At 39.5% G+C, this 144,179-nt stretch overlaps 2 protein-coding genes across 2 annotated transcripts; one reads left to right on the top strand and one right to left on the bottom strand.

The window, feature by feature from the left end:
* The first annotated feature begins 873 nt into the window (after positions 1 to 873).
* Positions 874 to 10,499, top strand: Snp (Snipper). The gene is made up of 7 exons (XM_089237590.1): positions 874 to 1,226; positions 3,461 to 3,577; positions 5,229 to 5,288; positions 6,904 to 6,995; positions 7,309 to 7,381; positions 8,180 to 8,276; positions 10,355 to 10,499. Exons 1-7 carry the CDS (start codon positions 981 to 983, stop codon positions 10,435 to 10,437), a joined length of 768 nt encoding a protein of 255 aa, XP_089093716.1. The 5' UTR covers positions 874 to 980; the 3' UTR covers positions 10,438 to 10,499.
* A 13,727-nt stretch (positions 10,500 to 24,226) lies between these two features.
* Positions 24,227 to 95,923, bottom strand: LOC149080909 (fasciclin-1-like). The gene is made up of 13 exons (XM_089237591.1): positions 95,360 to 95,923; positions 47,738 to 47,885; positions 45,691 to 45,797; positions 43,827 to 44,011; positions 42,262 to 42,394; positions 35,528 to 35,681; positions 35,231 to 35,414; positions 34,175 to 34,331; positions 30,661 to 30,793; positions 30,377 to 30,524; positions 29,427 to 29,598; positions 28,528 to 28,651; positions 24,227 to 24,586 (listed from the first exon to the last, which is right to left on the bottom strand). Exons 1-13 carry the CDS (start codon positions 95,531 to 95,533, stop codon positions 24,360 to 24,362), a joined length of 2,046 nt encoding a protein of 681 aa, XP_089093717.1. The 5' UTR covers positions 95,534 to 95,923; the 3' UTR covers positions 24,227 to 24,359.
* Between the last annotated feature and the right edge of the window lie 48,256 nt (positions 95,924 to 144,179).

Raw genomic sequence — 144,179 nt, forward strand, 5'->3', positions numbered from 1 at the left:
TACTTTATATAGCCGCCCTGATCTGATGCGCCTCGCTAGGAAAACACAAACGGGTAGCGTGATTATGTAACACGTTTGTTTCTCTCGGCGCGAAATAGTCTAATTCGGTTCACGCTGCGCAGCAAACCTATTCCTAGGAAAATCCGGCTTTACTCTGTAGCAACCAGGGATAATTTTTATCCTTTCCCCGCGCCGAAATGGACCCTCTCCAGAGGGGGGGGGGGCTCTAATGCATGGATGGTATGCAGATGAAGCGAATTGTACGCGGTAAAATTTATCTTCATCCACATTTTCAGTAAATTTAAAAATCCACGATTTAAAGTATGGAGCTAACTTAGGGTGACCATACGTCCCGTATTTCCCGGGACAGTCCCAGTATTTCCTGTTTTTTTGGCCGTCCCGACTTTTTGGCAAAAGTGTCCCGGTTTTTCCCGTATTTTACACGAAGCCTACTTGAATCTTTATTCTTTATTGAAGTCAAAGATTGAAATTATTTTTCAACTCATAAATTACATTATGATAATTACAACTATATATGAGAATATTAATCTCCCACATTTGCCTCGGTGAAAGTTTTTTTTTTCGTGGAATACATTTTGATCCACTGCAATTTGCAGTAATGCATCATTTCCCGCCAATGTAATTTCCCGTAATTTTCGCAATATTTGGCAACTTTGTTTGATTTTGGCGTCGTGTTTGGCGATGTCACGTATTTGGAATCCCAATGTCCCGTATTTCTCTCGAGGAAATATGGTCAGCCTTAGCTAACTTGATTTGCAATAATTTCAGTCACAGGAAAATACCGGTCATATGGTCATCATTTCGCGATGATTTTATAAAAGAAGAAAATTTAATAAAACTATACACCCCAGTTCTTCATTGTTTACATCTGAAGTCGCTGCTCTAATCCGGCCCATGTGCGAAATGCGAAGCTGATCAAGTCAAGTTAGAGTGCCATCGTCTGTTTTTATTCCGCAACCATGAACAAAATCTTTAGGGAAGCGATTAGGGTATCGAGATTGATGGAGATGGCCCTACCTCGCAACCATGGACGGCTATCGTGTTTTGGCAGAAGGACAGTGACGACCGACGTGACGCCTAAAACGCAATCCCCGTTTTTCAAACTGCCTCCTCGCGGCGCCGAGAGGAAGAAGCAAAAATTCGACTTCTTTCTAGTCACGGATTTCGAGGCGACCTGCGATGCCCCCGTGAACGTGTTACCGCAGGTAATGTGCTGATAAATACATGCATATTAAATACGCCAGAGGTCGCTTAAGCCGGGTTTTCCTAGGAGCAGGTTACCTGCAGCGTGAAAACGCTGATTGGTTAAAAGACGTGAATTTCAGGTTTTTAACCAATCAGCGATTTCACGCTGAGCGCACCGTATAAAACCTTTTTCTAGGAAAACCCAGCTTTAAGTCGTGTTTTTCTAGGAGCAGGTTTCTACAGCTTGCGCAGTGTGAAAACGATGATTGGTCAAAAGACACCTGAATTTTAGGTTTTAACCAATCAGCATTTTCATGCTACACACGGTGCAGAGATTCTACTCCTAGGAAAAAGCTGGGTTTTTTTAGGAGCAGGTTTTCTGTGCAGTGCGCAATGTGAATCACCCAGCGCGACACATCGTCCATCCACAAATAAGAAAAGCAGTATTGCTGTTTTCCTACAGAGCGTAATATGTCTTGTGATACTGCTTTACGCTGGGCGTGACTGGCCGACTGTTTCTGGAGGAGTCAATTGCGGCATTCGTGTCACTGATCTTTTCATTTTTGTTGTGTTTTCTTTCCCTTCTCTTCAAACCAGAGCATGCAGACGATAGGATAGCTGATGCCATGGTTGTATAGCCGCCCTCAGCTAATGCGCCAAGCTAGGAAAACACAAACGCATAGCGTGATTATGTAACACGTTTCTGCTGGCGCGAAATGACAGTTCGGTTCACGCGGCGCAAAACACTTATTCCTAGGAAAACCTGGCTTTAATGTTATTTACAACCATGTTGACATTATGATTACATAAACTGCCTACTCCCAAAGATGTGCATTGAATAACATCTTGGTACGCCCCCCCTCCCTTTTGTTTAACCAGGTGCAGATCCAGGGCAATGTGTTGGGAGGGGAGACTTTTATAAATTTATTGGATCATTTGGAGGCAGGCAGATTGAGGGTAATATGTCTGAGAAGCGACATTAAATGGGATACAGATACCTCTCTAAGGCATTGACCCCCCCACAGAAAGGGGGGAAGACAGATCTCCAGCTCAAAGACCTAGTATAATTTTTATTGTTTTTCCACACCGTATTCACTATTGAGAGACTCGTGAAAGAGGTTTGATCAAGGACAGACAAAGATCCCAGCCTAGGTGCTTTGCTGGATGTTTGGGGCCATGTTCTATTGGTGTCACCAGATAGCCTATTGGAGATGTGCGGAAGAGTTAATTCCTATTGCATATAGCATATTTTTGTTGCCAAATTTTTTTGACTCCACCAAAACAACTATATGTCGCCAATATCAACGATATGCTCTTTCAACGGGATAAGTCCAGTGGCAAAGTTCTGGCGTTCATTCATTCATGTAGTAGAGCAGTTGTCGGGAGATCGTGCCTTGCTAGTGTTCAGTTGGAGACATGTCTGGCAAATGAGCAGTCCATAAAAGAAGCTGGATCGATCCGCTGCTTTGAGAATGTAGGACGTTGACATCATTCTCAATGCAACTCCTCATATTACAAGCAACTTTTGGTCTTGTGCTGTGTTGTTGGAATATTGTGCTGCGTCCCACAGTGGTTCGATTGGGTATATATCTAGAGCACAAGCGGGCAGGACAAAGAAAAGTCTAGCGAAGATGACCTAAACATTATGGGTGGATCTTGAGTTGTCATGTTGAAATATGGTGCCAGGAGTCTACTGAAGAAATGGCCAGAATTTGTTGTCAACTACTTCATTGATGTTGCTGTCGATGTCGAGAGGACTTGTGAATTGAAGCAGTCAGGATCCTCCATGATAACTGAAAACATTCACCATTTTACGCTCACTGTCTATCTGCTATGACTTTTAAGATAGACACTGGGAAGGATGGCACTCATCATGATATTGTCTGATGCTTATACATCCCTCATTATTGTGCAGCTTTAAGTGATATTCATATAACATTACCTATTGCACCCCCCCATTGTTTATACATACCAGCAGTGCAAAATGTTTTTGGTCCGTGGGGTCGAATATGTGAAACAGCTTCTGCTCACAGCCACAAACTTCCTTATCTGTTCTGCTGCATGGATTGATACTTTTGATATATCAATTGCCCCTGTCCGGGCGTGTGAAATTTTCTTCTCAGCCACCTTGTTGGGCATTTTGCCTGTTGTGGCTTTGTATTTGTATAAGATACATATTTCATATATAGAAATGATGTTTTTTAGTATGAATGAGATTGTGTGTTTACTATAATTAATTTCCCTCGATTTTCAGGAAATTATAGAGTTTCCTGTACTTAAAATCAACTCAACGACATATGAGCTGGAATCGCTATTTCATTCATACGTGAAGCCCAGAGTGAATCCACAGCTGACACCCTTCTGCACAGAGGTAAGTTTGCATGTGCTTGTGTGGCATGTGATCGATACACAATGGAGGAATTATAATCATATTTTTGTCGGAATTCGGTGTGAGAATGCACAAATATGGTTTTGTAGCAAGTATAGATTTCTCATAACTAATAAGAGGTTTGTTCAAAAAGTATCTGACCAAAATTTTTTCTGCATAAACCAGTGAAGCTAGGAAGAAGGATGTGGTTTGGGACATGTATGTAGGCAATCCTAGTCAGTGTTATCTTAAAGCATGAGCCCACCCGGACCTGAAGAGAAGAGGGGCTTCAGAAAAATGAGTAGTTGAATTTTTCAATAATTTAACAGGTAGAGCCTCGGTGTAATTGCTTGGCACGGGGGGGGGGGTGATGTTAGTAAGGACTTTGATAATGCAGGATCGTCGAATCATGATCAGAGAACTTGTAGACGAGATGAACATCAGCACTGGATCCATTCATTCTATTTTGACTGACAATTCAGGCTTCAGGAGAATTTCAACGACGTTCAATTCTTTTTGCCAAAGCTGCTAACAATCGATCAGAAGCAACTTCATTTGTAGATCTCACAGGACATGCTAAAGTATGTACCACATAACACAGCCATCACTGGTTCTGCATCACAATTATTGCAGTAGCGTTCAAGTTTTCCCCTGTCGTTTTGTCTAAAACCGAAAATGTGAAGACACTCACCCACTTACACTTCGTCACTCATAGGCATTCTGCTGACAACTAACAGCCTCTGCAGGCAGGAAAAAATTCAAGCATGGGTCTCTGTGGGATCCATATATTACATATGTGCACCAAACCACGCTTCTCTAGCTTCATTGGTTTATGCACAAAAAAATTATAATTGAGTATTTTTGTTGAACAAACCTCGTATACCAGACACCATTCAGGTATGAAACATACTGTATGAAGGCTTTTTACAGCTGGTTGATGCAAAGATGAATTTAGGAAAGAGAGAAAATTCGAATTTTCCTTGCGGGAAATCAAACCCACATCCTCTCACTTGTCCGGTAAGCACAATGGCAAGGCCACAAAGGCAATGATTCTCAATATTTCCTTAGAGCTCGTGTGTGCTGGACGGGACTATTTATGGACAGTGACCCAACTCTCATGTCCAGAGCTCATGGATTGATGTTGCCTTTGTAGTTTAGTGGGCTAGGGCGCTCACCTGGCAAGTGAGAGGATGTGGGTTCTATTCCCCGCAAGGGCAGTTGGATTTTCTCTTTCCTAAATTCATCTTCACATCAGCCAGCTGTTGGAAACTTTTATATGGATAGCAAAGAGTGACATCATCCTTGGATGAAACACTTACATAATATCAGTGCCGCTCACACGATAATAACATTTAATTTCCCAAAATATCGGTCGAAACAACCTCTCAACTGATACAAAGGTGAACTATCATCCTTGGGAATAGTAACTCTGCTTTTAACTACCTCCTTTTTCTTTGTTGTTTCAATCCATAATGTTCTGTAGATGGCTCTCTGTTGTCAGGGCAGAAGCTTGTAGACCAGTGAAAAAATTGTATTTATGCATCAAAATAGTTTTTTTTTTCCATTTCTTTGAATTTTCATGTTTTAATTCACTCATTTCTATGTATCAGTTTCATTTCTGCTAACATAATATAGACTATAACGTATATTACAGTTGACGGGTATCATACAAGACATGGTGGATGACCAGTTACCATTCGAGGAAGTCTTCAAAGTGAGTTCAGTTTTTTTTTCTTTACTGTGTCAACATTATGACATAATACACATGTCTATGATTAGCGTCCTCTCAGCCAACCAGTATACATCAGAAAGAAATTATAAAACGTCTTTTGAAATGTTCTTAGGGAAGGGATGGGAAAGATATTGAGAGTATGGTAGTCTTAACAGCGTTTAGGGGACCCCCATTCTCAACCTGGATAGTTACCTGTCTGCTATTTCATATACAGTGGAACTCCTAAGATGGCCACTCTACGTACCGTAAAAAAGTGGCCATCTGCAGAGGTGACTGCCAAATAGGGGGTTGTATGACAGGAAAAGCACATTTCAGGAAGCGTGTCAAAATAACGGTTTTCAATGTCACAAAAAATCTTTCAAAACAAAATGTCTTTGTAAAATGTTCAATTTACTCACAATGCCCACAAAACAGATACATATACAGTGAACCTTCGCTGCAATGATACACGATATAATGATAAACCCTCTACAATGGTATTTTTTCAAATATTGTTTGGAACAACCTATAGTCTGTGATGTTAATGTGGAAGTTCTCATTTTATGTTTTCCATGGTTACAGCATCAATGTGGATGTTGTCTATTACAAATACAAATACAACACCACAACAGGCGAAATGCCCAACAAAGTGGCTGAGACAAACATGCCCATAACAAATATGGATGTCACGGCACCAATGCATGTTGGGACTCTCTTCAATGAAACACGGCACCAAAATATCATTAAAATTATGAATTGTCCCAGTACTAAAATATGTTGTGGTGCAAATTATCAACAAAAACAATTATTTTACCTTTTACGCAGAAATTATAAGAACCATGAGCACTTTACTGCTTAACATGAGTATATTCAAACTCCTAGGCCTGTGATCAAAATTAGGCATATAGAGCGTGGTTCCCATTTCCGCAAAAACCCTTTTCTATGGGGAGTGCGTGTGTTTATTTCTTTATGAAAATTTTCCACATGAACAACAAAAAATAATTCACCTAGAACAAAATTTACATATGTCACACACAGTTATTATAAGTAAAGAACATTCAATTTTAATTACTTTTCTTTTATAGAGATACCTAATCATTACAAAAACACCATTTAGAGACACTTAACTATTTCGCAAGCCTTACATTGAACAAATTCAAACGCAGTCTCTCCACGAAGGAAGTTACTTTTCCAACTTAATTATCAAACAATTTTTACTTTAAACAGAGAAAAGTGGACATACCAACTCAAACCATACATGTGCAGGTCACCAGAATTAAGACATCTTAAAGAACTTTTATGCAGAACAAATCGAAATAATCAGTTCTAGATACCTCCCAAGAGCCAAATTAATATTGGACAAAATTGGTCTGTCCCATAAAATACAGGGTGATCCAAAGAATTTTACAATAAATCACCCTCTCTCACCACATCAACCTGGATCAGTACCCGATGAAAGCAGCTATAAGATCAAAGTAGCTCTGATATTTCTCTCAGACCCATCATCAAGACATACCTAAAGTTTTATAATTTGCTGATGGGGGTGCTATTAAGGCTGTAGACAACTCTGTGTGTATGCATACATTCAATTGTCAGATGGATTTCCATTTCTTTCCAGAATTTTCAGATTTGGATGAACGAGGAAGGACTCTTCGACCCAAATGTAAAGTTTGCTTTCGTAACCTGTGGAGATTGGGATCTCAGATATGTGTGAGTTTCAGATTTAAAATTAAGTTAAATTAGAATTGTCAGTTTGTTCGTCCATATGCTAATGTACTCGTGTTTAAGTAATGTAAGTACTCATATTTCAAAGTATCACTAGTTCATGAAGTCAGAATCTATTAAAAATTCAAAAATTTTTGCTCCTCAGTTAAGTAAGAATTTACTACAAAAATTTTGCTTGTGTGGAACACTTGTAAAGCGAGTTACTTGAAATGCAAAGTTTTACTGTCATTTTTTTTGATTGGCAGTTTATTCTCAAATCACTCATTGTCATAAATATTTATTTCTACTTTTCTTTCAGGTTTCAGATACAATGCAAATGTTCTCGGATGCTCGTGCCTCTGTACATGAAATCTTGGATTAACATAAAACTTGTAAGATCATTTTTTACCTTCTATTTCAATTATACATTAGTTATGTTGTGAATAGATAGCTTTTGAGCTTTCTACTCGTATCTCCCAGACAGATGTTTACCGTAACTGTAGAAAATTAATTCTCAGGGAACTTCCCCAGAAATAACCCCATCACCCTTTTGCCTAAAATGATGTCTTATGTTTCTCCATCTGTGCAGCCCATAGAGCATTAGGTCTCAAAGTGTGCAGCAGCTTCTAGTGGCATTACTGAGTTGTCAACATCGATGAATTCTGTGTTTTGAGGTGGTCCTTTTTTTTGTTGTAGACAATTGTGAGGAGCTGCAGATGGCCAGAATTTCAGAGTTACTGCCGTAGGCACAATATTTATTGAATAGAATATGAACAAAAACAACAGACAAAAAAAGTTGCAACATACAATTTGCGCTATAATTTTGATGCGTACTGTCAAACTCCATCGCACGTAACAAACTTCTAGGGACTGAAATTTTGACTTGCTATATAGGAGTTGATTGTCTGAATACCCCTTTTCTCATCTGTCCCCCCTCCCCAGGAAATTGTTTAATATGTATTGGGAGATAGAAACATAGATGGGTGGGGGGGGGGGCACCCACACTTTGCAATTGCTTCTTAAGATCAAGGCTATCTAAGACTGTGTTCTTTGGTGATTTTTCTCATTATTCATACACAGTTTTCTTGACATTACTTTTTTTTAAAAATCAATATATACCTTTAAGTTTTATGAATTTGACAATGCTTATTACATTAGGTATTTATATTTGAGTTTTCTTTTTTCAACAGTGCTTCAGTGAACTTGCACAGACGTATCCCAGAAACCTTGCCACGATGCTGAAGTACTGTGAATTACAGCATGAAGGAAGGCTACATAGTGGAATAGGCACGTCTATCTGAAAATATTTTATATAAAAACTTTTATATATTTCTTTCTGATTGAATATAAACTAAGATCTTAAAACAAGATCTAGCACTTGCAGTGAAAATGTCTCGTCCAAACCCTTTACTGTCAGCAGTACAGAATTCCCATTGAGGAGGAAATCAGTCACTTAAGTTGAGGTACCACTGTATTTCTACACTGTCATAGCCATTTGACAATATGTACTGTAAGAGGTATGGGTGTCCTGCCAAGTTGTGAACACCCAGTGATCCCAACACGTGCATAGTGGCTGCCAGCTGAAAAGTAGGTTCTATATAGTTTCTCTACTTTCAGTCACTGATGCAAGCTAACTTTCCCCATAAAGTCTCTATAGTTAGAGTCATAACAATTTGCACGACGGCCACTTTTATTTCAAACCTATAAGATAGATAATTTTTCAAATAATCCTTTCTGCAGTTTTCCAACTTTGAGGCGTAAATGCAAGCTGGTCTATCATTTCAAAAAGTGTCTCGGCAGAGAGCAGACAAATCTTCAACATGCTACTTAAATCAGTGATTCTCAGCCATTGGACTTCCAATGGCTGAGAATCACTGATCTGCCCCAGTTGATTTCCTTTTCGTGTAAGTTGAAGACTCGGTCATACACATGATTAATGCAAATTAAAAAGGTAAAAATGAAACAGTGAACCACTCGTGGCAGGGTTTGTGGCAAAATTCACAACATGGGCAGATAAGTTATTCAAAACCATGCCAAGCATGTGAAATCAGAAGTGTTCGGTGAACAACCCCTGATTGCTAAACTTCTTTGTTCTAGCGCTTAGGCGAGTGCAAGCCAACTGTAAAGAATTTTGATGCAGTGAAACCAACCACATCTTTCACTAATTATGTCACAAAGGGAACAACAGTAAAGACTTAAATCTTGTGGGCATTGAAATTGCAGAAAAGGGAAATCTTTCATTTCTTCATTGTTTCATTTTACTTTTCCATAAGACGTATTTGGAAAGCATAAATGCATGTAAAAAAATCTATGATTATGATGTCATTATGATATTGTAATTAATTAACATTATTAATTTTATAATTACAACTAATTTTATAATAATTTTTTGTAAATTTTTATTAATATATATCAATTTTTTATTTTTAAAAAAACCTGGGATTTTTTGAAAATTTGACTGGAAAACCTGGAAAAGTCAGGGAAATATTTTTACGAAAATGAGTAGGAACCCTGCAGGTGTTTTTCCAATTGCACTTCGAAATGGGGATGACAACACCAGTATCACATGACATCCCAGGGCCATCATATCAACTTTTTCCAGGGGGGGGGGGACAAAGAGCATGTACTAAAGGTACACATATATATATACCATTTTTAGTGTATTTTCAAAAGCCGGGCCCCCCCCCCCCCCGCCCTGCATGACACATGCATTAGTCTAGCAACATAAATATATTCGGGCTATGTCTATGTAGACGCTCAACACGTTCCTGCTTGTACCAATTCGTTAAAAATTCTCCAGAGGAATGTTCACAAGGTGCATGCACAGTCAAGTAGTAGTCTTCACCATATTGCCGCAGTGGTGGTTGGCTGAAGTTGGTTTCCCATGGTTCCCAACTTCAAGGTGCAAATGCGGGCCGATCTCCTCGTTAAAAAGTCTCGCCACAGAGCAACAGGCCTACAACAATACAGTTATTCAATCATTGCACTTCACTCATAGTTAGAAAAACTGTCTCCCCCGCTAGCTAGCTAAAAGTTTAAAAATTTGCACATGCACCTCATTTTATATTCCTCTGCGGAGCCTCTAATGAAATGATATATGCGGAAAGTGTGTGTACGTGTCAAACCTGACGTGAAGTTTGTTTCTGTGTAGTGTTTGTTTGCCCACTTCCTTGTAGGCAAGGAAGTGGGCAAACAAACACTATACAGAAACAAACTTGTAGGCAAGGAAGTGGAAATGAGATTTCTCAATCAGGGGTTTAAAATTATTTGGCCGTAAAAGCGAGGTGACCTTTAGGAAAGGTTTCACTGTAATAAGTTATTCATTTACAGTTACATTAACCTGTTATTTGTATCTTACATTCTAGATGATTGCAAGAACATTGCGAACATTCTAAAAGATTTGGCAGACAGAGGATATGTCTATGAACTGAACGGAGCATCACATTGATATTCCTGTGAAATGCGTGGTGTATATAGTGTATTTAGCAAATATATGAAATGTGTCATTTAGTATGTCCCTTTTTTTTGTTTTTCACTGTTCATGCTTTCCTCGTGTAATTTTTAACAATCTAATTGTCATTTCCATGCTCTTACATCTCTCTAATGAGCACAAAAATTATGTATATCTAGCCTTTCTTGAAGCTTTAAAAAAGTTGACATCAAGAATGATGCATGCATCACTGATGCTGTCGCTTCATGAGTTAAAATTGTTTACAACAATGCTCACACACACAGAGCTTTAAAAAAAGTGATAACTAATCTAGTCAAGGGAGTTTCTTGACTGTATATTGTTGCATCGGGACCTTTGCTGCTAATGGTCATATGATATAGGACCATTCAAGTATTACGTAAGCAGATTTTCAGCCATTTTTGACCCCCCCCCCCTCCACTTGTCAGCAAAACACTGATGCCCCCTCCCCCTGTCAGCAAAATTTCATCAGCAGCTTAGAACATTTCATATCTTCAAAAAGGGGTAGTTGATGACGTAAGCAACCTTCAAACCCCCTCCCCCTTGTCAACAAAAGTCAGCAAATCCAAAACTCCCTCCCCCCTTGATGCTGACGTAATACTTGGATGACCCCTATGCAGTATTTGACATATTGTGGCATTACGAAGGTCACCATATTTTCATGGCCATTTTAATGAGGTTTAAGACCCTTAACATTTTCCAGGTCCTCCTTGAGCTTCCAATTTAAAAAAACTGCATAGTATACAATATTAAAAAATATGAGCACACCTAACAAAAATTAATGTGAATTCAGAATTAATTTTTTGGAATTGATATTGTCCCAAAAAAAGGGGACTATGTCAAAGCATAAATAGGTACACAGATGAATATCTCCAGCTAGCCATGATGTGTACTTCAAGGAAACACTGCCACAAGAGGTCCCTTGGCTTTCTCATAAAGTTGCAACTAAGACATCCCCTTCTGGTAAAGTGTGACAAAACTCATTTATTTAGATGGCACTGGGTTTGGGACATCAAGTACAGTCACAAAATTAAAGTATTCATGGAGAAAGAAAGGATGTATGGTTCGACTGTCACCTTGATTAGAGTATATTTGTGATTGCCAAATATTACACCCTAGGACAGTGCCTCAACTACCGGGCAGTGGCCCAGGTTGTGAATGATTCACTGTCTCATTTCCCCCATTTATTTCACATTAGTCTTATAGCCTCTTGACCAGGCCTTCCACTCACAATATAAACTCAATCTGCTTACAGAATTCACAGAAATTCAATACCTTCGTGAAAAAATAATTGCAGAATTTTTGAAAAGGAAAATAATTTCAAAATTAATGAAAGAAATTTTGGAATGATAACAATCAGGAATATAATGCAGAAAAACAATTTTGGAATTATTCAAATTATTATTTCGTAACTGTGTGTAAAACTTTGTAATTAACGAGTGAATAATTCCAGAATTACTGAAAGAAATAATTTTTGCAACAAATATTTTCAGAACTAGTGAATGAAATAATTAGGATATTGATAAAAAATTATGCAAAAAAAATGCATTTTTGGAACTGCAGAATTTTTTACCGGAACAATTAATTACAGTAAAAATAACTGGAAATTAATGTAATTTCAGAATTGAAGAAAAGTACTATTTTATCAGAATTTTTTTCCAGTACGAAGAAATGATTTCAGAATTAATAAAAGGTATAATTTCAGAATAATGAAGTCTTCAATTATTTTGGGCCCTTCTGTTAAGACAAAGCACTGAAAATATGGATTCCATCTTACAATTCTAAATGCCTGAGGTTAGTAGCCTGCGGGCATTTTCAATTTGTCCTGGATGTCTGGAAATTTGAAGACCACTGCCCTAGAGTTAGGGCAGCCCTTACCAGACACGAGGCTCGATGCGAAAATTATAGCGGGGCCAAAAATGTGTTTGGGGCCTCTTTTAGTTCCGATTATATTTTGAAGAGAATTGTCATCCAAAGATTCGTATATTTTCTTATTATGCTGTATGTAAGTAATATATATAACATGCAGGCACGGTAAAATGTAAAATTTCCAATGAAAAAAGAATTCTAAAACCAATTGAAAATTTTGAATTTATGAATTAGAAAGAAAGTAAATTGAAAAGAATGATTCTCTCTCCAGCACCGATGAAAATTTTGAATTAATGAAAGGAAAAATTCCAGAATTTTAATGAAATCTCTGATTTAATGAAAGAAATTTGAGAAAAAAAGTATAATTCCAGAATTGATAAAAATTCAGATCACAGTTGAATCCCGTTATAATGAACTCCACGAGAACAGAGAAATCACTTCGCTATAACGAAATTTCATTATGAAGGAATTCCAGGTTTTTGCATTGGGGGTAGTTCAAGTATTACGTCAGCATCGAGGGGGGGAAAGGGGGGTTTCGGCTTTGCTGACTTTTGATGACAAGGGGGGGGGGTGGTGTTTGAAGGTTGTTCACGTGGTCAACCACCACTTTTTGAAGATATGAAATATTCTAAGCTGCTGACAGGGGGGGGGGGGGTCAAAAATAGCTGAAAATCTGCTTACGTATTACTTGAATGGCCCCTTGTTACTATGAAAACTTATCTGAAAAATTAGAAAGTGTTCGAAAAAAAAAAGATTTTCGCTATAACAGAATTCGACTGTAAATGGAAGGAAAAGCAATTCCGGAATTGATAAAAAAAACTCAGAATTGCTGAAAATTTAGAATTCTGGGATAGATGGAAATTTATAATTACAAAATATCTGAAAAAAAAAATTCAGAATTCTATTGTGTGAAGCTCACATACATAAAAAATGTATTTGACATATATTACAGTATTTTCATTCATTTTTCACCGTAAATGTAGGGCTGCTAAAAACGCGGAGGCCGTTGGTCCCTAAGAGCGGCTCTGCCTAGAACCCCTTTTATATACAAGGCGTATGGGGCCATTCAAGTATTACATAAGCAGATTTTCAGCCATTTTAGACCCCCTCCCCCCCGTCAGCAAAACACTGACCCCCCCACTCCCCCGTGAGCAAAATTTCGTCAGCAGCTTAGAATATTTCATATCTTCAAAAAAGGGGTGGTTGATGAATTCCTTCAAACCCCCCCCCCCCTTGTCATCAAAAGTTAGCAAATCCGAAACCCTCCTCCCCGATGCTGACGTAATACTTGAATGACCCCTATATGAAACACTGTCTAGGATGATTTTTTGAGGCCCACTGACCGGAATCATGATAGCATAGGGGGGGGGGGCGTATCTCCGCCCATGCATGGTAGCCTTCCCATGTTCTGGTCATGACCAAGATGTACTCGTCACAAGTGCCATCTGTTGTCAACAGATATGATGAATCCATCTCTGATTATGCACTATTTGATTGTTGAAGCAAACCAGATTTTCCGATACATTACATTAATACTGTTCTTTTTTTGTTAAAAAAACTGAAGAAAAACGTAAACACGATCATTATTTTACAAGTTAAAACAATCTTAAAGTAGAATAATAACAGTATATATACCAACGCAATTCATAATAGCTTCGGTGCTGTCCTGTATAACGGTCACCCGCTTAGTGATCTGTGTGGTGTGCAGCAACGTTGGCTACGGTGCTGCCAAACGTGATGCAAACGTCAAGTGTTGTCCGTAATATGCGGCAAATGTATGAGTCTTTATGATCAATTAAAAAAACTAACCCATGTTCAAGCCGAACATTTCAATGAGATGGTTTATCATTGTATCAGCCTGGCTAACATTAATGATGAATAATAAAAAATAATTAACAGATCTGGGTGACTAACTTACGTGGGCAGTGCCATTTTTTCCCCCCTCATAAAACGGAATGAATATATAAAAAAAGATGCAATTTTTTTCCCCCCCATAAAACGGAAAGGATATGTAAGAATAAAATTGAGCACCATCTAACGACAGAAAAAAGAAGCTACCCTCTCTGCTCGAAATATATAATTTTAACGCCATCTACCGACAAAAAGGTTTGATTCCTTTATCTTTTCCCCCCCAGATAGAATTTTTTTTAATAATAACGTTTTGATCGGTATTTGGATCAATAAAACGGTTAATCGCAACAAAAACCTTAATAATATTTGTTAAAATAATGAGTTCATAACATTGAAAAGTAACGGTCACTTGAAAGTTGAACCAAAAAATACCTTCTATATAAAAGACAGGTCGCACTTGGCGCCTTTGGTGATGCTCTGTCCATCGGTCTCGCTCGCAGTCACAACCTGTGTGCAGCGCTGTCTCGTTGGCCACGGGATTGCCAAACGTGTCTCATTACGAATGAGAAATCTTGTGTTGTCCGCTGATTATACCAAAAAAAATAACCGTAGAAGAAAAAAGAGTGGCAAAAGTGTATTTATTTGGATAAATATGGATGAAACAAAAAAACGCGAAAAAAAACTTAATGTTCAAGCCGAACATACGTCTGTCGTTCAGATGAGCATCACATAAACTCACCCCAGTGAGCCAAGTAAAAAAAAATCAATTAACAGGTTGAGTGGGACACTTTGGTCAGGGTGTTGCCATTTTTGTCCTTGTGAATAATGCTTGCTAGTGTTTGTTTACAGGGTTGTCCTGTATTGTCCTCTAATTAACCTTTTAACGGCCATGGGAACATTGGCTTTTATTAATCAGGAAAAAAAAAAATTTCTATAAGGCCGGTATTACACTATAAAAGTTTTCTAGAAGTTCTTTTATAAAACTTGGAAAATCCAACCAGTACGATTATCGGTTTCATTTGCTCGAATGTAACCTATGAGCTGTATTGGCTGGATTTTTCAAGTTTGATAAAATCTCTTTTATAAAACTTGAAAAATCCATCCGATAAAGAGATAGATGGCTTTTTCGCAGCCCTAGAGATATCAAAGAAACATTTTATTTTCTGGATATTATGTTGAGGTGAACTGGGAAAGAAAAGTCATCTTGTCTCCACCGGGACTCGAACCCAGACCCTCCTGCATAACTTGTTCACCTCAGCCATAATATGCAGAAAATAAAATGTTTCCTTGATATCTAGGGATGAGAAAATGCGTCTGTCTCTCTAAATCGTCCCACCTCGGGGCCAATTTCTGAAGTAGAGAGGCTACTAGTCTCTACTGCAGTGGCTCACGCCACAGTGCGTGAAATAAGGAAGGTAGGGTCGTGTCTCTAGTGGTGTAGATGGTAGCATGCTTGCCCGGTATGCAAGAGGGGCTGGGTTCGAGTCCCGGTGGAGATAGGTGACTTTTCTTCCCGAGTTCACCTCAGCATAATAGCAAGAAAATAAAATGTTTCCATCCAATAAAGCTCATAGGTTAGATTTGTGCAAATGCAACCGATAATCTTATTGGCAGAATTTTTCAAATTTTATAAAGGAACTTTTATAGGCCTAAAAAAAAAGGTGGGATTACACAAATAAAAGTTTGATGAAAGTTATTTTATGAAACTTGAAAAATTCAACTAATAATCGTACCGGTTATATTCGCGCTAATGCAATTGGCTTATTGGCTGCATTTTTAATGTTTTATAAAAGAACTCTTATCAAACTTTTATAGTGTAATCCCGGCCTTACGTGAAAGCACTTGCTTTCTTTTTTGCCTAACGTGTAAAGATTCCAAAAATTAATTCACCAGACGAAAATTTAATTGATTTCAGCACTTGATGGTATAAATTCAATTAAGGAAGAATAAAATTTAATTTTTCTCCCTGTTTTTAATTGCAGTGTTGTTTCTATAGGCATGGGCAAATCTGGAAAAAACTTACAAGGAAAAATTTCTTTTTCTCGAATTTTATGGTTGATATCTCTAATTCAGTGTTTCTCAAAGTGTATGTCGCGGTAAGGGGCGGATCTAGAGCGTGCTAAGACGCCTTCATATACAGGGATATATGAAGGGGTTCTAGAGCGCTTGCTGTTGGGAGGGGGTGATTTTAAAAATTGTGAATAGGGTGACTATACGTCCCGTATTTTCCAAGACAGCCCCCCCCCCTTTTTTTCCTCTGTCCCGACTTTCCCCGTTTTTTAGTCGAATTTTTCTTGACTTTGTTATTTAATCAAAAACGTTGATGCAGGTAAATTTTGAGCGGATTAATGAAGTGCAGTATTATCATATAGAAATTACGAAAATTTCATGAAATTTCGTGCATTGGGGGCGATATTGGGCGGGGGTGATCGGGTTCGCGCCTGGTTGCGGTTTCTAAGGGTTCCGCCAACCTTTGTCGGGGTGGTGCTGTGAGCTGGAGATATCGATTTGTGCACTCATTTATGTTTTGAAATGGGTCTTTTATATAGAGAAACATTCACCACAACCTACGTAGAGGCAGGCCTCAGCCCATAGGTTCCGGCGCTTAAGTGTCTTCCATATTCTGAAATAAAGATGGAAATGCTTGAATTTTCATGTTATGTTAGCATCATATTTTCGTTCTGCGGAGAGACTTTTTTCAAATGGGAGACCCGGTTGTATTCGCTCCTCGGAGCTGGAAGACCACCACCAAAAAAAAAAAACAACTAAAAACTAATAGTAAACTAAGAGTGAAAAAAACTAACTATGAAAATCGAAATTAGTTTCGTTATCGTATTAGTGAATGGCCTGCAATAAATGATTAAAAACAAACGGCAAGATAAAAGTAAAGAAATTCCAGGATATGACGTCATACTGATCAAATAGCTTCTAGCGGCTGGCCAAAATTTCTTAATTTGTTTCTGTAGTAGGCCTATCCATGAACAAGATAGGTGCGTGGAATGAATAGAATATACTATTATAGCATTAATTAATTTTGCAAAGTTACGGCCATTACGAAGCACCTCCTAGAGGTAGAAGGCCTCCACACTCTGCTTGTGACGTCAGTAAGTAGTAAATTTTCCCTGAAAATATTGAGGGAAAAAAAATTCCCTGCTCGTGCCAGTATCATCGTTGTGAGGAAAAGAAATGATCGGGCTCAGAATTGGCGATTTCTATGCCCCACATCCAATCACTATGCGGTTTTTGTGAGCCAATCAGGAAGATTCTACGCCAAAATCAGAAGAAACGAAATAGGATGCTGTGTTTCAAAATGTGGCAAACTTGATAGGTAGTCTGAATGACGTTTATGGTAAACAATGCAGAGGCCTTCTATCTCTAGAAGGTGCTGCATTACGTTATTACGTTTGCTATGAATGATTAGCATTTGGAAATATTCAATGAAAATTCGATTAATCAGTCGATTAGTGCCTTTTTTTTTTTTAACAATGTATTAATTGTTGGATGCCGATTTTCCCTCTTTCGTAACTATTTTCCTCACCTTTGGCAAGAATTACCAAAAGTTTCCAAAAACGAAACAAGGCACAATGATTGGATTACAAACGACTTGATCAAAATGATAAATATTAAAGAAAAATTTTATATTAAACACCGCAAAAAACCATTTAGCCTTCACCATAAAATTGAGTATAAACACTATGAGGCTAATTTAAAAAATAATAATAATAAAGAAACGTAAAGATGCCTATTTTAAAGAGAAATTCACTATCTTAGGATCGAATAAAAGAGAACAATGGAAATTCATAAATAACTTTATAAATAATAAGAAAAATATCACTTTACCAAATTATGATAATCCACACCGACTAGCTAACTCTTTCAATACCAATTTTATCGATCGGGTGAAAAATGATGATGTAAACAATCAAGAAAGCAATTTTCTACACATAATTGAAAATTCTATTATTAATTCATTTGTGCTTCGATAAATTTATTTCATATCAAATCACTAAATATAATAGAAAACCTGTGGGAAGTGATGGCTTAACACCCAGAATGCTCAAGATTATCTATCGTCACCACCCATCGGTTATAATCATCTGATCAAGAAGTCTCTAGCCGAAATTAATAGAAAAATGCGTTAAACAACAACGTAATTCTTATTTAAAAGCTATTAATTATTACTCGCATTGTCAATTTGGTTTTAGAGAAAAAAATTAACACTGAAATGGCTACGACTAAATTTATGGATTACATAACAAATCGTATAAATAATCATAAAAAGGTAGCAGCAGCTGTGTTTATTGATATTACCAAGGCATTTGATTCAGTCAATTGGGATATTTTATTAGAAAAACTTTAATATATTGGAAAAAGGTGCCTTCCCCTTGACTGGTTTAGATCTTTTATTACAAATAGGAAACAGTCGGTAAGAATTAATAACAGTGTAAGTGATTTTAAAATAATAAATACAGGTGTACCCCAGGGATCGGTTTTGGGACCAATACTTTTCTTAATTTATATAAATAAAATACATAATGTTAACAATAATTAATGTAACAACAATAACATAACAATAATTTCTCGCAATGCGGTGCATCACCAATTCATTTTAACGTACGTCAACTTTATTTATCTAAATCTATATCATATACCATTACCAAGAAAAACAATTTATAAAAAATCTTCATGCTTTCTTGCTCCAAGGTTATGCAATGGATTTAATGGTATCAATAGACAATGGCTTTCACTTAATATGTTTAAAAGAGCTATAATGAACTGCGTATTTGAAATAACGAATATACTTGAACAGTTCATTTTAATTGATAATTAACTAATCACTGTAATTTGAGAGAGAGGAATAACATTTAAGTAATATTCTAAAAAAAAAGTTAATTTTGATACTGAATATTATTGAGTCTTGTTGTTTTTGTACACTTTTTCTCTCAAGTTTGCCGAGGAGATTGTCCCATTCGTGTTACTGTTTATGACCCATGGAAGGATTATTTCCTTTTGGGTCAAATAGTGTTTGTTTTGTAGTTTCCTTTTTGTCTTTCTGTCTTGTATGTTTTTGATTTTGGTCTTGTCTAAATAAATGAACAAAAATTGCTAATGTTTCATGCATTTTTCTATCTCTCGTATATTTTCTCAATGAAATATGGTCAACCAATTTTCTTTCAAAAAAACGTTTTACGTATGAAATGAACACACACGAGACGAGAAATTATTTAAAAAATATTTATTATAGATCTGTGAGAGTTTGTGAAATTTGGCTCACACAAAAGCAGTATTAATTGACATTAATACACATACATTTCCAACTGATTTTTTTTTTCTCCTTCAATGGAACAAATAGACGCTATTAAAAGCCATTATACATACAGCATTTTATAATGGAATTTTTTTTTTTTTTAAATTCCTTCCATCGAAGCTTTCACAAAAAACATTCGAGAAACAATAAAGTGAGTCGAAAAAGAGATTCCACGTAGAAACATCGCGACATGTTTTAAAGCTTGTGGGCAACATAGAAAATATTTCAGTGACAAAATTTTTTTTTTTAATACTAAACAGGAATTTTCCACGTAATTTCTCTACCTAATGTATATTCATTACGTATTTTTTTTTAAATTATAAGTAAAGCAATAAATACTCGATGCGAATTCGTACAATTGACCCCCCCCCCAGTAAATATTCGTAAAAACAATAGGAAATGGCGATTTATGATTCCGTAATTACATTTCCAATACGTCAACTCGATCTAACAATTTTTATCCAGGTTTAATATTGTTAATAATCCATTAATATTGTTATACATGGTGCATAGCAAACGGGCGCCGTCCCTGGTGAACCCAGGGAACTCGATCTAACAATTTTTACCCAGGTTTAATATTGTTAATAATCCATTAATATTGTTATACATAGTGCATGGTAAAAAGGCGCCGTCCCAGGTGAACCCAGGGAACTTGATCTAACAATTTTTATCCAGGTTTAAATATTGTTAATAATCCATTAATATTGTTATACATGGTGCATAGCAAACGGGCGCCGTCCCTGGTGAACCCAGGGAACTCGATCTAACAATTTTTACCCAGGTTTAATATTGTTAATAATCCATTAATATTGTTATACATAGTGCATGGTAAAAAGGCGCCGTCCCAGGTGAACCCAGGGAACTCGATCTAACAATTTTTACCCAGGTTTTATATTGTTAATAATCCATTAATATTATTATACATAGTGCATGGTAAAATGGCGCCGTCCCTGGTGAACCCAGGAAACTCGATCTAGCAATTTTTATCAAGGTATAACATTGTTAATAATCCATTAATATTGTTATACATGGTGCATAGCAAACGGGCGCCGTCCCTGGTGAACCCAGGGACGGCGCCCAGTTATTTATGTGATTTTTCTATTGTACCCATCGTAATTTGGCTCGATGCGGGGAAATACGCGGCACATGCACAAAAACACCAACGGTTTTGTCAACATGTAAAAAGTTCATTTAGTAAAGTTTTTGTTTCGCACTTTTATTATGTCCGTTTAGAATTTGCGGAATTCGATATTTTTCCCAGTTATTTTCCAATTAAAATTGTACTTGAACCCGATAAGTATTATTATTTCTCAATTTTCTACTAAAATAAGTCCATTGATTTGTTAAAATTTAGTTAAAATCTTTATATGGCAAAAATTTAAAATATATTTTCTTTTTGAAATTCTAATTATTCAATATTTTCAATTAAAACCATTCAAAGATATTTTTCGAATTTCTTTTTTCCACCAATTTCACTTACCAAGTGGTGCTTCCCATAATCCGATGAAATTGAAAAATTTTATAATTATTAAAAGTTTTATGTTATAATTTGAATTTATCATTTATAATTTATATATTTAATGAACAGCTTCAGAAAAGTTTTCCGTCTCAAATGTTATAAAAGAAATTTATTGCCCACTTAAAACCCACGTATAAAAAAATTTTCCTAATAATTTTTATACGGATCTGCCATCAATTGTAATTGGGAAAGAGGAAAATCTGAAATAAATTTTATAAAAATTTATTGAAAATTGTAAAAAAAAAATCCAAATTTTTTTCTTTATCAAACTTTTTCACGATTTAAATTCAATTTTGAAAGTGATTTTATGAGTTTTTTAGCGAAATATTTCATATTAAAGTTTATGTTTTTCGCTAAAAAAATTTAAAAACTCCATGTGACAATGATTGAAATTAAATCAAATTCCGTGATTTTGACATTTAATGCCTTATTTATGTTAACGTGTTCGTTATATCGATACCCGCATGTACAATTCGTAATTTATCATTTATAACTCGGTTAAATTTCAAATACGATTGATAACCATATCATTTTGCAATTGTTGTTATAATAATGGTGATCGATCATCTCTCAACACATGATCTCGTAGTTTCTCGAATTCCATCTACGCTACGACTCACAACGAGATTGAAGATACGAATACAGGAAAGCCGTTCCTTACAACCACAATAATTATTTCTAAGATATTTTTTTGGTTCCTGTCTTTTTAAAAATTATGATATATATCGATTGCGGAAATCGATACTTTAATTATTAATTGTAGTATAATATTTTCCCGCGCTGCCGAATATCGAAAATGGCCCGGTGATGATCTCCAATCATCGTAACTTTCGTACATGCAGCTAACATTTACATGCGGGTGAGTTACAATCTCAAATAATACTATGTGTATATATGGAAGTGATGCAATAAATAAGGTAACCAGACTTCTAATTTTCTCGTCGAGCCTAATTGGCCCATTGCTATTTGGATGTTATTCCTTGTAACAGGATCATGCAAGCTCTAAGACGGTGTGATTCAGTGTTTCTTTTCTCGCCCGTGGCCCCCTTTTAGATTGTGGCCCTATTCTCTTTCCCAGTGCCAACCTCATCCGGGAGCGAGACTCTTTTCCTTTATTTAACTGTTTTTTTTGAGTATATAAACGGTTGACTGCATATGCTTTTTTAAGCAAAGCCCATCTCCGTTCCACTGGGACAGAATCAATTGAGCCTGCCTCTTTTGTAGGTCTTATCCAGGGCCGTCTTAACACAGAACATTCTTAACAGCATCATGTCTCCCCCCCCCCCACCAGGCTCCTTTTTCGCCAAACGCCCCAACTCTAGCCGTATAGCGATTTACTGGCATTAATGAGTTGGAAAAGAATTGGCCATCTATAAGGTCGGCTCGAGCTCGTTAAGGAAGATACCTTAGCTTTATTCTTCCCCGGGTTCGGACCTGGGACCGTGACGGTAACCTTTACGGTGGTAGACGAACGTCTTACCACCACGCCACTAGAGAGTAAGGCCCCCCCCCTCCCTACCAGGCTGGAATTGCTTACTTGCCCAATTAATTTCTAATTTCGAGCCTATGCACTCGAGACCCATTGCTCGGTATTCTTTTTTCGTAGGCAAATGTTAAAAAAAACGGTGCCTTTGACACCATTGGCCCCAGCAAAGCAATGTTCTTGGGTCTAGTTATCCGGAAATAGCAGATTACATATCTACAAACATATTCTTGAAAAATCATACTACTAGATCTCATCATGAAGGTTCCCTATGGGCATAAGCCCCCCCCCCCCCACAGGCTTTACTTGGATAACCCCACACCTCAAGACGGCCCTGGTTCCATGAGTAGTTTGGCTGAATTCTGAGAGTAATCACACTTTTTCCCACATTATATTTCATCTGAAAAAGCTTTATTTCTTCTTGTCTATATGTTTTTTCCCCAGCTCTCCGCAGCCCCTTTAAACCACCGCCACGGCTTCCCCTCATAGACGTAAAGTTGTCGGCAATGGCTTCAATCTAACATTTCTGTCTCTGTAGGTGTTATTGAAATGAGTGGCAAATATTGCTGGGCCGGTTACAGGTTTTTATCTAGGCGCTTCCCTATTGCTTGATTTTCACCCGTGGAGTCCTTTCAATATCCCGGGGGGCCACAGGGGGAAGGGCATATGACTACAGGTCGAGAATATAGGTTGTTAACTGACGGAAACGACAATTGCGTATAAATGCATACCGTAGGTGTGTCAATGATCGAATTCCCACGTCAATACAGAGAAATTTGGAAAAATTCACCGCCCTTCTTCTTCAACTTGTATTTTTCCATTATGGTATGATCGGCAAAAAAAGAATGACATTTGGATATCCCGATTCAGCAGTAGGACGGCCTACAGGGGGCCGCTAACGCCCGATTCGGGACACCGATGTTTGTACGGATGTACCAAATTTATCTAAACTCCATAATATACAAATGATATGGAGATCTCGTATAACGTCGTTTATTGAATCCTCCTCGAAGTCGGTCGCCATTTGAACGAAAAGCTGCTCATCATACGCATTGAAACGGGGAATCTTAATGCTGATCTACTCGAATTCACCAGACACAAAACTGACGAGGAAGAAAACGGATGCACAAAAAAGGAACTTCCAGAAAAACGATTCCTACATACGTGTGATAAGAACAGACAAAGAACATCGATAAATATAAATTTGTTGCTGAATAAGTTTCTTCTCTTATGCAATATCGAACACAAAAACAGAATGTACACGTGCCACTGGAGCAGTTCTCGATGATCCAGCGGCCTCTTCCAATCACTCTTAACGAGTCCAGTATTTGCTGTTTTCGAAAGAAAAAAAAAAAAAAAGAAGCCAAGCATACCTATCAATGAACCTACTTATACAACGTTCAGGGGTGTGGCGTGTGGCACAGTGCAACATCGGAACAAATAGTACGTCGGCTTGCCACCAGGCGCATTTCTCTTCAGAAAAAAAGTTCATTACACACAATAGTCTTATAACATCATCATTAACCAGACCAGAAATATAACCGGATCGATAGAGTTTTCTTGTTCACTTGACATTGTTAGAAATGCACGAAACAAAATGGCTGTAATAATCATCTTTTAAATGCACAGTTGCACTTATTTTTGCATAGTAACCATCAGCATCAGAAGCTCCTTTATTGCTATTGCTTTTTTTTTTCGTTAATAAAACCTTGTTGATCCCGGTGTGTGTGGTGTGTGTGTGTATTACAGAATTTGTACTTGGGATAATATATTTGAAATTTAAACAGCTTTTTTTTTTTTTTCGTATGTATAACGTGTGGAATGATACTGGCTGGGTTTATTTATTTTTGCTTTGAAAGAGCCGGAGCGAACTAGAGAGATTTGCCAACGCAACCGGCCATCATCGCGGTGGTGACGACGGATGCCAATATGCTCAGCAAAGTACTGGATGCCGAGTATGGAATGACTGCCGAAGACTTCGTGAGATCTCGTTTCTTGAGCATTACTCCGTCGATGACGTGGATAATGCCGTTTATTGTCTTCAGGTTCGGTTGGACGACGGTCACCTTCAGACCTTCCCAATCGATCACGAATTCAGCTGCAAACGACATAAACAAAGACACTGTTAACTGCGTATAAGCAACTACACCATAAATTGAAAAAGGAATGTTACAAAGACTAATATACAGACAGACAGAATTTAATTTTTCTCGTCGCTGCCCAGCGCAAAGGGGCTGCCTGGCGACTTACAGACTGCTCTTGCTAGCTATGAAGGGGTTATAGACAAGTTTGTGCGTGTTTGTGTAGATGTGAAGTGCTTGTAAGTTGATAGAAAAAAATAATAATAATTCACCAAAATGCTACATAATGCACTAATGAGAAAATAATAATAAAAAATAAATCTAACATACAAAAGAAGTCATAACAAAACAAGTGTGTTAGCCGAAATGATACAAATTGGTGCAGTGCAAGATCAGTCATGTACATCAAACCACAATGCCACTCTATGCAATAGAGTTGATCGATAATTTCGATAGCAAATTAAAAGTACAAAAATATTATGATAGATAGACAAAGATTATACAGCTCAGTAGTTCAGACCCTAACGCACCGACCATGGCACGTGCAGTACGTTTTGAGGCCTGAGAAATTTTAGTCTTTGACGTGGGTTGTAATCGACCAGCTCTCTCAGATGCTCGTATTCTGAGTTCCTCATCCTTTCAAAGTGATCCTCTGAGATTTGTTGGATGTAGCTGAGGATAGTTGGAATCTTCAGGTCTTTTCTAATGTCAGCCCCTCTGATGTACTTTGGGGCACGCACAAGAGTGCTCAGTATTTTATTCTGTTGACTTTGCAGACGCTGCATGTTGGTTTTTGAAACATGAGCCCATACTGGGGCGGCGTAGGTCATGATAGGTCTAATGATTGATTTAAACAATATGACTTTGTTTTTAAGAGTTGGTCTTGCACTTGGAAATGTAATGCGTGACATCATTCCCATGGTTTGGGTAGCCTTAGTTCTTACGTGATTTATTTGAGGAAGAAAGGATAATGATTGGTTTAGAATACATCCCAAATATTTCACTTCCTTCACAGGTCTTATGGCTTCTCTGCCCAGGTAGATTGGTGCTTTAGTTCAAGATTACCAGACCAGACCAGAATTGAACGTTTCCGTCGCTGCCCAGCCTTTGCAGGCTGTCTGGCGACTTACAGATCACCAGGGGTGGTATGAGAAGGAAAAAGACAAGTTTGTGCATGTGTGTAAGGTATGTAGTGTATGTGTGTGTGTAGAGAATGAATGAGCCAGGAGAGTATTGTTTACAAATCTTCGCGAAATGAATGCTCATCGAGATAAAACACAACACAATCGAAGAACAAGGGGGAAATGTCTTAAGGGAAGTAGCTGATGATATGCTACCCAAAAACCCCAACATTATAAATATTTACATTATCGAGAGACACTAACCAGAGACATTTGAGGTACTGTTGAACCGTCATCAGTCATATAACCATAATCAAGAACGTCAAAGAAAAAGTTATAATGAAGACATGACACATACCATCTCTGTATTGTAATAACATCAGTTTCAACACGACACGAACCCAATGCACCATTTTATGCAAGCGCAAATTATGAATAAATGAGAAAAATTATTAATTGCGAAAAAAAAAACCAAAGAAAAACCATATAAATGTCTCTGAATTGCGATCACAGCATCCGCAATATCAAACAAAACTGATATTAGATTGATAAATTGTTTTGAAAAAAAAAAAAAATCAAAATCATGAAAATGTTCTGCAAATTACATCAATTCGTCACCCAATCCACGCTCAGCAAGTCCATTGGCCTAGAGTGTACTGTGGGTATTCTAGGGTCATAACAGACAATTTCTCTAAGATGCGGGTGTTCAGAAGATCGTAGCCTGTCAAAATGAGCATTGGCAAGCTCCTTGATATAGTCCAAGATTAGTGGTAAGTCAAGATCTTTACGGATGTTTTTTCCTCTCACATACCAGGGGGCTCTGGTAAACTGACGAAGAATGATGTTCTGCTGTGTCTGTAAACGTTTCATATTTGCAAGACTGGCATGAGCCCACACTGGGGCAGCATATGTCAGAATAGGACGAATAATAGTTTTAAAAAGAATTACTTTATTCCTCAACGTTAGCCTGGCCTGTGGGAATGTGATTCTGGATAGCATCCCAACTGCTTGTGAGGCCTTATTTCTTACGTACATCACCTGAGGAGAAAATGAGAGCGACTTATCTAGTATACAACCTAGATACTTGACTTGGAGTTTTCTTGTCAACACCGTGTTGCCGATGTATATGGGAGTTCTTGGAAACTTGTACCGTCTTGTGAAGAGAATATATTGACATTTTTGATGATTCAACTTTACATCGTTGTCCTGGCACCAGTCCTCAACGTCTTCAGTTGATTCTTGTAAATTTTCAATACATTTTTTCCCTTTTTTGTGATTGGTCAACAGGATGGCATCGTCAGCAAATAGACCAAGCATTCCGCGCTGAGGAGCTGGGAAGTCATTGATGTATAGCGCAAAGAGCAGTGGTCCCAAACAAGAACCCTGCGGGACAGACGCTCTTATTGGTCTAACAGTTGAGAGACAGTTGCCATTTTTGACTTGGAATCTTCGATTGGAAAGGTAACTGTTTAAAAAGATGATGAAATAGTCAGGCAAACCCAGGTCAATTAGTTTGGATAATAAGGTCGTGTGATTCGTTTTGTCGAAGGCCTTACATATATCCAGACAGAGAGCACAGACATGCTCCTTGTAGTTGAACGCAGTCATCACGAACTCGGTAACTCTGTGCAGCTGAGTAACGCAAGAATGCCCCCGCCTGAATCCGTGATGCTCACTTCGAAGAATGCTGTTGAAGGACAGGAAAGCGTCAAGACGTGAAATATAGATACGTTCAAAGACTTTAGAAATGTTACTGAGTAAGCTGATAGGTCTGAAGTTTTGAGAGAAAAGTGGGTCAGTTCCAGATTTATGATGAGGTTTGACAATAGAAAGTTTCCAGACATTAGGAAAATAGCTTGTCTGAAGCATGCTATTAAATATATTAGTGAATGATTTGAGGATAGCAAGAGGAAGATTTTTAAGAGCGAGATTTGAAATTTCATCATGACCAGAAGCTTTTTTAGTTTTGAGTTTGTTAATCATGCCCCTGATTTCGTCAACATTGGTCAAACCGGCAGCACCCATTCCGCGCAAGGCATCCGAGCGAACTCTATCCAGGAATTCTTGAACTTTTCCATGATGAGCTGAAGCAATACTTCGAGATTGCAGACTGTTTGGTATGAATTGCTTTTCATAGTTATCAGCAAACGTTTCAACAATCTCATTTGTATACAACAATATATTTTACATTTTTTTTGACAAAATCAATTTTTTAAGCTTGTGATGAATAGTAAAAATAATTTTTTTTTAAATATCCTGCAGAGATTTCGAGACAACCGTTGCCTTATTGAACAATAGATGACGCTGCAGAAAAAACTTACACTTTGTGTTCCATAATTTTTCATTGAAATCAATTACCGTAATTTTAACCGTTTTCTGTATGAAGATTCCCCGTGTTTAAGGAAACCCCGATTTTTTTTTTTTGGGGGGGGGGGGGATTGAAATTTGGAAGAAAAACAATTTTTTTTCACCAAAGATAATTTTTTTATTTTATTTCAAAGGTCAAAATCTTTTTGTTAACAATATATTGTGGAATTTGACTTTTTTTAAAAATTTTTCAAAACAAGATCTCTACGCCACACCATGATTAGTATTTTAGCGCAAACCACACCTTTTCATATATCAGTTGGTTGATTTGGTATTAGCTTTTCAGCATTTGTCCAGAACTTTGCCATACACTCCCCCCCCCCCCACGAATATGTCATAATTTTTGATTTCCTCATTTCATACTGTATTATGATGAAACCCGTAAATTTAAGTGAAACCCTGGATATTTTAAGTGAAATGTGCCTTGAAAATAGTCAAAAGTGTTTCATAAGTAATGATGTCGCCCTTACTTTTCCCAGATCTGTACTCCTTATGAATTTTGAACTTGCCGTGGACCATCTGCACGTCGATGGAATCTTCCGAATCATCGTCCAGTACGAGTTCTCTGTTGATAACCAAGTGTCTGTCCAGAATCTACAAAACAACCAAATCGTTTCATTACACGCGCACGCACATACTTTTAATCGTTTATCCAATGTCTGTAATTTTACACTGAATTGTACGTGTTACGGTAAATGCGATAAATCCGGTTACTATACATACTTACTGAGCATTTTGGTAAGCTTGATAAATTTCCCTGAATTTATCTCTTGTATCTGCGATTACGCATTGCGCCCTAGATTCATTGGTAAATTTGATTATTTTACTGGCGATTATGCATAATACCCAAGCGTCATTGGTCAATCTGATAAATTTTCCTAAATTTAATTCTTTTACTGGCGATTATGCATAATATACAAGCGTCATTGGTAAATTTCTCTAAATTTAATTCCTTTACTGGCGATTATGCATAATACCCAAGCGTCATTGGTAAATTTGATAAATTTCCTTAAATTTATCACTTTTATCGTCAGTTATGCATAACTACCCAAGCGTCACGTCGGTGGTAAACATGATAAATCGTACCACACATGATACGTACCATACATGTACGTACCATACAATCGTACCATACATGTATTGTATCATTATGTTTTCAGTATTTTTGAAATTTACCGACGATGCATGCATATATTATGCATAATCTTCGGTAAAAAAAAAGTGATAAATTTATCAAACTTACCTAGACCGTTGGTAAGTATGCATAATAACCTGTTATTATGTACAATTACCGATTTATCACATTTACGGTAACATAATGCGTACTGCGTATTCGAAGAATTTTACAAATCAAGGTGCCAAATACTACCTTGTGTACGTGGTATGGGATCGAACCCATGGTCAACTGTTTGTATTCGGTAGGCATGTGATGTCTGACGTTAGCCCAGGCTTCGTTATTCGGGGCGAAGAACGTGTAATGCTTGCCGTGCTTGTCCAGCAACTCGCCCCACGCATCTTGCTCTCCGAGATCGTAGGTTATTCTGAAGAATGAATAAGAATCGAATAACGAGGCTATCATTTTAGGGGAAAAACCCATCATGATGTTGAAATAAAAGTATCAGTTGAGTAAAAGTGTCCGTTATAACGAGAATCTCGCTATATAAGGGTTCCCTATAACCTAAGTATAACAAAATCATAGCTGCCAACTTTTGAAAATGAAAATTCGGGAGATTTTCGCGCGAACCCGTATTTTATGCTGAAACCACTCCCTAATAAATACGAAAGGGATTTTTCCAAATAAAATAGGGATTTCCCAAGTTAAAGCGTAGAGAATAAAATCCCTACGCAACAAACAAGTGAAATTGGAGGCTGCTAAGCTATTGGCTACTAAGCTATTTCCCTGCACGATAAGGCAAACAACTTTCTTGTTACCATCAGAGGGTTTGTAAAACTTCCTTAAAAAGGGAATTTCCCCAATTTACGACGTTTGACGTCATTTCGAAAGGACAAAAAAAGAGGCTTCGTGTGTCCCACAAGAAATTCCTTAGGGATTGTTTTCATAAGCGGGGATTTTTTTTAAATGAAGTAGAGAATTTTTAGGGACAATTAGGGATTTTTTTTGGTGATTTTCGTAAAAATTCGGGAGATTTAAGAACTTTTCGGGAGGTCGAGGGATGAAGCTAAAATTCGGGAGACTTGGCAGCTATGCAAAATCAGTATCTAAAATATTGAAAACATTCAGAGACTAATATAGAAATATTGCATAGTTTACAGCATCGCCATGGCTCAAATCGAAAATTACCGACTGCACTGACTGACCTGAGGTCCGGATCGGTTTGCAGCTTGTTGTAAACGGTCTGGAACGGGACGCCGAGGACCCTGTCCACGATGTGGACGATTCCGTCGACGGCTCCGATGTCGGATTGGATCGCCGCCGCTTGGACAACCTTCCCTTCAACTATCAGAGCTGTCGAAGCAAAAAAAAAAAATAATAATAATTATATTGTCATATCATAGAGGAACAACAGAATTATTATGTGATCATTATATCCATTACGTATTATCATTGCGATGGTCATGCGTGTGGTGGTCGAACGACTTACTCTTGTTGTGCTCGCTGCCGACGACGCGGAATTTGAGGCTGTTGCAGTTGCCCCTGGACATGCAACCCAGAGCACGGTCGAAGTACACGTCGTCGGAAGAGATCGAGCTCTTGACCAGGTGGAGCTTCAATAACTGAAATGTACAAGAACGTTCGTTAGATGGGCAGATTATATAGGGGGTCATTTAAGTATTAAGTCAGCATCGAGGCCTACTCCTGTAGGTGTTTTGATGACGGGGGGGGGGGGGTTGGAATGATGCTGACGGACGTCATCATCATATTGTTGATGACATCTTACTCGGTGCGCCAAAAACGAGGAAAAATCTTTAGCTATAGTTTGTGGGCACCTGAACTAACATTATCCGTATTGACAAGTCCTCCCCTCCCCCTACGGAGCCACTTTAGTGATCTCTAAATGTTTCGCGGATCCAAGTGATCTGGGAATGTGCCATGCGTCACTCAAGGGATCTCTATATGTGCCACGGATCGCTTAAGTGTTCTGGAACTGTGTCCGGTTCGCTGAAGTGAATGTGATATGAAGTGAATGTGATATGAAGTGAATGTGATATGAAGTGAATGTGATATGAAGTGAATGTGATATGAAGTGAATGTGATATGAAGTGAATGTGATATGAAGTGAATGTGATATGAAACTGTGATATGAAGTGAATGTATATATGTGCCTACTTGAGTGATATGAAGTGAATGTATATATGTGCCTACTTGAGTGATATGAAGTGAATGTATATATGTGCCTACTTGAGTGATATGAAAATGTGCCACGGGCCACCTAAATGCTCTGGAATTGTGCCATGGGTCACCTAATCGATCTTTAAATGTGCCGCTTAGTTCATTTTTACAAAATTAGGTTGGGGGGGGGGACAGGGCACATCACATAACCCCCCCCCCGGACCACATTTGCTTCGCGGGGCCAAGGGTTTACCACATATGGCTTAGAGGGTGGGTCGCAATTAATTTCTTAAAAAGAAATTTTGAGCTCTAAGAATTCAAATAGCATTGAAACTAACAGAAATCGATAAGAATAACATGTAAAGGTATATTTTTTCAAAATATTTTTGCATTAAAGAAATAATCGCCTCCCCCCCCCCCCCCCCCCCCCCCGCGTACGTCTCTGATCCCACCAATATATGTTATAGGAGTTGGGCGGCAGAGATGACGAAATTTTGCTGAGGTGGGGGGGAAGGGACGTCAGATTGGTGATGACTTTTTCTGACAATAGGGTCAAAAATGGCGAAAAATTTGCTGACGTAATACTTGAACGGGCCCCGCAGACACAATGTTCGACAAAAAAACTGCTATAATAGCAGTCCGCACCCACTTCATCTAATGCAGTGTTTTCGAAAGTGGGCAATATCGCTCCCTGGTGGGCAGGGGCGTAGCCAAAAATTTCGTTCGGGAGGGGTAACCACTTTCATTTCGGGAGGTGGGGGGGGGGGACCGAAGTGATGGAACAATAAATTTGGCCATCTTTTTCATTTTTTTCGGCCATTTTCACACATTCCAGTGGGGGGGGGGGACCACCCTCGCTATGCCCTTGCTGGTGGGCGATGGAATGGTCCGGGGCGATGGAAGCTACAGATTTAACATAGGCTCCTATGGGGGTCACTTGAGTATGAGTCGGGAGCAATGAGAGAAAAAAAATTTCTGAAGAAGGGGCCTGTGTGTGTGTGTGGAATGAAAACTACATGATCTAGTGTCACCTCCTGCAGGCGAATGTCGCATGAAACCATAGCGTTTGTGCATATTTAGTTAAATTTTTACTTTTCATTAAAAGTTAGCGCCCTCTGGGGGGCAAGGATTACGATGCCCGTGCTATACACGGGCAAATCAATTTGGGCAAGAAGCGAATGCCCGTGTCTGACCAGCACCCCCTATAGAACATGGCCTCCGCACGAAGCTCGTGACGTCACTGAAGAAGGCCATTTCACCTATGGCCATTGGATATAGCAGCCCGACGCGTGCGATATCTTTCAACTTTTTTTTTTTGCGGTATATCCAATGGCAATAGGAGAAATGGCCTTCTTCATTGACGTCACAAGCTTCGTGCGGAGGCCTTGTTCTATAGGTGGTGCTGGTCTGACACGGGGAAAATCAGGCAAGCGGTGCGGTCGGAACTCGGTATTCGCGGATAGATGACTGTTGTTCAAATGCTTGTAAAAGTGAAAAACTTCCAAGAAAAATTCGAAATATTGACTATGGTTGCTTCGGTTCCCCGTTATTACGGCATCAATGGATCTGCAATCAGATATGTATATACTGTCGGATCCCGTTATAACGAACTCCAAGAGACCGGAGAAATCACTTCGTTATAACGAAATTTCGTTATAAAGGAATTCCAAGTTTTTAAGCATTGTTTCCGTGTAAATTTATCTAGGGTGATTAGAAAAGTGTTCGTTAAAACGAAATTTTCGCTATAACGGTATTCTTTAAAACGGGATTCGACTGTATACAGTCGGACCTCTATAACTCGGCACCCCCAAAAGTATCGATGAACATGTCGATTTAAGCGGATGGCAAGTTCGCGAGGTTTCATTTGATCTCTCAATCGGAATTTTTAATTATACAGGGTGTTAATTTGTTAATGGACCGACAAACTCAAAGGGTTGTTAGTAGGCATCAAGAGGAACAAACAAAAAATTGCAACGGAACAGGGTGTCGCAAACCACGTTGAGAGGGTGAAAATCGCAAAAACAAAAACGCACGCAGGTTTCGACGTCACGCTGGAACGACAAAAAGCACAATAACAAGTAACATGTGATTACGCAACACCGCAAAAATGTGCAGGGGCGCCATCATGCATGAACCACATGCCTCGCTGCACTGCGGCCGGCCACTTTGAACTCACTAACGCATCACAGCGATTAACTGACTTAAAGTCACACTTTTTTAATCATTCACATACTTGCACACGCTTTAGTTTGCAGAAGCCCCAGGCCACTCACATACTTGCAGAAGTTCCAGATCACTCACTGACTTGGTCCCTCGCTCTTTAGCTCACTCGTCTGGTCATTCACATACTTGCTCACGCTCTAAGCTACTCTTTTGCTCACTCACTCTCTAGGTCACTGTTTTGGTCACTGACTGACCTGGCCCCCTGGGATTTATAAAGGGTTATACAAATTTCGCCGCCCTTCTCCCAGCTCTACTAGTTTTCTTGACAACTCATTCCTCAAATTTGCCGCCCTGGGCTATAGTCCGCTTAGCCACCCTGTAAATACGCCACTAAGTTTACCGCATAACTTGCATCCTATAACAGTCTTCATTAAAACTACAAATCCCGTAACATTCGAAGAGAATGAATGGGGTCCACGTGGCTCTCAATAGTTTGTATGAATCATAAAAAAGCTTGGACAAAGAAGACACTTATTCCCGGATCGGTTTATACTTATGGTAATCTATGTAAATGCATTCTGTTGTTAAGAAAATAATAATCACAATAATTAAAATGCAACAAACACAATTGGGGGAAAAACATGGGGTGGGGTGATAATTACTTCGGTTATAGCCGTGACATTGCTCTTGACAGGATTCATGATTTCGCGAGGTATTTGTCGTATGGCATCGTTGGATGGAGCGAACAGCGTTTTCTCTTCGTCACTCATCAACATGTCTTGGAATTCCGGAGCTCTGTTCAGTAGGTCCTTGAATTCCCTGAAAAAAAAAAAATCATGTACAGTCATCAAAAAAAAAAATCATGTACAGTCATCTTCTATAGTAGACCTGCCTTGTATACTATATGTACTCAAGCTTTACTCGACCCACACTAGTAGGGCATACGAGAATAGTATAAAAGGGCAGGGCCGCAAATAAGGCTGGCTTTTTCCATCTTTTAGCCTCGGAGTTGGGGGTAAATCTTCAACATTATAATGGGGCACCAATATGCGTGCTTGTCCCTGATAATAAAGCATATAGTTGCGGCCGTAACACAGGGTGTCCCAGAATTTTAAGATGATATTTCAGGTCAAGATGAACAATTTTTCCAACGGAATCCAGGGTCACAAAGTACTTATTCGGAAAACGCGCACATTACCCACATGTCAGAAGTCGCTAAAATATGGCAACCTTGCTCACATCATGAGGAGCGTGAGGGAAAATTTTTCCCTTCCAGTCGCGGGCAATTACGGAGGGGGAAAAATACTGTTTCCTTTTTTCTCTCGCCAATCTTTTTTTTTTCTGCGCCAGTGAGATGAAGGCCACGGACCCCTTTACCAAATGACATTCAGCACATGCGATAACGTGAAAGTAAGCCAACTGTTTTCTCATCCAGCTCACAGAATCGCTGAAGGATCCCCTGCCTGATGCGCGCGCATGTGTGTGTGTGGAGAAATTTTTTATTCCCTTTCTTCACTCACAGGGTTACTTATGGACCTTTCCTTTCTTCCTTCTTTGGCGTCAGCGCCTCAAATTGCACGCGCTGAACGAAAAAGTCATTTGCGGCCCTAGATTTCCTTGGAAGATTTTTTTCGTCTTGACATTTTACTACCAGCGGCAGAGTACTGGGAGACCCTGACCCGGGACGATTTCCCACATCGACGATATCAGTGACTTACTCCAAACGAGGGTCCTCTTCGCTGTTGATGTAATCCCAGATGCTGTTGCTGATGACTATCAGAGGCTGCTCTATGAAATGGACGACCCCGTTCTTCACTGGGATGTTGCCCTGGACGATCCTCGCCCGCACGATACCTTTCTTGTGGCCGTAACTGCTGAACATCGTGTTGCTTTGCGCGTACACTGTAAAATACGCCAAGATAGCTCATTAGTACGGACACTAACACACGTAGTTTCAGAACACATTGCACAGGATGGTAACGATATGCCGGAGATAATTAATTAATAATGCTTACTGGAATGATCCTCGTGATGGTCTTGCGCGGTCCTATCGAAAATCGACAGCTCGATGTGGATTTCGTTGTCGTAGGAATCGGACCTGTAGGTGTCTTGTGGAGAAGACAGGCGGGTGAATATCAGATTCCTCGGGATGACGTGACCTCGTACCACCTTTGAATCGAAACGATATGAACTCATGAATCGATAAGAATACTCTAAATCCAGATTAAACGAGATTTTTGGATACATCCAAGCACTACTTATGGTTTTCTTGGAATTTTTCAATTCTGTATCGCGGCCTATCATTGGTGACATTCGTCCACTATTTCAGCTGCATGTGGACGAATATTGCTCAAAGAAAGAAACTGATAGCCAACTGCACTCCTGGAAGTTCTCTCCCAAGCCTTTAGGATCTCTATCATTCTGAACAGCCAGGGGTTTCCCAATCCCCCAGTGTCCAGGAACACCCTGGTGCAAGCAAGGTTTACATTCGCATCAGAGAATGACTACTATTCATGGTTGATAAAAAAAAATATTCGACAATAAATTTGAACGCTAGCGCCCCCTGCTCAGCGACAAAAATTGCAAATTGCTCCCAGGACTTGAATGTTGGGGGGCTGCTTGGGGTAAAGAGAACCGATTTATCTACCCAGAGCCGCAACTAAATACTCTTTCACCCAGCAAGCGTGAATTATGGCTCTTCGTGTAATTTTGAATAATTTCAAAAGAAGGAGCCTGCTCCCCCACCCCAGTTGCGGTCCGGGCCTAGGCGCTGAACCAGATCCCCCCCCCCTTTGTGTCTAGCGCCTACTACTTTACCGCGCACCAACTCCGGTCATATATATCGCCATACGGCAATTTCCAACCAGCGGAGTTGGGTGGGAAATGAAGGCTCCATCCATCGGTGGGTCCACCCCAGGCTGGATAGGGAAAGAACTTGCGTCTGATGTTCCATGCCCGGATTCGAACCCATGGACCTTGGTGGTAACCTTCATAGTGGAAGACGAGTATCGTACTACTGCGCCATTCTGGCACTAAGGTATTGTGTCCAGCGCTTGGCGCCAGGGCCGCAACTAAGAGGGGGAGCAAGATTGTCTGGTGCCCCCGGGTGCTAGACCAAAGGGGATGCAAATTTCACCCGTTAAGTTCTCCTTCAACATTGCAAGGGGGGTGCCAGAATGAGTGCTTGCCCCTTCCGGCCCTGTTCGGGGCACCAGATCCACCTGCACATTTCTCTTGGCCTTGGGGCGGGGTCAAACTTGCTCTTTTGGTCACACTTTCGATCACTACATGTTTATATACTTTAGGTACTCATTTGGTCACTACCATGCTTACACACTTTCTAGGTCACTCTTTCGAACGCTCACTGACGCGATTCCTCGCTCAATAGGTGACTCCCATGCTCACATACTCTCTAGGAAACACCCATGCTCACACACTTTCTCTGCGTAACTCTTTCGGTCATTCACAGACATGAGCTCTCAGTCTTTAAGCACCTTTGCTCTTTAGGTCACTCACTCTCTATGCAGAGGCGGGTATATGGCCCCCCCTTTCCCTTATTTCACTATAGTTTTCTTGACCACTTATTCCTCAAATTTGGAATGATATCCCGGCCCTGGATCCAATGGATCCAATCTCCTGAAACTGTTTTCCTAAATTATTGACCAAGTATGGGCTTTCCATTGGGCTACCCCAGCTTAGATGTGGGGGACGATGATTCCGCTACGTTTTTTTAGGCACATTACTATCAACGATCCATTGTTGGTCAAACTCGTTCTCCGTAAATTGTATTTATTTTCCCAATTTTGAACAACCGTGCAGTTGAGGAGTCGTTAAAGGCATTATACTACAAAGAAATTGATCATTCTAACTTCTTAATTTATGAATATATCCGAATTTATATCCATTCAGCAGAAATTGCTGTCGACGCCATCTGTTGATAAAAATTTATACGAATATGATTTGAATAGTCTCTTTATTATCATCAAATTCATCTCAATCTACTATTTGATCGTTTAAAATTTATAAGTTTTTGTAAAAATTTATAATGGTTAGTTATAAAATTAGTTTTTATAATAAATTTATAAAAGTTATTTTCTTTTATGAATATAAAACAACAAAATATTTTTATCCTAATGAAACGGTAAATTCTATTATTAGCGTCTGAAAATCTAGCACATAAGCTATTGCCGGATGCGCGATAGCATTCTCATGCTTCTCGTAGATGTTGCATTTCGGATTGGTACCGTTAACATGTACAACGCGATTCAAATTGTTCGTCCACAGGACTGTCTTTGAAACCATTGACGTAAGAGAAGTGTGGCATTCTCAATTGCAATAAGTCTTTTTTTTAAATGACACTCAGTTTGTGTTAAAATGGCGTTTCCAGCATTTATCTTCAATGATTATTGGTCCCGAATGTGTAAAAAATTGTATAGAAAAAACTGTAAATGTCATTTAACTAAACGAATAAGGTAGATTGATAACGCTTTGATAATTTCAATGAATAAACACCTTTACAGTGATATTGTTTCACATTGTAACCATCATTTGCGTTTCTCATGTGATTGGTGGTTTGGAGTTGGAACCAACCGAAGTTTCCAGCATTTTCTGAAGAGACATTTCACAGCAAGTTATAGTTTCCAACAGATGCCCTTTACGTTAGAGGTTCCGTAAGGAATATTAACGTGGGTATCTGTCTGGTAGTTCGATCGTCACCAAATTTTGCATATATACCAAATGCGACCCGGCTTGAACGATAGGCTACTTTAAAATTTCGTCCGAGCGGGGCAAATGCCCCAAATGAGCAAAAAAAACTGACGGGCAACAATGGTTTCTGGGCCTCAACAATCACTTTCCGAACGTTTACTTTGGTTACCGTGGTTCCCTAGCAATGCGTTTCAGACGTGTATATGCCTTTACAACGGTTTGTCATTTCTTCAACGCTGTCAGTATATGTATAATAGTTTATGCCTTTATAATGGATTGCCACTTTATTCAATAATCCCAGGAATGAGAGTTTTTTGAATCATCAGCATCACTTTGAGGGACAGGCAAAGGATGATCACCATAGAAATCAATGTTAAAATTGCCGATTTTAATGTAGAAATGCGGAAATTTGGTGATGTTTTCTGTCACATCAATAATTTTAAAAATTGTATTAAATACTCGATTTTTGAAATATTGAGTTCGCTTAGAGATATACAAAGCCCAGAAAATTAAATATGAAGTAATTAGGCCCAGACCTACTTTTGAGTTGGATATTCATGCAATAACATTGATTTCAACTTTTCATTTATATCTTCTCAAGCATGAAAATTAATGTTTTAATATTCAACTGCATAAATTCATATAGTTTACAGGTTGTTTTAAAATTAATTATGGGCCCATAAAGTGCATTGAAGAAATTCCACAGCTTAACAGGCAGATGGATAACTAATAGAAGGTCAAAAAGGGAGGGGGGGGGGATCGAACTAACTACCTAGCGCCCTTTTTTCCTTTAAAAAAGGAAAAAAATGTTCATTTCTACGTTTCTTTAAATCTAGATTTGTTTCTTTCATGAGTCGCGCGGGCAATCGCCATATTGGTTAACTTGGACACAGTTTGTATGTCTCTCAAAGAAAGAGGGAGATATCACGTGATCCAAAAAGCCTCATTGAAGAAAACCCGGGCAACGCCGGGTATTATAGCTAGTAACTATATAATTTTCAGAATTCCAAATAATTTTTCCCAAGACGGGACGAGGAGCGTCCTACAGCGTGAGAGATGAAAAGCCACGATACCTTTAAAAATGCATAATAAAATGGTCAGTAGTTGAGCCCCTAAGAATGGAGATTTTCATGCCTAAAACAGACTTGCACGAGCGCAGCGATGGGTCGCCAAAACATAATTTTCCATCTTCAATATCTCGTTAAATATTGCATTTTTTTAAAAAAATGTAATTTTACGCAAATTAATTTTTTTTTAGCAGGATACGTATTTCGCTAATCGGAAGTTTTAGCACACGGGGACTATATAAAAATTTAATGTCTTCATTGTTTTATGCATTCGACCCCTTCAAAATATTACGATACTTCGAGAAACCACTTGTCACTTGTTAATATTTGTAATTGGAAGTATGCTTATGATGCTTCCAATGCCTAGATTCCAATGCAAAGATAGTCCTACGGACAAACAATTTAAATCGCACTGTATATTGATGCTCGCATGTAAAAAAAGGAATATCTTAGAACGCCATGGATGGGTATAGTACAAATCCAACGGGAGCTCAAAATTTGCTGGGCTATCCCGGGTGAGCCCGTGCGTTAATGGATCCGTGAGTGGATCCTAAATGATAGGGTAGTAGACAGAGAGGAAATAATCTCTTGGAGATAAGTCAAATACTGCATCAGAAAAATCCGGTCCTGCAGCAAGGCCCCTAGGCTAGGATCTTTGGAAGGTGCCCATGGCCAGATGTTAGGTAGCCCTGTTAGGGAAAGCTGTAAACATTTCAATTGATTGAGGTTGTCAAGGATTGTTATCCTGAGAGAAAGTAATTTTATTGGTAGGCGTGGAAGGCTATTATAAAGGTGGAATGGTTAAATTATTATAACGAATAGGTTTCGGCTCGCATTTAAAAAGGTCTAAGGTGGAATCAGAAGCGTATTTATATGGGGGTGGTTTATTGTGGGTTGTAGCAAAGAGGTTGTAAATTTGAGGAACGAATGTAGTGGTCAAGAAAAGAATGGGAGAAGTGTGGCAAAACCATCAAAGATCGAGGGACTAAGATCAGTGTTGACTTGAGCTAAAGAGCACGTGGATGACCAAAACAGCATACAAGTATGCGAGTGACTAAAACATGTGCAACCATGTGAGGGACTAAAACATATGCAACCATGTGAGGGACTAAAACATATGCAACCATGTGAGGGACTAAAACATATGCAACCATGTGAGTGGCTAAGACATATGCAACCATGTGAGTGACTAAAACATATGCAACCATGTCAGTGACTAAAACAGTATGCAAGCATGTAAGTGACCAAAAGAGGAACCAGGTAAGTGAGGCACCACACGAGGGACCTAAAGAGTGTGTGCGAGCATAGGGACTGAAACAAGCATAATGTGGGTGAGCAAGAGAGCTTGAACGTACTCGTGTACCAAAAAAAGTGATGCAAAGAGCGAGGAACTAGGTAAGTAAGCGACCAAAAGTATTACCTAGTAGGCAACTTGCAACTAGGCAACAACCAGTAGGCAAGTATGTGAGTGACCAAAACATTGTGTAAACATGTGAGTAACTAGGACATTGTGCATATGAGTGACCAAAAGAAGGACCGGATATGGAGTGACCCATTTGAGGAGTGACCAAAACAAGTGATCTATAGAGTGGCGGACCAGGTGAACGAATAACCAAAAGAGTGACCTAGAGAGTATGTCAGTAGGGCCGGTTCCGCACATTTTTTTTCAAGTGTAAGCGAACACAAGTAAAATTTTTCTCTAATAAATATCCACCTTAAAACAAAACCTAAAAATCGCCCCCCCCCCATCTGACCCCTTCAGTTGACGCCTTTCTGCGGCCGTGTAGTTCGTAGGATTCGAGGTCCAGCCCTGCATGTCAGTATTAGAGTAACCAAAGGAGTATCCATCCTAGCGAGCGAGCTGCTGATTTTATGTGATTGATTTTATTTAACACATTTTATTTTCCATATATTTGATTATATTAGCTGCTGGTACTGACTGGCGATGTGTGTGCACGACTGCACCTGCCCCATGTGATCATCTAAGCCTCGTCCTGGCCCATTGAGCTATACGACAAGTTCTGTTAATCGGACGCTGAATGAGCGATAATCCCGCTCAAGATGTTTTCTTTAAAAATTAAATGTCCCTATGTCAGTGGTGCGAAATGGTTGCATATAGAGCTGTGCCATACATCGTCATCATTGTGTCTCCTCTCCCGGGGGGCCCTAGCTTATCCCCAACCTAAGCCAAAAAAAAAAAAAAAAACATACCAGGGGTTCCTACTGGGTGCCCATAAAACCATATTATCTTCTAATCCAATGGCATTAATTCGTCTAGTGTGAAAACATATGCACTCAATATGGTATTCAATATCTTACGCATGAAACATACATTGACCGAACACACTGAACATACATTGACCGAACACACTGAACATACATTGACCGAACACACTGAACATACATTGACCGAACACACTGAACATACATTGACCGAACACACTGAACATACATTGACCGAACACACTGAACATACATTGACCGAACACACTGAACATACATTGAAACACTTATAACCATATTACCATGGCGCCATATCACAATGGCGCAATTATGCCAAGTTTGGCACACAATATACGCGATATACATTATCGCGTATTCATCTCTATCACATAACCCAGTCAAACTTTATTTAGATTATTCATTTAGTGCATGAGTGATGGCCGGCGACGTGATTTTAATATTCAATAAATATTCGGAGGCACCCCATTCCAATGCGCTTAAATCGCCCTGTGCGATAGAGCCCGCGTGTCTCTAGGTTCGCTCGGTCAAGAAAATTAAGGCCGAACACATACTGGAGATGTGTGTATTAGACTATACATAGAATGGGAGAAGGGCGGCAAAAAACCATAAATCCGCCTCTGGATGGAACTGAGATAATTATTGTGAGCCATCAACGTTGGACTTGTAGTCACTCACGTGATGAGCGTGTTTATCTAACATGCGTATAGTATAGTATATATGAGCTCACTCACCCACGAGTCAATGGATTGCTTCATACGAGCGCTCTGTGCAGGAGCTGGATCGATTGGAATGAAGAAGGTATGGTTGCCCTCACGTTCGAACAACGACTGCAGCCCTTCCTCTTTTAGCCTCGAGAAGAATGTACTGCGGGGCCAAAAAAAAGAGAACATTTCACAACGTCTTCAGATCAATACAATAATTCACAATCATTTTCAATTAAGATATAATTTCGTTTTACGGAAAATTCACCGACGAAAATTCACCTCTGGAAAAATTCAGCGCTGGGAGAATTCACCGACGGCCGTTCGATACGAGTCAGTGAGCGGTTAAGTTAGCGAGCGAAGAACGACCGAGTGAGCCTGTAAAATGATACAGTAGTTAGTGAGTGAGTGACCTAGTGAATGAGTGGGCGAGTGTCATAAAATGAGCTACAAAGTGGTAGACTGAGTAATCTAGTGAGTGAGCGAGTGACAGAATGAGTGACTTCGTGAGTGAGTGATAAAAGGCGACTTGGGGAGTAACAGAGTGAGCGGCTTAGTGAGTGAGCGAGTTACACGGTGAGCGACCAGGTGATTGAGTTTGTAACAGAGGGAACAACCTAAAGAGTTGATGACAGAATGGGCGACAAATTTGGTGAGTGATAGAATGAGTGACCCAGTGAATGAATAATACATTTAATAAAGTGAGCGATCTAGTAAGTAAGTGGGTGGCCTAGAAACTAATGAGCGACCGAATTATTGAGTGAGTGAGTGAGTGAGTGACCTACCGAGAGAGCGATCGAGTGACATAGTTAGTGACATTGCGATTGAGTGAACTTGTGAGCAAAGTAAGTGAAATTGTGATTGAGTGAACTTGTGAGTAAGTGAGTGACATAATGAGTGAATGATATAATGAGTGAATGATATAATGAGCGACCTAGTAAGTGAGTGATATAATGAGCGCTCTATCAAGTGAGTGACCTAGTGAGCAAGTGAGTGATATAATGAGCGCTCTACTAAGTGAGTGACCTAGTGAACAAGTGAGTGATATAATGAGCGCTCTACTAAGTGAGTGACCTAGTGAGCAAGTGAGTCAGAAAGTGAGTGCATGGCAATCAGTCACCTAGTGAGCAAGTGAGTCTGAAAGTGAGTGTATGGCAATGAGTTACCTAGTGAGTACATGACAATGAGTTACCTAGTGATTGAGTGAGTACATGACAATGAGTTACCTAGTGATTGAGTGAGTACATGACAATGAGTTACCTAGTGATTGAGTGAGTACATGACAATGAGTTACCTAGTGATTGAGTGAGTACATGACAATGAGTTACCTAGTGATTGAGTGAGTAACCTGTTGAGTGAGTGAGCTCATTCATTCACTCATGTCGAAGTGCTGTCGGTGAATTTTCCATTCGGTGAATTTTCCGGACGGATAATTCCATCCCATTGAAATTATGAGATTTTACATTAAAAAGAAAGGCACCAAAAATACAGCAATTGGGCAAAACAAAAGACGAATGTAAGTATTGGCATATATATATATATATATATGATTGTGTGTACACAACGTACAGTGTGTGCATAAAATGACGTCATACCTGGAGGATTGTCGCACGTTGAACGATTCCGGCGATTGCACGAGATTGAAAGCGTCCATCGGTGGGAAAGGTTTGCTCTGGTACGGGCTGAGGACTTCGTCGATGACGTACAGAAGCTGCTCCGCGCCGTCCTTGGAACGGTACGTTTCCGTGCGGATGATTTTGGCGTTGTTCGCAAAGTATTCCTGAAACGATTCGTATTCGTTCCGATTACTATATACATATACAAAACTCGCGATTTAACACCAAACATCGCATCGGCTATTACCCACTTTGTGGCCCACGGGTTTTTATCGATGCTTCGTTGGTATAGCGGCGTTTCTTAACCATTTTTTTGCCCATGCCCTCTTCCTTCTTTTGCCCATATTTTGTTCTTGTGGCCATCTCGTGGCCCCCACCTCTCCAATAAGGAGCGGGACCCTTCTTACTTATTAGATTGATTTTTTGAGAAAAACTGAAGAAAATTTTCAGGAGTAAGGGTCGGCCCCTGATTCTGGTTCAGTGAGAGTTTTCGGGGCGGGGTGGAAAGAGTGTTTCTATGCAGTGAAGCCTCAATCTCCTTGGGTCCTCGGCCAAAACAGATGTTCTGGAACCCCCCCCCCCCCACTCTTTAGGTGGAAGCAACAGCTTACGTATTTACTTTATCTCGCACATCACGATACCAGATCTCATCACCCACTATTGACATCAGGCTCAGGGTCGTGTCTGGATGGATACATGTGTTAAGATGGTCGTAGATCTATGCAGGGCCGTTTTAGCAGCATTAGGGGCTCCCTCCCCACCTGTACATGTATACAAATTTACACACTTATTCTCGAAAAACAAAATACAGTCGACGCTCGATATAACGACCCCTTCGTCGAGTCAAAACGGACGTTATATCTGAAGTTATATATCAAAATGAAAACATGTATGATAGTTGTTCCATAAAATCATTTGGGACTTGTATATTCTACAGGTCGTTGTAATGGAATGATCGCTATAACGGGGAGGAGAGGCGTTGCAACACGAGCGTGGAAAAAGTAGCAAAGTATCAAATTTCATTATCGTGGGGCTCCTCCTATGCACTCAGGAGGGCCCCAGGGTGTGTCCGGGTGGGTGCATGTGTTACGACGGCCCCAACTCTACGGGCAGTTCTGCTTGATTTTGTAAGATAGTCATACTTTTCTCCGTACCCCATGTTTTACTTGAAGCTTAATTTCTCTACATCTGAATTTTTTTTCACAGCGCTTTGCGGGGCAAAAGAGGAGCCCTGAAGAAGTTCCCTGAGAAGCCTGTAATGCACCCCCCCCACCCCGACTCAACTTGATTTCCACCCGTGATCCTTTGAAATATCCCAGGACCGCAAGGGCCTCATATGGCCAAAGATTAAAAAACACTGCTTTTGGTTCGTAGCGACCCCCCCCTTCCCGCCCCCCAAAAAAAAGAAAATCACGATTGCAGGACAGCCCCTGGATGCTAGGTTTCACGTTTTTTTTGCTTGGCTCATGAGATTTGCTGAGAAGCCGAACTTACAGGGGCATCCCTGTAATCATAAGGGACCGTTATAACAATGAAGTACCTTTTTTCCCCTGATGTCGATTTCACCTTGACACAGGACTGCACAGGGATTAACGTATCGGTGAGTCGATTACCGGCGGCCTCACAAAAATGAGATTTGGTTGAAATTTTCGGGAATTTGCCCTGTAAAGGGCCTCAGAAAAATGACTTGGCCCGGGGGCCCCCATGATGCTCTTAAGACGGCCATGCACCCGCAGCGTCTGAACCCGGCTTAAGCGATGGTAATACTGTACTACAAAAAATAGTGTAAGTCTTATAATCACACACACACACACACACATACAATACTGGATACTGGACTTACTTTCTCAGCGTGTGAAGACGATTTCATTCCGAGGTACAATGGTGGTCCCCCGGGCAATGATGTCGCAGCAGCAAACGGGAACGAGCTTTTATTGGCAACTAGATTCACTGGAACGACATGAAAAAAAATATCCCATCATCCGAAATAATATCGATAATCACCATCTAACTTCTGAAAAAAATGACAAGTAACTGGTTTTCACCAGGGTGATCGTGTCACTTACATTCATAGCACCGCACATTCGGCAGGGCTCCTTGGCGGCTGAGATCTTTAGCGGGGTAAGCACCCCCTTAATAGTGTATTTATGGGCAGGACAAAAAAAAGAAAAAAGAATCATCCGGGGTCGTCGGGCTGGAGCCCTTTCAGCCTCACCCTTGTGGGGGGCAATGCCCTTATTTTACTGGACACTCTCCCAATCTTTACCTTTTCATAGAAATACCACATTTTTTCGACAAAGCTGGCCGATAACTTAATTAGGCCTAGTCTATTTGTCGTTAGCTCCGGGAAGGAGAGGTGGCTCGTTGAACACATAGTCGTTATTTAAAACACTCACTGCTGGCGTGACTTTTTCACAGAAATGGCGGCTAAATAAGTGTTCAGACATTCTTTCAATGGTTATTGGTTCCAACAGCTGCAGTGAACCTATCATTTCACATGTGGCAGCCTTGGAATCATCGCGGATGACTTTGTCCACGTTGTGTTTCGAACTAAGAGCACTGAGCACCAACTCTAGCTTTCCTTCTTTTTTTTTTTTGAACAGCGCTACGACACACGTGTCCATCATGTTAGCATCCTTCTTGGCTAATGGCTTCATAGCCCCCACATCCTAGAGCTGAAGCCTCTGGCGGGGCCTCCCATGGCCTCCACATCCTAGAGCAGGGCCCCTAGGCTGGGACCTTTTGCGGGGCCCCTTTATGATGAATTTATAGCGTGAAAAGGCAAAAAAAAATTCTAAAAATCGTCCCGGGCCCCAGGGCTGGGCAGCTCACCCCTTGTGGGGGCCACGGGGCCCTCCCAGACTTTTCATGGGCCCCTTTTTAGTTAATATATATAGCGTGTAAAAAAAAATGATGAGAATCGTCCCGGACCCCCCCCCCCCCCAGGACTAGGTCCTGTCAGCCCTACTCTTGCGGCGGGGCTTGAATGAGTTGTATAAAAAAACAAGTTATAGGAGTTTCTTAAGCATCACATACAATCAGCGCTACCTAATTAAACGACATTTCTGTCCTACAATTTAGTATTTTGTTTGCTAGATATATTCTGATACTATGCACACAATTAGGGTAATTTAAATATCAGTAAGAGATAATCAAGATAATTTGAGATAATAACAGAAATCAGCATCTTATATATATGGTGTAAAAGAATTTTTTAAGCATGAAAAAGGGAGTGCACAGCAGATGTTTATATCTATACAACACATATATAATATACAACACATATACAGTCGAATCCCTTTTTAACGAATACCATTATAGCGAAAATCTCGTTTTATAACGAACACTTTTCTAATCCCCCAAATAAGTTTACATAGGAACAATGCTAGGTAACCTGGAATTCGTTCGTTATAACGGGATTCGATTGTATCCCGTTATAACACATATAAGCAGTTGAATAAATTTTCGAAGGTCTGAAATGATCTAGAATTGAAGAATATATCAAACAGTTCCTTGGTTTTTGCTTCAGCTTTTATGTTATGCTCTATTTTCCAAATTGTATATTTTATAAGGAAAAAATACACAATTGCTTGCAAACTCATTCTTTAGAAGAGAGCAGAAAGCTATTTTACATTACGTACTTATTCTTTGTATAAAATGTTTACTCTAAACATTACATGCAATCAATTTGTGTATTTTCAATGGGAATTTTTATATTGAAAATCAATGTTTGAGGTTTTTTTGACACGACAGTTCAAAAACCTTAGAGGAGAAATAAAGATATATCTCTCTCTCTCCTCTAAGGTTTGTAGCTCCCAACCCTGGGAGATAGATTGTTATCAGTGGTCGTGCCATCTCGTGTAATGATAATAAAATGGTTATGTACTCACAGATATGGTAGTTTACGATTTTAACATTAGTACTAAGCATCCAGTCCCTGTTCTTGTGGAAAGCGTCATCCGTTGGTGCAAATAACGTTACTGACCATGCTTCCAACATCTTCCTCAACACTTCATCTTGGTTGATGAGTTCCAGGAACTGCAATAAATAACCGATTCAACACCTATTACATTACTGGAATCGTATTCGACATGATAACATTGAATATAAACCTATAAGTTTAATAAAATAAGGGGGTCGCGAGAGATTCTCCAAAATATAAACTTCCAAACAGGAAATTTATTTTCATTTAAGCATATGTTAGAACTAAAGAATGATTTTATTCAGCTGAGCTGATTACCATGTATCATACAATGTGATATTATGAAATTCTACTTGTACAATAATCAACATATCGGCTCTGTCATGCCAAAGGACGTGGGAGAATCACCCGATTTCAAAATTGTGTATTTCTTTAAAATTAAAAACACGGAATAGAATGATAAGTACAGTAAATATACGGGGGGGGGAGGGGGGAATGCGTCTACATTTTACGAACAACTTTTGTTAATGATCGATTTCAAGAGTAGAATCTTTTTGAAATCGGACTTTTCTTTTAAGGTATCCGATACGTTGAAAACGTCATTTTCGAAGAAAATATGGATTTTCATTTTTTTTTTTTTTTTTTTTTTTTTTTTTAGTTTTTATGAAAGCCCTATTTGTTGTGATTCCAAAACAGGCCTTGCTTTGTTTACATGATGCTTAGAACCAAAGTTACGTCCACTTTAGTGTTGCGTTTTTACATACAAGTAATACGCGAATAAAGAATTTAAACGTGTTTTACGAAGACTAATGCTATTTTCGACATTTTACTTGACTTTGTGACATGATTTGTAAAAATTGATTCATTGCATCCTTATGAAATTTTAATGTGATATTTTGCTGTATATTGTTGAGGTTATGAACCAAAATCTAAGGTCTAACACATATATTTTTTGAATTACAGTATTTTATAGACAAAATGTAGGATGAAATTTCAAAAAAATCCACACGTGCACAAACATATTTTGGTGTAACTTATGAACAATCCTTTAAATTTTGGTTCATAACCTGCAACATTACTAGCCAAATGCACTGTGAAAATCACAAAGCATTTCATTAATAAAATTTTTTGCAATCGTGTTTCGAATATCACATGAATTTTGCCCAAAATTTGACATAAAAACGACTTTTCCATAGAAAATATAATAGACCAAGATTTGTCACTGTTTTGACCATTTCGAGACACTTTCTATCAAAAAATGTATTTAAAGTTCACTCCAGAACCATTTTAAAGAAAAGTGACAAGAAAGGTAGTCGGATACCTCAAATCGTAAATTTTTTAAAATCAGATTGTTCTTTCTTAATCACCCTGTATACGGAAATCAAGGACCTTACACCTTGCTACACTTCCATCTTGCATAATGGACACCAAGTACATCAAAAGCAGACTAAATATTTGTATGATATTTAGGAAAACTGAATATCTTTGGACGTCAATACCGCCTAATTAAAATCGGAACAAGCGTTCCGAAAAGTGCTTCCGGGACAACACGTTTACTAACAAAAAAACAAAAAAACAAAATCGAAATGTCCCGGTTCTCCGGGACATATGGTCAGACTATGTAGGGGGTCGCCAATTACTTTTTCGTCTAAAGGGGGATCGCGCTTCAAAAAGTTTGAGTACCACTGGTGTAGTAAAATCATTTGTGATGGCTCCATAAGAGAATAATTCTAATTAATAATAATTATAATTCTAATTATTCTCTTATGGAGGCTGATTACAGGAAAAAGTGTTGCAACATAGTCGGAATCCCAAACAGTTAGGCCATATATTGGGAATGAGGTGAAATAATAAGTAATAAAGAGTTAACACAACAGACTGATTCAAGTAAGGTTTGCGATAGTAAAATTTATAATCTTTTTTGCGATAACTCGACATGACTTCCATTTAAGATTATGATCGATGTACAGGGTGATTATGAAAAAACTATCCCAACATATGGGCCCCTAACTATCATACCATTCACAGAAACTGAATGAAATTTTGGCATAAGGTATTTTGATGTATGCGCTCAAGAATGATATGGAAAACAACAGTGTCACTCTAACAGTTACGGTTACAGTGAGAAAATTTCGAAAATATCAAATGGCAACACCAAGTTTTTTGTATTGGAATGCGATCTCCATTGTGAAAAACCCTAAATAGCGTTCGAACGGCAACTGTAGCATGAAAATCACCGGCGGTAGATAGGCTAAAAGTGAGGACGACCAATAAGGACAGAGAAGCAGCATAAAATAAAGCCTTTTATTGTGTTTCACAAATTTTCCACATGACCTTGTGGAGCGAGGACTAATCAGGCTGGGATCGAAGAAACGGTGTGACGAATGAAACGAACGGTAATGCTCTGGTGCACGGCAAAGTCCTTTTTTCTTGCCTAGCTCCGGGGATTTTCCTGCTGCAGGTGCCATTCCAACGCTATTTAGTGTTTTTCAGTATGGAGATCGCATTCCAATACAAAAAACTTGTTGTTGCCATTTGATATTTTCGAAATTTTCTCACTGTAACCGTAACTGTTAGAGTGACACTGTTGTTTTCCATATCATTCTTGAGCGCATACCTCAAAATACCTTATGCCAAAATTTCATTCAGTTTCTGTGAATGGTATGATAGTTAGGGGGCCCATATGTCGGGATAGTTTTTTTATAATCACCCCGTATACGCCAAGTTATTGTAGGTATTGCCAAGGTCACAATTTCAGTAATAATTGTGATCGTGAAAATTTTAATTAGGGTTAAAACGAATGTGAGTTTGGGAAGAGAAATTTATAAACTTTAGTTTTTGATGTGTTTATTCTGTAGGTCGTTAGAGAAACAAACCATTTTCGAATTCTAATTAAATCAGTATCGATTAAGTTAGTTAGAGATTGGAAATCGCCAGATGAGTAAAGTAATTAACTGTGTCATCGGCGAATGTTATTACATTGCCATTCATGTTTAAGTTGCATGTTGCAATTAAAGTGGTCAAACATTTAAAAAAAAATGCGGATTATGTCCACCGCTGCGGACAATCTGCAGAAAATGATGTTAAACAGCCTTGAACTCGAAGGTTTTTGATTGAACTGCAAATTTTGTTTTGTGTGTAAATAATGCTAAAAGATTCGTAAACATAAATTTCATTGATTACCAATGCATTAAGGATTGAAACCCACAAGGTAAGTTGTTAATAGTATATTTTTTTAAGCCTGGATTAGGGGCCGTTCAAGTATTACGCAAGCAAATTTTTAGCCATTTTTGACCTCCTCCCTACCCCTTGTCAGCAAAATTTCGTCATCAGCTCTGCCCCTCTGAATCCAACTCATATTTTCATAAAGGGTGGTTGATGACGTAAGCATTATCCAAACCCCCCCCCCCTTGTCATCAAAAGTCAGCAAATCGGAAACCACCACCCCCCCCCCACCCCGTCGATGATAATGTAATACTTGAACGGCCCCTTATATACGTTTTTTTTTTTTTTTCTGTTTCCTTTTCTTCAAATTTCGCCCGTGGATTATGCGCCGCCGCGGATCATACGCGGGAAAATACGGTACTTGTAGCTAATTTCTAACTTTTAACTTGGAGGTTAGATGGCAGCAATGAGTACAGAAATTCCTCCGAGCAATGTTGACAATGTATTTAATATTCACGAATATTAAAAATGAATTCGCGCACAAGGATACGCGTCTCCGTAGACGACAATATCGGGGGAAAAAAAATTGCCAATGACGTCCAAGTATTTGAAGCCAAGCCACATAACCATCACGTGATTCGTCAAATATTAATACCGAAGGAAAGACAGAGGTATCTCTCCGTTCCCGTCTGATAATTCAAGTGATTGGCTTAAGGGCAGAAGAGATTCCAAATGCCCGGATCGACAATCGAGAATTTTCCACCGCACATATCATACGTATTAATCTTTTCTTTTTATATGTATATACGTATATAACTCTCACTTTTCTTTTTTTTTGCTATTATACGTCGTTTTCCTTAACAGGTGACTTTATACGTCGGTAAGGATTACGTGCTCGGAATACGATCGCCATCTTGTGATGATTTTTTTTGTCGCTGTTACCTCCTCCATTATCTACACTTTTGCTGTTCGCTGATCCATAAGAAAGAGAACAATATTTTTCTCTCTTTTTTGCGGGGAAATTACAGAAAAAAGAAAATGAAAGCGGGAAGAAAATACACGGGGTTCAAAAACCTGGTCAAAAGTTCTGGGATATGCTCTGGTGAATCCCTCACGTGTGTCATGTCTGTCGGTTTCTTAAGCGTTTGCCGACCGAATGACGGGAAAAAATTGTAGAAGTTTTGCTCAAAGTGGGCGGTATTACCCCGAAATGGACTTGGGTGACCCCGGCAAAGATGCTGGTGCAATATACGGCAGCGTTTCTCAAGCTACGGGCCACGGATGCGCATAGGTGGTCCGTACTTGATAAGATTATTCATCCTTTGTGTAACTGATATTAGTTTTATCCGTATGTGTTCTACTTAAATTTTACTTTCGTGTTTAGGTTCGCCGTACATCATCGAGGAGAATGCGGGGGAAATGGCGATCCTAAATACGGGATGTCACTGAATTTTGCACAAAAATTTCAAAATTTATTGCCTTAAGTGCAATTTTGTAACTACTGCTAACATGGTCCCCGCATCCTGGGGTAGGGCCCCCCTAGGCTGGGATCTTTTTCGGGCCCCCCGACCAGACTTTCATGGGGGGACCCTTTATGGTGAATTTATAGCGTGAAAAAACAAAAATAATGAAAATCATCCCAGGCCCCCCAGGGCTGGAGCCTTGCCAGCCCACCACTTGTGGGGGTCCTATGACTGCTGAAATTGCTGAAGGGTGCGGAAACAAGGGACTGCTACAAAACAACAGTAAACAAAAATGTATTTTAGTAAGCGGAAGTGTATTTCACGTAAAATATATTCAAATGATCCAATGACCATATTTCTTTGAGGAAAATAAAATACGGTAAACTGGGATCTTGAATAATGATCCGTAAAATACGGGACATCACCAATTGTCGTCGAAAACATTGTCAGAGGTAGACACAATCACCAATCGTAATTACGATTCCAAAATAATACGGGACGAAATGTAAAAACCTGACAAATACGTGAGATGAATATTTATAACTTATGCCATAATTATCATAATATAATTTATATTATGGAAGCGCAGTGTGTGTGTGTGTTGTGCGGGGGTGCTGCCGCCCCCCCCCCCACAACACACACACGATTATCATAATTTTTCTGCTTTTTCACGCTATAAATTAGCTACAGAAGGGGCCCGTTAAAAGTCTGACCGAGGGGCCCACAAAAGATCCCAGCCTGGGGCCCCGCTACAGGATGTGGGGGCCATGGTGTGTGTATTCACGATTTTCGTAAATATTGGAAATTCAAATAAGTATCGTTCGGGACAAATGTATAAAAAAAAATCGGAACAACGAAAATTATACAGGAATGTCCCGTAATACGGGACACAAGTGGTCCGTCAAATTGCTTCAGATATTTTATTGGTCTTCGTTTTTTCAGAAAATTTGAGGAAACACAGTAATACAGCATACATGCTCAACCCATGGCCCGCGGACCAAATGTGGCCCTCGTAAATATCTGAAGTGGTCCGCGACCTCAAACCTAATTCTGTAAAAATGAATTCGGCGACAACTTTTCCAGATCACTGAAGTGATGCATGCCGTATTTACAGATCACCTAATTTACCCGTGACATATTTACAGATCACTTGAGTGACCTACGGCACATTTACAGACAACTTAAGTGACCCGTGGCACAGCTCTAGATCACTCAAGCGGCCTGACACTTTTGGTCTGTGAGCAAATGGGAAAAAAATCGGTCCGGGGGGGGGGGTTCATTTGATCGGCACAAAAGGTACGTGGAACATGAAAAGTTAAGAACCCTTCAATAAGGGACCAAAAAAAAAAAAAACTTTTCGTACCAGTCGGAGGCGCCGACATGAAGAAAACGTTGAGGGGGGGGAAGACTGAAAAATCACCACTCGTCCCGTATATACGGGACTCGATCGCGTACGCAGGAGGTGGAATAGCGCGTTGCATTGCATATTCATGGATTATTGGAGGAGGGGAGCGCTTGACCTCTTTACAAAATTTATTGGGACCCCATTAAATGACCCCAGCCCCTAGGTTCCAGCCCCCCCCCCCCCCCGCTGGGTAAAGGCGACCCTGAGTAAATGGGGAAAAACAAAACCAGTAATAATAGCTCTCCGAGCACCATACCGTCTGTACCGTCGAAATAAGCTTGACATTATTGTTATGCATTCTCACTTTCGACAAGGGTACCGAAGGGTACCTTTTGATCAACACGGTAGTTCCCTCCTCATCAGGTTTCAGCATCAGCCCAATTATGGATGTAGGGTTTCGAGATAGGGTGGGCGGAGGTCTCTTCATAAGATGCCACTGCATACAGAAAAAAAAAAATAGTGCTGTGGGTACTCGAGCACCCACGAGTAATTTGTGGCATGAGTCCGAGCATCCCCAGAATTTATTCAGAAATCAAACTTTCCCATATGAAACTAAAGACGAGCACCCACAGGTTCGAAACACTTCCGACACCCCTGAGCCCAAAGGTCTTTCCGAGACATCGCGCTAAGGGTTTCGTCTGAAATAGTAATTGAATACCCGCGTAAATACTTCAAGTAATGTTGTACCCTTCCGACCGATTTTGACCACCCCTCAGAATATTCCCGGACGACAACGAGGAGGCCACATGGCCTCCTTGTCGTCCTCCATACCCGAGCCACTGCTCCAGAACAGTGTTTCTTAACATTTTTTCATTCATGCCCCCCCCCCCACCCTTCGGACCATATTTTTTCTCGTGGTCCCCCTGTCGTGTCCACCCCTCATCCAGGATTTGGGGGGTCATTTCTATTTATTGAATTAATTTTTTAAAATGAATTTATAGTGTACAATAATTTTATCAACACAAAGTTTATCTCTGGGCCCCTTCACTAGAGTCCTCTTGTGGAAGTTTCATGCAGGGCCATCTCTATATTATGGGCCTCCACCGGTTAAATTGATAATCTGAGACCATGCACTTGGCTAGAAGTCATGGCCCCCACATCCTGAAGTAGGGCTCCTAGGCTGGGATCTTTTACGGACCCCCCCCCCCCCGACCAGACTTTCACGGGGCCCCCCTTTATGGTGAATTTATAGCGTGAAAAACAAAAAAAATGATTAAAATCCTCCCGGGCCCCAGCGCTGGAGCCTTGTCAGCCCACCCCTTGCGGGGGCCATGCTAGAAGTAGTAGCTTATTCGTATTTGCTCTGTAAAAATCATATCATATCTTATCATGTACATAGTACCCTTGGACATGAAATCCAATAGCCATACCCAAATGGACTACAGTTCCTGCTAGATTGTGAAAAGCCTGTCACACTTTTTCTCAGGGCCGCAACTAAGAACAAAAATTTACTCACTCACCCGGGGCAAAATGTGCCGCTTGGTTCCTTTTTTACAAAATAAGGTTAGAGGTTGCGGGCCACATTTGGCCCGCGGGTCATGGATTGAGCATGTATGTATATATATAGTAGATAGTAATTATTTCATGGGTTCCGCAAGGGCAGAGAGGTTAAGGAACGCTACCGTAAGGTTATCTTTATATCCCCAACAAAATACTTCGACGAACCTCTTCCAGGGTAAACCAGTAGTTAATTTCCATCAATGGTCACAGACAGGGTTATAGATGGTCATGAAAGGTCAACAACTAGTAGATCATGTGAATCCGGAGAAAGTTATCATCGCGCGTACTCATCGATATGCAGCAAAATACATTGTGATGATGATTATTATTAAACCATCCCGGTATCCAAGAATGATGAATATCCGACGCCGAAAATGGCTATAATGTAACAGCGAACAGCCTCCCATTCATTACCACAACGTGATTCACCCTGTGCTCCAATTTTTTTTTTTGTTGCCAACAGAGCCAAAGGTCAAAGGCCACCACTGATAGCCATCGATTTCGATGGTAGTTTTCCGAGGAACCCGGTGAGGAGAACCCCCACCCCCCTCAGCCAACACACAACTCTCTCTGCCATTGTTATTATAGAACAATGAATGCGAGACGATCCTCGTGGTTATTGTGTGTAATCATCGTACCCTCGAAACGAATGCACCGGGGCAATTTACCGACTAATCGAGACAAGGGAGAGGCGGTCGAAATCGTGATCCCAGTGCCTCACATGGATGATGGTGAACATGGCGACTAGAACATTTCTTGTTATTAAGAATTCTTAATTGGCAATGAGTTCACCTTGGCGAGTTCCCCCCCCCCCCCGAAGCTTAATGTGCGCCATTGGATTAATTTTCTTTAAAAAAAATTACAAATCCATCATCAAAAACGCCAAAGAGGCTGCAGAAAACCTCCCTCATCTGGACTAACTGTGACGCACAAGAATTATCCGTTCTAGAGGAATCTGAATAAACGGGTGGCAGCATCAAAGGGTTACAACCCGTACCTTGATGTTAAAGACATGTTCTAGAAGTCGACTGAAAAAATACATGGTTCAGCACAAGAGCAGGTGTTCTTGACCTTTTGTGTTCCGCGAATTCCTTGTGCCAATGGGAACCCCCCCCCCCCATCTCTCGCCAATAGGATGAAGGCCACCGACTTCTTTACAGAATAATATTAAGCTCATAATGATGTAAAAAGCAATAAGTAAATTGTTTACATTTTCGAAGTTCACAGACCCCCTGAATGAATCTCTCCAAGGACGCCGAAGGGGGTCCGTGTACCCCCTGGTTAAGAACTACTACTCTAGAGAGTTTTTTTAGAAAATATCTACGGTCTAAGTTTGCAGCATTATATTTCGCGTACAAGAACTTGCAAAACCCCAAATTACTCTCGAGCCCCCCCCCCCCCCACTGGTCTATATCCGGCAGAGGAATGTGTACGAGTATGCGGTTACGTATAGTGGTAAATAGATACTTGACTAGACCCCGGCAGCTACTAGAAACAACTTCGGCGGTAACCTTCATGGTGGAAGACGTGCATCTTACCACTGCCCTACTCGGGCGCAATGAATGAACCTGACACCCCCGTTTTTGGTCTAGCGTCCGGAGCAAACACACCCCCCCCCCCTCCAATGGCTACTTACGGCACTGGTCACGGAAGTGGTGGTTTAATACTTGCGAGCACGGGAAAGGAGGAAACTGCTATAAATCTTTGCTTACTTTCTCCGACGCAATCCTGCCTCATTTGAGGTAACGGAAGTACGTTGCTTTGCGGCAGTCCGGGGTTGTGAGCGGTTCTAAAAACAGCATAGCATCGAAGATGGGGAGGCAAATCATGTTTTTTTTAGGCCTTAAACAGATTAAACTCTTGTTTTTTGACGTACTTAGTGTATGATTCTCATAGGTGGAGATAGACTTGGAAGTGTGGGGGGGCGGCACTGTCATTATTGATGTGGGGCACGATGATGATGATGTCAATTCATCTATACATAGGTTCATTAGATCAGTCGACTTCACCTTTGATGCTGGGGGGGGGGGGGGGCATTGCCACCCCGTAACTCCGTCCATGGTGATTCTCCCTAAGTCACCCTGTAAAAGTACTAACTTGATATCGTCCGCCACATGTCAGAAGCACGAATGTATAAATTTTCCCTTTTTGTTATCAGCTATTTGGATACCTTGTTTTGCTATCTAAGTTGTGCTTGAAACGTGAATACATATCCCTATTGAAACACCCCCACCCCGTTACAAAACATTTTAGGGGAAAATATATATATATAACTTTCACAAAGTAAGTAACATGGGTAGAGTAAACATTCAAACGTCATTTCCCACGTTCTTCTTTTTGCAAGGAACATTGCACATTCATGATTCTGGCATGGCGGACCAGATGTAGTGATAATTGTATACAAGCGGAATTTCTTATTTAGACGTTTTAATTTTGGAGAATCTCCCGCTCCCCCACGGTATGCGCATCACTGCTATAGGTCGTTCTTTTAATCATTCACTGAACTGTTCCCCCCCCCCCGTCCCAGGTCACTCTTTTGGTTGTCCACTGACCTGGTCGATTTTTTGATCATCTGCGTACTCGCAAACTCTCTAGATCCCTGTTTTGGTTTCTCTCTGACCTGCCCCATCTTTTTGTCACTCACACGCTTGCACAAACTCTTTAGGTGCCCTCTCACGCCCTGGTCCCTCGGTTTCGTGGTTTTGCCCCCCTCCCGTCCTTCTCCCATTCTGATCTAATTTTATTGACCACTCATTGCTCTGATTTGCCGCACCACTGTTCCCACATCGACTGCGTCCCTGTTAACAACATTGCTTCTGTTATTCGTCACTATTCCTTTTCGGAAACATTCAGTGACGCCCGGAGGCAATCCAAGGACCCCACCGAGCCCCGTGAGGAACACTAATTTAAAGTGATTTAGAGTAAGTATTGAGATATTTTCAAGGCCTACGTATAGTGAGAAAGATCAGGTGTAGAGAATTCCCCTCATTTGTGATCTTAATATTTTCGCAGTCTCACACAAAGCGGAAAGACCGACGACCCTGGACGCTCCCCAGACACCTAAAGGGTGAGCTGGTTCTGTTTCCACATCGAACAGGAACTCAGAAATCGAACATATCGGTTCGGACATTCAACTTCCAACAGAAAAAAAAACCAAAAAAACAAGGGAGATCGTAATAGAGAGATATATCGTACGTGGCTCCTGTTTGAGACACGTCCACCTAGGATTGTAAATAAAAAAAGGGCTATGAAGGAGCGGCCACACCAAGACCTAAAGTGAAGTCATCCATCCTTTTTTCTTCCACTCGAGTAGTACATACATACCTAAATGCCATGCTGCAAGTGAGAAATACGCCCATACTATCACTCACTACTCATCGGCATTATCCCGCCGCGGCGAGGCTAAATTACCAATCTGGTAGTACATATTATCATTGGGTTTACACCTGGAATACGACGGGACTGAGAAGTTTGGGGGGGGGGGTGTTTCTGGAACACCCATTTTACCTCTACCTTTTCCGTTGAGAAGGGGGGGGGAGGCAAATTGACCGCCCCAGGTGGAAGAGATGCCATCTGCTGGCTGTTTTTTTTCCTACATTTTATTATTAGTTATTTACTTACATTCGTGCCGAACCTGCTGGTTTGAGGCAGCACAGCCACCCCTACTCTATAACAGCAACTGTAGTACCGTACTATAACGTTTACCTTTTCTTTCCTCTCACTATCCTAATGGATTCGGGGAAGGGGGGAGGAGCAGAGGGTTTTGTATTTCTATCCTCCACCTGAAAGGAAATAGTCTAATAAGTTTGCCCCTCCAGGGGTGGAGGCCTTTTGACTACAATATATATGGAAACGGCTACTTTACGATATGGTGAGAGCTCTACTGCGCATGGCGGGGAAAAAAGGTTACTTTATGTGTATATTAGGTAGTAATATTGAAAGAACAAAGGAGAGAGAGAGATAATCGAACCAGAGGAAGTATTCAACGACCTTGAGGGGGTGTCACCCACACCTGGAACTCATTCCGTATCCGTGTTAATGAATATTATTTTCACGATGGGATTGGATATCGAAATTCCGACATCAGATAGCCTAATAATATCAAAAAAGTCTTAGATCAGGTGGGCATATTCAACGTCTAGTCGAGAGAGAGCCAAAGATTAACCGCGATTTTGTGGTCACGAGCATGGCCCCCTTTTCAAGGGTGGGGAGGTGGGACGATTCTTATTGTTTTCTCACACCGTAAATTGATTATGAAGTTCCCTGTGAAAAATCTGGCTTGGGGAAAGATCTCAGCCTAGGGGCAGTGCCGCGTGCACAACCCGGGGCCCCAGTGCCGTCTTAACGCATAGGCCCACCCGGGCACGGCCCGGGGGGCCTCAAGAGAAAAGGGGCCTCACTAAAATGAGATCCGGTTGAAATTTTTTAGGATTTACCAGGTAGGGCCTCCGAAAAACCACTTGGCCCGGGGGCCCATGACACTCTTAAGACGGCCCTGCGGGGCCCTCAAGTGCAGAGGGGGACACTCGTGATAATGAGATCTCATTAAGATTTCCGATATTAAGCATGTAAATTGGTAAGTATTCATTTATAGTCAGGTGGGGGGGGGGGCCTCAGAAAAACCATTTTGCCCGGGGGCTCACGATGCTCTGAAACTAGGACCCTGCAGCAGGATGTGGGAGAATCATGCTCACTAGTAATTCATTCAAACAGCATCATCTTCTCTGATTCGAGTATGAACTTCTAAGTTGCCATGTGATTGCTCTTGATGATAGGTGACAGCGCTAATGACCCTTCATCCTTGCCTTACGCGACAAGTCTTCTTAAACTTATTTTTCTGACCGATCACTTGCTCAAAAAATGCTTTCTACATCAGTCCCCTATTTTCAGCTCACTTATAGGGTCTTGTATTAAACCTGGATTTTCTTACTACCCGGTCTGTTCCTGGCTCCCTGGATCAGGGGCGTCGGAAGTGTGATAGACACGTTAGTGCTTAGCTTGAGCAGTGTATCAGTTCTGGGAGTGCTCGGCCCTGGTGCTACTAAATCCTATGAGCAGCACAGCCCGAGCAACCCCAGCCAGGTGGATCTCTTAACAGGACCTTGACACCCCCCCCCCTTCCCTGGGAAATAAGTTCTGGGTCCTACTATCCTGCCAGAAGTACCTGCGTACGAACTTACGTACCTACTCTTGAAAATCGTAGCGCCAAATCTCATTATTACATTACCCCCCCCCCCACAAGCACTTACAACCCCGGACGCACAGGTGGGCCCATTCGTCGGAACGGACTTTGGAAAGACTGTCTTTGAGCAGCCGTTCTAAGAAGCTGGTCCATAGAATCCCGGAGGGTACATGAGATGCTTTCCATCAAGGGCGTAGCCAGGAGGGGGGGGGGGGACTTGGGGGTCTGGTCCCCCCCTCCCGAAATGTGAGAAAATGACCGAAAAAAAGGAAAAAGATGGCCAAATCCATTGTTCTGTCACTTTGGTCCCCCCCCCCGAAATGAAAGTGGTCCCCCCCCCGAACGAAATTTCTGGCTACGCCCCTGCTTTCCATAATAAAGAAATATTGACAAGAAATCACAGGAAAATACATGCAGTCGAATACCATTTTAACAAATACTGTTATAGCGAAAAATCTCGTTTTAACGAACACTTTTCTAATCCCCCCCCCCCCAGATAAGTTTACATGGGAACAGTACAAAAATTTGAAATTCATTTATAATGGAATTTCGTTTAAACGAACTGATTTCTCCGGTCTCTTGGAGTTCGTTATAACGAGATTCAACTGTATAATTATCTATACACTTTACTAGTGACTATGGTGAACTAGGGGGAGGGGTCCTTGGTACCCTTTGGGATAGACTGAGGGGGGAGGTTCCTAGGGTTGTTAGAACAGTCTGTAAGAGTGTCAATTAAAAAGGCGCGCGATGCTGTAGACCCGACTGCAGAACTATCTAGTAGGACAGTACAGTGCCGTCTTAACGCATGGGCCCACTTTGTCACTAAGCTCCGTACTTGGCGTCAAATACAGAGTGTTGTTTCATGATAATGAGTCCCAGCATGGCCCCCGACAAGGGTGGTGCTGACAGGGCTATATCCCTGGAACCCAGGCCGATTCTTGTGATTTTTCGTTTTTCACGCTATAAATTTACTATAGAAAGGGTTCGTGAAAAGTCTGTCGGGGGCCCTACTGCAGGATGTGGGGCCATGAATCCCTGTTACAATTTCCGAGAGTAAACATGTAAATTGTGGTAGGTTCAAGCCAGGTAGTGGGGGGGAGGGGTGACATAGAAAAATCACTTTGCCCGGGAGCATATGATACTCTTAAGATGTCCCTGAGACAGTGGCCAGGAAGTACCTCGGTAAAGTAATTCAGATAATTTTCTTCACAAAAAGAAAATTGTACCGTAGACTTCAGGGGCCCCCAATATTCCGAACGCGGGCAGCCCCTAAATTTGTATAAAAATGAAATAAATGAAGACCCCGAGGGAAAGCCTATTAGTTCTCCTTCATACGGAGGCCACAAAGACTTACTTGTACAGCGATATCTGGCGGGAAGTGGTAAAAATTGTGGATACAATCCTGCCATATATATATCTTCTTTGAAGTAGTTTCGAAATAATATTGAATTATAGATCACTATCATAAATAGGCACGATGATGATTATCTAGCTAATGCGCTAATTATTGAATAATCGATACAATTACGAGAGACGTCATCGATTAATGAATTCGCATACGAAAATGACCGTTATAGAGAGAGTTCGTCCTTCAGGGAAACAACTTTGGCCGTTGTATCGTTGTGAATTCGAGTTTTTTTTTTTTTTTTTTCCTAGACACTGGCCCGCACCTCATGAATATTTGAGCCATTTAGGCCTCATTAATTGCCTCGAGGAAATGACTTGTTCCACTTGGAACGGTGATTACCGAGGCATTTATTTCGTATGGAAGTCTTACTGTGGAGTCCTATTAGAATAAATAATGCGATGCCGCGACGAGTCTCTAAATTATGGCCGGATGAGAGAGGCCGCATAAACGGATTCCCTACGGTTATTATCAATCGAATCGGTTTGACAGGCCAACGCTGTTCCAGTTACAGTCAACCCAGAACCTCAATACAGTGATAACTCGGCTCACGAGGATGATCCGTTCCGGAATCACGTTTGTTAGCCGAAACGCGATTTCCCGTAGGTTTCTATAGAAAATTGTTTAATTCGTTCCAGGCACGGCCGAAATTTTCAAGATAAGTCTTTTAAAGCACTAAGTAGGGCTATAAAAAAAATGACCGAAAGCTGATATGAACTGCTTCAAAATTGGATAAATGACAATGTACAGGAAGATGAGTTACTGAAGGATCATTATATTTCGCACTATGTACGCACAGTGCCGTCTTAACACGTGGGCTTACCCGGGCACGGCCCGAGGGGGCCTCAAAAGAAGACGGGCCTCAGAAAAATCGGAAGCAGTTGAATTTTTCGAATGTTTCGCTAGGTAGGGCCTCGGAAAAATCACTTGGTCCGGGAGCCCATGATGCTCTTAAGATGGCCCTTGTGTACACAACCAACACCAGCTTTGGTCTACTAATACCGTACAGTTTTGGTGTACTGAAGCTGGTGTCGACGAAACCCAGTCGAGTTCGTAGGTGTCGAACACCATTTATGTGTCCCCATTCACTTATAATTAGGTCAGCTCATTTCTGGGTCTGATACATGCAGATGGAAAAGGTAAGCACCTAGAACACTGCTAAAGGCCCTTCAACCTTTAGAAGCCTGCAGGCCAGTTGATTTCTCTTTTGTTGCTAGAGGAAGGCACGGTCATACACGCGACTAATGGAAAATAAATAAGGAACAATGAAACAGTGAATCAATCCACTCACGGTCCGGCGGTCTAGAAACACTGACCTAGAATGTCCAGACTGTACAATTTGATGCTAAGAGCATTGTACTGAAAGAACGCGAGCTGTGAAAACATGTGCGCTTCCTCCCCTCCCCCCTCCAGTGCATTTTACATTATCTAAATCTTTCATTTTACGAGAAATGATTCAAAAACGTTCCGAAGGAGAAGTGTAGGCACCTCTCTGAAAAAAATATTCCGAGTAGGCCATGAGTTAATAGGGCTCGAGAGTGACAGCAACTATTCTGATGTGATTATTTGGCACTAAAATTCAGCTCAAAACGGGACTGTTCTATATTAGCACCAGCTTGACTGCGCTCTCTAGCCCTGGGGGGTCCGGGACAAGTCTCACCATTATTTTGCTTTTATTAATACGCTATAAATTAACTGCAGAAGGCCCCGCGGAAAGTCTGACCGGGGGGCCCCGCAAACGATTCCATCCTAAAGGCCATGCCCCCCCATCCTGAAGCTGGGCCCCTAGGCTGGGATCTTTTACGGCCCTTCGACCGTAACTTTCACGGGGACCGTAGACTTTCACGGGGCTCCCCTTTATGATGAATTTATAGCGTGAAAAAACAAAAAAAATCATTAAAATCCTCATGGCTGGAGCCTTGTCAGCCCACCCCTTGTGGGGGGGGGGGGCATGCTAAAGGCCCTGCTCCAGGATGTGAGGATGATTATTAGCTCGTGCATCCATATCAATGAAAATTTTCGTTAGCCGAAACCGTATTCGTTACGCGAAGCAGGAAAAGCACGAGAAAAATGAGGGAACTTCGTTATCCGAAAAATTCGCAAGCCGAGGCGTTCGTTAGTCGAGCTATCACTGTACTTGAGGGGGGGGGGGAATGACCAGGGAAATACATATTGAAACTTTCTAAAAATATCAGCGTCCATTGTCTCTCTATCCCAGTAGTTATCAACCGGGGGCACATATGACACCATTTCATCACTGGGATGATTTAAGGAGGCCACGTGCGAAAATCAAGTTCGAGGGGAATTGTGGCAGTTATGGATAAGGGTGGCCACGGGCAGCTGTGAAAGAAATATAATGACGTGAGATAGAAAATGAAAATAAAGACTTTTAAACTGGAATATGAAGGGGGGAAAAAAGGTGACTAAAGTAGAAAAATTTGCGAAAAACCCTTATCTGTGTCCGTAAAATATGATTTCGTTTAAGAAATTATCACATAAAAGGATCTCGCGTTGGCAAATATTTCTCACATAAAATTAATTATTCGGTTTCTTAAAAAATTCACCCGTTTGTGGAAAAACGACATAAAAATAATCTCGTTCCAGTGAATTTCGCGAAAAACAATATCTCGTCCGAGTGAATTTTACAAAACACTATCTCAGTGTTTTAGAGTTTCGCGAAACATTATCTTGTTTTTGTGTGTTTCGTGAAACATCATCTGGTTCGAGTGAGTTTTGCAAATGTTTTATGAGTTTTGCAAATGTTTTATGAGTTTTGCAAATGTTTTATGAGTTTTGCAAATGTTTTATGAGTTTTGCAAAATGTTTTATGAGTTTGTAAAATGTTTTATGAGTTTTGTAAAATGTTTTATGAGTTTTGTAAAACATTTTATATTAATATTTTCTAGTTTTAACCCATTTTCGACCGCTCCTCCAATTCATGACCAATTATTTTATACATGATAACTTGAATAATACGTTTGGGAAATTTCAATTAATGTAAATTTTAAATCAATTAACTTTTTAATTAATATAAATTAATTAACTTCACTTAATTAAAATAATTGGTAATATCGTAATTTTGGGAAATTTCGTGTATGGGGTCATTCAAGTAAAACGTCAGCATCGAGGGGGGGGGGGGTTTCAGATTTGCTGACTTTTGATGACAAGGGGGGGGGAGGGTTTGAATGTTGCTTACGTCATCAACCACCCATTTTTTGAAGATATGAAATATTCTAAGCTGCTGACGAAATTTTGCTGACGGGGGAGGGGGGGGGGGGGGTCAGTGTTTTGCTGAATTTTGCTGACAAGGGGGGGGGTCAAAATGGCTGAAAATCTGCTTACGTAATACTTGAATGGCCCCTATCATGTGGCAAAATAAATTTAAGATTTTTAAAATAAAAATTCTATTTTTTTAAAAAATGTATTTCCGTTCATGGCCATGGAAAAAAAATTTCCCGGATGAAAAATCCAGGATGAAATGCCCAAAAATTTTCATTTTTGAAAATTCATTAAAAAATTGAATTTTTCTTTGTAAACAAATGTTTAAAAAATTCTGTCGCACTTATACAAATACAAATACAACGCCACAACAGGCAAATTGCCCAACGAGGTGGCTGACTTAAGAACAACATGGATCCCCGAGCCATTTTTTGGAGGCCCTACCTACTACTGCTACACCACACATGCACCCCGCCCACACACCCCCCCCTACATATTTTTTTTTAAAGCAAAGCGTTGCGTAAATGCAACGTCAGTCAAAAATGGGTTAATTTGCAAGGTGTTGTGTCTTGAAATATATAATTGCAAAAAATATCGCATATTGGTGCAAATTTACTAAAAATCTTGTACCCGAGAAAAAATTGAAAAATCTCGTAAAATAAGTGAATAAGGGGCCGTTCAAGTATTATGTCAGCAAGTTTTTAGCCATTTTAGACCCCCCCCCCCACCAAATTTCGTCAGCTCTGCCCTGCACACGCTGTAGAAATTCTACTCCTAGGAAAACCCGGCTGTACGCTCAGGGGGGGGGGGGGTTCATGGGGGACAAAAACATTTTTTTATGCAAAAATATTTAAAAAAAATTAAAATTTTGGAAGAAAATACATGTATATGTTATTTATTACACATAAACAATTTCTCTGTTAATTTCAATGCTATTGAAGGCTAAAAACTCAAAATTTATTTTTAAGAAATTCATTGCGACCCACCCTTTGAGCCAAATATGGTGAAACCCTGGCCTACGGATCAAATGTGGTCCTGAGGGGTATCTGATGTGGCTTGCCCCCCCCCCCCCAAACCTAATTTTGTAAAAATGAACCAAGTTGCACATTCACAGATTACTTAAGTGACCCGCGACACAGTCCCAGAACATTTGAGCGATCCGTGGCACATTTGAAGATCCCTTGAGTAACATGTTGCACAGTGCACAGTTTCAGAGCACTTAAGCGGCCCCTAGTGTGTGGCTCTACCAGTGCCGTCTTAACGCATGGACCCACCCGGGCACGGCCCGGGGGTCTCAAGAGAAGAGGTGCCTCACAAAAATTAGATTTCGGTTGAAATTTTTTAGAATTTACCTGGTAGGGCCTCAGAAAAACCACTTGGCCCGGGGGCCCCATGATGTTCTTAAGACGGCCCTGGGTCCTACATCACTCAAGTTACCCCTCGGCACACTCCCAGATTACTTAAGTGATCCGCGGCATAGTTAGCCACTTGAGTAATGCGTGGCACAGCATTAACATTGCATAATTATTATTATTATTTTTCTTTTATTCACCAAATTCCGGTGATGAGGAAAATTTGGCGCTAAAAAAGGAAGTTAAAAAAAATTTATTATATATATCGACCAAAAATATTCCAGTTTGTGAAAATGTAGAAGAAAAAATTTCCATTTCTAGGATCCTTCCATCGCCAACCAGAGGATGATATAGCGCATTTTTGGAGGAAACGCTGATCCAGTGTGACCTTAGGGCAGGCCATGATGACGATTCCCGCGTGAGGCCACTCAGAAATTTCAACAAACGACGATTTACAGTTGACCATCAAATGCCCGTCCAACGATTTCGAAAGTTGGTCAAACTTGTCGCGCATTTGTCAGGAGCTGTCGCACGTGTTTGTTCCCACCGACTCGATAAATTGTATTTGGTTGTGAGGATGACGGAATCGTCGTTTCGACACTCCTGGCGGAAATCATGGTAACGAGAGTAACTTGTAAAACCGAGATATACGATGTCCACGTCCGTGTATAATGTTTTACCGTAAGCACACACGTGCCCATCACGCAACACACGGGATGTGATGGACAACCTTTTTTTCTTTCTTGTCTGTCTGTCCAAGGTTTACATACTCCATCATCACGCGATTCTTGACACCATCTTCGCAACACTCTAATTTTCTCGTCTGTGAAAGAAAAAGAGAGAGAGAGAGAGGCCTGACCATCTCCTCTGTACCACCACGACATCATTACAGAGCTGTAGGGCTGCTCGTTGTTGTTGTTGTTGTTGTAGCCTCGGGTCCTGCAAGTGGACGATGACCCTCTTCTTCTATCGTGGAGAAGGCTCCAAAGTAAGTGGGCTTCTTCTTTGTCCCCTGGTCCGTTCGCGGAGAATGAAATCATTATTCCGGTCGCGTGGAATATAAATATGGCGAATTCTTGTGAGATGGTAACATTAATGGGGAGGAAGATGGCAGTTTGCATCGTGACAGCGATTGGTGACAGGTTCGCATGTTGATTCTTCTTCTCACGCGACATTTCACTTTTGCCGAGGATCTCGTAAGTATGGACATCCGGCGTTTCCATTGCGTGAAGTAGCTTCCAATTGTGAAATGGATATTGGTCTCGATGTATATTTCCCAACTACTGCATGAGGGGAATGAATCGGTTCGTTTGCTTGACCCTCGTGCGTTCGAGATTTTATTGCGAGGTCTGTCTACGCGTCCTGTCCGAGATGACGCTTGAAAATTCGATTTGGGTATCAATACTGTAGAGCAGGGGGTTTTCAACCGGTGTTCCGCGGTGCCCCAAGGGCTCCTTGTGCACCCCTCGGGGGCTCCGCGGCGACTCGAGGAAAATAAAATGAATCGGTAAATTTGGTAGATAAGTAAATAAGAGAGGCTTACAAGATTCTGCCATAAAAATTATGTACATGAAAGAGCTCCTCGAGTCAAATAGTGCGCCGCCATAGTAATTATATACTGAAAAGGGCTCCGCGAGTCAAAAAAAGTTTTGAGAACCGCTGCTGTAGAGCAGATTAAAGGAAGGATAGTCTTGAATTTTTATACGTAGGGGTCAATGATACGTTTTTGGACCAGTTTTTCGATTGCCGGTCTTTTTTGGACCGGTGTCGGTCCGCGAACCATTGCCACCAATTGATACAGCTACTATATAATTTTAGATTTACTAAAATATTATTCCATCTTTGAAAGGTCTGCAAATTATTTCTGCCATTTTTCTTTTCGGTCAGCAAAGTATTTCCTCTCATTTATTTACTTTTTAGCGGCCCTCAAATTATTTTTTCCATAAAATTTTTTTTTTGCCTGTCCGCAAATTTTTTCTGCTATTTGTTTATTTTTTTACTGGTCAGCAAACTATTTCTACCATTTATTAATTTAATGTCGGTCCGTAAATTATTTTTACAATTTATGAAATTAATGTCGGTCCGCAAATTACTTCTACAATTTATGAAATTAATGTCGGTCCGCCAATTACTTCTACAATTTATGAAATTAATGTCGGTCCGCCAATTACTTCTACAATTTATGAAATTAATGTCGGTCCGCAAATTACTTCTACAATTTATGAAATTAATGTCGGTCCGCAAATTGCTTCTACAATTTATGAAATTAATGTCGGTCCGCAAATTACTTCTACAATTTATGAAATTAATGTCGGTCCCCAAATTACTTCTACAATTTATGAAATTAATGTCGGTCCGCAAATTACTTCTACAATTTATGAAATTAATGTCGGTCCGCAAATTACTTCTACAATTTATGAAATTAATGTCGGTCCGCAAATTACTTCTACAATTTATGAAATTAATGTCGGTCCCCAAATTACTTCTACAATTTATGAAATTAATGTCGGTCCGCAAATTACTTCCCCCCCCTATTTTATATCTTGTCAGTTCTCAAATTATTGGTCCTTTTCCGATGGCCCGTGAAATAGTTCAACTACTTTCATCGGTCCGCAGCTGTAATATGTTTGAACAAAAAGGTGGACATTCTCTGGATAGTCTAGATTAGTGGTTCTCAACCGGGGGGGCCATATGGCCCTCTTGTGGTCCTGGGATGTTCTAGGAGACTACGGGTAAAAATCAAATGAAAGGGAGAGCCACGACAGGTTGTTAAAGAGGGGCACTGAGAGCTGTGAAAAAGTGAGTTCGAAGTTCGATGACTTGGGATGAAATCAAGCTTTAAAGTGAAATATGGCGGGGGAAAAATGTGACTGCTTTTAGAAACCAGCAGAACCATCCACAGAAAACCAGGGCTATCTTAACACATGGGGCCCATTCGGGCATGGTCCCGTAATCATCAGTAAGTCCATGGAAGGCGTAAACGATGAGATCTCGTACTGTGATTTTCGATATATTAAGTTTGTGAATACTTTTCTCCAGCCCCATAACATTATTATCATGGGTGCCCCACGATGGTGAGAGGGTCCTGCATCGACTCCCCCCCCCCCGTGTAGGAAGTTCTTCACTGAGCTCTAGCCCAGGGTAGGCGTGGACTCAGCGTGAGATGTCGGGAGGGTCAACTGACTGTGTTTGGTCAGGGGTTTTCAACCCATACAAAACTCATGAAATTCAATTTACAAAATGGCTTCCAACTACAAAATAATTTTACGATATTCAGAAAAGAAACAATAATTTCAGTAATTACAGAAATGCTTTCATAAAACTTGAAAAATTTAATCAATTAGCTTATTGGTTGTTTTTTCAAGTTTTATAAAAGATCTTTTATCAAACTTTTACGGTGTAATACTGGCCTCAAGTTTTTATTCACTGATTACTAGTACGTGTAAAAACGCAATACTAAAGTAGACCTAACTTCGTTCTGAGCACCGTATAAACAAAACAAAGACTGTTTTGGAATCGCAACAAATAGTGCTTTCATTTTAAAAATAATCGATATTTTCTTCCAAAATGACGTATTCGACGTAGTCGGATACCTTAATTGATTTTTTTCCTATCCATTACATGCCTCCATCCACTGAATGGATGCAAACAAATATATAAATAGACTGGCTATAATCAGGGCCGCAACTAGATGCTTGTTCACCAGGGACAAGCGCACATTTTGGCGCACCCTTGTAATGTTGAAGGAGAGGTTTCAGAATGAAATTTGCGCCCCCCTCGGGTCTAGTGCCGGCGAATTGAATTGAATTGAATTGGTCTAGTGCCGGGGCACGAGACTCGCCTGCTCCCCCCCCCCTCCCTAGTTGCGGCCCTGGCTATAATACCCGGCGCTGCCCGGACTTTCCTAAATTACTGAGAGGATTGAAAAAGTGGCAAACCATTATAAAGGTATATAAGCTATCATAAATAAATACCGGCGTCATTAAAGGAGTGACAAACCATTGTAAAGGCATATACATGTCTGAAACACATTCTAGGGAACCACGGTAACCAAAGATAACGTTCGGAAAGTGATTGTTGAGGCCCAAAAACCATTGTTGCCCGACAGTTTTTCGCCCATTTCGGGCATTTGCTCAGACCTGACTCACTTTTAAAGTAGCCTATCGTTCAAGTCAGGCCACTTAGCAAAATAAGTGATCCAACCACCTGACAAAACACAAAAAGAGAAAATTTGCACATTCATGTCTCTGACATAAAGGGGAACGATATGCTGAACATGCTTGTCATATCCTGGAATTTCTTAACTTGGATCTTATCGTTTATTTTTAGCAAGTAATTTTAGAAATCATCGCTAGTTTTCATCGAATCGACTTCGTGTTTCCTATTGTGGAAAAATTTGTTCAAAATATTGATTTTCAAATATTTTTAAATATGGTCACTCAATGAAATGCTTTGCATAGGAACATAATTACGACATTTTTATTCGGTTTAGTCAAATAAATAAAGTTTATAATTATTAATTTTTTAATAAAAACTTTAATCGAATTTTGATTGGATAAATTTCTAACTGCGATTAACGATTAATCGATTAATCAGACCAGCCCTATGTAAATCATGTGTTTTGACTAACTTCAATTCTGTAAGTAGAAAGCGTATTGCTTTTGGATTACGGGGGGAGGAGGGAAGGGCGTTAAAAAAAACAGGGGACCACGAGTAGAAAATATGGTATAAAAGGGGGCCCATGGGCATAAAAAAGTTGAGAAACACTGACCTAAAACAGCGATGTTCTCAACTATTGTCGTTCCGAGACCGTATCATGGAATAATTCCCATGATCCCTACCCTTGTTTATTCGATATCTCCCATGGATTAGGCATCCATGGGACCCTCTCCCATATTTCACGGGGGAGAGGGGGGAAAAGGGGTCGCAAAATCCATATTAAAATAACTTTGTGACAAAAAAAATTTTCTGTAATAAAGCCTGTTATCATAACAGTCAGGACTATAGGAAAAAAAACTGAACTTTTTGACAGAACAAACACATGGTGACATTTTTTTTTTTTTTGTTGCCATCCGACATCCCTCCTAGGCTTCCTCTTTTGTTACCATTGTAGAGTTTTTGCTTTTTATATTACATACAGTATATTCCAGGCTGGGGGCTTATTGTAGTGCATTCATGCCATTCGCTATAATGGACATGCATAAAAGCCTATTTTGGGGGGAAATTGAGGTGGGGAAACAGTAAAAGGGCCCTTATATATTTATTCAGCTCATCCATTATGTCGCCGGTGAATAGCTTTTCGCCATCCGTGATGTATTTATTTTTCCGACATCACAAAAATGTTCGTGAGGTGCCCATGTTGGTGTACCCCGCCGTCCGGTCTACAAGAGCGACCAGGTGACGCTTGGGTGAGAGGCCGTTACTGTACGTGTGTGTGTGTGTGGGAGAAACTTCCATTTTTATTATACTTTTTTTTTTGTAGAAATCTGGGAAATCTTAACTTCACGCATCTGTGGATAACAATATCTTTACGCTCCAAGAGACCTTTTGTATATATTTTTGCCGTATGAAAATTTCTCCAACAGCATAGGTGTAGTTATTAAGGTCCCGCGCGAATATTCGGTGGGTTATACGAATTGGTACATGCTGGAATTCGTACTGAAGTCGGATCGGGAATCGATTCGTGGAGCGCGATTGGTGTGTATTAATTTCCAATCTGCTGGTGATCTGTCGTGTTTTGTTTTTTTTTAGGTGCCGTGATTGACGGTGTTCGTTTTCGGAGGATCATGGATGTTGTTTTTGTGAGGAACTATAACCCAGGGGGTCTTCAATGCATGGCCCGCGGCCACATTTGGCCCTCGGAGATTTTCATCGTGGCCCGTGGATCATTTTCCGATGAAACTCCGATGATGTCACTCATTTGCTCAATAAGTTACTCGCTCACTCATTTGCTCAATAAGTTACTCGCTCACTCATTTGCTCAATAAGTTACTCGCTCACTCATTTGCTCAATAAGTTACTCGCTCACTCATTTGCTCAATAAGTTACTCGCTCACTCATTTGCTCAATAAGTTACTCGCTCACTCATTTGATAAATAATTTGCTCACTCATTTGATAAATAATTTTCTCACTCATTTGATAAATAATTTTCTCACTCATTTGATAAATAATTTGCTCACTCATTTGATAAATAATTTGCTCACTCATTTGATAAATAATTTGCTCACTCATTTGATAAATAATTTGCTCGCTCACCCACTAACTTACACTCTCACTGACTTGCTTACTTTCTGACTTTCTCACTCACTGACTTTCTTACTCTCCCACTGATATGCTCACTCACTCACTACACAGATCACTAACTGTTGCGGTGAATGTTTCGGACACGTGCCGGGAGTGGATATAAGGCCGATACAGTAAAACTCATCCCAACATACAGCAATAAACACCCATTTCAGAATCGGGAGACTTTCCCCAATGGAAAAGAAACGAAAAACAGGAATCACGTTCCACAGAACTTTTCATACACAGCTAATATTTCATAAAAAATTCCTAACTTTTCAACTCTTCGTGAACCAAATATCAAATACCATTGTGTGAAGAAAATAAAATCAGAAGAAAAAAAAATTTTCCATAAAAATCGATAATTTGTTTCTTTCCCATCGTTTCGTTACAAAACGAAGAAAAATTGCGATTCGAGTATCAAAGAAAAGTACATTTTTTCTTCTAAAATCTCTTCGAAGTATTTGTATGTATCTATCGATTTTTTTCCCCCCATTTTTCCAGGAAATTCCCTTTTTTTTTTTTTTCCTTGGTCATTCTTTAGTTTCCTGGGAAACAAATCTTGACTTTGGAGGAATTTCGCGTTTCCGTGGAATTTCCATTCATACATGCACTGCTTTATTCGGTATCGAATTTATACTTTATTTTTTTTCCACGAAAACAGATTTCTTTTTGAAAAAAGAGTATTTATTGTTCTTGATATATTCGTGATAAGATTTCATGTCGGGAATTTTCAAATTAAAGATCTTTTCATTCCTTTTCAAGAGTATTTTCCCTCTTAGAAATTATAAAAAGAAAAGATACTCGGAATACACAAAAGAATTTGTTTACTTGGATATCTTTCTTTTTTTTGTAATTTCGAGTATTTTCTTGACTTTTTTGAAAAATTATCTGTATATTTTAAGTGAATCCGACGTTACACTCGAGTGTTTTCAATTATATTAATTATTTTCTTTTGTGTTTTGGCATTTCTTGTGATTTTCTGTCGTTTTCCTTCGATTGATTGTTGGTCTTTCACAAATATTATCCTTTCCTGAATTTTTGTCTTTCCTTAGCGTTTTCTGAATTTTTGTTCTTGCTTGCACTAAATTTTTGTACTTTCTTTCCACTGAATTTTTGTCCTTCATTGGCCTTTCCTGAATTTTCTCCTTTCCTTGGCCTTTCATAAATTTTTTCCTTCCTTGGCATTTAACGATTTTTTGTCCTTTCTTGGCCTTTAACGATTTTTTGTCCTTTCTTGGCCTTTCACGAATTTTTGCCCTTTATGGACTGAATTTTTGCCCTTTCTTGGAATGAATTTTCGTCCTTTCTTGGAATGAATTTTCGTCCTTTATCGTCTGAATTTTTGTCCTTTATGGCCTGAATTTTTGTCCTTTATGGCCTGAATTTTTGTCCTTTATGGCCTGAATTTTTGTCCTTTATGGCCTGAATTTTTGTCCTTTATAGCCTGAATTTTTGTCCTTTATGGCCTGAATTTTTATCCTTTCTTGGCCTGAATTTTTATCCTTTCTTGGCCTGAAGTTTTGTCATTCCTTGGCCTGAATTTTTGTTCTTTCTTGGCCTGAATTTCTGTCCTTTCTGGCCTACATTGTTGTTTCTCCTTGACCTTTCCTGAATTTTTTTTCTTCCTTATCCTTTCACGAATTTTTTACCTTTCTTGGCCTGAATTTTTGTCTTTCCTTGATCTTTCCTAATTTTTTTTCCTTCTTGGCCTTTCCTGAATTTTTTAGGCTCAAGTAGACCCAAAAACTCAATTAGACGGCCCTGTAGGGTAGGGTTATGGGATCATAGAAACGCTTAGGAAGCTTAAGTAATTCTTTCCATATCACAACATGACTAATGTTTTGAAATTTCGTATGACATTATTTCTTTTTCCACCAAATTGCTGGTAATACCTCCTGCACCCTTGAACGGCCAGAACCTCCCAGCGATACGCGTACCCCAAGTTGGAAACCAATGATTTACAACAAGCCGGTTCACACTTAAAAAATAAAGAGCCGCTAATAACTTTCTTAGAGAGTTTCACCATCTCTATTTTTTTTGGACTGTCACGAAGCGCATTCTTGAAGGAAAGGCACGTACGCTCACATGATCGAAAGGGCCGTAAAAACTAGTTCTCTCGGGCATCCATGTGGCCATGAGGAGAAGTGGGCCACAAGCTTAAAATGCAAGAAACAACGGATTCATGAGCTAACCACCAGCAGATGGCATTATCGTGAATCATACCGTATATTCAAGAATTTTATCGTACTGAATTATTTAACGTTCCATTAGCATTCACAGCGGGCTTTTTTGTCTATCATCGCGAATATAAATTCATGTTCAATATAGAACAGCACATTAAACTCCTTTTCGGTGCAGTTTAGACTCATGTTACACACATGTGCTAATCATGGCCCCCACATCCTGGAGCGGGGCCCCTAGGCTTTGATCTTTTGCGGGGGGGGCCCCCGGTCAGACTTTTCACAGACCCCTTCTGTATAGCGTGAAAAAACATAAAAATGATGGGAACTATCCCAGGCCCCAGGGCTAGAACTCTGTCAGCCTCCCTTTGTGGGGGCCATGGTGCTAATACTCCCAAGTCACTGCCCAAATATTCACCTTCATATCAGCGATATTGATTACCAAGCAGGAAATACTCAAACTGCACCAATTACAATAAATGCCAAAATGTACATATTTTTAGACTTTTGATTTATTCGTGTTGTCATTATGTTTTAATTTCACGTGATAAGTAAAGCACGACAGCAACCCAGGGTTGCCAGTGCCCTTGTGGAGGGGGCGCAGGGGGGTGTCCTCTTTGACTTTTCTAAAGCGGGGCATTTACTCTTGTGGTTTTGTGAAGAAATATATACGTTTGGTGCGTTTCATGCCAATATTTTTAGGATTCAGTCAATAAAAGCGTCAAATATGTTCATTACTGCCCTTTTGATGAACATTTTCTCTCCCACCCTTTTCCTGAAAATTTTTGTCCCTTTCCTTGCTTTCTGCTGAATTTTTTGGCCCTCAACTTTCTAAAATTTCTGTTCTTTCTTGGCCCGAGATCGTCCGACCCTTTGGGAAAGAGCGCAAACTATCCCAAGATCCTCTCTGGGCGGTCATCGGTCATATCTGTCCGTCCTTCCTTGGCCTTTCCGGAATTTTTGCCCTTCCTTGGATTTCTTGGAATTCTACCTTTCCTGCCCTTTCCCCTCTACCTTTTCTGAATTTCTGTCTTTCCTGAATTTCTACCTCTTTCACTGACTTCTCCTGAATTTCTACCTTTCAGTGACCTTCCTTCAATTTTTAACTCCCTTTTTTGGCATTTCTGGAATTTCTGACCCTTTTTTTTTTGGCATTTACCGTATTTCTGACCCCCTTTTTTGGCCTTTCTGCGTTATTTTGACTTTCTGTGATTTTCCTTGACGTTCTCTGAGTTTCTGATCCCTTCCCTTAACTTTTTCTAAATTTCTGCTCTTCCTTGAAACTCTGACAGTCCTGCATTGCTACCCCCCCCCCCTACTTTCTTCCCTTTTCCGATTTTCTGCCCTTTTCTTTGAATTTTTCTGATTTTCTGCCCTTTTCTTTGCATTTTTCTGATTTTCTAATCCTTTCTTTGAATTGTCTGACTTTCTGGCCCTTTTCTTGACTTTTACTATATTTTTGATTTTGCTTGGCATTTTTTGAAATTCTAACACTTTTTTTTTTTTTGGCCATTCCCGAAATTCTGTCTTTCCTGCCTTCCTCTGACTTTCTGTCCTCCCTTCTTGCCTTTCCCGTATAATTTCTAGCTCCTTCTCTTGCCTTTTCCTCAATTCCTGACCTTTCCTGAACTTCTGATTCTACCTTTGTTTTTTACCATTTTCTGTATTTTCTCACTTCCTGCTGCTCTATTCGGATTTTCTGAGCACTTTTGTTTTCGCTTTTCTGAATTTCTGTCCTCACACTCGTTCGAGTTTAACTAATCCTTGTCCCTTTTCGAAATTTCCGACTCCTTTATTTGACACGTTGTTAAATTCCTCTCATATAATCTTCTTACTTCCCACCCCCCCCCCATCTCTGCCCCCAGGGCCGCAACTAGGGGTGGGTGGAGCAGGCGGGTCTCGTGCCCCGTAAGGTTGAAGAATCCCTCCTGACTTTCGCTAGACCCGAGGGGTCGCAAATTTCATTCTGAAACCTCTCCTTCAACACTACAAGGGGGGGGGGGGGCGTCAAAACGCGCGCTTGCACCGGGTGACCAAGCATCTAAGCTGCGGCCCTCTCTGCTCCTTTTCGGTATCATTGATATCAACTGAAACACGCACCTATCTAAAACGTCCGGACCTATGTATCGGTTCATGTTACAGAGATCAGGACGAGTGCGAGATATATATTGTTTCCCGAACGGTCGTCGCGTCGTGATGTTGCAGCGCCTCTGGCGAAGGTGGTTTCCTTGAAGCCACATGGACGAGGACAAGATGAACCTCATTGGCGAAGTGATTGCAGCGCGAAAAGAAAAAAAAAAACTATAATAAAAGGGTGAAAAAGGATTCAGTGTGTAATCATTAAGACCTTGACGCGTGTTTTGCAGCTGGAGTTGCAAAGCGAGAGAGAGAGAGAGAGAGAAAAAAAAATGGCTTCCATAATGGTGAGATGACAAGAAATTGCTCATGTCCTCGACAGCTCTACGATCTACATTCAACGTTTCCGTTATTACACACGCACGCACACACGCACACGCCCAAAAAAATGAACCAACAAATATATTTGGACGAAATTTTCATAAATGTTCTTACATATGCGATATTTTTTTTTTGCACCCATTTCATTCACTGGAATGGGTCGCTAATAGATGGGTCTAAAGCAGCGGTTCTCGACCGGAGCTCCGTGTGCACTTCCCAGGGGCACCGCGGCCACTGGAAGATAATAAAATAAATCGGTAAATTTGATAGCCAAAACCAAAAAGAGGCCTAAAGGGTATATACCGTCGTATAAATAATATACTAAAAAGGGCTCCTCGAGTTAAACAGGGCTCCGCCATAGAAATTATGCACTGAAAAGGGCTGCGCGAGTCAGAAAAGGTTGAGACCCACTGGTCTAAAGTTTCAAGTAGGGTTTCCAAAGGCTATATGTAGCCTAACAAAAAAAACAACATGAATAATTAAAGAAACAGATATTTTCTGGATTGTATGCTGAGGTGAACTCGGAAAGAAAAGTCATCTGGTCTCCGCCGGGATACGAACCCAGGCCCTCTTGGATACCGGGCAAGCATGCTATGACTTTTCTTTCTGAGTTCACCTCAGCATAAAATCCAGGAAATATACGTTTCTTTGATATATTGGGCTGAGAAAAAAGCCGTCTATCTCTTTGGCTTTGAGATGTTCATCTGCTATCGTTTGTGTTTCGAGTGTGGCCTAAAACAGCTTTTTCTACTTGCAATGTGGCCAGGTAGGCCACATTACCTGCATCATTTACTCTCTGTTACGATTAGAACTCTAATAAAATAAGGGAAAAAGCTGTTCCTTGTAGGCAACGGTCGCGAGGCAGCTCCCTTGAAACCATGCCGGTTGGGCGGCTGGACTTTGAGGGCTGGGCGACGGCTGGTCAGGTGTCAGGCAGTTGAATGTATTTTGTGTAATATACACTTAGTATACAGTCGCTTTCGTGGCCCGGGGGGATTTGGAGGGGGGCACACACACTCATACTTCCGACACAACTCAATCGGTAGTAAATTGCCTAGGGAGCACCGCAGCAGTTTGGCGTCAATTCCGATTAATGCCAATTCCAAAGCCAACCTATGAAATAGCTGGGTTGTATATATTTTTAACAGAATAGCACGTTCAAGTGCTTCGAGAGCCTAAATCGAGTTGAGAAACGTTCAAGTCCTGCGCCGTTCGAAATGAGACATACCGAAGACAGGAAAAAAATACAGTATTCAGAAATTCATTAACATAGGTTAACCGAAATCTTCGCTGGACAGGGCATTCTTAAAGATGACCCAGGACCCTCAAGGAAACTAAGGAACCGTCCGAAACTACCAAAGAATTAGACCACATTCCTGTCGTTTTGAAATTACCAAAGAATTCAATTCCGCAACTTGCTCTGTTTTATGAGTTTCATCGTTTTCTAGAGGGATCTGGGCCATTCCTCGGTTCTGGAAAGCATATTTCAAGGTCTGAACCTTGAAATGAATTTTCTGTGCATTTTTTCGGTCTTCGGTTTGTTCAACTGCACAGGGCTCAGTTCGATATGAAGGCTTTACATTCACGCACTAATTGATCCACACTTAGATTCGAATTTAGACCTACTCAAAAGAGGGTCTGTGCTTCAACTGCACGACTTACTCATCGATAAAGAGAAGGACGGAAGAGACCAAAAATTAACGTGGAAAAAAAATTGTGATTCGGTCCCGTAAAATACGGGACGCAGTGTTTCCAAAAATCACTCACTCCCACTGCCGCGTAAAGGATCGCATTAGGGTCACGATACCTGAACCATATTTGACGAACCATACAGCCGAAACAACACCATGGGCTCTCTGGCAAAGTTCTAGAGCCTCTGCCCAGTTGAAAATATCAATAAAAATATAAACCCCGTTAGGTTAGGGTCACGAAACCTGAACTATGTTTGATTAGGTTCACAATACCAGAATAATGTTTTATTATGGACACGATACCCAGGGTCATATTAACAGCACCATGGTCACCGGGCATAGTATAGTTCTGGGACCTCTACTCAGTTGGAAGAGTAGTTGCTTACCAATCCACATACAGTATTTAATTCACGATACCTGAACCATGTTTGATTACGGTCATAATACCTCTTCTGAGTAGGTCTAAAGCCACGTTTGAGTATGTTCAGAGTAAGTATAAAGCCATGTTTGATTATGGTCACAATACCTGAACCATGTTTGATTATGGCCACAATACCTGAACCATGTTTGATTATTGATTATGGTCACAATACCTGAACCATGTTTGATTATGATCACAATACCTGATCCACGTTTGATTATGGTCACAATACCTGAACCACATTTGATTAGGGTCACGATACTTGAACCATGTTTGATTATGGTCACAATACCTAAACCGTGTTTGATTATGGTCACGATACCTGAACCATGTTTGATTATGGTCACGATACCTGAACCATGTTTGATCATGGTCACGATATTTCAACCATGTTTGATTATAGGGTCAATTGTATCATCGTATTAGCAGAATATAATCATAGTGTTATCATCTTACGAGACCCCCAAGCTATACTCGGTGAGCCCATGTGTTTAGAAGGCACTCTGACGGTACCTAAATCATTTCTGATTAAGTCCACGATTCCTAAATCATGTTTTGATTAGGGTGATAATAATAAAATTCGGATCAAAGCTTTGAGATTTCTTGGGGGCTACGAGAGAAATAATAAATCAGGGTTATATCTCTGAATTCACGTTGGGACGTTAAGCTGGGACAGGAATGCCATTTCTTTTTCTTAATAAAGCCAAATTCTTTCTTTCGGTGTCCGAGATGCGTGTGAGGAGTTTTATTATTTGATCAGAACTGAGAGATTTAAAAAAAATTTACTGTTCAATTTACGCAGATTTTTAGTGTTCCCTCCGCCATCTTTAATTTAGACCCATGATGAGATTTCCTTGAACTTAGTCAATCGTGAGAAGAAACTTCACCGCAGCCCCGTTTTATAATATGTCCTTTCCCAGGAATTCCCAAGTCTCCCCATTTTTTTTAAGGCACCAACACACAAACGCACCCATCATCCTTCACATCTTACCACCAACCCTCTGTTGCTGTCAGAGCCTCTTTGCCCCAGAAAAATCGATAAATTCGCGGAACTAGCAGCAGTGGCAGTGGCGTTCTGGGTTCTTGGGAGTCCTGACGCCCCCTTCCCCCCGTCTTTTGCCCTAACTCGCGTGTGTGTGTGTGCGTTGTGTTGGTTTGGCGACTTGCGAAAGAGGTAAAGTTGGGCTCTCTCTCTCCTTCGTTTTCGACGTCGTCCATGTTTCTGGAGGCCAACGCTCATGCGCAATCAGTAGTTGGGCATTCCTCCTGCCTCGAAAATTTCCTGGAAATCGCCCCGGAGTGTAACACGTTATCCCCCGCCCCCTTTTCCTAGCTGATAACATATGTGTTGTATCAGTATTAAAACGAAGAGTGGAACCCCTTCAATTTGGGCATTGGTTCTTAACCAGGGGTTCGCGGACCCACTTGGGAGAGGTTTCTGGGGCACCATGAGCATAGAGGAGAAAACAATTATCATTGTTTTTACGTTGTTATGAGCTGAATATTATTCTGTAAAAGGGTCCGTGGCCTTCATTTCATTAGCGCGGGGGGGGGGGGTCCCCGGCCTTCATTTTATTGGCACAGCCGGTAGAGCACAAAAGGTTTAGAATACATTATTTAGGGATTTTGGAATTGAAAGCATGTTTATATGGCATGTTCACATGATAACGTTTTTGAACAGCTTCAAATCCTGGTTGAATCGCCACGATAACTTAGGGGTCATTCAAGTATTACGTCAGCATCGGGGGGGGGGGTAAGCTGCTGACGAAATTTTGCTGGCAGGGGGGCGGGGGTCAGAGTTTTGCTGACAAGGAGGGAGGGAGGGAGGGAGTCAAAAATGGCTAAAAATGTGCGTACGATACTAAATACTTGAATGGCCCCTTACTACTTCAACAACACACCAACTCCGACCACATCGCCATACGGCAATTTCTAACCAGTCGCGTTGATGATGACGTGCTGGTCAGGATCACGAGATTTGGCTAGTCCCGGGAGAGTTGGGAGTTCCAGGGAAAACCTTGATGTTTATATTAAAGTTCCAGTGGAACCCACGATGTTTATGCCCATGTTCCGGGGGGGAACTCTTGATGTTTACATCCATGTTCTCCGGAGAGGGGTACTCTTGAAGTCATATACGAAACCTTTGATGTTTATTTCCAAGTTCCACGCAGGACCGGAACTAAAGGGGGCTGGAGGTGGAAACTACCTCTGGAGGAAACTTGGGGGGCGAGACGGTGAATTTTTATCACATGCCCTAATGAACTCTTTAAATTCATACTCATGTTGTTTGTTGTAAGCTTTGATTTTAATATTCATATACCGGGGGGGGGGGGGGGCTTTCTTGGAGTTACATACACGCTCTAAGAAACCTTTGACGTTTATACGTTCCAATGTTCCAGGGCAGTGTTGGAACTAAATAGGGCAAATGAGGCAACTGCCTCGAGCGGAATCTCAAGATGGCGGCGAATATTAAGGTAGAACAAAAATGCTGATATAAACTTATCGAATTTATAAAGGAGAAAAAGTCACGTTTGACCCCCCGCCCCCAGCCCGGAAAAATAAACCCTAGCTACATCCCTCTCCAGTGAGAACAAAAACATGAACTACATTTGAAGCTCAAGGTGACCTTTGCGATAATATTCATGTTTATAACATGTTATTTCTCTCTCCCAAGAGAGAACCCTTCAGATAAAACACGACTACTGAACCACACATCCACCTCGTCCATATTCCTCTGCGGAACTTCCAAAGAATTGGTGCATGCTGGAATGTGTCTCCATGCGTTGTGAACCTGACGTGAAGTTTGTTTTTGTGTAATGATTGTTATGTGTGCTGCCATCTGCCCCACCAATATTTCTCACTATTACTGTAGTATAATGAAGAGAGAATAAAAAACCTATAGTTTTCGCTTGTTTATGCTGTACGCAATAAGTATTACTACCTTGAAGGGAAGAGGAAAAACACCGTCTCTCTCCCATTCCGTTATCAGACTTTGAACAAAAGTTCACCCCCCCCCCCACTGGAAGTTGATTGAAGGGGGACATGTTACCAGGAGAAGTATACTTACGTATTTGGGCGCTGGGGTGCCGTGTTTAGAGAGTTTTAAGAACCCAAGATATCTAAGGATTGCTGCTGTAAGGGTTAAAAAGAAGTGTACAATTTTGGATGAAACGAAAAAGGGTCTCAACAATACAAAAACGAATATAGGTCTCTGTATGTACAGTGTATACAAAATGCGTCATACCTGGCGGATTTTCCTGGAAGGCGGATACCTGGAGATTGAAAGCGTCCATCCGTGGAGAAGTTGGGCTTACTCTGGTATGACCTGAGGACGTCTGCTGTGCTCGTAACTCAAGGGGAAGAAAAAATACCCCTCTCTCTCTCTCTCTCTCTCTCCCCCCCCCTCCGCCCTTCTAGTTATCAGACTTTGAACAAAAGCTGACTCCGCCCGTTGGCGTTTGATTGTCAAGACAAGGGTGGGAAAGACAAACATGATATCTGGGCTCGGGATTGCCGAAATGAGAGGGTTTTAAGAAGACGAGATATCTCGGGATTGCCGCTGTAAGGGTTAAGAAAAATTTATTAGTAGGCTATGGGGTTAATTGAGAGGGATATACACGGATGGATTGTCTTCAACGTGTTAATCTCGTCCAAAGCACTGAACTGATGGCAAATAGTACTCTTCGCGGTCCATCCCATCGCGATTCCATTGACAATCTTGAAGACTCCGACAGAATCTATTCCGCTTTTCCCCACCGCATAGACTCTGAGGCAGTGTTTCTCAATCTTGCTGAAAACAAGGACCAGTGGAATGCCTGAAACAATTCGGACGGAATACTTGTGTCCCGTATTTACGGGACATTCCTATAATTTTCGTCGTTCCGATGGTTTTTATGCATTTGTCCCGTTCTTCCGACGATACTTATTTGAATCTGTATTATTCACCAAAGTCGCGAAAATACAAAGCGTTTCCATAATATAAATTATGTTATGATAATTATGGCGCAAAAATTGTATTGATTTTCACATTTATGAGATCCCATATCTTTGTGTTTCGTTTTATTTGTCAAGTTTAACGCTTTGCCCTCAATTATTTTTGGAATCGTAATTACGATTGGTGATTGCGCCTGCCCCTGGCAATGTTTTTGATGGCAATTGGCGATGTCCCGTATTTTACGGGGATTATTATTCAGGATCCCACTTTACCGAATTTCATTATCTCAGTGAAATGTGGTCATCAAGTCATTCGAATATATTTTTTTCGTGGAATAAGTTTTTGTTTACTTCGATTTGTAGACAGCCCTTCATTTCCACACCCTTCGGCAATTTCAGCAGCAATTAGAAAATTGCATTTAAAGCAATAAATTGCAATTTTTGACAAATTTCAGTGATATCCCGTATTTAGAATACATGGTGACACCCCATCAATTACAAGTCTGCTTGCGGACCATAGGTTGAGAAACGGTGTCCTAAAGCATTCATGCAGCTGTGACATGCTGAATCCGTGGATCGAGGGCTACATAAATGTGGTCCTCGAAGTCATCTGATGGGGGGCCCGCGACAAATAGCAAAATCACTCGTGTGGCCCGCGAAAGATCATCAGATCGTTTAAGTGGCCCGTGGCACATTTCAAAATTACTAGAGTGGTTCGCTGCACATTTTCCGAACACTTAAGGTACCAACGGCGCGCATATCCACATCAGTTGAGTGACCTCAAGCACATGAATTACACGTGTGGCCCGCGAAAGATCATCAGATCGTTTAAGTGGCCCGTGGCACATTTCAAAATTACTAGAGTGGTTCGCTGCACATTTTCCGAACACTTAAGGTACCAACGGCGCGCATATCCACATCAGTTGAGTGACCTCAAGCACATTTCCAAATCACTTTAGGTACCCGCGGCACAACTCCAGTTCAATTTAGCGGCTCATGATACCATTTGCAGATTACTTAAGTGGCTGGCGGTGCATTTCAAGGTCACTCAAGTAGCTCAAGGCACACTTCCAGATTACTGAAGGGCTTGCAGCACGCTTACAGATTATTTAAGTGGTCTTCGAGACACATTTACTGTGCACTGAAGCGGCTCGAGGAAATTCTATAGACAACGTCTAGTGGCTCTTGGCACATTTATATTTACGGATCATTTGAGTGATGCGTGGTGCAGTCACAGAGCACTTAGCAGCCCGAACACATTTCCAGATCAGTTGAATCCGCGAAACATTTAGAGGTCAATAAAGAGTGGCTCTGTAAGGAACTGATCAATAGGGGGAATTGTTGGTTGTCAGCTGCTCGCAGAGCAGTTTTACATCATTTATGGGGCCCGCAGCACATTCCTAGATCACTTAACTGATCCGCGGCGTATTTACAGATCACCTAAGGCCTGCGGCACAGTCCCAGAGCATTTAAGCGGTCCGCGGTGCAGTTCCACTTGAATTACCGGCGGTGCATTCCCAGGTCACCCAAGTGGCCCGCAGCATATTTCCAGACGAATTGAGTGGCCTGTGCGGCGCGTTTACAACCCAACGAAGTGGCCCGCACGCTTCTCAAGGTTGAGTAACCTTCGCTTAGAGTGTAAACTATGGAGACACGATATATAAGCCTTGGACTCTACATTCTCAAGTGTCCTTAGGAGTCATTCAAGTATTACGTCAGCATCGGGGGGGGGGGGGGGGGGGGTTCGGATTTGCTGACTTTTCATAACGGGGGGGAAGGGGGTTTGAAGGTTGCTTACGTCATCAACCACCCCTTTTTGAAGATATGAAATATTCTAAGCTGCTGACAAAATTTTGCTGACAGGGGGAGAGGGAGGCTGTCAAAAATGGCTGAAAATCTGGTTACGTAATACTTGAATGGCCCCTAATGGCTGTCCTCTGCACTCCCCTTCAACCAAGCCCATTTAGTGGGTTGAGGCCTAGGGAGGGAGCATCAGAGATGCTTTAGATCTGTGGATGCTCGTCTTGAGCTTTTTGGTGAAAATTTTGATTTATGAAGTAATTTCGGGTACTCAGACACATGCGGCGCAGTTTCCGATGCCACAAGTCTTAGGATATTCCAAGGGGACCAAAAATGAAGTGGTATCTTCGTATGAGTAAGATTATGGTCCTATACATGGGAAAGTATAGAAACCAAGAAAAATCGATCTTAATATAAAACGAATGTACTCTTCACAAATTAACTTGGAAACTAATCTAACAAGTGGAAAGGGACCCGTTTCTGGATGTGGGTGGGACGGGGACGCTTGTTTTATAAGACAGCTGGACCACAGGAATAACGCATGGCCTACAGAGGATCCATGGGTGAAAGAATGGTTAGACACACTAAAAACACAAACTTTCATCACTGCTGTTACCGAGAACAGGCCTCCTCACGATGCTCGTGACGTCACTGAAGGCGGCCATTTCACCTATCGACATTGGATATAGCAGGCCGACGCATGTCTTTACCCCTCTTTTTGCAGTACATTCAATGGCAATAGGAGATATTTCCTTCTTCGTTGACGTCACAACCTTCGTGCGGAGGCCTTGTTCTATAAGGGGGGCCATTCAAGTATTACGTAAGCAGATTTTCAGCCATTTTTGACCCCCCCCCCCGTCAGCAAAATTTCGTCAGCAGCTTAGAATATTAGAATATTTCATATCTTCAAAAAGGGGTGGTTGATGACGTAAGCAACATTCAAACCCCCCTCCCTCCCCCTTGTCATCAAAGGTCAGCAAATCCGAAACCCCCCCCCCCCTTATGCTGACATAATACTTGAATGACCCCTAAGATGGTGTTGGAATAGTCCGACAAAGAACCCCCCCCCCCCTTTCTCAGAACAGCGAACATGCATGCATCAATATCGGGAGCTCACAGTGACGCACGCTTTGAAAATCACTACACCGGTCTTTCTATAGACGCGGCCTAACGAGATTTGCAAGACATATGGTTATTCCTTGGGAGGACACTAAGCCACAAATGCGGACTGTGACCCATCCACACACACTGCGGACATTTTTATTAATTTTGTGTTTGTTCTTCCATCGAGAATTCACTAATATTTATGCATTAGTTAAAATACATACGAAATAATTACTTTTAAACAATCCAGTCACTAAAATGCTTATTTGTTAACAATGATAATCACTCGATCGATCACTTATCGTTTCTATACTGAGCTAGTAATAAAATTTTCATCTGATCTTGTCAGCCCTGCCCTTGTGTGGGGACGGACGATGACAAGGGTTCTATGGACATTTCTGATGGATTCTGAAAGTGGTCTCACTTTTCAGGGCCGTCTTAAGAGCATCATGGGCCCCCCCGGGCTAAATGACCATTGATCATTTTTGCCGCACCACGGTCATTTTCTGCACACGAGGGCTAATTAGACCGGGACCTACAATTTATTGCCGATTCCGAACGGCAGGCTTTTTTTTTAGGTTGGTGCTCGATAGGGGACTCCCTGCGGTAGCAATTTGTTCTGCGGTCATGTCGCCGTTATTGTTGTGTCCCTGTGTCAGGAAAGTCTTCTGACAAGGACGAACCGTGTATCGAACTCTCGACACCTCTAAACATCCTTTAGCACTGTAGGCGAGTATCCTATCGACCTGGGCTACCGCGCCCCCCGGGCCAAATAATTTTTCTCGCGCCCTACGTTGTGAATTCTCGGCAATTCCAACCACGTATCATTTTTGTGAGGCCCCCGGGCCTTGCCCGGGTGGGCCCATGCGTTAAAACGGCAACTGTCACTTCTCTCTACCGTCTTTCACTTAAAAACTTCATCGCATCCAAATTTTTTTTTTATATCTCTCTGACTCCCCTCTAAGTATCCGACATGGCTCCCCTTCCACCGAAATCTCACCATTGCCCCCCCCCCTCCACGGTTTCCCAAGAAGCGCAAAGTGGGGCTCTATGGTCTCAGATTGAGAGATTACGTTTTTTATTGTCGGGATTTCGTAGAACAATTATTATTTCGATGGGTCCATTAAGGCCCCTCTGACCCTCCCCAGCAAGACTCAACCCAATCGGGTAAAGGGATTGTATCCCTCAAGGGACAGAGTCCAGGTCTTGTCTGGTTCTTCAGAGGTCCATGAAGGCCGAGAAACGCTGAGTTCAGGGTTTGAACCTTCGTAAAATCTGATCATCAGCTGGTTCGTAAAACCAACAATTATCTAAAAATATTGGAATTTATATTTCTCGGTATGTTTTCGTACGAAGACATCAAAATACCGTATTCCCCCCGCATCATCCCGCATGCCGGGAAACAGCGAGGGTGACAACATGCCCGGGGGGAATAACCGTATTTTCTGACATGCCGGACAATTCGAGTTACAGATCCCAGAACATTCTTAAAAATAATTTATTATGAAAATCCATTGAATTGGATAAATGCATACCGCGATCCTTATTAAACCTCGCTTTTCCCGGCACGCCAGGAACGGTCCAGACCCCCCCCCCCCCCCCAGTATTCAAAAAAAAGCAGACGTCCCTCGAGTTTTATGGCATGCCAGGCTAATGCGGGGGGAAATACGGTATCCAGTCGCGAGTGTTTTCGCAGGAATGATTGTCTAAGAATATGCAAAATGGGTACAGCCCAGAAGAAATAATAGCCAAGTGGCCATCGTTATCATATAATCACTCATTAATAATTCCTTAATTAATAAATATCAAAAATTAGAAACAAAGATAGTTTGAGGTGACGCCATCTATTGATCCAACAAAGCCTAATATTTTTGGAATAGAAATCCGGCATTTTTTCAACAGAAAAATCAATAGTTTTCAATTTTTCGTGTTTCTAACGTAAGTAAATTCTAAATTTCTCAAGTTCTCAAATTTGAAACGATTTCAAAACTATCCGTTAATAAAAATTGAAGGAATATATTTTGATATAAAAGAAAATATTTAAATACATAGTAAAGAGTTTACTGTATCTATGTGCTAGTGTTCGCGTGGGACCCATTGATGTCTCATAATTTATGTTCACAGCTATAACTTATATCCGAGTTACGCACGGTTCGAGGATCGGCCGGTCGAAGCCTCAAGTGTTCTAACATTTCGGACCTTTGCCTGAAGTGGGAGAACGGGAATTTCGCGAAATGGCTAGATTCCAGACCACGGCCCCATCTCGTTGGGCTATTTAAAATTTGTGTGATAAACGATTTAAATTTTATATATATAATTTCGTACAGTTTACTCCAGTTTTGTAACATTGGGCGTTAATTTTACAGTGGTGGATTTTGTTTTTGAACAGTTCGAGAATCGGCCGGTTGAAGCGCGAAGTGTTCTAACATTTCGTGCAATGCGGATTTTGTCCAAGGGGCTCATTCAAGTATCGCGTCAGTATCGATGGGATGGGGTTTCCGATTTGGTGACTTTTGATGACAGGGGGGTTCAGATGATGCTTACGTCATCAACCACCCTTTATAAAAATATGAAATATTCTTAATGGCGTCTTACTCGGTGCGCCAAAAAAACGAGAAAAACCTTTCGCGAGTTTGTGGGTACCTGAACTAACAATTCCCTCTATTGATAAGTCGCTTACAGAGCCACTTTAGTGACCTCTAAATGTTTCGCGGATTCAAGTGACCTGGAAATGTGTTCGGGCCGCTTAAGCGCTCCGTGACTGCGCCACGCATCACTCAAATGATTCGTAAACATGCCAGGAATCACTTAAGTAATCTGGGAATGCGCCGCCGGTATCTTGAGTGATGTAGAACTGCGCTGGGGGCTGCTTAAGTGCTGTATGTCACTCAAGGGATCTCTAAATGTGCTGCGGATCGCTTAAGTATTCCGGAACTGTGTCACGGGTCACACTTAAGTGATCTGTGAATGTGCCGCTTAGTTCACTTTCAGAAGATTAGGTTTGGTGGGGGCGGGTGACATTAGATAACCCCCCCCCCTCCCGCGGGCCACATTTGGTCCGTGGGCCATGGGTTTAGCATATACTGCCTAAAGGGCGGGTCGCAATGAATTTCAAATAGCAATGAAATTGATTATAATAACATATAAAGGTATTTTCTTTCGGAATTTAATACTTGAACGGCCCCTAATGCACAGAAGAGGAAACGGAAATTTTTTACGAACTCGCCAAGGCATTGGTTACCTCGTAGGTGTACTTACATCTGTGTGATACACGACATCACTCCAATATAATTTCATTAAAAATTTATCCCATTCTTCCATACTGAGCGTTATGAAAAACACATACAGTGGAACCCCGATATAACGATACTTTTGAGGACCATGAAAAAAATATCGTTGTAAAGAGATTATCGCGTTATACCGAGAGGCAGCAGTTTAGCGTCAGAGTATAGACTTTTCCAAACAAGACTTGGAAAAATATCGTTGTAGAGAGAGAGAGATTTATCATTTTTATATCGGGTATCGTTGTAACGAGGTTGCGCTGTATTCATATTTTAAGCCAAAGAATTAGCTCATAGAAATTGTTTATCTAAAATTGCAGTGCATTCCTTACTAAATTGAAAAGTTAGTTAGGCCGACCTATCTAATAAAAACATAATTATTAATTCTAAGAAAAATAATTTCTTCTATTCTAAACTAATTTCCATCAGCCATGAGATATTGGAGGTTTGCAAATTTTCGTGTAATTCGGATTTTGTTTAAGGCCGGGATTACACTGTAAAAGTTTGATAAAATCCCTTTTATAAAACTTTAAAAATTCAACCAATAAGGTTATTGGTTACGCTCTAGAAAATGCAACGGATAGTCTTAAAAATGCTTGCGTTTTTCAAGTTTTATAAATGAACTTTCATGAAACTCTAAAAATACAACCAATAAGGTGATCGACCGCATTTGCTAGAATGTTACCAATGCATTTTTCAACTTTTATAAAAGTTTGATAAAAGTCATTTCATAAAACTTTAATAATTCAACCAATAAGGTTATTGGTTACGCTCTGGAAAATGCAACGGATAGCCTTAAAAATGCTTGCTTTTTTCAAGTTTTATAAATGAACTTTTATGAAACTCTAAAAATACAACCAATAAGGTGATCGACCGCATTTGCTAGAATGTTACCAATGCTCTTAGTAATTGAATTTTTCAACTTTTATAAAAGTTTGATAAAAGTCATTTTATAAAACTTTAAAAATTCAACCAATAAGATTATCGGTTGCATTTGCTGGAATATAACCTATGAGCTTCATTGGATGGATTTTTTTAAGGTTTATAAAAGGGATTTTATCAAACTTTTATAGTGTAATACAGGCCCAAGGCTGGCATTACACTATAAAAGTTTGTTAAAAGCTCGTTTATAAAACTTGAAAAATTCAATCAATAGGCGGATCAGTTAAGTTCGCTCGAATGTAACGGATGTGCTTATTGGTTAGATTTTTTTAAGTTTTATAAAAGAATTATTATCAAAATTTTATAGTGTAATACCGGCCCTACGCATTATAGAAATAGGAAACGGAAATTTTACGAACTGGCCAGATTCACAGAGAATGTCGGTTATTATATACTTTATCTCACTTCAGACCAGACCAGACCAGAATTAAAGTTTTTCCCCCATTCCCAGCTCCGTAAGGGCTGACTGTGGGATTGCAAACGGGCCATGAAGGGTCTATGGAGATTGAAAGAATTTTGTAGTGTTAGTTTGTGTGTGTGTGTGTTTAGTATAAGAAAGAAGAAAAACAAGCATGACAAAAATTGGGAGGAATGGTCCTGGTCGGTCGCTGCTAAAAAATTTAAGCCCAGGGGTGACTGGTTTTTTCGGTTCATGTCTCTCGCGAGAGCTCTCGGGGCTAGAATTTTCATGCACTGAAAATGGTACGTCATTGCCGATTGGTAAAAAAATCCTGAAATTCAGGTTTTTCAACCAATCAGCTATGGGGGGGGGATATTGGAATTTTAGAGCATAAAAATAGTATCCCTTCGATGACACTGGTAGGTGGGTGTAAATAGATTAATCACCTGGAAAAATTGGTAAATGGAGGATGGGGGGATTTTTCAGCGTTTGTGGGAAATTTTAAGATTTTTATCAAATAAAAAGAATTATTTAAATTTTTAATTTTGTGCAATGCTTTTCTAAAGCTACAGTACTTGGCTAGGTATTTTTACCTTTAGATGGCAGCACATTGATTCCGAATTTGCGGGCAAAAACTTACTCAAAAGAGAAATTTTTGAAGTAAATTGCGGCTCGATGAGATTTTAGTTAATAAAACGAATAACTTTTGCTCATACAAATAAGTAATAATGGTTCAAGATATTTTTACTTCATTAACATATTTCATTATCATATAGTACTTACGTTACATGAGATAGGAATGAAAAATTTTCTAGGATATATTTACAGTTTTTTAAGGGTATAAATGCATTTTTTATAGAGCATTTTTCAGAAGTTTTCAGAGCATAAAAATGCTATCCCTAGTTATTATATTAACACCGAATTCACAGAGAATCGGAAATAAAATTCAAGGTAAAAATTATACAACTGTGCTTAGGAAGAATTTACGTGTTTATAAATTTAACATTAAAATCAAAGCAAACTTTCTATTTCACCCTTTATAATTAGCAATTTCAGCTAATGAAGGTGTCCGACTACGTTGAAAACGTCATCTTGGAAGGAAATATGGATTTTCATTTTCTTATTTTTTATAAAAGCCCTATTTGTTGTGATTCCAAAACGGGCCTTGTTTTGTTTATATGATGATTAGAATCAAAGTAACGTTCACTTTAGTGTTGCGTTTTTACATACAAGTAATACGCGAATAAAGACTTTAAACGTGTTTTACGAAGACTGATATTTTTGACATTTTACTTGACTTTGTGACATGATTTGTAAAAATTTATGCATTGCATCCTTACGAAATTTTAATGTGATATTTTGCTATATATTGTTGAGGTTATGAACCAAAATCTAAGGTCTATCACGTATATTTTTTGAATTACAGTGTTTTATAGACAAAATGTAGGAGGAAATTTCAAAAAATTCACACGTACTTAAACATATTTTAGTTTAACTTATGAACATATCATGCAATCCCTTAAATTTTGATTCATAACCTGCAACATTACTAGCTAAATGCACTGTGAAAATCACAAAGCATTTCATAAATAAAATTTTTTGCAATCGTGTTTCGAATATCACATGAATTTTGCCTAAAATTTCACATAAAAACGCCTTTTTCATAGAAAATATAATAGACAGACAAAAATTTGTCACTGTTTCGACCATTTCGAGACACTTTCTATCAAAAAATGTATTTAAAGTTCACTCCAGAACCATTTTAAAGAAAAGTGACAAGAAAGGTAGTCGGATATCGTAGTTAGTATCGGTAGTAGTTAGTATCCGACTAACTAATTACTAATAACTAATTAAAAAAGTTTAATAACTAATTAAAAAATAAACCATTATTAATTAAATTACTGTATTGATGTATAGGTTCAATTAAATGTTAACAGCACAAATTTTTAAAAATTCAATTTTTACCAATTTACAAATTTATTAAATTTACCAATTTACATCCGTTTTTGCAAAAAAAAAAAACCAATACTTTTTATGGGTGTGAACCGTAAAGGGTTAAAAATCAACGTTATTATTAAACTATGTAATTAATAAATATCAACAATTTGGAATAAATACATATATATATTGGGTGGCGCCATCTAATGATCAGGGAAAATTTCTGATCAAATAAACATTGCAATTGATCAACATTGCAACATCAAAATTGAATCCTTCCTCCTCGTCGGAATAATTACGCAGCTTCGATTGTTAATGTTCTCAACTGCAAACAAATTTTACGTTTTATAAATTCAGGTTCAAAACAGATGTCAAATTTGTAAACTAATGAGAAGTAAAAGAATATGATAATGCAGTTATAATTTCGAGTTGTATAATCAACCAAGCTAACCACTAAAATGTAATTGTTTGCGTGGGAACTCTTAATGTCTCACAATTTATTTTCACAGTTATGACTATTGTCTGAAGTTTGCATGGTTCGAGTATCGGCCGGTCGAAGCCCGAAGTCATCTAAAATTTGGTGCAATTCGGATTTTATTTAATGTATAGATATGGTTAAGGAAATTTCACGAAATTAATCACTATTAATCATATTTATTTACATTTGTGTGTGTGATATGCTATATATTCAATTTAGTTTCGGTAAATTTACTTCAATTTTTTTAATACTCATAAATTTAAGTTTCAAAGCAATTCATTGACTCATGTAGAAATTATTTTCATTTATAATTATAATGTATTTCTTATTGAATCGAGAATTAAATTTGTCTTTTACGATGTTTCTAATCCAATAGAGCAGAGATCTGCAATCTTTCTCTCCAGTCGCGAGCACTGCTTGTACCCTTCAATCAAAGAAGAGCACCCTTACGGCAAGTTTAACATACGAATGCATGAAATGACGACGATTTCAGTCCCTGAATGCAATTCCTCTCTAAAAGGTAGCGGTTCTCAACCTTTTCTGACTCGAGGAGCCCTTTTCAGTGTATACATTTACATGGCGGAACCCTTTAGGTCCCTTTTTTTTTTAAAATCAAATTTATTGATTTATTTTATTTGCACGCGGAGCACTGGTTGAGAAACGCTGTTCTAAAGGTGTTTAATTGGAACGTTGATCAAGAGTGCTCGCGAGAACGAAATTGGGCATGAGCATCGAGCACTATACAAGTTTTGATTCTAATAAATTCGGTGCTATTAGTATATTTAAAAAAATAATAATTAATAATTCTAAAAAATCTGTTGAACATCGCTGAAGAATTTTGAAAAATATAATATCCCTGAAATTTCATATTCAGGCTTTCCACTATTCATATAACCATTGGAAAAAATAAATCTCTGATCAAATGAATTTTCTAGGCTTTGTATTAAATTTTAATAAGTAATCACTTTGATATTAATGAAATGAAACTCTAATTAGCGATTGATCAATAAACAATAATTTTTGAAAATGTGTTGAATTTAAATTTTCAATTTATTAGCATTTTGCAGTGAGTTTTGTTTTTCCACAGTCATTAATTTTTCCCGGAGAATAGGCCGGTCGAAGTCCGGAGTGGTCTAACATTCAGTGCAATTCGGATTTTGTCTGATGTATAGATGGGGAAAGTAAATTTTCTGAACTGGCTAGATTTCAGACATTGGTCACGTCGTTGGGCTATTTACATTGGTGATATACGATTTATTTATTACAATTTCAGCAAATTTACTCCCTTTTTTTTAATATTCATAAATTGAAGTTTCAAGGCAATTAATTCACTCATAGAAATTTTTTTTATTTATAATTACAATGTATTTATTGCTAAAAATCGAGAATTTAATTCATCTTTTACAATGTTTTTGGTCCATTTTTGACTGGCGTTGCATTTACGCAACGCTTTGTTTAAAAGTTTTTAATTAGTTTTTATTCAAATTTTTTGTATAAAATTGACATTTTTTGGAAATTAAAAGGTGCAATGAGTGCCATAATATATATTTTTTTAATTTTTTTACAAAGAAATTAAATTTTTTATGGCTTTTTAAAAATGAAATTTTTGACCCTGAACAGGAATAATTTTTTTTTTCTCAAATATTTTTCCGTCACATGATACATGTGGTTTCCCCATATAGCAATCACTAATTATTTTATTTAATTAAGTTAATTAGTTTATATTAATCAAGCAAAGGTGCTAGAAATCCAATAGACGCTGAAAATTAGGCGATCCAGCCATAGTTTTGGTTACAATAAATTCCGTTTTATTAATAGATTTAAAAAAAATAATTAATAATTCTAAAAAATCAGTTGAAAAGGGGGAAAAAATTAAATATGTTAGTTTTAAATTTCAACAATTTCTTCGGAAAATTTGCATACATTACGAAACGGAACAAAAAAATTAAATTCTCACCCCTGCAAATAAATAATGTTTTTCCACTCACCTGAGAGAGATCACCTTGACGGCTTATGGCTTCGTATACATTCTCGTCGCAACTCACCATGGTAGCCAGTCCGGAGGCCAACACCAAAGCCACCGCCCAAATCCTAAATATTTGTATCCCGGCCATCCTAGAAGAACTCGGTAATATTATTCCAGATCCGGTGGAGTATCCCATAGTTCTCTCTCTCTCTCTTTATAATATCTCGTTTCTATATCCTCTCCAGCGGCGTAGTATATCTCAATCAATGTATATCCTTCCTTGTGTCCATCGAATGGTGGTGGTGTCCCTCAAATAAGATCCATTTTTTCGAACTATTTCCACGCAGCACTTCCCGCCTTTGCTTACGCGCACTCACACGGCAATGTCAAGAAAACAACCTTAAGATGTGGGGGGAAAGATTCCGAAGAAAGAGAAGAGAGAGTGGATATAATCTCTCTCTCGGCTTAATCCATCTAGAAGCCACTGGTCAGTGATGGTCAGTCAAGTTAACCCAGCCTGTGGATAAACGCATTCCCATCCCGGTTAGTACAGAGAGGAGAGGAAAAACAATTTTTTATCCCTTTTGGAACGGATATATTGGTGCAAGATAGGAAGAGAAAATCGCCAAATTTTCCCCTCCCGTCGCCAAATTTCGCCAGGGGTTGACCGTCATCGATCTTACTTTCCACGAGAAAAGATGCTCGTTATACTTATATATATATATTTTTTAATGATCAAAACGGGGTGTGGTTTACGAAAATAACCGAAGAAAAATAAATTATCAATAAAAATTGTATCATGGTTATTTTTAGATCGTCGTTTTTCAGAACGTTCGATCACCACATATTGCATTTTTACAAGACGAGCGATTCTCAATAAGCAGTCCTAGGATAGTCGGGGATCCACGATGGAATTTCTAATTTGACAGAACTAATGGCTAATGAAATTGAGTAAAATTTCCTGCAATTTTTGTTATTTATTTTGCTTAGTTAACCTTCTATGCCCCCCCCCATAAAAAACACATTGAAATTTTTTTTAAACCAAAACGAATGTAAATGTTAGTATAACTGTTAGTATATTTTCAATTGAAACACTACATCAACACAGGAATTTAATTAATTAGAGGGGATTTTTTTTATTAGCTAAATCGGTTAATTAAGAATAAAATATACCGTATTTAACTTGATTTCAATGCTATCTACAAACAGATAAAATCTTGCTTAGCAAAGTTAAATGGTTTTTACCTTGAATTTTATTTCCAATTCTTTGGATTCGGTGAGATTTTATAAATCACTGAGAACACGTAAAATTTCAGAAAAATTATCTCGAAATATTTCACCAACAGGGAATCAACTCTTTTTAGGTTTTAAAAAAAATATTGTAATTAAATAGCAGTATTATGTGTATTGAAATGACACTAAAAGATGTACTTTCCAAAATTGCAATAAGTAAATAAATAAAAATGGAGAGGAAAGAAATTGTTATAATGAGTTTTTTTGACCGCGTATTTTTCATTTATATTCAAATATACACGGGGCCATAGATTACTAAAAATTTGAAGGAAAAGAGGAGAATTTCCTAAAATTTTGGTGATTCATCTTGCATAGCTAAATATACTCCAATTATTTCACGTATTTTTATACCTTACCGTAAATAATCTAAATATTTATGATTGTTTCTTTCTTTTTTTTTAATTTTTGTTCTCAGGACTGTGAGTTTTTTTTTTAAAAAAAACGGCGCGTTGTATTTAATTTTTGAATTTTTCAGCTTTTGCAGCGGAGGTGTGGTTACCGAAAACTATTTGAGTATTTGATCATATGTTGTTAACATGTAGTTCTCAGTAAGCAGTCCGAGAAAAGTCAGGGATCCCCATGATGGAAATTATAATTCACGAAGACTAATTTAAAACTGTAATTATCGATGAAACGGAGAAAGAGGTTTTAATATACTCCAATCGTTAAAAAAATAAATTTGGTTGAACTTTCTTAGGCCGCAAGACCATGTAGGAGGCTCTCTCTCTCTCTCTAGAAGATGCTCCCCCTCCCCCGTTGACAACCATTTCCGTACTTAACCATGACCACCTAGATAACCAAGGTTATATAGGAGGTCGTGACTTAACGTAGTAATCTTTTCTTCGCCCTTTTCTTCGTGGTTCGACTGTACATGTTCAGTTTTCTTCTGTTATATTGTTCAATGTTCTCACCTGTATCAATAATCATACATGTTCTATAATACACTGTAATATTTTCATGTACGAAAAAATAAATTGAAATTGAAATTATATTGAAAAATCAGTCCGTAGTACTGTATTTGCTGCGATCCATGTACGTGTGGAACGCCTTTTTTTGCAATGGCTTCCTATAGTGAAGGCAAATGTATGACGGATAAAAAAAAAAAAGGCCTTTCCTTCAGTTCTTTGAAAGTTTCTTTCAATTGACCAGATTCAAATTTCTTTTTCCAAGAGACTTTACCAAGGGATCAAGGGAAACGCGTATTGTGTACATCAGAAAAAAAATATCGTAATTTGTGATACATATTAGACAGTTTCGTTCTGACACCTCACAATGGCAGAATAACAAAAAAAATACAGGGTTTTAGCTAGAAGGAAAGAAAGTGAAGGTCCTGCTTTTTAGAATGGAATAAAAAAAAAAATGAAACAATCGACATTTTGCAACCAGTTTTGTGGAAAAGAAAAACAGAGTTGTCCCGTTTTGCGGATATCCGTTTTCATTCGTCCCGTTCGACCATACTGAATGTATGATCACTGTGCTTGCAAATGAGACATTTTTCGGATATAGTTATCATTCAGTTATTGTTATCAGAAGCCTCGGATCCCGACGCGATCACATAAAGCGGAGTGGACCGTAGTTTGAAATTTTGATAATATGTTGTTTTCCCATCACTATTTTCTCTTCAGAACAGCCTCAATTAGTAGTCTGACTAAAGTCAGGTAGAAAGAAAACGAATAAAAGACAAATTGAATACTATTTTTATAAATTTTCTGATCCTGAACATCTTTTCAAAATCTATATCACACTAAATTCAAAAGAAGTATAAATTACAATCATATAAATGAAAGAGCAATTTGAAAATTAGTGATAAGATCAATTTGAAAATTAGTGATAAGATCAATTTGAAAATTAGTGATAAGATCAATTTGAAAATTAGTGATAAGATCAATTTGAAAATTAGTGATAAGATCAATTTGAAAATTAGTGATAAGATCAATTTCATTGGTCCAAAAAAAATAAAAACTGTGCATAAATTCTAAAATAAATTCTAGGAAAAGATCGGAAAAAAAATCAGTGACAGTAAAACCTCTCATTCGCGGACACTGAAGGGTTTAAAGAAATTCATCTGCAAAACGGGGTAACCGTAAAAAGTGGGGATACTTATTGGAACGTTTCAAATAAAATTAAATTATTTTTTGGCCGTAAAACAAAGGTACCCGTTATAAGAAGAGTTTCACTCCACTAACATTCCTTGTTATGTTAGGTTAACTTATTAACTTCAACCTTGCTACTACATTAGGGGGGTCTCGCTACTCTTTCGACTTGAAAATATTTCATGGCTGAGGTAAAAGAACTTCACCAATAGCGGTTTCTCTACCAATGAAAATCTTATGTAAGCACCAGTAACAGAAAAGTCCAGAAATGAGCGGTTATAGTCATACACCCTGTATGTACAAGCATATTTTCAGTGATTTACTTTGGTGCAGCGGTCTCTACCGATCAAAAATTTGAACCATTATTTTTCTGTACCAAAAAGGAAATCCCTCTTTGCGAGAATAACTTTTCGCAAACCATACTCAGATACACCAATTCCTTCAATTTTTATGAATTTTTAAACTATTTAGGAATTTATAGGACACCACCCTGTAGTATATCAAGCAGAAACCCCGACAGATACACGGCATCGTAGATTGCTATAAGGTGCTAACTTCAATACTTCCATAAGGAAAAAGTAAAAATGCGCAATCATCACTTAGCAAATACAAAGCAATAAATTATAACGGAGAATATTGAAAATAGCACGAAACATGCATGTTTCAATCGAAAAAAAAAACGTGGCGATTTTAGACTAAGTTTATCAGCCAAATAAAACTAAGAACGAATCGATCAGTTCAATCGTATTGAATATTCTATTTTTAGCATTCGTCAAACTCTGAATGCAATCGATTCTAGAATCGCCTCAATGTTCTGAATGTTACCCTCATTCTGGGGGGTCCATTGATTTATCTTTCCTGCTTCATCAAGAGTGGAGAGGTATGTAATTTATATACTGGCGTTAGGCAGCTGGCAAAGCTAAAATATACCCTCATAGTACTGTTCAGTCATCGATCTATGTATATATATATATATTTAAAGGTTATTTTTCTCATACGTTTTCAGCCAACATCTGCCCTTGGCGGTTTTTTTTTTATTATTAACATTATTAACTGGTTCAATATTTACAAGGTTTCCCGGATTTCGGTTTTTTTTCTATGGTTTCCGTATACACAACGCTCGCGCGCGTGCGCTGTTGTTTTGCAATAATTTACGTTATATCCCAGCAAAATATTTGAAAGGTATCAGTTAACTATATATATATATATATACTATTATGTTACGAGCATATATGTACTGTCCGGCGTATTAAACCCCGGCTTTTTCTCAATGCCACGTGTAACACGTGAACGGCAAGTGGGTGTTGGCTTCATTTTCTCAGGGCGTTGGCAACAGTCATCCGATGACTCAGTTATTACTAAGTTTCCACGGTCGGATATATTTATGTTACATATATTTTGAGGTTCACCCCGCAATTATCATGCAATTGAAAGGCTTCACTGGAGCACTTATCTTCAGTTTGCCTATTCGGGGGAAAAAAAAGATTATTTTATCATAAATTAATAATCATAAATTAATTTTCTTTTAAATTAATTTTACTTTAATGCTACTTCAAGTCCATGCTGATTATGGGTGAGACATTAACAAAAGTGAGATCCGTTAAGAAATTTATTTTTTGAAATATAAATCCTTAAGTATTATTTCAATTTTTACATATTTTATTTATGATTGATTCGAGAAAAGAGTTCTGTAAGCTTTTCGAGTGTTTTTTGACGCAAGCATCTTTGAAATACGCAAATACGCATTCTCAGAAACAGATAATTTATTGCGAATTTCATTTTCATCCATTTCTTATCAACAGTTATTGCTAAAAAATTCTAATAAATAAATGAATAAAAACTAAAATAAATGAATAAAAAATTCTGATAAATAAATGAATAAAAAAGTCTAATAAATAAATGAATAAAATATTCTGATAAATAAATGAATAAAAAAGTCTAATAAATAAATGAATAAAATATTCTGATAAATAAATGAATAAAAAAGTCTAATAAATAAATGAATAAAATATTCTGATAAATAAATGAATAAAAAAGTCTAATAAATAAATGAATAAAATATTCTGATAAATAAATGAAATAGAATTAATAAAAAATTCTGATAAATAAATGAAATAAAATTAATAAAAAATTCTGATAAATAAATGAAATAAAATGAATAAATAAATGAAATAAAATTAATAAATAAATGAAATAAAATTAATAAATAAATGAAATAAAATTAATAAAAACTAAAATAAATGAAAATGAAACATGTAAATACCAAACAAACAGAATTATAAAATAATTACGAATATTAAATCAAATTTTACATCTCCCAATTAGAGTTCAAATTTACGAAAATCCCAAAAATTATCAAACATCAGGTATTGGTGAAATGGATAACTCTTGTTTGAAGCAGTGGAAAATAATAGATATAAGCAATAACGCGATACTGCAAAAACCACCATTTCGAAACAGTTCTGCATTTATTCCGGATTTATTAATTTCCAAAAAAATTTAAATAATTAGCATGGAATAGCACATAAATTTTTCCTCGCATATTTTTCGATACAAATCAACTAAAAATCACGGGAAAAGACATTCTATTTTACGTAAGCAACGACATTACATATCGTGCAATGGTCTGCGTACATATTGCGTGCACTGTATGTATGAAAAGCATATAATCCTCTCGCGAACGATCAGCTTAAAGCGTGGGTGGCGTATATATAATATATGAGTCACTATATTCTCTTCTTTTGTTGTTGGAAGCAGTGGGAAGCGTGCTTTAGTGAACCATTAAGCACAATTAAATGTCTACAATGGGCGGGACGAGAGGTAAAAAGAGAATCGTACATTTCAACGCGATATAGATGGATGGACGGGGGCCCCTCCAGAGAATGGTGGCCTCTAAAACGTAATCTTCTTGAAAATGGCCACGCTCGTGCGGCATCCGTCACCATCAAGCTTCGCAATCACACACAAACAAGCAATACAAAGAGCACTATTAAAACAGACTGAAGTAATTGCTTTTCTTTCTTTATAGAATCCACAAAGCATTTTCCAAATATTTTTACAGATAAATTTTCCACAATTTTGACTCGTGTTGAATCTGGATTTTTTTTTTTTCAGTTTGATTCTTGAAATCAAAATTTTGAAAGTGATTATTAATTCCATTATACGTATTTATTCATAAAAAAATAAATTGAGAAATAAATCTTATAATGTTCAGGAAAAATTTCTAAATTTTGTTTCAGCTCATGCTTTATAATAATCCATGATTATTTGAAAATATAATCATCTGAGCCCTCTGGAATGTATATTATGCTTTCCGTATGAATATATTGTTATTTTCCTTTGTTCAAATTATTGTTGTTATTTTGATGAATGAAATTATAATTTGCAATTAGAAACTAAGTTTTAAGTTTTAAATATTTGTGTGGAGTATGTATTTAATTATATTTTTGTTCTATATCATATAGCATTTTGTATTAAGTATCTAACTTTTAATTTATACAATTTTTCAGTTTATTTCACCATATCAATTTTGTGAGTATGTTTTATTACATATTATTTTGATTCCTTGATTTTAGAGAAAAAATATTCCTCATATTATAAGCTTTTTTCTCTCTCTCTCTCTCTCTGTTTTTCAGACCTTTTTCATTTTATATCTTTTTTTTCATCTTTTTCACCTATTTTTAAAACCTTTGTTTTTTTTATACATTTTCGAAAATATTTTCTTTTTTTTTCATTTAGCATATTTTTCCATCATTTTTATCCATTTTTTTTGTTTTGAAACTTTCCCATCATTTTTACATATCTTTTTTTTTTTAATCTTCCAATTTTATCAATTTTTCTCCTTTTTTTTTATCCTTTTACATTTTATTCATTTTTCATTCTTTTTCTGGTTTTATTTTTTTTTTTTTTCATTTTCCATTTTTCTCGGATATGATATATTTTTATCTCATAATTCATTAAGTTTTTATTCACCTTTTCTTTAAAATTTGCTTTCTAATCGTTTTCTATGTATTTTTTACATTTATTTAATAATTTTATTCTCACTTGATACATTCAATCTGCATTTTTTTTTTCATTTCTCTGTGCATAATTAGTTTTAAATTTTTCTACTGAATTTTACAATTTGTTTAAAAATTCATCGATTTATCCTTTTTTTTTTTATTCATTCAATGTTTTTCGTCGTTTTTTTCTGTTTTTTAATTATTTCCACGTTTTTCTATTTTTTTTTTTCTAATAATTTGAAAGTTTCTATCCTAATATTTCCCCCTTTTTTTAATACTTTTGCACTTTCTAACTCATTAAATTTTTCAATTTTATATTATGGAATTTGTTTTCATTTTGTGTGAAATTATTTTATTTTTAATATTTCAATTTATATTTTTTCTTTTTGAATTTGCTTATTTCAGCTTTTAATTTTTCTTCTTTTACTCATTAAATTACTTCTCTTTTTTCATTCCTTTCATATTATCTTTTTATTTTATATTTTTTCTCACCCTAATTTTAGTTCAATTTTTTTATTCCTTATCACTTTCATTTCTTTCTTTTTGTACTTTTTATTCACTCAATTTTTTTCCATTTTTATCAAAAAATCTGTTTTTTATTAATTCAATTTTTCATTTTTTTATTCTTCGTTACTAATTTTTGTCTTTTTATTCCTTTAATTCAAACAAATTTTATAATTTTAATTTTCTTCTTTTTTAATTTCTTCATCTCATTCTTTTAATTTTTCGTTTTGTTCTTCATTTTTAAAAATTTCGTTCTTTCAATTTTTTCCATCTATTTTCTATTCCTTTAATTTTCCCCAATTTATTTTTTTTCTGACAGTCGAACTCGCGACACCTCTAAACATCCTTTGGTACTTTGGGCGAGTATCTTATTAGGGCCAATTCAAGTATTACGTAAGCAGATTTTCAGCCATTTTTGACCCCCCTCCCCCCTTGTCATCAAAAGTCAGCAAAACACTGACCCCCATGTCAGCAAAATTTCGTCAGCAGCTTAGAATATTTCATATCTTCAAAAAGGGGTGGTTGATGGCGTAAGCACCCTTCAAACCCCCCCCCCCGTCATCAAAAGTCAGCAAATCCGAAATCCCCCTTCCTCCCCCCACCCCCGATGCTGACGTAATACTTGAATCACCTCACCCCTTATCGACCTGGGCTACCGCGCCCGATTCTTCTCTCTTGCCTTTTCTTTGAGGAAGTACGGAAGCGCTAGTGGATTATGACTTCCTAAGTATCGTGGAAGTTGCTGCGTCGATGCATGCCTGTATGCCATTCGGGATCTTTTCCAAAACTGGGTATCCATTTCTTCTGGTTCCTGCTGTGGAATCAGTATAGGTATGTCTTGGAGCAGTGATTCCCAACGTAGGCGTTAACGCCCCCTGGGGGGGGGACGGTAGAAGTTACGGGTGTAACATAGGATCCTATGGGATCGATTGCGTTGGAGTTGGGGGGGGGGGGGCGGGCGCGATGGGAGAAAAAAATTTCTGAAGAAGGGGGCGATGGGACAAAAAAGGTTGGGAAACTATGTCTTGAAGTAAACATTGGTATTTTTTCCAGTCTGTCTGGAGGTGTAGGTTGGTACACGGGTTGTAGTGTGAATAGCCTCCCACTGTAAATTCCTAATCCTAAATCCTAAATATGACATAGTGGCCTGTGGGTTCCGACTGAAATTGGCAATCAGTGCATACCCCTGAGTCATTTCTTAGCCATCCTGGACTAGTAGTGCTATTTTCGCCATGGTTGTATATGTTTTATTTTTTAAACTACTTAGAGTTTAATATTACCCATATTGGGTTATTAATCTAGGGGGAAAAGAAAGCTTAAGTAGGCTGGAGGAGAAATAGAAAGCAGAAAGTGTCACTCAACAGGGCAGTGACAGAATGTCACTTCATCAGCCTGTTAGGACGTCATTAAGTTATAATTAATGCTATTCTTTTAACATTAATCATTCATCATAATGCATATATTACCTACTCTCATTTTTATGTTCAGCGTCAACTATAGATCATATTAATAAATGGGATTATATGTTATTAAATGCAGTTAATTATGATTATTTGATTAAATATATATTATCTACAAATTTGATATTTTGCAGTTGGTCTAATTATTTACACTATATATAGTTGCTTATATACACTTTTCACAATCCCGGTACCTCCGGTCTTTTCATAACCAGAAAGTTTTTGGGTCTGGAAAAAGCTGATATCTGATCTTTTGGGTAAGTGGATATTTCCCTAAGATGTTGGTATTCTGACTCTTCAAGAGTTTGGAAGAGATTATTAGCCAGCTTTTGAGCAAAGGCGTGTATGGTGGGCATTCCTATATCGTTTCTTATACTTCTATTCCTGATGAACCAATTGGCTCCCAGCATAGCTCTTATTGTTTTGTTTTGATATTGTTCTAATTTAACCATGTGTTGATTGCTCGAGTAGAGCCACACTGGTGCAGCATATAAAAGTATGGATCTTTTTTCATTCCCGTATATATTCACTCTTTTTTTCCTTTTTGTATTCATTTTTTTCAATCTTTACACCATAGTTTCCCAACCTTTTTTATGGCCCATCGCCCCCTTCTTCAGAAATTTTTTCTTTCCATCGCCCCCAACGCAATCTAACCCATAGGATACTATGCTACACCAGCAGCTTCTACCACCCCCCTGGAACCTTCCATCGCCCCCAAGGGGACGTTAACGCCCACGTTGGGAGTCACTGCTTTACACCAATTCAGTTTTCAATTTTTCAATTTCTTGAACCCATTTTTGAATAATAATTGATTTTTTTGGCTTTTTTTTTTTTATTCTGTTTCGACACAACAATTTCGCGATTTCATTTTATACATTCTTTATAATTTCTATAAACAGCACGAATCATTGATTGAAGCCGTAGACCTCCTCAACATATGTCATCATCACCTTTTGGAAACCACAAAGATATGGAAGCCATTTTACTTGAACTCATTACCATACGCCCCGGGGATAACCGTGTGTTTGAAACGCGTACGATCATAACGATAACGTGTTATTTCCTGTACGAAGTTTCTCTTTCTCACACATGTAAAAAAAAAATATATATATATATATATATATATATATACACGCACATGCCAAAAAATAAGGGGGGAACGAGACACAAAACAAACAAGAAAAAAAATCGATGGCTTCCTCTTCAACTAAAGAAAATATGTATTATAATGTATTCAGTGAACAACACAAAAAACTCCGCATTCAACGACGCGTATCACCCATTTTTAGGGTCTCTTGTGTTTGTTTCATGAATAATGAAACTCACGAAACTTTCAACTTCAAGGACGATCCTCTTTTCTTCTTTTATTTCATAATACTTCCCTGTTTTTAGAAATGATAACGAGATGATTCCGTGTACGTAGATTCATCGCTCGGAATGTCTGCCATCAGAAGCATTTCTTGTGTTCTCTTTGACATGAAAAGCATTTTTTTTTTTTTTTATCTCATGGAAATGTCGAAAATGTCTCGCATGTTCATTGAAAAAATTTATAAATATATTGTGAAAGAGAGACGTTTTTGAGAGACGATTTGGCGAAGGGCCACCTTTATCCGACGCGGGGACCGGTGCGAAATAGTTTCTGGGGGTTCCGGTCTTAGCCCCTGATTTTATATATTTTGTGATGGGAGGGAAATCGGGAATCTCCAAAGATTCGTGAATTATCACGGAATTGACTGGAATGGTGGGAAATATCTACTCACCAATGAAAATTCAGAATTAATGAGAAAAAATCTTAGAATATTAACGAAAGGAAAAAATCTCAAAATTGATGAGATTTCAGAATTAATGAGAGGGAAAAACTTCCCAGAATTTATGAGAGGAAAAATTTTCAGAACTGATGAAAATCCGGAATTAATAAGAAAAAAAATCGCAGAATTGATGAAAATCTAGAATTGGTGAAAATCTGGAATTGATGAAAATCTAGAATTGATGAAAATCCCAGAATTGATGAAAATCCAGAGTTGATGGGAAAAAAATCCCAGAATTGATGAAAATCCAGAGTTGATGGGAAAAAAATCCCAGAATTGATGAAAATCTAGAATTGGTGAAAATCTGGAATTGATGAAAATCTAGAATTGGTGAAAATCTGGAATTGATGAAAATCTAGAATTGGTGAAAATCTGGAATTGATGAAAATCTAGAATTGGTGAAAATCTGGAATTGATGAAAATCTAGAATTGATGAAAATCCCAGAATTGATGAAAATCTAGAATTGATGAAAATCCCAGAATTGATGAAAATCCCAGAATTGATGAAAATCTAGAATTGATGAAAATCCCAGAATTGATGAAGATTCCAGAATCAAATCAGTTTGAAAATCAGGAACCTTGTTTAGGCTACTACGAAAAAAAAACGTGTTTTTGATTTGTATATATTTTTTCACTTCTATTACCATAAGTATTTGTTATGGGCATCTTTTCCTCAGCCACCTCGTTGGGCACATTTGTATTTGTATAAGTGCAGGGCTCCTCAAACTGCAGGGCCCAGTGCGACCGCAACTACCACACACCCCTAATATTAGAAGTTTTACCATACCTCATCAAGGAAAGTTCGGGGAATCGCGATCCTAAATACGAGATATCACTGATTGTAGCCAAAAGATGTACTTTATGGTATAAACCGTGGAAATTTGTTTGTTCGTCTGTCTCAAGAGAGACAGGGCAAACAACTCCCTAATTGGGTTTTTGAGGACAGAGTGTTCACGTAAAAAGCTTTTTATTTTTTATTCTAATAACTGTACAACCCATTGCAACATGAATGTGACGTATCTGAATTCTACACGTTATTTGGATAATTTTTCCTATTTGGAAGTATACCTCTCTCACACGGACCATCGGTTCGCCAGTAAAATGCGACCAAAGGGACTTTCCTCGCTACCCTGTATATATATTTGCCCTACACAACGGCTATCATGTCTATGTGAACTTTGAACATCGTTGAAATAATTTTAAGACTGCTTTAACTTAGGATCCGAACAATCGCATCATTCGCAGTGAATCGAAGCATAGGATTCTACGAGAATCGGCATAGGAAGCGGATGGAAACGTATCCCTCTTACACTCCCCAATTGATTTCAGATATTGACTGATTACTGTGTACTCACAGTAGAATTCATCGTTCATTTTACCCTCTGAGGAGCGTAGGCGACGTATCTTGCCTCCTTCAAAGCCTTTCATTTGTGAAGCTAATTTCTCAAAGGGGAACGCATTCTCCTATCCCCCCCTCCTTACATGGTACCTTCTAAATATCGGAAGGAACTCTACTCGGGTTGTAGTAATTTCTGCCGGGAAAAGGGTTAAAACATTCTTGTTCCGAATCAGTTTCGGTCGAATCATATACTCGCGATGGCTGAAGAATTTGAACTGAAATCATCAACACAAACCCCCATGTAAAAGGAGATGGTGCTAACAGAGCTGTATTCGGGGCCTCGCAATGAATCCCAAATGTGTGTGTGTGTGTTTTTTTTTACTTTAAAGCTACAAGTTCACTAATCATGTTCACTAATCATGAAGCCTGTGAAAAATCTTGATTAGGCTGTGATGTTTGGCAGCCCATGCATATTCTAATCGCTAATAATAAATTCATCGATCAAAGCATTTACATTGCGAAATAAAGGCTAGATTTCTCGAAATTGATAAATTGATAATACAGTCGCCCCCCCCCCCCCCCGTATTCGCGTGGGTTACGTTCCGGGAAATCCGCAAATAACCGAAACCATAGGGTTTTTTTTTTTCGTTTATCTCGTTTATTGAACATCATGAGAAGAGCAGGGTGACGCTAAAGTATTAGGGAATGTAAAAGAGGGTGCAACGATTTTGTTGGCGATGTTTCCTGAAAGAACATTGTGATTTCTGCGTTTGCCGTTTCTTTTTCTTCATATCATCAAGTATGTTGGAATGGCTTCCTCTACTTATTTTTCTACATGTGAAGAACGTACCATAGAGGGATCTATATCATGATTTGAACTTGCGAAGCCCCCTTCCGCCATAGGCGTAAACTTATTGAAAATGTTGGGGGGGCTCAGGCTCTAATGGAACCTCGTTTATACGACGCGTCGTATAAATGCGAAAGCAGTACTGAAAAACGAACTTTTTCCGAAAATTACCCCCCCCCCACCTTTTTTTTACAGACGTTTCCGAAAAAAAATTTTGTGGAAAATCTGTCGTTTTGATTCAAAATCTTATGCTTGAGAAGAAATATACTTATAATACTATCATAACATTACTGTTGCTAAAGTCTCAAGCAATTTTACGGTATTCATTTCAAGATTTAACAGAAAAAAAAGTGTTATTTAAACGTTATGTAAAACGTCCTTTACTTGACAGTGAACACCGTTACAAAATTATCGAATGTGGGGGCGACAAAAATCCCAGTTACAGCCCTGGCTATCAGCATACCGTAGCCCGTTCAATAATTATTTCAGTACCTGTCAAAAGCCATTGAACACAGGGCCACAACTAGGGAGGAGCAGGCGGGTCTCGTGCCCCGGGCGCTAGACCGGATGGGGTGCAAATTTCATTCTAAAACCTCTCCTTCAACATTACAAGGGGGGGGGCGTCAAAATGCGCGCTTGCCCCGGGTAACCAAGCATCTAGTTGCAGCCCTGATTGAACCAGTCAATCATTTTAAATTTTATTACTTTTTCAGTAAAAAATATGCATGAGAAACTACAGTCGATCCCGCTTAGTTTTTCCGCTTACAACGTTTCTTCATGATGGGTTTTTGAAAACCGTAAAACACTGTATTTCAGTGACACGTTTTCACCAATTGAAAAATTATGTGATTCGATTGATAGAAAAGGTGTTTTCCAAAGACGTGGGAGTTCGAATCGAAGTGAAAACGTCGATTAATTGAAGTGTATACAGGCAGGGCCCTGGGTAAAGCAGGAATTAGGAGGCTCTTGCGACAAGAGTCAAAGATATTAATTGGTCAGTGAATGTATGTTGTTTGAATTTCGGGGGCTCAAAGTTATAAAGGCTTCATTTGCCCATGAAGAAATTAGGCCCTGTATACAGGGATAATGTATAGAAATGTATAGCAACTGAAGCAAAACCTCGTACAAATAAGTAAGGTCAGAAACGTAATAGGGAGATATATACAAAGGGTTCCATTACATTTTCCTAAATACAGTAAAATCTCCACAAATGATCACCTGTACTCAAACACAAATATGCATCAGTGGCCGCCTCTATTCGGCGTAAAATTTCTATGGTGGAGCCCCGTACGCTCTCCTTATATTCATTTATCGAATTTACTGATTTATTTTCTTCGAGTGGGTGCGGAGCCCCCGGGAAGTGTACACGGAGCACCGGTTGAGAACCGCTGCTTCAGTGAAAAGTTTCCCAAACTTTTTGTGTTCCATAGCTCTTCTTTAAAAAAAATCCAACTCAAGCCCACCCATAGGATCCTATACTAAACCCATAGCTTCTATCGACCCTTTGGACAATTGCATCGACCCCTTCCCCCAGGGGTCGATATTTCACACTTTGGAAAGCACAGCTTCAGTGGCCATTCTTGGTTATTATACAACTTAATTTAATGAAAGGTCACGGGAAATTGACCTTTTTAATTTTGATTTATTCATTTTTTTTTTTTGCACTATTTATAAATTTGTTATGATTAGTCCTGTTTGTTGCATTTATATAAGTTAACCTCTTTTTAGCATTAATGTGTATATAAATGTATGCAATTGAAGAATTTTCAGAATAAGTGCAAATTTTCAAGTTGTGCGGAAGATTAATTAAATTTTTGTAATTTTTCAAATTAATATTGCTCATAATACAATAAAAGTTCGTTATAACAACAGCTCACAACCACAAGAAAAGTTCTCGCTGTAACGTAGTTCTCATTATAAACGAATTTTCACGTTTCGCTCTGTAAGGACATAAAATTATTGAAAATTGCTGCTTTATCTGCATTGGGACGTCTTTGAGATCATTTCGTTCTAATACGTCGTATTAACGATTGACGGAACTCTAGTCATGTGAAATTGATTTTTGATCTCAAATCAGTTGATTCTCTAAGAGTATAAGACGTTTTCCATAGAATTTCGTATCATCAAAGCGGTTTAGATGACCAACTGAACAATTAAAAGTCAGAACTTATTACATTCATGCTCACTTCCATGGATTTATGGATCAGGAAAATCGTCTATCGAATCGGAAATTCGACATTTTCAAATAGTTTGGTTGCTCAACTCCAAGGACCTTCTAGCTACAATGGACCATACCCGAATCCCGGGTGCTTTATTTGCTTGTCATTTCTTTTTTTTCAAGTAAAAAGAAGTAAAATCTCAGGAGAAAAATCCGCCTATTTTTGACATTATTCATGTTTTGTTACTTGTGTGCACGTGTAGTTTGCTTCTTTTTCGAGCAACTTTTTCTTTCTATTAGTGAGCAGCTACAGTACTAATAACTAGAAATTCCTAAATAAAATAAATGTAGAAATCATTTGCATGAGAATGTTTTTGCAAATGAATATGCATCGAGATAAATAGAAAAGATGCATTTAAAAAAGCATTTGCGTTTTTTGCTTGGTTATTTGTTCTTTAGCACATATTTTCTCAGTTTTAGTTCATATTTAGCCATTTTTTTTAAGTGGAAAATTCGGGCTCTAATTACAGGCGAATCCCGTTTTAACGAATACCGTTACAGCGAAAATATCGTTTAAACGAATGGTTTTCTAATCCCTCTAATAAGTATACATAGGAACAATGCAAACAATCTGAAATTTCTTTATAACGAAGTGTTTTCTCCGGTTTCTTGGAGTTCGTTATAACAGGATATTCGACTATATAACAATCATTTAATGTATTGTCACCAAAGTGAATGGGACAAGGGCGTAGCCAGAAATTTCGTTCGGCAGGGGGGACCAAAGTGACAGAACAATAGATTTGGTCATCTTTTCCCCTTTTTTCGGTCATTTTCTCACATTTCGGACGAGGGGACCAGACCCCCAAGTCTTCCTCTTCGCTACGCCCTTGAAATGGGACTACCCCTGAGCATGAGCGTACCCAAGAAAACCAATCTATTGGGGGGGGGGGGACACGGAATTTCTTCCAGAGAATTTTTGAGTTGGTGCCAATTTTCCAAAAGCATTTAATTAACAAAAATTTATTTGATTGTTGGGGGCGTAGCCTTTGCCCTTGAGCCCCATTCTAGTTTGATCACGGTCCAAGTAAAAATATACTTTCATTCTCTCTCTCTCATTGAAACGAGCACAACTCCGGTCTATCGCCATAGGCAATTTATTCAGATCTAGTCATGCCGCAAATCTGAGTATATCCTCCCAGGATTCCCCCAGATCTCATGAATCCCGAAATCCCGTGGGCGGGGTCATGAAAATGACTATATACAAAAAATATATTCAGAACAGTATATGCATCTTTATTTATTCCAGGGTTGGACAAACCCCAAGTGCCAGGTCACCATGGTGACTGGAAAATCTGTATTCGCGCCTAAAATTTTGTATATGTGATTGCTAAATCAGAATCTAGTGATGGCTCAAAATTTTCTGATTTCATAATTGTCTTCCAACATGGAAAGGAGCAGAGCCACAACTAGAGAAAGCAGGTAGGTCTGGTGCTCCGGACGCTGGACCAGAATGTGAGTCGAATTCACCCTTTAACTGCTTCTTCTACATGCAAGGGACGCCAAAATTCCGAATTGCCTCAGATGACAAAGTATCTAGTTGCGGCCCTGGGAAGGGGTCATCAATTCCCAGAAAGGTTGAAAAAAGATTATTTAAGATACTTCTCTCGTGAAAAAACCATGCTTGGCTCTTACAAAATTTGGCTGGTGCCTAGATTTTTTAATGATTTTTGTCGAGCCCTGTATTTATTTATATTTTATGATACAGTGTATATTTCCCCCAAAATCAAATTACATGTCACTTATTTAAGATTTATTTTACTCTCATATATTGAGTCATATATCAGGTTTTAAATTAGAAAAATAATAATTTTTTTAGTTGCATAAATTTCTTATTAAAAACTCGATTCAAATATTGTCACTTTTACAAGTATGCAAGCCAAATGGAGTTTAAATTTTTCTTAAATAAATTTTAAATATGATTGAAAAAAATAAAACATGGTAAGTTTTATTAATTTATTGATATGTCTAACAGAAAAAAAATATTTTATACTACGCTTTATTGATTATAAGTATTAGAGGGCTGCAAAATCTAGATTGTTTTTGAAGATTCTGAATAAATTATCATTAAAGAAAATGTTTAAAATGCATGAATTTATCAAAAATGTGTAGCTATATTTAATATTGCTTACTTTTTCCGTCAGGAAACTGTGCGGAATCACGAGGAACTTTTCCGTTTTCTTGTAATACAACATGTTTTACTATCAGAAGGTTATACTGTACGTGCACAACCGAATGTGGTCCACACAAACCATAAAATACTGTGGAACTGTCTATCTCAACATTTGTGGGGTTTTTTTTTCAGGGGAAAAACAAGGAGTTTACTTCAAGTGGCTCCAAACACAGCTATTCTTATTTTGCAGAATCACAAACCTCGTCTAGATTTTTCTTCACCACCGTAATTTCTTTATATTCCAATTAGGATCATCTATGTCGGCGTCCTTCACGGATGGCCATCCATTAAGCACAAAAGCTTTTAAAGCCTTGACCGGCTGCGTCAAGAAGAATGTAGTTTTCAGGATCAGAAGGGGGGTCCCCATATGGACGGATGCCTCCAGGTGACATATTCCCCACATAAGCGACACGCTATACACTCCCCGTCCTTCTAATTAGGAAATGGTGATTGTATTCAGTAAACCTTCATTGAAGCAGCCGAAACTGAACCCTATTGAAATGCTCTTTGTCAGCTGCAGAAGGTGCGGCCCCTTTATCATGAAAAAAAAAAAATACATGGAATAAAAAGTCCGCCAAAGATCCCAGGCTAGAAGCCCTTCTCCAGTATGTGGGAGTCCATGGCCGTGCTTATAGCTCGCTGAGTGCCCCCCCCCCCCGGGAAACACGCCACTAGATGCCACGGACGGGCTAGGAGTGAAGATCATTTTATTGTCTGGAAAGGGGAGGGGGGAAAGCATCGAAATGCCTCCTTGAGATCGACTGTGATGCCGCAAGATATTTAAAATTTCTATACTACAAAATTTATTGCGGGGGGGGGGGGCTCAAATGACCTCAGCCTCTAGGTTCTGGCACCTATTCTTTATAGAGTGTAATTTATTTCGGTTTCAATATCATTGCTTCCCAATTTTCAACCTTCCCCCTCCCCCCACCATGCATCTTTGGGCTTATTTTCATGTCGGCGCCATGGCCGTCCTCCGGTCGCAGTGAACAAAAGAAGAGACACTCCATCGAGAGACACTCAGTTTTTGTCACAGGCAAAGAAGAAAGAGCCCCCTCAACACCTCAAAGAATCTTCCTCTCAGCCGTGCCTTCTGGCAGTAAGGATTGGAACCGATGGAGGGTGCAATTGGGGATTGAACGGCAGGGAAGAAATGAGATAAACGTATTGTCATGGAACAAGAAAGCCAAAGACCATCCAGATTTTTTAAAAGAACTAAAATTTTGTGCAGATTGTTTCCATTAACTAATTCATAATTTGGACAACTTTTGGTTAAAAAAAAATTTTCATCATTGCAAAATGAATAAGCCATATTCATACGAATTTTTGGGGGGGCTGAGCCGCGTCTTCAAAAATGTTGGGGGGGCTCAGGCCCATGGGCCCTATAGAAGTTTACGCCTATGCCTTCCGCTATGTTACTCATGGTGAACTGGTCTTCCACATCTTTATCTTGATCTTCTTCAATCTGGTACCGCTTTAGTTTCAGGAGCAGTTTCAGCTGCATTAATTCTTCCTCGGTCAATGCCTCTGAACTGCTTTTAATTAACTGTTCGACTTCTTCTATATACATATCATTGAACTCTTCTCGAACTACCTGTTTTGTAACATGGCAATGTCTTTTATAATCTCTTCAGTTCACTCCGTAATTTTGTCCTGGACACAACCATTGTAATCCAACCCGAGTTGACTGTTTCTCTCTTAAGAGCTGCCACAATTCTAGTGATGACAGTAATGGCATTAGCGTTAGTGTAATTCTTCCATATCTTCAAGACATTTTCGGCGTTTACATCTTCTTCTATCGCGCGCGCAATCATCTTCATTATGTGGCATGTATATTAAGCCTTGAATGCTCGCATTACTCCAGATCAAAGGGCTGAATGATAGATGTTGTATTAGGGGGGCATATAAAGGACTTCTACACCATCAGCTTTAACTCATTGACATCTGGGTGTCCAGGGGTTATGTTATCCAGTATCAAAAGATCTTTGAATGGCATGTCTTTACTCTCAAGGTGCCTCCTGATTTTTGGAACGAAGCACCGTTTAAACCAATCCAGGAAAAGTGTTTTCGTAGTCCAAGCTTTTCTATTGTTCATCCAAAATACTTTGTGGGTGCTTTGACTTATCCTTATACTCGCGGATTCGTAGATTTGAAAATGACGGTGGGCTGTATCATGTACCCATACACATTTGCACAAAACAACATAGTAAGTCCACCTTAACTTGCCTTAAAACAAGGGGGCTCGCTTTTCTTCTTGGGTGATAAATGTTCTTTGCAGTATTTTCTTCCAAAATAGTGCAGTTTTTTCAGCGTTAAACTGACATGCTTGAGATGCAAAACCCTTCTCTTCAATAATTTTCTACAGAGTCTTCGGAAATTTTCTAGCTACCTCCTTGTCGGCAGCGATTTGATCGCCAGTGATTTTTCCATTGCGTAATCCGAATCATTTCTTAAACCAATGAAACAAACCTTTACTTGCATAAAATTCTGATGAAATAGATGTTTCTCTCACCAGCCCTTCCCTTTACAAAAGAGTAAAATCTTTTAGCCTCTTTTCCCATTATAATATCACAATCAATTGGAATAACTTTTTTGTACCAGTCTTGTACCTACAAAAAAAAGCCCTGCATTTTTTGTACGAAAAACACATGGATTCCGTAGGCGATGCAAGTTTTCGTTGCCACAGGTTGCAGCTACAGCCGCAGCTGTGATCGAATTTCAGAGATTCCTTTTTCTTGATATATCTCACCGTAGATTCGTTGATTCCGTAATGGCGGGCCACAGCAGCAGCAATTGACTTACTTTCGCCAAGCATAGTCAATATATCCAATTTTTCTTGTCAAGTTTTCACTTTTATTTACCTTTTCAGAGCATTATCAGTAGCACTAGAAGAATGAGCCATCCTAAACAAGCACAACTCAAATTGTGTTAACAAAACACGTGAATGACGATGTTAAGCGATCCGTGGCACATTTAGAGCTCCCTTGAGTGACATGCGGCACAGTTTTAGAGCACTTTAGCTGCACCCAGTGCAGTTCTACATCATTAAAGTTACCCGCGGCCCATTCCCAGAATACTTAAGTGATCTGCCGCATAATTACGGATCACTTGAGTGATTGGTTACATAGTTCCAGAACACTTGAGCGGCTTGGACTCATTTTCAGGTCACCTGGAGCATCTGTGGGACATTTGTGAGATCACTAAAGTGGTCCTATAGAGGAGGACACATTCTTAGGACATGTAGGACATACTCCTAGGACTTTTATCAGTAGGAAGAATGTGAGTTCAAGGGCCCACAAACTATCGAAAGGTTTTTCTCGTTTTTTGGCTCACCGAGTAAGATGCCATTAAGAATATTTCATATCTTCATAAACGGTGGTTGATGACGTAAGCATCATCCAACCCCCCCCCCCCCGTTGTCATCAAAAGTCAGCAAATCGGAACATCCTCCCCCTCCTTCGATCGATGCACGCACAACTCAAAACAAAAAAAAAACCCCGCGAATACGGGAGGGGGGGGGGAGCGATAGTATACTGTTTAGTGGGGTTTTTTTTCGATCTAACTTGATTTCGTCAATAAAAACTTGAAAATAACTTGAGGTGCTGCCATCTATCAAGAAGAACAAATATCAAAACACGTTTCTGTTAGAAATGAAGAAAATCAATCCACAGTAAAAAAAGAAAGATGAATAATATTATAAAAACTAAAATTTATATATATATACTAGGGGGGCAAAGCCCCCCCCCCGGCGCCTACGCCGTCCAACCCCTCCAATGGAGCTAACTACTCGTCACATATTCTTTAATTATAAAGCAAAATATTCCTCAGGCACTGCAAATGCTTGCGAAATAGTTATTCATTGCTAGTTTCCCATTCTGATTTCGATAAGCAATGCACTGCCATCATAAATACAACAGAATACTCAATGCACCACAATACATACGTGATACACCACGATAGGCAATACAGCACAATAAGTAATGCACCACTATATGCAATGCACCACCATATCAGCAATACAGCAAATTAAGTAGCGATTCACTATATGCGGTGTATCACAACACGCAAAGCACTACTATCGGCAATAAAGCACAATACTCAATCCACCACTATATGCAGTGCACCACAATAAAAACAAAACAAAAGAAAAAAAATACGCAATAAGCATTGTGTTGCAACAAGCAATACAGCACGCGATGCAATACAATATGGAAGACACCACTATTTGCAGTACGCCGCAATAAGCAATACACCCCAATATGCAATGAGCACTCATTAAAATAAGCAATACAGCACGCGATGCACTACAATACGCAATGCATTACAATCAGTAATGCACCACCATTTGCAGTGCACCACAATAAGCAATACAGTATAATATGCAATTTACCACAATACGCAATACGCGATGTATCGCATCAAGCAAAGCACAATAATACACAATACGCCGTAAGCACTGCATTACACTAAGCAACACAGCACGTATGTCCTACAATACGTTATGCATAGCAGTACGCAATACATCAAAATACGCAGTACTGCATTATAATAAGCAGTACAGCATGCGATGCACTAAAAACAGCATTGCACCACATAGGCATTGCGTATATGTGTTGCGTATTTGCATTGCACTACAATAAGCAATACAGCACAATAGCAATAACCACTGCATTATTTATATTGAGCAATACAGCACGCGAAGCACTACAATACGTGATGCATAACAATAGCAATGCACCACAATCAGTAATGCATCATATTTTGTGCACCGCAATGCATTGATGCATAAAAATATGCAATTCAATCAGCAATTCACCGTATTGCAGTGCACCACAATAAACATTACAGCATAATAAGCAGTAGGCACGACATTATAATAAGCAATACGGCACACGACGTACTAAAATACGTAATGCACAACAATACGCAATGCACCACATTCAGTGATGTACCACAATACGCAATACAGCTCAAAACACAATGCACCACAATACGCAATGCACCACAATCAGCGATGTACCACAATACGCAATACAGCTCAAAACGGAATACACCACAATCAGCGATGTAACACAATACGCAATACACCACAATACACAATACAGCTCAAAACGCTATACAGCACAAAACGCTATACAGCACAAAACGCAATACACCACAATACGTAGTGCACCACAATAGTGCATAATGTTTAACAATACGCAACGCACCACAATAGTGCGTAATGTTTAACAATACGCGACGCACCACAATCAGCAATGTACTACAATAAGTGATACAGCACTATATACAGTATGCACTGCATTATAATAAGCAATACAGCACGCGATGCACCACAATCTGCAATACACTATGCATCACACACAATTGCAGTGCAGCATAATAAGCAACGCATTAGAATAAGCAATACAGCACGCGATGCACTTAAATACGTAATGCATAACAATGAGCAATTCATTAATATTTACAGTGCAACAAAATAGTCATTCAATTGCCAGTTTCTTACTCTGATTTCGATATTGCATTGCCATCATAAATACAGCATAATACTCGATGCACGGCAATATACATACGTTATACACAAGGATAGGCGATACACAATAAGTAATGCACTACTATATGCAGTGCATCACAATAAGGAATGCACCCCGGCCCGTCATTTGCCTCCCTCCGACTTTTTAAAAATACACTAGAAATGATATACACATTGAGTATATCCCCCCCCCCCCCTCCAGAGCAAAGCACCATCATCGGACACATGCATTTTGTAGCGACACCTATATTTTTTCGAGTGAGTCTTCGTGTGTTATGACATGATCATAAATGATGCTGATCAATGATAGAAATAATAGTGGTCTTGCTACATTTTAAACTTTGGTAGAAGGTCAGATACGTTTACTTATATTTGTTACAGACAACTAACTGTTTGCAGTGACATCTAACGAGTCTTTATATAGTAAGGCATCATAAGCTGAGAGAAGTGTATTGGGCTTTTACTATGTTGTAGGCATTGGTAGAATATCGATTTGTTGACTTATATTTGTTACAGACAACTAACTGTTTGCAGTGACATCTAACGAGTCTTTATATAATAAGGCATCATAAGCTGAGAGAAGTGTATTGGGCTTTTACTATGTTGTAGGCATTGGTAGAATATCGATTTGTTGACTTATATTTGTTACAGACAACTAACTGTTTGCAGTGACATCTAACGAGTCTTTATATAGTAAGGCATCATAAGCTGAGAGAAGTGTATTGGGCTTTTACTATGTTGTAGGCATTGGTAGAATATCGATTTGTTGACTTATATTTGTTACAGACAACTAACTGTTTGCAGTGACATCTAACGAGTCTTTATATAATAATGCATCATAAGCTGAGAGAAGTGTATTGGGCTTTTACTATGTTGTAGGCAGTGGTAGAATGTCGATTTGTTTACTTATATTTGTTACAGACAACAAACTGTTCGCAGTGTCCTCTAGTGAGTTTTTATATGCTACGACGTCTCCATTAGCTGAGAGAAGTGTATTGAGTTCACTACATTTTAGACATTGGTAGAAAGTCGATTTGTTTTGTTGACTTATATTTGTTATAACAACTAACTGTTTGCAGTGACACCTAGCGAGTCTTTATATCCTAAGACATTATCATAAGCTGAGAGAAGTGTATTGGGCTTTTACTATGTTGTAGGCATTGGTCAAAAGTCGATTTATTTACTGAATGACCCCATATGTTGTGAAGAGAAAATGAAGAAAGGGGTGGCCGAGCCCCTCAGTAATTAAATAAAATCAAAATGCCGCTGCTGCTATCTATTGACGAAAATTAAAACCCGGGTTCAATAGCTGTAAAGAAGTTTCATTTAGTATCGGACATTTATGAGACCCTGCGCCGTAACTAGTCTGGGCAACCGGAGCACTGCCCCGAGCCAAATGGTTTACGGAAAATTCACCGACAACAATTCACTGACAACAGTTCATCACGAATCTACCGAGTCCATGAGCGAGTGAGCGAGCTACTGAGTCCGTGAGTGAGTGAGTGAGGGTGCGAGTGAGTTAACGGGCGAGTGAGTGAGTGAGGGTGCGAGTGAGTTAACGGGCGAGTGAGTGAGTGAGGGTGGTGAGTTAACGGGCGAGTGAGTGAGTGAGGGTGCGAGTGTGTTAACGGGCGAGTGAGTGGGTGTGTTAACGGGCGAGTGGGTGGGCGAATGAGTGGGCGAGTGAGCTACTGAGTCCGTGAGCAGGTGAGTGAGTAGGCGAGTGGACGAGTGAGGGAGTGATCGAGCAAGTTATGGAGTCCATGAGCGAGTGAGTGTGTCAGCGAGCTACTGAGTCCGTGAGAGAGTAGCTGAGGGAGTGTTTGAGCGAGCTACTGAGTCCGTGATCGAGTGAAATAGTGAGTGAGTGTGAGAGTGAGCGAGCTAGCGAGTGGGAAAGTGAGCGTGTAACCGGGCGACTTGGTTCGAATGAGTGGGCGAGTGTGTATGCGAATGAGTGGGCGAATGAGTGGGCGAGCCAGCAACTGAGTCCGTGAGCGGGTGAGTGAACAAGTGAGTGAATTAGTGAACGAGGGAAATAGTGAGTGAGTGAGTGAGCGATCGAGCGAGTGGTTGGGTGAATGTGCGAGATATCACATCGGAAGTCGTTATGCAAAAATGAAAACATAAGATGCGCGTTATATAAAACATTTGGGACCTTTCCTTCCGGTCATTTTAATGGCCTGAAGATTTGTATGGCTAGAAGATTATGTATATACTGTATATATATTTTGCTGCCCTTCTCCCATTGTAGTCTAATTTTTGTGGCCACCCATTCTTCCAATTCACCTCCCTGTGCTACAACCCGCTTGGCCTGCCACCCTTATAAATACGCTTGTGTCACTATGTCACTCTATAATCACTCACATGTTTGCACACACACACACATACTCTTTCAGTCACTCACATGCTTGCGAACTCTTTTGATCACTCATATGCTTGCATATATTGCTGGTCACTCATAACTCTCTAAGTTCTAATTTTGGTCATTCACATAATTGCACGCTCAGTTTTCGGCACTCACTTGCTCTCACAAGCCCTAGATTACTCTCTGGGTCACTCATTAACATGGTCCGAAGATATCCAGCTTACTATTTTTCTCATTTACATGGGTTTACAATGTTTTGGTCACATACTGCTTGCATACGCTCTGGTTCGCTCATATGTTGTCTAGGTCACTCTTTTGATCATCCCTATTCTTACAAGCTCTCTAGGTCACTCTTTTTGGTCTCTCTCATTCTCGCACACTCTCTACATCACTATAATTCTCATTCAGTCATTTTCGGACACTTTCATTCGGTCATTCACATGCTTTCACATAATATAGGTCACTCTTTTTGTCTCTCCCTCTTTTGCTCACTTCCATGTTCAAACACTCTAGGTCAGTGTTTCTTAACCGCCGGGTAGCGGCCCGGTACTGGGCCCTGACATCAGTCAAACCGGGCCGTGAATAGCTCACCGATTCATTTTTTACCCATTTACACCCCCATTAGGCGTGCGTATGGCCGGGCCTTCCACTCACATAAAAGAAATCAACCGGGCCGCGGGCTTCCAAAGGTTGAGAATCACTGCTCTAGGTCCTTCCACTGACCCCGTCCTTCTCTCTCTCTATGTCATGCTCTTGGTCATTCACATGTTTACACACGCTATAGGTCACACTTTTGGGCAGCCCTATGATTTCAACGCTTTCGGTCACTCTAGTGATTGCACACACATTTGTTCAATCAAATGCTTAAAAAATCCTTAACGTCACTCCCCGATTTGTGCTTACAATCGAGACAAATTCAGATTAATGTTTTACTACCTATAAGCTGTACAAATTTCGCCACCACTCATTCCTAAAATTTTCCGCACTTAACACAGTCCTGCCCGCGAAATCCCTCTGTGAATACGTCACTGCTGACATTATACTTATGATAAAGATAAAATAAAAGATAATCAACCATAGGCGGAAATTGACTTGGACGTCTGGGGGGGGGCAAGGTCATTATTGCTGGGGGGGAGGCACGACGATGATGATGATGATGATGACACTGCTGGCATTATACTTATGATAGTTAAAATAAAAGATAATCAGCCATAGGCGGAGATTGACTTGGAAGTCTGGGGGGGGGGGCACGATGATGATGATGATGTCAGCTCATATATACATATATACATTAGATCAGTCGACTCCACCTTTGACGCTGGGGGGGAATGCCCCCCCCCCACGCCCTCCGTATCTCCGCCCATGTAATCAACACAAAATATTGCTACAGAGTGTGAGACTAGAAAGATCTCATCGTGATAAGTCTGGCGGCAGAGTCCTGTCGTTTCATGTAATTATCGGATTTTTTTTTAATACAAATCTGCAGCAGTCGGCTGCCCACATTTCAGTATTTGAAGTGCCCAACTGCCAACACTCCGAGTGCGTTATTACACGCATTTTGACAAGCGATGCCAGTTGAAAATGGCAGATGTAATACAAGCCCCACTATATATTCATCCAAAAAACCTCATGGGCAAAAATAACTTTGGTATACGATTTTAAAGTTCGCGATCCATTCGACCTTTTATGTTTTCGCTGAATAATTCATTTCAATCCCAGTAGGTACAATATGATGTAAATTGTAACCTCATATAAACTCATTCGTGCAATGTTTTAGAGCGGTCATAAAATCGGTATCAACTTCTCTTCCGATTTTAATGAAGAATGTGAGTGTTTATATAGAGAAAGAGAGATGAATGGATTTTTCTCAGCCCAAGATAATATATCAAGGAAAATATATTTTCTGGGTATTATGCTGAGGTAAACTCAGAAAGAAAAGACACATCTTGTCTCCGCCATTACCTGAACCCAGGCCTTCTTGCACACGCCACAGTGAGTGGACAGTGAGAAGACAGGGTCATGTTTCTAGTGGTGTAGATGGTAGCATGTTTGCCCAGTGGTCATAGTGACGGACTCGCATCGCGCCCGGGTTCGAGCCTCACCGTCGCCACAGTGGTGGTCGGTTGAAGTTGGTTTTCTGTGGTTCCCAACTTCGAGACGCAAATGCGAGCCGATCTCCCCGTTAAAAAGTCTCTATTATAGTCTATATCTACATTAAAGTCTATATCTAAAGCAACAGAGAGCAACAGTCCTACAAACAATACAAATATTCAGTCACTACACATCACTCACTTCACTTCTGAGATATAGATGGCAGCACTGAAAAATCATACACAACTCTAGATACGCACTCAGACTGTTAGGTATACACACTTACACTTCCGGCCCAACTCACTAGGTAGGGAATTGCCTATGGCGATAGACATGAGTTGTGCTCGGTTTGAAAAAAAAAAACATGTTTGCCCGGTATGGGGCCATTCAAGTATTACGTAAGCAGATTTTCAGCCTATTTTTGACCCACCCCCCCCCCTCCCCTCCTTGTCAGCAAAATTTCGTCAGCAGCTCTTAGAATATTTCATATCTTCAAAAAGGGGTGGTTGATGACGTAAGCAACCTTCAAAACCCCCACCCCTCCCCCCCGTCATCAAAAGTCAGCAAATCCAAAACCCCCCTCGATACTGACGTAACACTTGAATGACCCCTATGCAAGAGGGGGGCCTGAGTTCATGTCCAAGACAAGATCACTTTTCTTTCCCAGTTCACCTCAGCATAATATTATCCAGAAAATGTCTGTTTCCTTAATGTGAGTGTTATTATGTAAATTCTTGAAGTTGTATTCTTGAAATTTAGTCGAAAAGTACCTGATGATTTCAAAGAACCAACTTACCTAGTTTAAGCCACAACGATAGCCAGTTGTGTATTTACGGGGAGGGGGGGGGGGGCTAAGCGGGCTATAGTAAGTATATAAGCTAAGCTAAAGCATATAGCCCAGGGCGGCAAATTTTGAGAAAAACTTTTTTTTTTTAAATTCACGTTTTGTAAACGTATGGAAGTGTCATGTGTCACTTCTATCGTGAATAATATGTAATTATTAAAGCATATTGTTTATTTTTATTTATGACAAGAATGTCGCTCTCCACTTGTTAATACAAGATATACGGAAGACTGGATGTTGTGAAGATATTTATTACCTGAGATGTTAATTTTTTAAGGAAGGAAAAAACTCATCTCTGCCTCTACCGGGAGTCGAACCCGGGTCCCTCGATTGCCGGACGAGTGCTCTGTCCACTAAGCTACAGAGGAGATAGAGATTTTCCTTCAGAGCACTCGTCCGGCAATCGAGGGACCCGGGTTCGACTCCCGGTAGAGGCAGAGATGAGTTTTTTCCTTCCTTAAAAAATTAACATCTCAGGTAATAAATATCTTCACAACATCCAGTCTTCCGTATATCTTGTATTATTTTTATTTGTTTGTGTTTTCTCCACACAGACTGCTGTTGAAATAAAGCATATTATTATCAAACCTTCGTATTTACAGTGTTATTCGCCGCCTTCCCAAATAGTATTGTCACAAGTAGCGGTGGGAGGGTGAGTAACAGGGCTGGATTAAGATGTTTGAAGGCCCTAAGCACTTAAATGATTTTGGTGCCCCCCTTATACGTATATTTTACACAATGTTGAATCTACCGATGGAAAAAAAAAAAAAAACATTGAATGAAACTTTGTATCTCAGAAGTAACTAATCTAAGACAGCATTGGATCGAGAAATAAAGGGGGGAGGGAGTAATCACCCCTACCAAAATCCGGATAATATGGTAAAACTTGGCCTGTCCCGTAAAATATAGGACAGTCCTACAATCTTACACAATTAGCCACCCCTCCTAACTCATCGCTGTGGATCCGTGACTGTGTCCAAGGTTGAATATATGATCTGGATATATATTTCTGTGGAGGAGTTTCGCCAACGCTTGGCGTAAAAAGTGACTACGCAGATTACGCGCGCCAAGCGACCGGAAGAAGAAAAAATATACAGTTGTTGCATGTCAGTGTAAATAACATGTTGATGTTTTTTACTGTCAGTGAATTTTTGTAAATAAATTAATGTGGTGATTGTTGACAAGTAGTCTTATAATCAGATCAGAGTGGAGTCAGATGAGCGTTATCAAATCAACACGGTCAGCATCCCAAATTTCTGAGTACTCACTTTACTTATCTAAAAGCTTTCTCCTACTTTTTTTTGTTCAAAGTCTTTGATAACATCTTTAGAACTAATGCTACTTTTACCACACTTGTGTCTATACTTAGTAGAGATTAGCCACCACATAACTCAAACGCATCTCAAATTTCCCTTTCAGTATATAGAAACGTCCTCTCCACTTGTCAATACAAGATTCATCGAAAGACTGGTTATTTGTGGAGATGAAGATTACAAGGAAGAAAATTCATCACCGCCCCCACGGGGACTCGAACCCCGGTCTCTCGCTTGCCGGACGAGTGCTCTACCATCTAAGCTACGGAAGCAGATAGAATATTTCAACCTTGGAGCGTATATATGTGTTGAAAGGCACCGTGCATGGACGGCGTCAACAATCAACTAATAAGCTCGTAAATGACATACGTCAACCAGATGGCCACATGCATTTAGAAATGTTCTCTCCACTTGTCAATACAAGATTCATTGAAAGACTAGTTATTTGTGGAGATGAAGATTACAAGGAAGGAAATTCAATCTGCTTCCATAGCCTAGATGGTAAAGCACCCGTCCGGCAAGCGAGAGACCGGGGTTCGAGTCCCCGTGGGGAGAGTGATGAATTTTCTTCCTTATAATCTTCATCTCCACAAATAACCAGTCTTTCGATGAATCTTGTATTTCCTTTCAGTGTTTTGATTCCGGCTTTGAAATTACGATGTTAAATTTTTTATTGGTTTTTCCATCCCCAAATTCAGCTTGATATCTCTCTATACTTTTCTTAATAAAAAATCTTATGAAAAATTTGTTAAAAGATTAATTTTTAAAATTATGCAAGATAAAAGAGACATGCATGTCAATTTTACCTTTTTTTTTAATTGCCAAAATGTACGTTTTCGAACTTTTTTTCGTTTTATGGATAGACCATGGATTTACTATAAAGGGTGGCCTCTGTTAATTCGCCCTTCATCTCATCAACTATTTGTCGTAGAGGTATGGTTTCAATTTGAAAAATGCTAAAAATGTGTCCAGAAACTACTCTGTTTCAGTTTTGAGAATGAAAATATAGTGTGTGTCACAAAATAAAAAAAATTGATTTTACATGGGCACCCTGTCCTAAAAAACTCAATTAGAAAGTTGTTGCAAATACAAAAATCTGCGAAAAGTTGGGAAAAAACATGTAAACTAAAGGACAAGCCTCATTCCCTCATTTATGCTGTTCTTTCCCAACTTGTCTCTGATCTCTGATCAAGACCGGACTTGGGGGAGGGGTGCGAAAGGTGCGATAGCACCGGGCCGCAAAATTTCAGGGGACCGCAATTTTTTCAAAAGAAACCTTTTCCTTTCTCGGCAGATGTTTTGGGAATTTTTGATTAAATTTTAATTTTTTTTCCCCCATTAAACTATTATTGATTGTGAAAAGGAGGCTTTCAGTTTAAAGCCCAAAACAATATTATTTTCAGCGTTATTAGGTATGGCAGTAGCTTATTTCTAAAAGAAAAAAGTGTATGTTATGCAGGTTGTCGCATTCTTTATCCCTTGAATAAGTCTGGCCTTTCTTTCTGCCGTTAAAGAATAACAGGGCTATATTAACCAACAAAAAAACATGCTTAGAGCATCAAACAAAAAGGGGGGCTAGAAAAGATATCTAGCAATTTTTTCCCCTTATAAACCTCTCTCACTCGTTGGAGTTGCCATCTGGTCTGGAGGTACCAATAGTGCGCACAAGGTGAATGTTTGTAGTTTCATTCGGCGATGCTTCCACTATTGTTGTTCCATAGTAGACTGTAGCATGGATATCTCTAGATGATGACTGTCCCGGAGCGAGTCAACTTCGACTGTCCTCTGGAGTGTTAATTGCATGCCTTCCTAGAAACCTCTGAACTGTCATGTTTCCCTAAGGAGGCTTGAGAATTTTTCAGTCGTAAACATTACTATCTGAATCATTCTCTCATATATTCCGGAATATGGATATGCAATGTGTAAGTTCTAAATTTTGACAATTTTTACTACTGAGCTTCCAAAAAAAAAGTAAGACGTTTCTCTCTGATTTTTTTCTCAATCTAATTATTCACCTAGTACAGTACCAACATTAGAGATATTTTGTTTCATGAACAAGAGCCAGATCTTGAATCCTGCGAACTACGAGGCCGCAAAAGGCGTCAACTGAAAGGGGTGATTTTTTTTATCACCAAAACATCTCATTCGCTTACACTTGAAAAATGTTCAGAACCGACCCTGTTCATGAATAGAGCGTTCATGCATGAAAACATTTAAGTGCACAAATTTCCGAACATTTAGGATGTAGGCTACGTTGCTTACTATTAAATAAATTATATCTGAGGTTTAGGCTGATTGCAGCTAGTGTTATTAATATTCGGCATAACCCCTATTCCAGAGCGACTTTTGAATTTTGAATTTGAATATTCAAATATTGAGATTGCAATCTTGGATTTGGTTTGTGGCAAGAAACAACAAGTAATAACATTGAAGAGCTCATATACAGTGAATCCCACTTATAGCGTTTTCCAAAAACTCATGAAAAACTTTGTTTGCGGGAAAACGTTTTAAACGGGAAATTTGAATAAGTGTTAGTAAAAGTTAGGAGATCATGAAAATAAGTCTTACTAAGCGAGAAAACTTTAAAGTGGGAACGTTAAGCGGAATATGTGTGTGTGTGTTGTAGTAGTTTTAAATTAATCTGCATTTTCAAATGTAGTTCTAGCGTGTTTTTCTTTATTTTTGTGAATTCCACATCCCTCACCCCCACATCCTGGAGCAGGGACCCTAGGCTGAGATCTTCAGCGGGCCCCAAGCCAGATTTTTCACGGGCCCTTCTGGAATGAATTTATTGCGTGAAAAAAAATTATGGTTATTGTCCCGGATCCCAGGTGAGCCCTGTCAGCAGTGCCGTCGTAACGCATGAACCCACACGGGCACGGTCCGTGGGGCCTCAAGAGAAAAAGGGCCTCACAAAAATGAGATATAGTTGAAATTTTCGAGGAGCATACATGTAAATTTGCCTGGTAGGGCCTCAGAAAAATCACTTGGCCCGGGGGGCCCATGGTGCTCTTAAGACGGTCCTGGCACCCGAACGAAGTGATATATCTGAGCACCCTCCCTTCTGGCTGGAAATGCTCACCTAATAATTTGTATTAAAAATGCTCCGAAAAAAGTTCACCGAATCCTATTATTCTGAGCCCCCGCCCCGGGTGGACCATGCCCCTTAAAATTCTGGGGCAACCAGAGTCCTGCCTTGAGCAAATGGGGGGCTTACAAAAAAATATGCGCTTATTTTGCATGATAATAAATCTTTGCAAGAGGCCCCAAAAAAGTCTGCCCCGGAGCCCCGTCACGCTACGTCCCTGAGTGGAACCCTATAGGCTCCTTCCCACCAATGATGATTGGTCAGCCGGGCAAGATCACATTTTGGCGCCGCCCATTGTAATTTTTGATGCCCTCTCTGGGACCACTTGCCCATCCCCACTAGTTACGGCCCTTCCCACAAGAGTAGGCAAGACTGCAACTAGATGCTTAGTCAGCCGGGGAAGGACGCATTTTGGTGTCCACCCTCTCTGATCCGACGCCCGGGTCACAAGTCATGCTGCTCCTGAGGGCCGCAACTAGAGGGAATCAGACACGGGACGATAATTATCTTTTTTTGTGTATTATAAACTTACTACAGGGAGGGGCATGAAAAGTTTGGCCTGGAGGCGTACCAGAGATTCCAGCCTAGGAGCCATGCTGTAGGATATGGGATCCATAGTTTTTATAAATTCATTACAGAGTAATGAATATCCGGTAAAAAATCTGACACAGCGGCCTTGCTTCTAGAGGGTAGAGGAGGGCCTTACGCACCAATATGCGTTAAGAACAGGGGAAGATATCTGTACTTGAGTACTTGAGCGGAACCTATTTTTGATGTCCCCTCTGACCACGTTTTTCTTTTTTTTTTTTGTCGAAAAAGCTTCTCACTTTTCAACTCGAATTTCGCACTCCTCTTGGAGCAGTGCCCAAGGGCGGATCCAGACGAGGAGTGATCACCCCTCCCAAGAGCCTAATAATATGGGAGAAATTTTTCTGTCCCGTGTGAAATACGGATGATCCAATGCACCTACACACGAAGTCGCTTCTCCGACACATCGCCGTGGATCCGCCTGCCTTCACTCCATTCGAAGCCGAAGATGTCTGCCACGGTTTTATTCGCAGCTAAAGATATCTGTCTCGGCTTCATTAGCAGCTGAAGATCTCTGCCTAGGCTTTATTCGTCGCTGAAGATTTCATCTCTGCCTCGGCTTTATTCGTCGCTGAAGATTTCATCTCTGCCTCGGCTTTATTCGCAGCTGAAGATGCCTGTACTTCCGCTCCATTCGGAGCTGAATATTTCTGACTCCACTCATTTCTGAGCGGAATATATCTGCCTCCACTCATTCGCAGCAACTGAAGATGTCAGGCCTTTGCTCAGGAACGTATTCAGGGGTGGGGGCGATAGGTAAGAACCGAATAATATTGGAAAATTTTCCTGTCCCGTAAAATACGGGACGATCCAACGAACTTACACAATTCACTTCTCCCGACACATCTACCTGGATCCGCAACTGGCGGTGCCCCGTACAGCCACGCAGGTCGCACGGTTGAAGAACCGTCCCTAGATAAGAACGCCGATTATGGTTTTTTTTCTAAATTATTTCCAACTATGCTTCAACATTACAAGAGGGTGCCGAAATGCTTGCTTGACACAGCTGACCAAACCTCTAGTTGTGGTCCTGGGTCTACGATGGTCCTAAAGTGGCCTTGATGTACAAATGAGTAGGGGCAGAAAAGAGAAAGGAATCTTCTGCCAGTTCGGGATCTATTTTTGGTGCCTACAATGACGTTTCTCAGCTCAACAATTTTTTTTTTACCTTCCAACTTGGATTTGGCACCCTTTCCTAGAGAGGTGCCCCATGTGGTTGCACAGGTCGCACGGCCTCTGTGGGGGCTAAAAAGCTTCAGAATAGTTTCTCATATTTTTTATTTTTTTCATACTATAAATTTTTTATCGAGGGACCAGTGAAAAATCTGGCCTCTAAGGCCCCCAACAAAGGTCCCAGCCTAGCGACCCCTGCTGCAGGACGTGGGTACGATAAATGCATCCAGTCTTCCAGCTAGGCCAGTACATCCTATAGATATTGTTACTAGGAAGTAATGAGTCCCGTATATACCGGGTCACTCGAAACGTTACGCTGTCCGCCAACAGCATTTTTTTTTGTTTTTTTCTTGTAGCATTTGCAGCGAATTCACAATGGCGCTAACAATTTTAAAAGGGAATTAAAATTAATTTAATACACTAGAATACACTTTAGGACATTCATTTTTAAAAATATTGTTGGTGTTGGTATCTACTTTCAAAATCAGAAGTGGCTTATCTGGTGATGGCGAAGCTCAGCTATGAAAAACTAAATTCTTCATTCAGCTTTGCTTCTTAAAAACAAAGCTTATAAACTGACTTGAAAGATCAAACTCCCAGTTCAGTAATTTTTCCAAGACCCCAAGGAGACATCCACACAAGCAGACGACAGGTAAGAGTGCAAATTTTTCGTAAAAAGTGCATTTTTCTCACACTCCACTTTATAGTAATGTGCTGCCATCTAATCTCAAATTTTAAAGTGACTCTTGTGGTGATGATGAAGTTTAAAGTAAAAAAAACTATATTCTTTATTCCGCTCAGTTCCTTATAAACGAAGCTCGTGAACTGAACTGGAAATTTAAACTATAAGTTCGGTTATTTTATTTGAGCATAAGGAGACGTCCAAAACGAATTACCTCTTAATGAGCAGACGACAGACAAGAAGTCGGTTCCCTACAAGCTGAGCTCACAAACAGAACTGGAAGTTCGAACTGTCAGTTCAGTAATTTTTTCAGGACACAAGGAGACGCCCAAAACAAGTAATCTGGAGCAGACGACAGAGACTCTGCGGAATGCGGAATGCAAGAAATTTTGTGCCGAGTCCTGCCCTCAGGGCTATTACAGCGGCTTACAAAAGGCCTGGCAGCTAAGTATCAATGGGCCAAGAAATAAATTTCCTGACCCAAGGTCCATGGTCAAAATTGGGTAGAATCCGCTAATGAAGTTTAAATTTCGTAATTTTTTGCAGTGTTGCACAAAAGTGCCGGGGGAGAGAATTTAGTAAACAATGCGACTGGAATATGCGTCGTGGTAAATTTTGAAGAGTGGTTCTGGATCACGGAATTAATAAAATTAATTCCGGAGTTGAAAATGCCGTCACAACCCCAAAGGTTAGTCGTTTTAGTGAAGAAGTATAGCTGTTGAAGAAAGCCGGAGAGACTGGACCTCTGTGATTGGACCGCTTGGATGGAGCCCCGGGATTGGCTGTACCTCTCTGCAATCTAGGATCTGAAAAGAAAAAATATAGGAAGGCAAAGTTCCTAGACGATAGGGAAAAGTGTTAAGAGATAAAATAAATGTTAGTTAAAATAAAAGCAAAGTTTTTTTTTTTTTTTTTTTTTTTCAGTTATTAAGTTTTTTTGAAGAGATTTTTGAATTTTGGAAAGAGGATACCAGGAAAATAAAGGGAAGATTGATAACTTAGAAAAGGCCTAAGTTATCTCCAGCGTCCATCTTTTTTTTCAGTCGCTCCGCTTGATGGAAAAAAGAGCGAAGTTCATCGAGCGCAAGTCCATCCATAATATTGTCAGCAGCCATGTTGCTAACGATGGAGGTGAAGTCATCTATTACTTTTTCAAGCGTTCTCGATTCACTTCTCGGGCGGACTGGCGAGACGGTTCGGCTGGAGTTGGCTGTCGGAGATCTGGATGGGGGTGGCCCCGTTGACCTAAGGCCGGGGGGTCCCCTGGTAGTGGCCGGTGGCGGAGATGTCGATTTGCCCTTTAAGAAAAGTTCATATTTGGCCAGAACCTTCGCTGGGAGCACAGACTTGGATGGGTGCCGGCTGCTCCTGGAAAAAGAAAGGGAGGGAAAGATGGTTTTTCCTCCTTGAGTGTTGGATTTGTCCTTTTTATTTTTTTTTTGCGACGAGATGTCGAGAAAGACTGGACATTTTTTGTAATTCGCTGGGTGCGGTCCAGAACACAGGGCGCACTCCGGTGGATCGGTTCCCGGCACCTTGCTGCATTTTCCCGGCTCGTGGGATGTCGTGCACTTGACACATCTGTAAGGCAGTGTGCAGGTTGCCGCAAAGTGCGAGAATCCGAGGCACCGGTGGCACTGGAAAGTGTGGAAGTTCCGAATGAACCGCTCCACAGTGATGTCAAGGTGGTGAATGTTCTTTAGAAGAAGAATTTTTTTGTTCTCTTCTGTTTTGGGGAGCGTAACTCTCCAGACACCCGGCTTGGATGGATTTGCCTTGCGGAAGAGTTCAGCTTTCCTTATTTTGAAACCCAGGGTTTCGAGGGCCGTCTTTATGTCGGTGGCTTTGGCAGATTTCTCGAGACCTCTGAGTAGCACTGAGAAAACGCCGGAGCGTTTTTCTTTTGGCTTGGGCGTGAGCCCTTCGTTGTGAAGCCAGTCTTTTGCCATCAGAAAGTCTTTTTTTTCCTGGAAAGAAATTTTGATCCGACCTTCGATTATGGTCGCAGAGAAATGTTCAGAGCAAATTTCGGATAGATGTGCATCTATGCCGAACCAATTTCCCTTGCTGTCAATCAAGATTGACCAGGCCTCGGAGCCTTGCTCTGGTTGGCTGTTGGAGACCACTGGACCAATGGGTGACGTGACGGGGATTTTGGGCTGAACGGGCGTGTCCTGAGTCGGGATCGTTGGATCTCTGTCTGGTTGAGCGGATGCCATACGTCCTTCAGAAGAAGCATACGGGACGGGCTTGTCACGTGGCTCCAAGGGTTGTGTGGAAGATTCATCATCCGGGAGAGGCGTTGTTTCGTTTCCAGCGATTACCTCGGGTGTTAATGTGATAGCACCCGGACGTTGAGATCTGAAAGTAGAAGAAGTGACCTCGGACGGATTCGGCATAGCCTGGTCCGGGAGGATTTCGCACGAAGTTCGTCATCGTTGAGGAGACATGAAGTTCCCTTTAGGTCCATAAGCCTGACCACGAGGTCATACTCATAGGACGAGGTTCGATGGGATTGAACAATTTCCAAGAATTGCCGCTCCAATTCACATCGGATCTCAGTGGTGATCCTATCGTTGATGCTCATCGCTACGTCTATGAGAAGGCTCACGGCCTGGCTCTGGAGATGGGGGTCGTTCGCAGTCTCCTCTCTGGTGCGAAGTTTGAAGTCCCGCCGAGTGCTGTCCACTTCCAAGAAGAATTTATTCCATGCAATTGAATCCTTATCAAAGGATTCGTGATGCAGTAGGCAGTGGTGTTTCTTCTCGGCAGCAGGCGCTGGCTTGGTTGCGGCTTGCCTCGGCTTCTTTTTAGACCTAGCCATGTCTGGACCTGTAATGAAAAAAGAAATGGCTCCCTAGTTGGAGCGAGCAAAAACACCGTGTTGTTGTGTTGACAGAGACTCTGAGGCTTGTATGGAGCTTATATTACTGGAGGGAGCATCCAGCCGCCGCGACAGCAGCGACATCAAATGCAACGAAATCAAATGATTCGGTGAAAACAAAGTTCCCGCCTGGCAATTTGCCCATAGAAATGTACAGTTCGGTCTCTAAATATTGGGTTTTGAAGATTAAAAAACAGGATAAAGAACTCATCTAAAGGTGAAAAAAGATTAAATTATTTATTTCATTAATACTGGAATCATTTCTTTCATTAATGCAGAATAATTTCTTTCATCAATCTTTGAATTTTCCTTCATTAATTCTGAAATTATTTTTTTTCATTAATTCTGGAATTATTTTCTTTCATTAACTCTGGAATTATTTCCTTTATTAATTATTATTTTTTTCATTACTTCTGGAATAATTTCTTTCATCAATTCTGGATTTGTTTCTTTCATTAATGCTGAAATTATTTGTTTCATTAATGCTGAAATTATTTGTTTCATTAATGCTGAAATTATTTCTTTCATTAATGCTGAAATTATTTCTTTCATTAATGCTGAAATTATTTCTTTCATTAATGCTGAAATTATTTCTTTCATTAATGCTGAACATATTTCTTTCATTAATGCTGAAATTATTTCTTTCATTAATGCTGAAATTATATCTCATTAATTCTGGAATTGTCTCTTTCATTAATTCTGGAATTGTCTCTTTCATTAATTCTGGAATTGTCTCTTTCATTAATTCTGGAATTGTCTCTTTTATTAATTCTGGAATTATCTTTCATTAATTTTATTATCTCTTTCATTAATTTTATTATTATCTCTTTCATTAATTTTATTATCTCTTTCATTAATTTTATTATCTCTTTCATTAATTTTATTATCTCTTTCATTAATGCTGAAATTATCTCTTTTATCAATGCTGAAATTATCTCTTTCATTAATGCTGAAATTATCACTTACATTAATTCTAGAATATTTTCTTTCATTACTTTTGGAATTATCTCTTTCATTAATTCTGGAATTATCTCATCGATGCTGAAATTATTTCTTTCATTTATTGTTTTAAACTCCCATTGATGCCTATTATGCCTCCTATTGAGAAAATAACGGGGATTGTGTTTGGTTTTTGTTTTTTTTCACCGAGTCACGTGATGTTCCGACGAAAGATGTTGGGGGACACTGTTCTAAGACAATACCTTCTAAAGCAGAAAGCCTCGCTCTAGAACATAGTTTCCCAACCTTTCTTGTCTCATCGCCCCCCTTCTTCAGAAATTTTTTTCTCCCAGCGCCCCCCAACGCAATCTAACCCATAGTATCCTATGTTATACCCGTAGCTTCTACCGCCCCCCTGGAACATTCCAGCGCCCCCAAGGGGGCGTTAACGCCCACGTTGGGAATCACTGCTCTAGAAGGTGTTGTCTAAGCACTGCCAAGGCGGAGACCGCTGACGTCATGCTCTCTCCAGTAATATAAGCTCACTGAGCTATAAGTAAAGAGTTTACTTATAGTTCAGTGCATAAGCTAGATGGATGCTTGATTTATATACTGTTGGTGCTGCCATCTAATCCCGAAATTTCAGGCAACTCATGCGATGATGAAAAGAGAGAGAGTTCTTTGTTATTTTTAGCATAAATTTTTTTTATGAGATGAAATTTTGGTAACAAACTTCGTACATTTGCAACAATCGATTTTTATGTAGAAAAAATAATTATTTCTTTTTATTTTATTTTTTTATTACAAATTTATTTATTACAAAAAAATTCGGACAATATGGATGATCGAACTAATAAATGAAAATATGGGTGGTCTTCAGATAGGGTTACCAGATTCAAAACTGAATAAGGAGGACGCTTGGTGCGAACTTTCGGAAGTGCCGTCTTAACGCATGCCTCCCCCCCCCCCCGCCGGGCCGTGCCCGAAGGGCCGCAGGAGAAGAGGTGCCTCAGAAAAGCGAGACGTAGTTGAATTTTTCAGGTAGGGCCTCCAAAAAATACACAATGTGTATTTCATATAATTGCACTCCTTGCTGTTGCTAAAAATACATGTACTACAAATTATGTGAAAGTTTTGTTTTGGCATTTGATTTTTTTTTTTTAATCCCCTCCCCATTTTCGTGAAACTGTTTGTGTGTGTGTGTGTGTGTGTGTCTTTTTTTTTCTAATATTTAGTTTTTCCGTTTCAGTTTGTTGATGTTGTTTTCTAATAAGTAACTGTGTTCCTTATTATTCATTTTAAATTTGCAATGTATCATCCAGTATGGGTCTCTAGACCCCTTGGCTGATTTTTTTTGTTTCCTCTTGTATTTATGTCACAAAAAAAAAAAAAACACAATAAACAATAAAAAAAAACCCATGTCTCGGGGACCCATGATGCTCTTAAGACGATCCTGCCTGTCAGCCCCACCCATGGAATTCCAGTACTTCCATTAATTTACATTAATTAAACAAACACAGCAATAAAAAATTCGAAAAATGATCAAAGTTATCGAATTGCAACGTATATTTGATAAAGAGATGATGACGCGCTTCAAAAGTATGACAAAAATTTACGTCTGTTCAATATGGTTCGAGCCACGATGAAGTGTCAGCAAGTGGACCACGTGCTAATTATTATTAATAATCTATGAATTTTGTAAAATTAATTTAAATTCCATTCCCTCTCAATGGATCGAGTTTGATTACGATCCACACTATCAACGCGTTCCTGAAATAATTAAGAAAAAAAGAGCATAATAAAATGCGTTGTTTCTGAAAGAAAAGTTCCCCTTCAAGATTCATGTTCGTAACTCGAAAAGTTTGTAAGTCGAGGAGCAACTACATACAATTTTTTTTTAGAAGGGGGGGACCGCAAAAACTCTCGTAAGCCCGAACCTGTCTCAGGTTTTTAAATTTAAATATCTCAGCGAATAATGCAGTCAAAAACACGTAATTTGTTTGTAGGGTTCATAAGAGAAACTGCAACAACTGTCTAATTGGAAGTTAGAGGACGGGAGGGGAGGGGGTCGTATGCAAATTTATATTTTTTATTTCGTGTGCACAGTATTTTCACCTTCAAAACTCGTACAGGGTGATTTCTGGTCACATTTTGAGAATTTTTAAAATTAGAACCATACCACTACGGCGAACGGTTGATGAGATAAAGGCTGTAACAACACTCCAATGGGAAACCATTGACTGTTAGAATGGCCATAATACTACCAATAGACCGGGCCGCAAGTAATGGGGGGAGCAGGCGGGTCTACTACTACTAAACCAGACATGCACCTCGTCCATATTCCTCTGCGGAACCTCTAACGAATTGGTACATGTTGGAATGTGCATGTACGTGTAATGAAACCTGGCGTGATGTTTGTTTCTGTGTAATGCTTGTTGTTATGTGTAGTGCTGTCATCTGCCAACAGTTTTTCTAACTATGAGTGAAGTGTAATGATTTATCGTTGTAGGCCTGTTCCTCTCTGCGGCGAGACTTTTTAATGGGGAGATCGGCTCGCATTTGCACCTCAAAGTTGGAAAACACGGGAAACCAACTTCAGCCGACCACCACTGTGGTGACGGTGGGGTTCGAACCCGGATCCTCGCGATGCGAGTCCGTCACTACGACCACTCAACCACCACAGCGGCTAGCAGGCGGATCTGGTACCCCGGGCGCCATCATCCTTTGTGATAATGATCTTCACCTATACAATCAAGTGGTCTTAAAATTCTAGGATCTTCTATCGGATGATCGATGTTGAAAAAAAAATTGTACATAAAAAAAATACCATTTGATATCTTTTTGTGGTGCCCCTTTTAGTACTGAAGACCTAAGCACGTGCTTATTTTGTTTAATGGTGAGTAGGCATCCAGCGAAGCACTCATTTCAGATTAGCCTACTAGAAAGTGGTGGGAAAAAAAGACATAGTTCAGCCGACATCCCCTAAGAAGGTTTTCCTGGAAACAGAAAAAAAAAGGGGGGGGGAGGGGGAAACAAATGAGAGGAACTTGGCAGAACCAACATTTTTATGAATTGTATACAGTATCACAAAACACTACATTCGGTTATAAACGCAGGATTACCAACAAGAAAAACGGAAAAAAGCTTCTCGTCATTATACGTACACTTTCCTAACGAACACAAAGTCAGCAAATGTCAAATATAGCTACTCATTTCTGATGAGTTCATGGTTCACGCATTTTGTATTTCGTGAGAGTTTTCATTAATGATAATTTATGAACTAATTACCACAATTCAATCTTAAATGATTTGGATTTCTCTGTAATACTTGTATTCAATAAGGTGGTAAGGACGCACGTGTTTTTATACCATACACCGATAAATTGAAAAAAGTTTGATCTAGTACATTTTTAAGAAATTAAAGTAGAAGAGGAATATTTCTTGTATTTCAGTTTCATTTTGGGTGCAAAAGGGGCCGTTCAAGTATTACGTAAGAACATTTTTAGCCATTTTTGACCTCCCCCCCCCCCTTGTCAGCAAAATTTCGTCATCAGCTCTCCCCTCTGAATCCTAACTCATATTTTCATAAAGGGTGGTTGATGACGTAAGCATTATCCAAACCCCACCCCTTTGTCATCAAAAGTCAGCAAATCGGAAACCCCCCTCCCCCCATCGATGATGACGTAATACTTGAACGGCCCTAAAGCTACAAGAAATTGATTCCCATCCTGGTCTTAATACAGTTAAATCGTGTTTTCTCTGCAATCTTTATATTGCTCTCGTGCTTTTTTTTTTCAGATGTGTAACAAACACGACAGGTGAACAGTTTAAATTTTACATTTGCAGTTTGAAATATTTCTGTATATCGTAGATGAAACCATGCGCCAAAAGGGAAATTTTCTGAGAGCCGTTTGAAGGGTTTTTAAAGTGTACACTCGCGTACAAAATTAAGAGAATCTGCACATTTGTTTCTATTTTCACAAAAAGTACTGAACCAAAGGTACTAATAATGCCACCGAAGAAGTATGCAATTATTCAGTGTCGAATACATAAGCGTACACGTGCGTGTGGGCGGAGCTGTGACCACGGGGGGGGGGATGATAAGGGCACGAGGCGTTTTCCACTATTCGTGTGCTCGTACTCCTCGGCGACATTCGCTGTATTTCTCGCAAGAGTTTGGCAAATTTTATAAGCTATCGGGTAAAATGAGTAGCCACAAACGTATGGATGACGGATGAGATGGAGAATCGTCGGTAGATTGGAGGCCGGGCAATCACAAGTGCAGGTGGCTACAGATTTCGATGTGTCGTCTGCAATTTGTGGAAACCGTTTCAGGGCACTGGATCCATATCGAGAAGACCTGGACAAGGTCGTCGAAGAGCCGCGACGTCCAATGAGGATCGTTATTTGGCACTTTCGGCGCGGTGCCACAGGACTGCTACAGCATCACAGCTCTCACGTGAGCTGCATGCTGCCACTGGAACTCGAGTTTCATCGTTTACTTTTGCCCGAAGGCTTCATAAGAGAGGGCTTCATACCAGAAGACCAGCTGTTTGCGTCCCGCTAACTGTGCAGCACTGCAGCACACACCCTCTAACAGCGCGTTTAGCATGATGTAGACATCAGCCTTAAGGCGGATACACACTACTATGACGTGACGTGTAACCACGTGATGTCAGATGGCGCGATATGATATCAGACATTATACGGTGTGCACACTGGTGTGATGCATTAAGTGTGCACGGGGACTCGAACCCCAGTCTCTCGCTTGCCGGACGAGTGCTCTGCCATCTATGGAAGCAGATAGAATATTTCAACCTTGGAGCGTATATATATGTTGAAAGGCACCGTACACGGACGGCGTCAACAATCAACTAATAGCTCGTGAATGGCAAAGGCCAACCAGATGGCCATATGCATTAAGACCGAAACACACTACGATACAAGATTCATCTAAAGACTGGTTATTTGTGGAGATGAAGATATCTGCTTCCATAGCTTAGATGGTAGAGCACTCGTCCGGCTGCGAGAGACCGGGGTTCGAGTCCTCGTGGGGGCAGTGATGAATTTTCTTCCTTGTAATCTTCATCTCCACAAATAACCAGTCTTCCGATGAATCTTGTATTGACAAGTGGAGAGGACGTTTCTATATACACACTACGATGTTGAATTTCCACGAACCAGAATCCACAACGTCTCTGACATGACGTGAAATCAAGCCACGTCAGTTTAGTGTGTTTTAGCCTTCACACCATCAGTCGAAGTGTGCGTTGATCATCTATAGTTTTGAGAACTTCTACTATTTTGATTTTTCTCAAAATGAAGATTTATTGACAAAGGCCGGAATTACTCTGTAAAAGTTTTTGAAAATTTGTTTCATAAAACTTAAATGCAATTTTCAAGTTCTGTAAAGTATTTTTTATCAAACTTTTATAGTGTAATCCTTGGCCGTACTCACTACTTGAACCTGTGCATGCGGAACTCACGTTAGAAAATTAACTATATGGTACAGCTTTTTCGATGTGAGCTGAACATAACAAGACGGCCACCAAGGTTTGAGAGAGACCCAAAGTGATAAAAAAACCAAAGTCAAACAACCACAAACACTCCCTCCTTCTCTCTCTATCTCTCTCTCTCTCTCTCTCTCTCTCTTACAATCTACGAACTCTAAAATTTGCGTCTGCTTGCGGCGACTATTGACATGTAACGCCTATTGAACTGATAGAAGTGGCAGCTGTCGGGTTGATGACCAACCCCACTTGGTACCGGAGAGAGTTCGTTTGGTGCTATGCAGTAGACCGTTCCTTTTTAGCCCCTGCTAGCTCCCCATTAACTACCTTTATTTAAAATCATAGAAAAAGGGGACTTCAGTGTTGCTAATATCCCTGGTAATTTTTAAGATTGGAATAGGAACAGCAATACCCTTCGAAACAGAAAGCTATAATATATATACCCGAAAAGCAGAGCATCGGAAGTGTTTTAAAAATGTTGGTGCGTGCATGGGGCGGAGATATGCCCCCTCCCTCAGCGTCAAAGTTGGAGTCGACTGATCTAATGTATTTGTGCATATATGAATTGACATAATCGTGCCTCTCCCCCCACCCCCCAGACTTTCAAGTCTATATCCGCCTACGGCTGCGTGACTCGAATTTTTTGTGAGAGAAATAATGATATCTCAATTAATTCTATTAACTCAGGGGGGTACTCGTACTCGTGTCATAAAATTGTGGGTGATAGAGTATACATTTTTGTATAGAGTATACGCTTTTGACGCCCACTGGCTGCAAGCACCAACCTGTCAACCAAAGTTCAACAAATGGATATTTTTATACCACTTGTAGCCATAATATTTGTAAGTACAAACTTTGAAATTACACGTTTAAGGGGACACATGACGTTCAAATGTAAATTTCTTATTATTGTATATTTCTTACTATAAATGCTTCAATGACATTTCGATGCATATGTAATAAAAACTTTAGGTCTCTTAGTTTAAAAAATATGTGTATCAGCAAGCTTGGCGCCTTATTTAGACACCAAAAGGCGCCAAACTGAAATAGAGATTTTTTGTCCCTTGCGTCTCAAATTTTATTTCAAAGTACCAGTGTTTTTTTATTTTGCTCTGCAAGCATATGTCAAGGATTTGTAGCATGCATTTTGTACTAGGAGAAACCATTAATGAATAAAAAATATAAACCTGTTTTTATTCCATAAATTTGCAAATTTTTCATAATTTTCAAATTTTTTTGCCAAAATTATCATGAAAATAAAATCACACAGCAAAATGGATGTTCACAATTATGCATCACATAAAAATCTATAAATCTGCCAAATTTTAAAAAAAAAATTGATTAAAACTAATGCGCAAGGGACTTTTTCCATAACAATCAGTTACTCAAATGTCAGTTTTGAGAAAATCAACGTTAAAGTTTTGTGTACTTTCATGAATGTAATATCAAGTTTTTTTGGCATTAAAATTGCCCCGCTCCATATGAAGGTGGTCCTTTCTTCATCTTATTTCTTTAGTGCTTTTATGGTATTAGTGGCTTTTAGTGTATTTATTTCTTTAGTGGTTTATTTGCCAAACGTTTGCACTTGTAGTACCTAGTAGAGCGTCTAGTGCTTTGTGTCAATCATATTCCATCTCGCTGCTTGGCCAGTTCCAACACAGGAGTACTTACATTCTGATCATCTTTGACAATCAATGAGATCTCGCATCCCATGTTTAACTGAGACATTGCAGAAACAACTGCTATATGCAAACGTTTCAATGAAACAAAGATTTCTTTAGGACAGTATGTCCATATCAGATTGTGGAGGCTCTCATTAGTACTTTGTGTTTTAGCAGCAGAACACCTCACTCATAGTACATTGGAAGCAAGTCGTTTGTACACAGGCAGTATCTTCGCAATTACATCTTCAGTTAGATACATCTTCATGTTCTTATGCATATGAGGAGTGGAACCATCTGCAATTGCACGATTATAAAAACACCAAGAAGTATCACCTTGTGGGCATTTATTGTGCTGAGGCTTCTCGTCTGCTGACATAACGTAATACAGAGTTGCAAATATGGCACTTTTCATTTCTTGTACATCTGAAGCATTATCTTTGATGGCCTTCCGATATTTTGTTCCACGTAAACATCTAGGGCTGCATCTCCACAATTGCCACATGGAACATTCTTGAGGATATCACTCCAAGCTGCACTATGAACAAACATGTAAGCTGGCTTGGTTGAAAGTTCAACAGGAACAGAGCACTTTGAATGAACCCTTTTCTACTTCTGGGAACTGGCATTTTCAGTCATTCTATTTGAGGATGATGGACCAGCTTCATTGGTTTCAGCAATACTCTATCGTCCAGCTGCTCTTTTCAATGTCAATGGTTTTTTTTTTTGTTTTTTTTTTTGACATTCTAATACTAGGCTTTCGCCATCTCGAACTTATAGAATGCATCGTCTTACTGGACAGATAACAAATGAATGAGTTATTAGTTACCATTCAAGTGTAATTTTAAAACACGTATTTAGTAAATAAAATTAATTGGCCCCGAAAGGTACCGTTTTTTTAGTGTGAAAAGAAAGAAACATTGAAAACGGCAAGGAAAAGACACGAATCACGCGGCAAATCTAGCAAAAGTCATGGAGGAAAGAATAACAGGAGGTGACATCAGGAACGAAAATTGAAGCCGTTGTGGCAACCCTATGGGCTGACGAGTAAGCCCAAACAAACCGCTCTTTTCCCTATACTTAACATGTGTTTTGCCGGATCGAATTCTTTTAAAATATTAATAACTAAATAAATTTAAGCACCATGACCATTTAATGCGCCTTCAGGTAATCCACATGATCCAATAATGGGGGGAAATAAAATCTTATCCTTATATAAGGGGTTTTTATATTTTCAATTTATTTTTGAAAGGGGAAGATCATTTTTCACTCTCAACTCGTCATAAGTTTTTAGTTCAGTGCCTTCAATTCATTTTAAAAATTTGATGCATGACATTAATGTCTATGGGAATATGATTAATTAAAATAATATGAAGCTGCAATAAAATGCAATTTCATAATTTTTTTCTTTTAACTGTTTATCTTGCCTTTTTGTTTCGTTCATCATTATCATAGACCTGGGACATTTCGAAAGTGTTTGAGGCCCGTGGGCGCTCGTCTTAAGCTTTACATGAGAAATTTTGATTTCTGAATCAATCCTGAGGTGCTCGAGCACCTTCTGACAGGGCCGTAGCTAGGATTTTTGGCACCCGGGGCAAACAGCATTTTGCCGCCCCCGTGCCTCAAACATGGGCGGAAATACGGGGGGGGGCAGAGGTGGAGTCGACTGATCTAATGTATATATGAGCTGACATCATCATCATCGCGCCCCCCCAGCAATAATGACCTTGCCCCCCCCCCCAGACTTCCAAGTCAATCTCCGCCTATGGCCTCAAAGTACTGGAAGTGCTCGAGCGTCCTTCACCACTGTGTATTTATGGTTTTGCTGCCTGTAGGCTGTACAAATTTCGCCACCCTTCTTCCGTTCCTCTCATATTCTTGAATACGTATTACTGGAAATATATGCCGCCATCCGAACTTTCCGCTATGTAGATGTATTGAGAAAAAAATATTAAAAAATAAAAAACTTTTTTTTACGAGCCGCGATAAGTCATCTCTCTGGCCTATAGTATTTAGGAAAATAATCACTTGGGCTGTAAATATACTTGGGCGGAAAATAATCACTTTTTTTCCTCTTCATTTTGTACCAATTACTTTGCTTTTAAAGTGGTATGTGTACGAAAATTTAACACAAAAAGTTTCGAACCGAATTCGAAATCTAAAATCGTGTCTGTGTTCGAGTTTTTGCCTGGAATGGAGAAATACTTCTACAATATTTGAATATAAACAGCTGAAAGGCATTATATATGCTAATGTTTTGCATATATAATGTTTTTCGCAAAAAAAGTCAGATTTTTTCAAACACCGCTTGTTCAAGCGTCTTTAAACATTGTATTTCTCTCAGCACTGAGGTATTACATTTTTGGCATAATATTTTTAAAATTAAAATACCGAGAAGGAATTTTGGGGCACAACATATGGGTAAATTTTGGTTA

Source organism: Pholcus phalangioides, unplaced genomic scaffold (genome assembly GCF_987345545.1).
Source record: "Pholcus phalangioides strain wild (caught in Gottingen) unplaced genomic scaffold, Ppha-v1.0 ptg000010l_1, whole genome shotgun sequence".
Lineage (NCBI taxonomy): Eukaryota > Metazoa > Arthropoda > Arachnida > Araneae > Pholcidae > Pholcus > Pholcus phalangioides.

Excerpts from the sequence above, each read along its gene's own strand:
- Snp (XM_089237590.1), top strand. The coding sequence starts at position 981 with ATGAACAAAATCTTTAGGGAAGCGATTAGGGTATCGAGATTGATGGAG. Across the intron at positions 6,996-7,308 it reads GATTGGGATCTCAGATATGT|GTTTCAGATACAATGCAAAT; the intron begins GTGAGTTTCAGA and ends CTTTTCTTTCAG. Across the intron at positions 8,277-10,354 it reads AAGGCTACATAGTGGAATAG|ATGATTGCAAGAACATTGCG; the intron begins GCACGTCTATCT and ends CTTACATTCTAG.
- LOC149080909 (XM_089237591.1), bottom strand. The coding sequence starts at position 95,533 with ATGGGATACTCCACCGGATCTGGAATAATATTACCGAGTTCTTCTAGG. Across the intron at positions 47,886-95,359 it reads GTCAAGGTGATCTCTCTCAG|TTCCTGGAACTCATCAACCA; the intron begins GTGAGTGGAAAA and ends TATTTATTGCAG. Across the intron at positions 29,599-30,376 it reads CAAACCGATCCGGACCTCAG|AATAACCTACGATCTCGGAG; the intron begins GTCAGTCAGTGC and ends TTCATTCTTCAG.